The sequence below is a fragment of the Arvicanthis niloticus genome, chromosome 20 (assembly GCF_011762505.2).
Source record: "Arvicanthis niloticus isolate mArvNil1 chromosome 20, mArvNil1.pat.X, whole genome shotgun sequence".
Taxonomy (NCBI): domain Eukaryota; kingdom Metazoa; phylum Chordata; class Mammalia; order Rodentia; family Muridae; genus Arvicanthis; species Arvicanthis niloticus.
Window position 1 is genome coordinate 26,673,883 of NC_047677.1, and position 143,394 is coordinate 26,817,276.

The window sequence follows — 143,394 nt, forward strand, 5'->3', positions numbered from 1 at the left end:
TGTGTCTGTAGGTAGGTCTCCCTCAGGAAAACAAGCCCTTGACCTTGTTTACCTGCCAAACACAACAAACTATTTCTAATCCTCCAGTGTCTTGGCTGTATGCTTAAAAATAATTGATTTTTACGACTTGTTTATTTTTTATTATATGTACAGAGATCCGTGTGTGCACAGGAGTGCAGGTTCTCTCGCTGGCCGGAGGCATTGGAACCCCCTGTGGCCGGAACTACAGGCAGGTGTGAACTGCCTGACACAGGTACTGAGAATCACACTCGGGTCCACCGAACCATCTCCTAGCCCCCAGATAATGATTTTAAACCATTCATCTGGGAGTGAGTATTTGGAAACATGAGATAAAGTTCGTCTCTCTGCTGAACTTTTCCACTTAAAGAGGGACAATCGAGCTGAGCCCCAGCGTTCATCACTCTCTGCATCCCAGAAGGTGACTAGAGGGCAGTCTGGTCTGTATAGAAAGGTCCAGGTCAGCCAGAGCTACACAGGAAGAATCTGTCTAAGCACATACATATACCACATACACAAACAAACACACAGAGACATACACATACACACAAACACACACACATACACACACAAAATGCACACACATACATGTACCACATACACACACATAGACAGGCATATACAAACACACACATACACACTCACACACAAACACACACACAAATGTACACATACATAGAAACATTCATACACACAAACACACACATACACACAAATACATACACACCACACACACATATAGACGCACATAGTCAGATACACACACAAACACATGCACTTACACACACACACATACACACACCATACACACATGTGCACACACACAAACTCAAAAACAAACATTCAACACCAACCAATACTGAAGACTGTAATTCTCCTCCGAGACCTGGGAACGGTTCCTGCTAAGTCTCAAAAAGCATTGGTTGACAGTAATAAGAGTTCTCTAAAATTTACACGGAAAAAGGCAAAGGAATGAGAATAGCCAAGGAAATCTTAAAAAACCAGGGGGTACTGGAGAGATGGCTCAGTGGTTAAGAGCTCTCCTTGCCTTTTCAGGGAATCCAGGTTCAATTCCCAGCCTGTAGGGTGGCTCACAACCTTCTGGAATTTCCAGTTCCAGGGGATCCAGTGTCTTCCTGTGATCTCTGTTGGCACCAGGCTCGAATGTGGTAAACAGACACCCACACAGGCAAAAAAAAAAAAAAACAAAAAAAAACAAAAAAACGAAAAACAAACAGACAAACAAACAAACAAAAAACCCCTTCTACTTAAATAAAAACTAACTAAATAAATCTTTAAAACAAACAAACAAACAAAAAAAACCCTCAGAGCTGACAACTTAGACTACTATGTATCGAGATGCATTTAAACTGGGTTTGGGCTGCAAACCTATAATCCCAGCCTGAGGCAGAGGGTGGAAAGTTCAAGGCCAATCTGTGCAAGCTAACAAGAACCTTGTTTTAAAACAGAAAGTAGAGCAAGGGTTTCAACTGTAGGCTAGCAAGACAGCATTTGACTAGCACCAAGAAAAACCAAGGTAGAAAAGAAAGGGCAATGGGAGGAGGGGGAGGGAGGGAAGAAGAGAGGGGAAGGGGGATCATGCACTGAAAGTGTCAGTAATTAAGCTACTGCAGCCTTAGTGTAACAGTTCAACAGACACTCAGAGACAGGCTCATGAGTAGCTATGCTTTCTTGTTGCTTTGGAAATCTTATTTGTGTGTGTGAAATGTGAGCGATGTATGTGAGAGGGTAATATGTTTGTATGCGTGAGTGTGCATGTGTATACATGTGTAAGAGTGATGTGTGTGTGACTGTGTATATGTGTGAGCGTGATATAGAAGTGTGTCAGAGTGAATGTGTATGTGTCAGAGTATGTATGTGTCAGAGTATGTACATGTATGAGAGTGATGTGTATGTGTGAGAATGAGTGTGTGTGTGTGTGTGTCTAGTATAATTTATAGGAGTCAGTTGTCACCTTGACCCTGTAAGTCCTGGGAATTGAACTCAGATCATCAGGTTTGGTGGCAAGCGACTCTCACCCTATCACCCACTGAGCCATCTTGCCAGCTTTGTTCGTTCGTGAAAAGTCTCCTTCTGTAGCCCAGGCTAACCTTGAGCTCAAAGCAATCTTACTGCAGCCTCCTAAATGCTACAGTTACAGGCATGAAGCACCACACCGGCCTCAGTTGAGTATGTATCTGGAAAAGATCTCTTTACTCCTATCCTATGCCATGTGAAAAACCTGTCTCCAGTTGACCAAAGATTCAAATTTCAAAGATAAGCCAGAAGCTGTTCAAGAAAATAATAGGAGAATATCTTCATAGCTTCAGGTTGGCAAAACTAATAAGAATAAGAGTGATTGCAATCAAATTTCTCTTTATCAGAAGATTATGTTAGAGCTCGCCTGTTGGAGTAGGCCTGTAATCAGAGACTCTAAATTCTAGGCCAACCTAAGCTGTGGAGGGAGACTGGGGAGATAGCTCAGGGCCCCAGGTTCAGTCCCCAGCAGGAGGAGGGGAAGGCACAAAACCAATGCATTGCAGATAGAAGAACGAGCCAGAGACAGGAGAAACATTAGCAGCTTGCAGATTTCCCCGTCACGAGTTTCCTCGGCTCAAGGGTTACGTGAGGTAAAACATCTGGAAGAGACGTCACAATGCTTGGCACACAGGAAGCCTCTTGAAGTTTTTCATGATGGGGGAACTTATTATGGAATTATTATCAGGAAGGCGTGCTACTTATAGGCAGGAGCAGTAGTAAGCCTTTAAATTGTTGGAAGGCACTAAACCCTGTGCCTTGTTCCCATATGAAGTCATAATTATATGACTGGGGGAAGAGGGGACTATCGGCCTTTTGAAATGTCACTCTCTGTTCTGCCTTTTCTGTGAAGTCTAATATTAGAGTCCTCTCTTCCTGAAAGAATGAGGCAGAGGGTTTCACCGCCAACCACTCCTAGGCAGATCTCCCTCCCTCCCTCCCTCCCTTTCTCCCTCTCTCTCTCTACCCCCATCCCTTCATCTCTCTCCATCTGTCTGTCTGTCTGCCTATTTCTCATTCTCTGTATTCTCTCCCCTCCTCTCTCTCTCTCCCCCTCATCTCTCTCCCCCGTCTGTCTGTCTGTCTGTCTGTCTCTCATTCTCTCTGTTTCCTCCCCTCCCATCCCTTCTCCTCTGCTCTCCTATCTTCTCTCTGTCTTTCTTATTTATGTTAGACAGGATTTCTCTGTTTAGCCCAGGCTGGCCTTGAGCTAGAGGTAACTTTCCTATCTCAGTCTTCCCATTCAGCCCAATTCATTCCTCTTTCTGACACTACTCAGGTCTCCAGCTACTTGGTAAACAAGTACTTAAGACCTCTCTCTCTCTCTCTCTCTCTCTCTCTCTCTCTCTCTCTCTCTCAACATTTCTTTTCTTTTGTTTTTTCCCCTGTTTGTTTGTTTTGTTGTTTGTGACATGGTTTCTCTGTGTAGCCCTGGCTGTCCTAGAACTTGCTCTTGTAGACCAGGCTGCCCTTGAACTCACAGAGATCCACCTGCCTCTGCCTTCCAAGTGCTGGCATTATAACCATTTGCCACTGCTTGGCTGAAGGCATTTCTTAAGCTATCTCCTGCCTTCCCCACCACAACTTCACCAAGCATCCAGACCCTGGTGTAGCTCTGCACACAATAGACGCATGCATTAATGTCACTCATAAGATGGGTGACAGGGGTTTTCTCAGCTGTGTCAACAGATTTAGTGGGAAATCCCCCCCAGAATGCTGGAAGCTGCAGGGAGGGGCTGGTCATGAGAGAAAAGCCCTTCCCCCACTTCAAACACAGTAGGATTTGTATCAATAGTCACCAGACTGCCCAGGAACATGCAACAGGGGCTTTCAAGCTAGTTTCCAAAGCATCACCTGAACCCTGCAGAGACAGACGCAGGAAAAGTCCCTCTCAGACAGAGAATGTCATGAGTAAAGCTTTTGAAGCAAGGGCAAAGTCAGCGACTGCCTTCCACATCAGTGGCTGGAGTCCCATCACATCCCCTGTCCTCCCTCCCCAAGCCGCTTCAGTTGAGCAGGGAGGGGCAGAGGGGCCTCTCTATTAGGAGAGGTCAAGGTTTGCCCATAGCTATCCATTTCAACGTCCTTGCACTCCGGAGTCTACCCACAGAGTCTAGACGCCTCAGAACACTGATGTGTGCCAGCCCTGACATAGAGCCACCCCATCAGTTCCGAAAACCAGCAGCCTTATTCCTAGACCAGCTTCCAGGTGCTTTCTCAAGCCTTCTTGGCTTACAGAGCCTACAAACATGGCTCCCGGCCCATAACAGCTCTAGGACCAAGGGTTAACCTGGCTCCCACGTTACTGTAACTAGGTTGGACTTCAGCGAAATCAAGTGAATGAATCACAAAAGGTACTTACGGACAAAGAAGTCACCCCACATCCTACTTTCACTTAGTGACCAGTAATGGTAGTCATCACTGTGTACATGTGTATGCAGGTAGAAGTGAACACGTGTGCACATGTGAAGGTCAGGAAGCAACCTTAAATAACATTCCACTTTTTCTTTTTTTCTTTTTCTTTTCTTTCTTTCTTTCTTTCTTTCTTTCTTTTTTTTTTTTTTTTTTGACAGGATCTCTCACTAACCTACTAACCTAGAACTCACCAAGTAGGTTAGGTATCCTAGTTAGGGTTCCTATTGACCGGATGAAAGACTGTGACCAAAGCAACTTGAGGAGGAAAGGGTTTATTTGGCTTCTACACCACGACTCATCATCAAAGGAAGTCAGGACAGGAACCTGGAGGGAGGAGCTAATGCGGATACCATGGAGAGGTACTGCTTCCTTTTTTTTTTTTTTTTTTTTTTTTTTTGGTTTTTCAAGACAGGGTTTCTCTGTGTAGTCCTGACTGTCCTGGAACTCACTCTGTAGACCAGGCTGGCCTCAAACTCAGAAATCCGCCTGCCTCTGCCTCCCAAGTGCTGGGATTAAAGGCATGTGCCACCAGCGGTGGGGTACTGCTTCCTAGCTTGCTCCCCCTGGCTTGCTCAACTTGCTTTCTTGCTCAGCTCAGGGGTGACTCCACCCACAATGGGCTGGGCCTTCTTCCACCAATCATTAAGAAAATGCCTAGCAGGCTTGTCTATAGCCCTATTTTAAGGAAGCCTTTTGTCAACTGAGGCTTCCTCCTCTCCAAAGACTATCTAGCTGGCATTAAATTGACTTAAAGCTAGCCAGCACAGGGCTGACAAGCTCAGCTGCCACCCAGGCCCAGACTCATGGCTTCTGAGTTGGCCCACCCCCAAATCTACATCATCTGTGAACTATTGGGGCATGAGAAAACTCCGCTCCAGTTGATCCAAAACTGCAGCATCTCCATGACACAGGGCAACAACAGGATAACCGGGAGGAGTCCCAATAAGGACCCAATAGTGATGGCATCACAGAAGCCAGAGACCTCGAACCAGACCAATGACTCATTGCAATGAATATTTGCAAGTGAAGATGTACAGACAGAGGGGTATACTGTGGGACACATGGTGACACACTACAGCTTCCATGATGAGATGTTTTCTATGCTCTGTGTGTGTGTGTTATTTTGGGGGAAGTTTCAAGGGCAGATATGAGGGGATGAGTGGGACGGGGTGCATGATGTGAAACTCACAAAGAATCAATAAAACGTGAAACAAGTGAGGATCTACCCAGCACACTAAGCCATTGCCCATGAGTGTCAGGGAGCCACCTAAATCTGCCCAGTGCTGACATTGCAGATATGACAACACTGTGACCCAGCTTTTTTTTTTTTTTTTTTTACATGAGGGTTCTGGGGGTTGAACTCATGCCCTCACGCTTGCAGGGTGAACTCATTGCAGATGAAGCCACCTCCCCAATCCCCCTTTTTGGAGCGTCTCCTGCATGCATATTGTTAGGTTCACAACCAGTTCATTTCCTCTTCAGAACAAACCCAGAAGTAGGCGAGAGCATTCATTTCCCAGGCCCAGCCTACAGAGTAATAGTTAAGAGATCAGAGTTGAAGCCACATAGTGTTATAAGCACTTTATGTGTGTTAACTCGATTTCCATGGGTCAATAAGTGGGAACCCCATTTCAGCCCAACCAGACCTGAGAGTAATTAACACCGCCCCCACTCCTGGTCTCTTGGGCAAAATTTTGAAAAAAAAAAAAAAAAAAAAAAAAAAAAAAAAAAAAAAAAAAAAAAAAAAAAAACAACGCAGATACATTAGAAAACTGTTCATAACAGGCCTAACTGGTTAGACTTAGATGAAACTGGTTTAGATTTAGATTGTAGAAAATAGGCCTCTGCTATTCCTGCTATACCGGAAACTCAGTTTTATAGACACTTACGTCATTCCCGCTATGGCAGAAACTCTGATAGGGTCAGAGATATAAGGTTCAGAGCCTTTGGGTAGACTGTCTGAGATCACACTAGGATAAATGGCAGAATGGCATTTTAACAGAGGGTACTTTGCACTTCATATCCCTGGCAATGCAGACACCTTAACTAACTGAAGACTATAATCTTCCGTCCCTGCCACCCGGCCAAGTGAAGGCACAGGACCCTCCAGATCCTGTGATTGGGTTCCTCTTCTCTATCTGAGAAGTCACCAGGCTCCCCACCCCCACCCCCACCCCAGGTCTGATCCCAAGAATCAAAGCTCCCAGAGGCAGAGCATCCACCTTCATCAAGCTGGCTTCGTCAAGACCAGCATCCAGTCTAGCCTGAGTCCTTGGAAAGATTTTTACCCTCCATCAGCTGCTGGCTGGTTCAACCTGGTAGTTGACCTGCCTGTATGGATCCATATTGGAAGTGCTTGGCTAGGAAGCAGAGGAGGAGTTTCAAGGGACAAGAGAGAGTCCTCTGTGAGCCGTCTGACCCCCCAGGAAGGGGAAAGATGAACTCCTTGGTGGTGGGGGTGAAAGGTGTTGGGCTATGTTCTGGAGCTGTGGGGAAAGGGTAACCTAGCAACCACTGGGCTCAGCACAGTCACAAAGCAACAGGTTTGCCCACAATTCCGACAAGCCTTACCCTTCATTAGTCTTCTTACCCATCCTGGTCAGGCACCAGGGGCTTCTTGCTCATATGCTATAGTGAACACCTTCTTGGTGAGTTTGGGGACCTCTCTGGAGGGCAGGGAACGAAAGGGGCTCTGACTCCAGGTGATGATAAAGGAATGGGGGGATAAGAGGGTGTCCTGTGGTTACATGGGTGGCTCCCTTCAGATCTCTTGTACCCGAGTGCCAGTGAGCCCAGGATCAGAGTCAGGGGAGGGTAGTGATGGGTTGCAGTGACCTCATCTGTTTCTCTTACTCGGTCCCTACTGAACCCTGTAGGTGGGTGTTGACCCATAAGCTTATTGAAGATTTAATGGGTCATGTCTAACATCCATGAAAAAAAAAAACCCACAAGATGCAAGTATCCATGTACATCTTATGTATTGCTTCAGAGTACTCCTGTGTCCACTGCAGACACATACACGCATGCAGACACACACACACACACACACACACACACTCGCGCACGCGCGCACACACACATGCAGACCTAAAGAAAAATAGACTTCTTTCTATTCTAAAGAGCACCTTTTCCTGTAGGCGGGTGGATGAGGGACTTCCAAATGCCCTGTCTTCAAGCATGAAGCATCTAAGAACCCCAGCCCCTGTCATCGATGATACCTGCATGAAGCTTCCTGAAGAGGGAGCCCTGCTCACTGTTTTTAGACAAAAGACCAGCAGCCTGTGAGTCAGATGCCTGTGCTGGCCCTTGGCTGTGCAGCCTCAAATGAGGCAAACCCATCATCTACTACTAACCTGATGGAGGTGGTACTGAGCATCTCAGAGAGCCTTGCAGATCTGTGGTGTTAGGGCCTTTCTCAGAACTCACTCACATCCGGTCCCCAGTGCTTGCATGGGAGCTGTAGAGTTAACCATAATTCTGGTGTTGATATCTGTCGTCTTTCATCCATTTCTTTTCATTGGTTTACTTATGAGTGCACTGAACTGGAGTAAACGAGCCACCTGTTCAAGGACCACGGCACCACCACTAACTCATCTCCTGTGTGCTCTCCTCCTTGTCCCCAAAATGCCACTAGGGGAATGTCCTTAGTTATTTTATTGTCTGATTTCATGTTTGTGATAATTCTGTTCGCCTGGGAACTTTGTGTGTGTTAGGGGTGAGTATGTATGCACGTGTGTGTATGTATGGGTATGTGTTTATGTATATGGATGGATGGGTGTGTATGGTGTGTGTATTTACAGTGTGTGTGGATGTGTGAATGAATGTGTGAGAATGAATTTGTATGTGTTTGTGTATGGATGTATATGTGTGGCATGTGTATATGAGCATGTGTGTATGGGTGTGTGTGTATGGGTGTGTGTATTTATAGTGTATGTGGATGTGTGGATGAGCATGTGTGGCTGGGTTTGTGTGTGTTTGTATGTGTGTATGGATGTATGTGTATGGTGTGTGTGTGTATGGGTGTGTGTGTATGGGTGTGTGTGTGTGTGTGCACGCACAAATGCACACGCAGAGGTCAGAGGACAACTTGGAGGAGTAGATTTTCTTTTTCTATCTCGTGGGTTTCAGGGATTAAATCAGGCTTGTCAGCAAGTGCCTCAGTCTGTTGAACCATCTTACTGATCCTGTGAACTTTTACTTTGAAAAAGCACTTCAAAGCTGGGCATCATGGGTCTGCCTTTAACCCCAGCACTCTGGAGTCAGACACAGGTGGATCTCTGCAAGTTTGAGACCAAGGCTGGCATGGTCTCCACACTGAGTTCCAAGCCAGTTAGGTCTACATAGTGAGATGTGAGGCCATTACTTCTCAACCTTTCTAATGCTGCAACCCTTTAATACAGTCTCTCATGTTGTGGTGACCCCCCCCACACACACACACCAGAAAATTATTTTGTTGTTTCTTCATAACTGTAATTTTGATACTGTTATGAATTGTAATGTAAATATCTCATATTTGACCCCCGTGAGAAGGTCATTGGACCTTCCAAGGGGTAGCGACCCATAGGCTGAGAATTGCTCCCCTCCATGGGCTTCCAAGCCACGCTAAGTGCTATGTTTGCATGGTTTGCCCGTGCTGTGGCTGTCACTACGGTTCACTGCTTCTCACAGCAATTGAAAAAGCTTGATGGTCCGAACGAAGCCCCAGCTTTACTCGAGTGTTTAGACATGGATGAAGTCACTGGGTTTTGGCTGTTTCGGACCCTCTGAACGGCACTATTCTCCCAGACATCCCATGTCACACAGCTGTAGGAGTTTCTCTTGTGTCTGGGGGAGAAGTGGCTGGGTGATACAGTGTCCAGCTTTACTGGGTGCTGTCCCCCTCTCGCCCTCAGATCGTCTGTTCCAGTTTATACATCCGCCTCCAGTCCACCAGAGCTGTGCCATCCATCGAAGACACTGGCATTCTGAGTCTAGTCTTTACATATCTTATTGCAAACCCTGAGATGACTACAGAGGTCAAACAGCTGGCTGAGCATCCTCTAGTGAGGTGAGGCTCTAAATGCACATGAGCTGGAGAGGAGCATGTAAGGCTAAAGGGGAGCGGAGGCAGGATCGAAGGCAAGGGTAGCCTTGGAGGAACTTGGTAAACCGGGGTCCAAGTTCCAGAAAAAGCCATCTAACCAAGGGCCTGAGTGGTTGTGTTGACACGAGTCTCTGAAATACACAGGAGGAGGTAGGGCTACAGCAGAGGGGCTCTACAGTTTCCAGAGATTTCCCCTTTATTTGGGATTAGGGAAGCCTCATACTGGGACTTCAGAGAGGTTTGCTTTCTTTCTTTAAGACCCAGATTGCCTAGACCTGAAAGGAAGGAGAATGGAACAGGCTACTCAGGGGTCCGCCCAGCAACATCATTCCAGGAATCAGGGGAGGCACGCCTTGCTTAGCATATTCCCAGTCCACCTCCACTCCACCAGGGGACCTCCCTCCAGCCAGGGCCAGCAAGAGAAGGAAGTGCAGAAAACCACCAGGCAGGTGGTAGAGTGCAGGCTCTCCTGGGACAAAAACGTCATCGGCTTCCTTCAGGGACAGAGACTAAGCATCCTCAAATCCTGGGCATGGGGTGGGTTGCTGGGAACCTGAGACAAATGGTCTCCGGGCCCCACCCAACAAAATAAGAGTTGGACGCTTCTGGCGTTCCCACCCCACCCCCACCCCCCCGCCGCTTTGGTGTCAGCTCCGCGTCTCCAGAGAGGGACCACGTGGGCAAAGAACTCACTAGGACCACCCTGGTCTTGGCTTTAGTTCTGACTCCTGGGTGCTGAAACTAAACACAAGGGAGGGTAACAGCCTGACACAGGGGAGGGTAGCAGCCTGAAGCTGGTTTCTTAGGGTTGCCAATTTTTTGGTTTGGAGAGAAACTTGTGTTGGGCCAGCCCTTGTTCCCGGGAAATGTATATAAAGGGTGTTTGGCACCTCGTAGAGGATGAGGTGACTAGGTGGGTCTGAGGCTTCTCTTTCTGGTTTTAGATCTGGTCTCAGGAAGAAAGAGGGGATCCTGGGAGGTTCCATCTGCTCTCTGACAGATGGACCCCAGCTCCCCACCAAGGCATCCTAGGAAGACAGAGGCCCACTGGGACCAGATGGCATCACTGGGAAGGGATTATGGGGGAACCAAGATTGGGGGGGTCATGGGGTGGGGTGCCATGAAGGCATACTTCAACCTCTGGGGCTGGGCTTCACGATAAGCACTTTAATCCCCGAGGCCTGGTGAGCGAGAGAAAACCACTGGCCTCTCTTTAACCATCCCCGCTTCAGTCCAAAGGCAGAGCCCCAGCCGGAGAAGAAGCCCGAGAACCTTCCAAGGAGCCACGGGGATGTTGGGCTCCAGAAAGAGCCTGTAGTCCCAGGCATTGTGGATTTCGAGCCGATCCATGAGGAGTTGAAGACAATAAAGACCCCAACATCACAACCAACACCTAGTGCCTACCGCTTTGGACGCCTCAGCCACCATTCCTTCTTCTCGAGGCACCATCCCCAACCACAGCGAGTGACTCATATTCAAGGTACGGCCTAGGGCGCGGGATCTGGCACAGGGGCATGCAGAGTCGGCGGTCGATCGGCAGAGGGCGCAGGACCTGGCCACGGGGGCATGCAGAGGCGGAGGGGGCAGTTGTTGGGGGGGTGGGGGAGGGCGATCGCTGATTGATCATGAGATCTGCTATAGAAGCAAGCATTCACGTTTCCCTGGCAGAGCCTAGACAGTGTGGAATCTGACAGGGGGTCCTAAGGCTGCTCAGGGCCAAGTCAGAAGTGACCCCGGGGTGGGGTGGGGTGGGGGGGCGGCGGCTAGAGAAAAGTGCAGCCTGTAAGGGCATATCAGAGATCCCCCACAGAATTTCCCTCCGAGTCAGAAAAAGAAGGGGATGGGTGGCCCACTCTAGAACCATGCTGACTTCTGACTCATGCTACCTGGTCCTTTTGGCCATCAGTCCATCCACTCATCCATCCCCAGCATTGTGAGCTCCAGGAGGGCACTTCTCTGGACTTCAAGGCAGAAACAGACGCCTGTCACTGCTGTCCTGGAGCTGACATCCAGCTGAGAGGGATGAGGCAGAGTAGATGTCTGTGTCGGGCTACAAGAGGGAAAATGGTTATTTTTAAAAGGTTGTCGTAAGAGTCCCAGTAAATTACATGTTACTGAGAAAAACTAAAGGACAAGTGAGAACCATGGGCATAAATCAACCAAGCACAAGAATGTCCTGCAGAGGGAGGGACACAAAGGCCCTGGCTCTGTTGGAGGTACAGCAGGAGAGCCCCTTGGTGTTTGGAGCAAAGCACTAAGTGGAGTAGAGATGGGTTCAGAGAGGCATTGGATCGGGTGGATCCAGAGGCCACCTCAGCCTAACAGGGTGTGTACTCCTATAACCCTAGCATTTGGAATGCAGAGGCAGAAGAATCGCCACACGTGTAAAGCCAACCTGGTCTGCATAAGAGGTCCTGTCTAGCCTGTGCTACCTAGTGAGATTTTTCCTAAATAATAAGCATAAGTTTACTGAATCGAGTGGGATCACTGGTGTTGGCATTTAGTCTAGGCTCCGCCCCACAGTTACCTGGCAACAGCCAGGTGTGCCTGACGCACTATAAAAGGGGGCTGCTTGCCCCCTCCTCTCTCATGTATCTTGATCTCTCCTCTTGCTCCTGCTCCTCCTCTCTTCCCCATTCTTCTCCCCACTCTCTGTCCACATGCTCATGGCCCGCCCTACCTCTACTCAGCTCTCTCTCTCTCTCTCTCTCTCTCTCGCTCTCTCTCTCTCTCTCTGTTTTTCTCTAAACTCCCCTCCCCATGCCTTGAATAAGCTCCATACTATACTATTGTACACTATACCATCGTGTGGGACCTCAGAGGGGTAGGGGATGCCTCAGCATGGGCCCACAGAGACACCCCCTTCTCCCACACCATACTGTGCCTCCAGCAAACATTCCTGCCTTCCCTATCTTTTTATAAAACACAACTGGGAGGGTGACAGCCCAGAAGTGACCATGAGAGATATTTAGACAAGGTCACATTGGCCTTGATAGAAGAGAAACCATCAAGCAGTGGAAGATTCCATAGCTCTAGACTAGAGGTACTGAAGGGAAAGCCTCTAGGATTTGACCACTGACTGCAGATGAAGTATACAGGGCAGAGAGGCATCGACGTCATTCCTTATTGGTCAGCTTGGGCATCGACGTCATTCCTTATTGGTCAGCTTGGGCATCGACGTCATTCCTTATTGGTCAGCTTGGGCATCGATGTCATGCCTTATTGGTCAGCTTGGGCATCGATGTCATGCCTTATTGGTCAGCTTGGGCATCAATGTCATGCCTTATTGGTCAGCTTGGGCAATAATGAGCCAGAGTACACCAATACCGAGAAGCCATCAAGGGCCAGTCAGGGAGGAGAGAGAGGTGGGGAGGAGCCTCTGGCAGAGGAAACTGAACAAGTTGCAGGGAGAGACCACTAGGAGAGCCACTTGAGAAGGAACAGCACACTGTGACGACACATGAGAGTAGAGCTTTGGATTTGGAGGCTGAGAACATTAGGAGACAATAGAGAAGATGAGGAGAGGCCAAGAAGCCAGGAGAGTGAGGCTCCGGAGGCCAAGGCGGCAAAGGGCTAGCCATGCCGTTCCTTGTCCCCGGATTTGATGATAATGTGATTGTTTAGACTCTGGGCAAGAAGATCCTTATATGCAGACTCTTGTCCAGCCTATATAGACTGGTAACGGAAATTCTAGTTCCTTTTCTATTGTCCTCACTCCCCACCCCCCACCCCCACTGGTGTGTGTGTATACACGTGCCTGTTCATGTGTGTGCAGGTAGAGGCCAGACAACAACCATAGCTATTGTGTTGTCCCCCAAGGCACCATCCCCATTTAGCTAGGATGGCGGGTCGGATGATCAGTAGGGATCCTCCTGCCTCCACCTATCCAGCTCTACGATTATAACATAGGCCACCATGCTTGGCTTTCTGTGTATATGTGTGTGTGCGCATTCACCTTTATGATGTGGGTGAATCTGTGACCAGGTATGGGTGTAGAGGTCAGAGGTCAGCCTCAATGGTCAGTCTTTGCCTTCCACCTTGTTTGGTAACAGAGTATCTTTGTTTTTCCACTATATATGCCAGGCTAGATGGCCAGCAAGCTTCGTGATATTTTTTCTCTTCCCTGAATCTCCCTATACATAGGAACACTAGATTATAGATGCCCATACTACACTATGCAGGTCCTGGGGATTCAAACTCAGACCCTCACATTTGCATGTCAGGTGATTTTACTCACTAACCCATCTTCCCCAGCCCTTTAAAAAAAGTCATGGGTCTAAGCATTGGACACAAATTCTCTTGCTTTCAAGGCAAGCACTTACCAACTGAACTGTCTTCCCAGACCTTCTGTCTTCATTGTAAGCTACCTACTATTCGCTGACCTGTCACAGAAAGCCAGAAGGACCTCAGGAGGAGGTCCCATGAAGGCTTAACTGTCTTGCCTCTGTGTGCCCAACTCACTGGTGACCCTGAGCAGGCCCTTCTTGTTCTTGTGCCCATGAGTAAGGTGGAGGCTGATCTAGTTGTTGGCTCTAACGCTATGAGTTTCTAGTTACAGGAAGGGAGGACCTGGAGCACTCCCTGCCCCTTACCACCTCTTTCTAACCCCCTGAAGCTCCTGGGGTCCAGCCCACGGATCTCACTCCCTCTGCAGATATCAATGGGAAGCCCGTCTGCATGATCAGGGACGAGTTCTCTCTGGGGGCCTTGGCTCAGTCCACATTCTTATCCAGCTGTCTGATGGAGATGCCCACCATCTCTGTCCCCATTGGGGACCCACAGTCCAATCGGAACCCCCAGCTTTCTACTTCTGGTGAGTACTTTGGCCATACCCTTCTATCTGGGGCTCACACCTTTCCCAAAGTGTGTGCTTGGGTAGGGAGCAGAGAAGGAAAGGACCATCGATCTTCTATTGAAGGTCCCTCCCCCCCACCTTTCTCTCGTTTCCTGCTACCCTCAAATAGTGCACCTGTTTGGATTTAAGGAGTCATGAAGAAGTAACTCCTGCTAAGCCTATTCGGGCCATAGTCATGTGACTTGGAGCTAGAGACAAGAGTGACACCTTCTATTTAGTTACATTTAGCATCTTGTAATATTTATCGGCAGGTACTCTCAGCCAATGGTTTATCAGGACCTCCAGCTGTGATGTTGGAGGAACTTTGGAGGCCAACTCTTCGGTTCCAAGGGTGTGGGAGAGCCAGGAAGGTAGGGCATGGTAGAGATCCTGTTGAGCAGGGCTGTAGCCAGTGCAGGCTAGAGAAGTTTGAGAGCTGACTGCAGAACAAACATTGTACCTGTCTTGAGAGTCATTCGGTGGCTTAGCAACAGGCATGGCACCTTTCCTAAATCTCTATGTTGGCTCCAGGCATCTCAAAGGGAAGAGAAGCCAGATCAAACTGCTTGCATTTAGATACAGTAGCCTAAAACATCCTCCAGCATCCCCTGGAGAGGACTCGGGAGAGGCTGCCAACATTAGCAGACCCTGATCCATGGCAGTTTCTAAGCCATCTTCCTACAGGAGTGAAAGGATTGCAAAGAGAGGGGTCACTTCCACCTAGAACCTTTCTCCTCCATCCAAGTCCTGACCACATAGGGAGGGCAAACAGCACAACCCCTTCCCCCCATCTTGTCCTGTCCTTTCAGACACCTGGAGGAAGAATTTAAAGGACCTGGCTTCCCGAGTGACTGCCTTCACTAAGGAAATCGAGTCAAAGACCGATGAGGTTGGTGTTGAAGAGAATAGACCTAGGGAAAAAAAGCCTTTGTGAGTCCCTCCAACTCTCAGCTGTTTGCATGGGAAGGGAAGGACCCTCATAACCACGAAGGTGACAGTGAAGGTCAAAGAAACACAAAATCACACCTAGCAGAGAAATCCAAGAAGGGTCCCCAGAGTACCCTCCTCTCAAGCAGAGCTTCTCAACCTTCCTAGTGCCGTGACCCTTAAACACAGTTCCTCACATTACAGGGACCCCCCCTCCCCAATAAAATTATTTCCATTACTACTTCATAAGTGCAATTTCGATACTGTTATGAATTGTAATGTAAGTATCTGACATGCGGGATGCATTTAGAAGACCCCTGTGAAAAGGCCATTTGACTCCCCGGTGGGTCACGGCCCACAGGTTGAGAACCACTGCTCTAGGGTCCTCCATGGATGCTTACATGGGGAAGAGTTCTGAGCACAGACCACCCCACCCCAGCCCATCTCAAAACATCTTTAGAGAACAGAGCCTGGATCGTAGGTTAGAAGTTGGTAGCAAGAGATGAGAGGTGACGGGGAGGTGGGTGGGGTGACTGACTTTGAATGTAGGGAGGAAGAAGTCCTTAACTTCCCACACAGGTTAGAATCCAGTCTCATCAGGAGTGGAGAGTCACTGGAGGCTTTCAGACAGGATGGAGATGACTTCAAGGGTCCTATTCTGGGACAAAATACTAAGGGACAGACCTGGCCCTTTTTAATGGAGTTTGTTTTGAGTAACCTGGGTGTAGAGGTGGGGACATGGCTTCTTGTCTCTACTTGTAGCTCACTTGTTCTGGTGCTCAGGGTAGCACAGCCGAGTGTCCAGGTCCCCGTATGCTTTAAAGTGTGGAGGAAAATGGGCATGGTGATGCATGCACATCGCTAATCTCAGCACCAGGGAGTCAGAGGCAGGAGGATTGCTGCAAGTTTAAGGCTAACCTGCTTTCCATAGTAAAGTTCCAGGTCTGTCAGTGCTGCTAACTGTGGCTTTGTCTCAAAGCAAGTAAAAGCAAAACAAACAAAAAAAAAAAAAAAACCCACGGGTTCAGGGAAGGGAGAGATAGTAAATTCTAGAGCCAGAATTTCAAGGGCAGGAAGCTCTAAGCCTGCCTTGTATCCAGAGGCTCCCTGGGGCAGAAGAAGAATGTCAAGGGCTGGGAACACAGCTCATTCGGAGAGCACTTGTGAAAATATGTTTGTATATGTCCATCACTAAACTTATAGGTATAGTGGAACATGCATTTAATTCCTTGGAGGGCAGAGGCAAGAAAATCTCTGTGAATTTGTGAGTTTGAGGCCAGCCTGGTCTACACAGTGAGTTCTAACACAGCCCAGTCTATGTAGAGATACCCTGTCTCAAAATGAAATGAAATAAAATAAAATACACTTATAATTATGAGGACATGAGTTTAATCTTTGACACCCCCCTTTTTTTTAAAGCCTCTGGGGGTTAGAAGGCTGGAGAGATGGCTCAGTGGGTAAGAGCACAGGCTGCTCTTACAGAGGACCCAGGTTCCGCTCCCAGCATCCACATGGTGGCTCACAAGCATTCATAATTCTAGTTCCAGGGGATAAACAAAAGACACTGCATACATGCAGTACACACCCATACATGTAGGGAAACATCCTCCCCCCCCCCACACACACACAATTAAATGTTAAAAAACAAAAAAAGCGTGGCATAACAATGCATGTTTATAATCCTTGCTCTGGGGAGGCAGAGATGAACAAGTTCCAGGCCAGCATGAGACCTTATTTGGGGTGGGGGGAACCCTTAAGGAATGACAAACACTTGAGGTTGTTGTCTGACTTCCCTACACACACATGTACACCTGAGCATCCAAATGTACCTGTATACACATGAACACACAGACACACAGACACACAGACACACAACACACACACACACACACACACACACACACACACGCGTGGGGTAGAGAAGCAAACGGAGAAGAAAAGATGTGAATCGGTGAGAAACAGACCTCACACAGAGGGGCAGCTGAGCAGAGAATTAGGGTGGGAGAGTGGGGGGTGGAGAGTTGAGAGTTGGGAGGTAGAGGGGTGGTGATGAAGGTGTTCACAGCCCATATTCTCCTTTGCCAGACCAGAAGATGAAACAGCAGGATCTGGGAGAACATCGTGGTTTGGGGGTGTACCACAGGGAGTCAGGAACAGGGAGGAGGGAGGAGTGGAGGTCCACCTTTCCCAGGCAGAGAGGGGAGGTAGAGCCGGAGTCCTGGATGAGCAGAGCCCAGTCTGAATGAGAGCGAAGGCTGAGAGTGTACCAGAGGGGCTGGAAGAGAGAAGGCCTTTCTCCAGCATTTTAGGTGTGGCTCTTTAAGGAGGCCTTCCCCCACAATCCTTCATGAAAGGACAGTCCTTGCTTGTTCATACTGGTTTATTTGGCAGTGGATGTGAATGGCATGCACTTTATTCAGGGTGAACCATGGGATTAACACCTTTTGCCAGAAGGAATACCCAGGAAGGGAAGCTCACTGGCTGAACACTCAAGGGCTATTTGGATATCTCGTTAGCATGGAGAAAAACACCAGATGTTTATGCTACCCAGTGCCCATGGTCCTCAGTGGGTTGTCATGGTTACCTGCTCCAAAGCAGGTAGAGGCAGGTAGGGAATGGCTCCACTCTTGCTGGTCTCAATTCTGAGATTCCAGGAGTTTAAGCTCATTCAACCTTACCATTCTCATGCCTGTCTGGTAGCATGGTCCCATGTACCCTACATGTCTTCTTTTGCCCTCACCGGCTCCTAGAGTCTCTGATCACTTTTGTTCCAGCAGAAAGAAGAGTCTCCTCTGAGGGATCCTCCTCCCAGAGAGCAGGGGGCCAAGTACTCAGCTGAGACTGGTAGGCTTATCCCTGCTTCCAGTCAAGCCCTCAGCCGCCGCAACCGCCAGGGCCAGCGGGGCCACCCTTCTGGTAAAGATGGAGGAGCCCAAACCTCCGTTCTGCAGGATCAGGAGCTGCTGGTAAGCCCTACTCTGGAGGCAGGGACTGCAGTGGTCTCAGCCTCCAGATTCCCAGGCCTTGTGAGGGGGTTCCCTGAAGCCTCCCAAGACTGTAAAACCAGAAAGACTCTGTCCCAGGAGTCAGCTTCCTGGGCTCCGAGCCCCTCTACCTCTAGACAAGCCTGTTGTCATCCTGACCCCCTCTAAGTAAGTCCCCTCTCATGGGCCATTGGCCACAGTGGGTCATTGTGTATACTGCCACTGTATTACAACTGCAGCGTCAACATCCACTGCTCTTGAGAAAGCCACACAGACACTGAGAGGCTAGGAGGGAAGGACCTGCCCTGTGCATCCTCAACCCGCAGCCTGCAAGGCTAGCCTGGCCTGGCCCTTCTCTTGCTCCTTTTCTCATTGAGACTTGAGATGAGCCCCACTGTGTGATAGTGGTGACCCCAGTGATCTTGGTGAAAACACGGGTGTGTTCTCCAGAGCCAGAGAGTCACCACCTCCCTCTTAAAGGCAGTGCTTTGGGGCCCAGCAACATGGATAGATCAGGCAGATCCCAGGATCTCCTCCACTCAACAGATGAGGAGGTTTGGGCTCTGTTGGGTAGTATTCCGTGGCTCAGGTCCTGAAAGGATGTCTAAGCTTAGCGGGGCTAGAATCGGTACTTTCTCCACTGTAGGGCGGCCTCACCGCACCTGGAGTTAAGTTCTCAGGTCCCGTGGGGAGGGGGCCCAGGGCAGGTAAGGAGGATGGGGAGAACTGGGAAGGGCCAAAGGGCAGTTCAGGGTGGGTCACCACTTGCAGTGGGGGTGCTGGGAGACTAGGGTGGCCATCTAGCAGGTACAGGCCTGAGGCAGAAGGGCAGCCCAGTTCCTACTCCAGCAAGGATTAGGTGGACCTGCCAGGGTCTGGTAGACCCATCCAGGTCCTTGGGAAGGCTGACTGGAAAATGCTAAGGAAACCCCACTTTCCTAGGGCTCTTCCTCCTACCTCCGGTACCCTCTCCACCCCTCCATAGCTACAGACACCGCAGCCGCCGGCAACCTGGCCTAGGAAGTCCCCGGAGCATATCTGGGAAACAGATGGAGCATATCCTGCCGCTACCTGACCAGAGGCCACAGAAAATGCCATTGGCAAAGAAAGCAGCTAGGGACCAAGACTCCCAGCTGCTTCACTGGATGGATCCCCTTACTAGGCATTTGGCAGAGACAACCCACTCTGGCCAGCAGGCTGCCTACAGCGAGTCCCCAGCCTCCTGGCAAACATTTCCAGATTCTTGGAGCTCCAGGGTGGGGAGGCCCATGGGGTACCCCAAGTCACCACCCAAAACATCCCAGCATGCAAGACTCGGTGCGTCTCTGAGGAAGTGACTGGCCAGCTCTGATTTTGCTGTCCCAGTGAGGGGCCCTAGGTTTCAACCAGCCCAATGGAGGCTAATGGCGCTGAGGGGTGTACTTGTCTGATAGCTGAGGCTTGATTCTGTTCTAAAGTCTCCACCTGACAGCTTTCTTTCTCAAGGCCTCACATTCTGTACCTGCCCTGCGGGAGCTTAAATGTAACCACCCCCTAGGACAATTGTGAGAAAAATTCCTCCATCAAAGTGCTAGATCCTATGGCGGAATCTTTAAGCGGACCAGCTTAGCCATGCCCAGGGACTGATTGGCCCCATGTTGAGGGGAGGAGGCTGCTGTTCCCCAACACCTCTGCCTGTACTTGTGTGACAGGGTCTCCCACTGACCATGGCCTATCCTCTTACACACAGATCTTGGAACTTCTTTGTCAAATTCTACAAACAGACTCTCTGAGGGCTATTCAGTTCTGGCTGCTTTATGCTCCACCAAAAGGTGAGGACCCCAGAATGTGGCGTTTTTCCCCCCCTCACTGTGTGTGTGTGTGTGTGTGTGTGTGTGTGTGTGTGCATGCGCATGTGTGTTTGTGTGTATATGTGTGGAGGACATATGTGGGTTGTCAAGATCTTGCCTTTGTTCCTGATCCTGCCGGGCAGATATCACCCAGCTTCTACTCCAGAGCCTTCTTTCTTTTCTCTTGGGAGTTCAAAGCATCCCAAAGGTTTCCCATCGTCACCCCCACCCTCACCAGCAGGATTTCTGTGGTCCCCATTCTTTGGAGGGGACCCTTTTTTAGTACTGACCCTCAGGCATAGGTGTCTGGGATGAAAAAAAAAAAAATCCAGATTGTACCTAGCAGACACAGCCCCTCCTGGCTGCTGTAGAACGCACACACACACACACACACACACACACACACACACACACACACACACGAGTGTAAACAGAGGAACACACAGGCTTGGATACAAGACCCATGAGTCCACATCTGCTTTAGGATAGTGTGGGGAGGGCACTTCTCCAGGGAGGTTTCTAGATGGGTGGAGGGAGTTGGAGGGGAGGGGTGTAAAATCCCAGATTTCCAAATGTGGTGGTGGGGAGGGGGCAAAAGAGGAGGGGGAAGGGGTGTAAAGGACCGAAACCAAGTGCATAATGGGCTCTCAAGGTTGGAGAGGGTGCTGAAGGGCTAAAGAACTCTGCTCACAAGCACTGTGGGGACCTTCCTTGGAAGTGGGGGCTGTGTGGGGTGGTGGGGCTAGGGGGTGAAGTTGAAAAGGAGGGGCAGGGAGAGGTGACTTTTGAGGAATGTAGCAGGGTTAGAGAAAGCTGTCCTTCACCAGGGTCGGGGGCTGGATGAGGTAGGGCTGAGCATACTGCCCTGTGCTGCTTTTCCAGAAAAAGATTTAGCTTTGGGGCTCCTGCAAACCGCGGTGGCTCAGCTCATCCCCCAGTCCCTCCCCACCATCCCAGCAGAGAAGCTCTGGAACCAACTCCAAGAGCTTCAAGAGCCTCCTCAAGAGACACAACAGGCAACCTACAGGTGGGCTCCAGCCCCTCCCCTGCCCTTCTATTCCAGAGCCACACCCTCACATCTGCATCATCCTCTGTAGTCCCTGGTTTACTGACCCACCTATAATCCCAGCACTGTAGATGGGAAAGGGAAGGTGGTTCCCTGGAGAAAGCTGGTTAGCTAGACTGGGTGTATCAGTGTGCACTGGGTGCAGAAGAGAGATGGAGCAGGAGGGGTGTCTTACCTTTCCTGAGAGCTGGGTGGCTTACCACACTTGTGCCAGCCACCAACTCCTACCTGCCCATCCACCTGTAGACTCAGCCTGTCTTTTGTATTTGGTTATAGCCCATCCCTGAAGAAGACGAAGACACCACCTCTACCCAAACCAGACAAACCAGGTAAGAGTCCTCCAAAGGGTTCACTGAACCCAGCTCTGGCTGGATTCCTGCCCAAGGAAGTTGGCTCACTTCTTCATGCAGCAAACATTAATTGAGGACTTACTTTGTGTCGGGCTCTGGGGAGTCATGAGAGAAGAATTGGGACAAGTTCCTATGTCATCAGGGCTTATTTCTTAGGAAGTATCCACAGGACAGATTCCTCTGGGAGGACAGTAGGTGAATCAGGAAGCATTCACTGTCGTGAGGCATAGTTACTTCCACTTGGGAATGCCCAGGGAGATCCTACAAGTAGAATTCCCTCCTGCCTGGTATACAGATGGAAGACCAAGTTGGACAGGGTATCTGGGCTCTGTAGGTAGGGGCAGCCATATGAGGTAAGACAGAGAGAGGGTCAGCCACTCTGAGTGGAGGTTGTGAGTGGGATGTGCTATATCCCTGTGGTCACTGTGCAAGGCATGGATGGTGGTGGTGATGGCAAGCAGGGACAAGGGAGCCCAGGAAAGAGGCCACTGAGGTGGACATAGTATCTTAGACCCAAGAGTGTGGGGATGGGGTGACAACTGGAGGGGAAAGAAGAGATCGCTTGTCACCAGTGGACATGACTCTCCCTTGTCAGGCTGTGCAGGGTCCCAAGCGCCTAGCAGAGTGTCTGGCATGCCATGGGGGCTTCATGTTTGTTATCCAGATGAGAAGTGACCTGGGAGTGTCCGGGCTCCCAGAGGGGAACCAGCTTGTTTCGGGTCCCCTCTGAACTGAAAAGCAAATCTCAGCTGAACTGAAAGCAAATCTGGCCTTGACCTTGGTGTATACTTCTGTCTGCTCTCTTGTCCTCCTGTCCCCTAGAGTACATTGGCAAAGCCCAAGTCCTCCTAGTGCATCCCAGCGAGGACCCAGAGGAGCAAGCGACCAGACCAAAGGCGGAAAGCTGAGGAGCACAGACCAGAGCACAGCGACTTCTGCCTAGCTCAAAGGCAGCTCCTCAGCTTGGGGAAGGAAGGTGGCTCCTGTCCTGCTACCTCAACTTCAGCCCTGGCCTCCAACAGTGCTCTACTAAATAAAATACTGCCCTCTCTCCCTGGAGGAGGGCAGTTCCACCCTCACTCAGGAGTGTCTGTGTTTGAATGGCTTCTACAGGAGTAGTGTCCCCGCCCCAGAGCTAGCCATGGTGCTATTGCCCACAGTTAGCAAAGGTCTTCACATGTTCACTTAAATCAAAATGGTCTCCCACAGGGATGTGCAGTGGCCTGTCTCGTAGGTGATTCTAGATCCTGTCAAACTGACACCTAACTTGACCCACCCCAGCCGCCATGCCTGGCCTCCTGTGTTCATATTAAAGTACCTCATATTTAAAGCCCTTAGCCCTTTTGCTGGTTCCTTCCCCTCCCCCCACCAACAACCCCTTTCCTTCAGTGGCAGTCTAAGTGACAACTGTGCCCATTGCTGTCTCTCTGGCTTCATCTTTACCTGCCAGTGGATGTTCCCACATTTATTTCCATTCATGGTTGGAAAACGTGCTCAAACATCACAGGAAGGTTTTCATCACCTAAGCCACCAGGGTGTGGTGGTTTGGATAAGAATGGCCCTTAGGCTCAAGTGTTTACGTGCTTAGGGAGTGGTGTTGGACCTAAAGATCCAAACCAGTGGACGAGCTCCCCAAGAAACACTCCCGGACAGCAGATTCGATGCAATAGCGTAAGGTGTACTGATGATAAGATGATAACCAGTATACTGGGGCTCCCTTACACGCAGGTAAAAGGAACCCTGAGTTGAAGCTAAAAGCAGCTTATATACCATTTTTACAGAGTTCACAAGGACAGTTAATTACCTCTTGAACAATAACCATAAAGTATTTCAAACAGCCGTTCCCAGGCCCGGCTTCTAGGTAACTCAAGTTTGCACCTTATCTTTACAACAAAGAGGGTCAGCTTAAGTGGCTTCTGTTTACCCAGGTGTACTGTGTTAAGGGCTCATCTCCCTAATAAATTCTTATCTTGGGCCCTTCTTCCTGGAATGTTTGAGTCTTTGGAATGTGCTTCTCCCAGGATGTGCCTGGGGGGGCAGCTGATATTTGAGTGTAAACCGAAACTGAAACTTAAGGATCTTTTAATTTTAAGTTCAAGCTGAGACCTGAAATTACATTCTTACAGTGGCACTGTTTGAAAGGATTAGGAAGTGTGGTCTTGTTAGAGTGGGTGTGACCTTGTTGGAGGAAGTGTGCCACTCACTATCCGTGGGCCCTGAGGTTTCCCAAGCCCATGTCAAGCCCAGTGTTTCTTCCTGCTGCCTGCAGATCCAGATGTAGAACTCTCAGCTACCTCTCCAGCACCATGTCTGCCTCTGTTCCACCATGCTCTCTGCCATGACAGTATTGGACCAAACCTCTGAAATTGTAAGCCAACCCCAATTAAATGCTTTCTATTATAAGAGTTACCTTGGTCATGGTGTCTCTTCACAGTAATAGAACAGTGACTTTGTAAAGCCCACTCGAAAAAGAACTCACGATCCCTGGAGAACTGCAGACGTACCCCAAATCACTCACGAGAAACACAACTTGATGCAATCGCAAGAGGTTTACTGGCTAGCCAGGGCTGTCTTCCCAAAAGCCCAAGCAGGGGCAGAGGAATTCAGCCCCGAACAAAAGAATTTTACAGCTTTTAAGGGGGAATCTACAAACTAGGTGGGGGTGGAGTTAGGGAAGGGGGAAGGAGGGGGAATAGGTCACTAGGTCATCAATACATTTGATCTCAAATTCTTAAGATGGATGGTATGTCACTTTATAATTGGCTATTTCGAACTAGTTTCACACTATATATCATGAACTCCAGTTCAAGGAGGTCAGGCTAATCTCGAACTTTTAGCATCCTGGCACCAACTGTCTCAGGGTTGTTAGTTCAAAGTGCGGCCAGGCTAATCTCGGGCCCATAGCATCCTGACACCATACATCTTAGGGTTTGTTTAGTTAGGACCATCTGTTCAAATGGTCAGCTAATTTCCTGGGACTGAGGCGACACAGTGTTTGACTTACAGGTTTTTATGTCTTTGCTTTTAAGAGTAGGGTTCAGGGGATCAACTTATGATTTTTCTATCTTTCAACTTAAGACAGAAAGGTACTGGCCCCTCCATTGTGGAACGGTCCCTCCATCTTTGGAGCATTGAAGTCTTGCAGAAGTGAGACTCTGTCTTGTCTTTGTCTTATCTGTTTGAAAAGCTACCACACAGATACCTTGGATTAGGTAATTCATAGACAACTGAAGTTTGTTTTATGTTCTGGAAGTGGCAAAGGCCAAGGTCAAGGCTCTGATAAGTTTGGTGTCTGGTAAGGACCTGTCATTCTTGGATAAGGATCTTCTATATGCCCTTGCATGGCATAATGGTAAGACAGACTCCCTCAAGCCCGCTTAGAAGGGTACCTATTCACTCCCTATTCATGAGGTAAAACCACCCACAAACCAATTCCTTCCAAAGGCCTGCTTTTTTCAAATTGAGACGGGGCTCTCCAGTTAGCCCTGTTCAGACTGGCTTTGAATTTACAGTCCTCTTGGTTCAGCCTCTCTAGTGCTGGGATTACAAATGTAAGCCACCACCCCTGGCCAGGTCCCAATTTTTTAACACTATGAGTCACCTTGGGGACAGTGTTTAATACTATCACCTTTCAACATATGAATCTGGGGAGGGTGGGGATTGACCAACAATCGAACCATAGCACCTACAAAAACGGTAAGTCCCCATTGCCTTCTTCTTGACTGATGGAAGCCACCCTCTGGTTTTCTGTGTCTGAGTGTAGAGCAGTTCCCAGATGTCTCCTAGTAGAATCCTCTTCATCTTTTTTTAATTAGGTTTGTTTTTCTTGGCATAACATCGTCAAGAGTCCAACATGTGACCTGTGTCATAGTCTCCTGCCACCTCTGTTTTTATTGATGTAGCACTGAAGCTCTCCAGCCTAGACCATCCTGCTTCATCAACAACCCGAGCCCCACCAAGGGTTTGCTCATAGTGAAGGGGACATAGAGGACATAATACCATCACCTGCCTTATCCTAGGTAAAATAAACTACAGCTGGCACTAAGTCGTCTTGAGTTCATCACAGTGTATTGTCATGGGTGTCTTAGTTAGGGTTTTACTGCTGTGAACAGACACCATGACCAAAGCAAGTCTTAAAAAGGACTTATAATTGGGGCTGGTTTACAGGTTCAGAGGTTCAGTCTGTTATCAAGGTGGGAGCATGGCAGCATCCAGGCAGGCATGATGCAGGCAAAGCTGAGAGTTTTACATCTTTGTCTGCTGCTAGCAGAATACTGACTTCCAGGCAGCTAGGATGAGGGTCTTAAAGCCCACACCCACAGTGACACACCTACTCCAACAAGGCCACACCCACTCCAACAGAGTCACACCTTCTAATAGTGCCACTCTCTGGGCCGAGCATATACAAACCATAACATGGGATAGATACCTGTCACTGTGGATTCTCCCTTATTTTGGTTCAGGGTTGGTATCAGGCTCTGTACCCAGTGTCATCACATCTAGGCTACCCCCACATCATTGCTAAGGCAACCACCATATATTCCCGGAATCCACCTGGCTACCTCCCACCTTTACCTGTGAGAGGTTACGTCACCGCCCATATAAATAGGAAGAGCCCCATGACCTCTCTCTCTCTTCTTCTTCTCCCATCTTCTTGCCCCCACCTTTGCCCTATCTCCCGAATAAACCTCACTTGGAACATCACAGGGGATCAGTCCCTTGTTAATGGCTACCCTGCTATAGTCTTGAGGGGCAAAAGCATCCTGCCAGTAAAATGGCAATGGCGGTAGGAGTGTGATGTAGAGGAGGTAGCTGCTCAGTGCAGCCAAGAAGCAGGAAGAGGGACAAGAAAGGAATCTGGGACAAGAGGTAGTCTCTGAAGACACAGCCCTGTGTCTTCATCTCCAGCTTGTCTCCATCTTTGAAAGTTCCCACCACATCCCAACAACTGGACTCCATAATGGGTTAATCTTGAGGTAGGGGCCTCTTGTAATTTAACCACTTGAAGTTGGGTTTAGCCATTTGGGGGAGAGAGAGAGAGAGAGAGAGAGAGAGAGAGAGAGAGAGAACACACAGAGAGAGAATACACAGAGAGAACATAGAGAGAACACGGAGAGAGAGAGAGAACACAGAGAGAGAAAGAGAACTAACCTGGGATGTCCACTCCTCTCCCAAGGTTTGCATAAAGATGGGATCTGTCCAATCAGAGACTGGTCCTTTGGCAAAGGCTTGATTGATGGGGAAGATAAGCATGAGATCTGCACTGGGCCAAGCACATGCTGACCTCGGGAGCATCACAGGATTCTGTCTGTCACTAGTCATCTGGTCCATGGAGACAAAGGGCTCATCCCACTCATCCCTGCCTCGCCCACACTCCTTCCCATATGTGAGCCATCAAAGAACCAAAAGCATTTCCAGGTCATTGTGGAGCACGCCTTTAATCCCAGCACTTGGAAGGCAGAGGCAGGTGGATCTCTGAGTTCCAGGCCAGCCAGGTCTACAGAGTAAGTTCCAAGACAGCCAGGGCTACACAGAGAAACTTGTCTTAAACACCAGTAACAACAAAATCCAAGTGTTAACTTTTTTGCTTATTTGTCACATAGAGCTTCCCATTTTGTTATGTTGAAGTGCCTGGCTCAGAAGCATCAACAATGTTCCATTTGATGTGAGATCTTTCTCCTCCCTTCCCAGGGCAGTGGCTCTTGCAGAACTGAACCACTGTTGCTGCTAAACAGAAATGCTCCTTCCCTCCTCCAAACCACTCCCAGCTCTCTGTCTCATTCTATTTTGTTTTTGAGTGGTTGGCTGCTCTAGATGCCCCAATTAGAGCATCTTTTCCTGACTGGCTTATTCCATGAAAAAGTTCATACACGTAGCATGTTAGGATTTCCTACCTTTTTGAAGGCTAGATAATATTCCACCGTTTAGACAGATCATGTTTGTTGTGTTGGTGTTAGTATTGGTGCATGTCTCTCTGTCTCTGTGTGTGTGTGTGTGTGTGTGTGTGTGTGTGTGTGTGTGTGTGTGTGTGTTACTGGAATCAAAGGCAGCCCTGTTGTGATGCTTTGTATATGCTTGGGTTAGAGAGTGGCACTATTAGGTTGTGTGGCCTTGGTGGAGTAGGTGTGTCACTGTGGGTGTGGCCTTAAGACCCTCTCACCTTAGCTGCTGAAGTCAGTCTTCCACTAGCAGCCTTCAGATGAAGATGTAGAACTCTCAGCTTCTCCTGCACCATGCCTGCCTGGATGCTGCCATGCTCCCACCTTGATGATGATGGACTGAACCTCTGAACCTGTAAACCAGCCCCAGTTAAATGCTGTCTTTTATAAGAGTTGTCTTGGTCATGGTATCTGCTCACAGCAGTGAAACCCTGACTAGACACCTGCACTTGCTAAGAAAGTACTCTACCACTGAGCTACATCCCTTGTCCTGCCCTTAGATCCTACTGTTGATGCATTTATCCCTTGATACATGATGTTGAGTGAGATCCACTTCTGCCTGGTGCATATGATGTTTCTCTTGGGACAAGGATGGCAGAAGTACAATAGATTTCTCTGTCACATGTCAACAAAAGAACCCAGAACTAACCTAAAGATGTAGAACTAGAGAGAGGTTTCTAGAATTAGAATCTTCATCATCAGAGTTCTGGTCTCAGTTCCAGAGGAGAGCCCTTCATTTCCAAATCTGGGCCATTCCCCGCTCCCCACCACCCTCTTCTCTCCCCCCCACCCCCCGGGAATTTTGTTACAACTGTTTATCACCTATTTTTTCTATCCCTAATATTTCTTTCAATTTACCCATTTTATTCCTAGATATAATTTAGTTTCAAGCAATAGTCTCTCTGCTTCGTAGTTTTTGGTGTGTTGTTTATAAAAGTTTTTCTCATACGTGAAAATGAATACTGGGGCTGGCAAGATGGCTTTTGGTGGGTAAGGGCACTTGCTGCCAAGCCTGGTGACTAGAGTCAGATTCCCCAGGGAGGGCCTACATGGTAGAAAGAGAAGCCGATGCCTTGCAAGTTCTTTGACTCCCACATCTATGCCAGAACTCGCCTGTCCCTAATCAGTTGGGTGCGTGCTTGCGCGCACCCGCGCGCACACAGACACACAGACACACAGACACACACACAGAGAAAATAAAATATAACAAAAGCTTTAAAAATAAAGTAGAGGGTGGTAGGAAGGGAAGGGCTTGGGGGAAGGGAAACAATATGAAGTAAAAAAATAATGTAAATTTAAAAAAACACGTAGTCTAAAAAAATAAAAATAAATAAATAAATACAGTGTTTCTCTGCACCACCTAAGTTCATCTATTCTGCTACCAGAACATTCTGATCCCACCTTGGGGAGTGTAAATTAGAAGAGACGAGAGTGTTACAATGAAGATAACTCTGTGCACACACATAGGAATGTTCCATTTCCTGGCTTCTCCCTCCCAGTCCGCTTGCTCAACCACCAGGCCCTTCCCTATTCCACTGCAGTAGATAAAAACAGGGACATCCATGGCAGGGAAGTTCGTCCCATAGTCTGGCTGCAAACTCTGTATCAGAGCATGGTCTTGAACTCTTGATCCTTCTGTTCCCGTGGTCTGGGACCACCAAGCCTGGGACCACCAAGCCTGGCTCTTCACCTTCAACTCTCAAATGTTTCAATCCACACAGAACTTTCAAGAGGTAGATACTTTTGTTACAACTAGATAAGAGGCTTAAAGAAGTAACTTGTGGTTTGGGGAGATGGCTGAGCGACCTGTTTGGATACTCAGAACCCAGAGGAAAACTAGGCACCCAGTGTACACCTGTAACCCCAGCACTTCTATGTAGAGATGGGAGACAGGAGCGAGAGACTCCGTGGAAGCTCGTGGGCCAACCTGGGGTTGTCCTCTGACCTCCAAACACATGCGCATAAGAACTGCAGTGATTTTTATCAAGAGGACTCAGAGATAATCCATGCTAAGTGCTAAGCACAGTGCTGGATTTAACAGGCCCTAGTGACCCATGCTTCTAATCAGCATACGGATCAAAAAGCAGCTGAGGCCCAGATTGGGCTGTAGTTCTCATTTGGAACATGTAACACGAAGTCAGCTCTGGATACGATGGAAACACCCGGTTCTTGTTCTTGGTAAAAGCTCTCCGGCAGCACAACCTGGTTTTCATGGTTCGCCTGGAGTTCAAGACCCCTGCCCAGCTTCACTGCAGGCCCTGGCTGTCCACTCTTGTGTCTGACTCACAGACCTCCAGGCTGGGAAAAGATCCAGCAGCCTGGTGAGTCATTATCTCAGTTTTATATTTTGTAGTAGCAAAAGCCCTCGGCAAGGGAAGTAACCGCCCATTTTTCAGGTGTGCTGTTTTTTTTAAGGTGGTCCAGATAAATGTGCTATCTCCACGTCTCTGTCTGAGGTAAGGTCTTAAACTTTATAGCAGCAGACTACCTTAAATTTTGGTTCCTCCTGATTCCACCTCCCAAAGTGGTGCTGGGATTGTAGGTGTGCACTACCGCATCTAGTTTATGAGCTGCAAACAGGTTTTCCTGCAAGCTAGATGCATCTGCTCGCTTTCCTGTTGCTTGTATAAAACATTGGCCAAATGTGACTTGGGAATGAAAGGATTTGTTTGGCTTATATGTCTGGATCAGTCGACCATTGGGGAAGTTAGGGCAGAGGCAGGAACCACGGAGGAAAGCATTTTTCTGTCATGTTCAGCTTGCTTTCTTATACTACCTAGAACTGTCTGCCCAGGGGTGGGTGGCACAGGCCACAAAGGTCTGGGCCCTCTTCTATCAATCATTTATCAAGAAATTGACCCACAGACATGCCCACAGGCCAATATGATGGAGACAATTCCCTTTTCCCAGATATGTCTAGGTCTGTGTCAAGCTGACAGAAACTTGCCAGCAGGCCACTGCCATCTGAGCCATATCCCCAGCAGACAGGCTCAGGGACCCCAGGGATGCTGGACAGTGAGGACTGCTCTGAGAAGCCTCATGCTCAGCCTGGACTCTGTGGAACCCCTTAGGATGTGGGGAGGCCCTAGAGATCCCCTGGGCTGGTTTCTGGCCTCTCTTCCTTGATGGGGGTACTGAAGCTGTTTCCATATGCCTCACTTCTCCCTAGATGTTGATTGGGCATCTAGGAAATGTTCCCAGGGTTGTATAACATTTTAGACAGATCCACTGGCCACTGTCCAGAGCTGTGCAGGGTAAAAGTTCAGTGATGGACTAGTAATGTCTGCTGTGGGCACAAGCTGGGGACACATATTCTGAAGTATGTTCAAAAAGTCAGACCACTGCCAGAGCTGAGGCCTCTAACAGCATCTCTCTAGGTTGGTCCTCTGAGATGTGAACTCCCAAGCCCCTGTGGCTGTCTCTAGAGAGGCAGCTCCCTGGATCAGGCAGTCTGTCAAGGAGTGGAGATGGTGCTTGGTTATGAAGCCTGCACTGTCTAAACTGGCATGGGAAATGCATGCAGGTTGGAAGAGGCATGTGCTCTACCTGGTAGTAGGGAGTTGTCTATATAGTCTATAGTCTTAGCCAGGGTCCTAAAAAGTCAGGGAAGAGCCAGTATAGTAATAGATTATTGATGTCTGACACAGACACAAAGCAAGACATGGATTGATTCACCCTTTAAGCAGCCTCTTTCTCTCTAGGCTGTGGGGTTAAACCCAAGGTCTCAGAAATGCAAAGGAGGCATTTCATCAATAGGAGGTGAGGCAGGCTGATTCTCTCCTTCCCTTCCTCACCTCCGCAGTGCTGGGGACTGAGGGAGTCTTGCATGCAAGGTAAACACTCAATCAACTGAGCCATTCTCTCCAGCCCAGTGGACTGGTACTTTAACATCGCACAGTGAGTTCACATCAGCTCCTGTTGAGTAAGGGGCACCACGACCCTTCTTCCTGCTTGGCACCCAGATTCTGCTTGGATCCTTCCAGGAAAAAAAACTGTCACTGCCTTCCAAGGAAACTACCCCATGTAGGGTTGCAACGCTCTAACCATTAAAATACTGTTTTGGGGTTAGCCTTAAATTTATTACCTAGCCATCTCCACCCTTGGTGTGGTAACTTGCCCAGAGCCATTCAGGTCTTTGGTGGCCTTTCGTTGTTCCCACTTGCAATTACCTTACAACTGCTGAGCCCAGCTATTAGAGCATTGGCTACACTGTTCCCATCTTCCAAAACAGAAAATACACACGCTCTCTCTCTCTCTCTCTCGCGCGCACACACACACACACACACACACACACACACACACACAGCATCACGTTTGCGGTCTAAAACAAAACACCAAGGGCAATATTAATAAATAGGTAATGTTTTAAAAATCAGAATCTCCAGGCCAGTCCACACATGACTTGACTCAGGGTAGCCCCAGCCACCTGCAGAGTGGGAAGCAGGAGTGGGAAGAGCATGCAGAGTTCCCAGAATTCCTTCTCTCCACAGAGCTCGAAGGTTGGGGGTTGGGGGATGGGGGGAGCTTTCCTTCCTCCAGCTGAAGAAGGCAGATAGACAAGCACCTCTGCCACTGACCCTCAAAATGAGGATCTAGGCAATTTCCTGAGAGCCTGAGGGCCGTGGAAAGTGCTCTGCGCATCTTCCCTACCCTAACCCAGGAGCAGCAGCAGCTGGCATCCTGCCCAGGCCATCTGCACGGTCCAGCTGAGTGGATTCTCTAGTCGTTGCCTGTGGGACCCACCTGACTGACCTTCTGAGCATCACACAGGGAAGACCCCTCCCCCCCAACTCCAGCAGGAGTAGACTTCAGCAGAGAGTGATGGCTGAGGGGGACAGTCTTGGAAGTGACATCTTTCTGGTGGCCACCTTTCAAGCTGGGCCTCCTGCAAGCCCAAGTGATGACTGAAGTCACTGCTCCTGGTCCAGTCAGGGATCAAAGCCCCAGCTTGGAAACTCCTGGATGTTGAAGCTGTATATCTGGGCCTCCTCTTCTGGTGGCTTGGATGTGACACTGGGAGGTCAGTCTGTTACCTAGAGTCACCAGCAGTGACAGACATCTACAGGAACAGAGTGGGTCACTGTGGCCGGCAAAGGTGAACTGATCTCTACCTGGGATTAGCAGCCCTCAGCCAACAAGAGCCAGGCCTGAGAAGAACTATCCCCTGCCTGACCTTGCAGCTGTGAGGCCTCACCTCTGCATCCATCCCAGACCCTTCCCAAGTCTGTCTTGTGTGCAGCCCTACCTCCTGAGCCCTGCTGTGTCTTTGGGGTATGTGTGTGTGTGCCTGTGCAGGCCTCCCAGCTAGTCAGAAGTCACAGACAAGCAAGAATTTCTGACAGGCCCCTGTATGAGCTTCAGCCCTATCCAGGCCTAGTGGCAATGGGAAGGGGTATAACTGAGCCTAGAGGAATAAATCACAGAAAATCCTTGGAAGGGGAGCCCAGGGCTCTGCTGGCTGAGGTATTTCTGGTTAGGGCAGTCCCTGATCTTCCTTTTCTCCCCCAACCCTGCCATGGGAGTAAAGAGTGTCACAGCCCCAAACAGAACAAGAGGGCAAATAATTTAAAAGGAAACCTGTGCTACTTCCTGTCCCCCGTGCTTGAGTTCTCTGAGTCAGGTCACTGGGACCACATGCAGAGTGTAAACATGACCAGAGGGGTGGGTTCATGTCACTGGGGCGGTATCAGGAAGGCTGGTGCCTCCATGTCCTGGTTCCTCCCTGGACTGTCCTTGACCCTCAGAGGTTGGCACAGCTGTTTGGGTCTGGTCCCGAGGTGAGCCCCGTGGGTTGGTGGGAGAATTGCCCTCAAACTCTTTAGGGCTTAGCATCTGAGGGGTGACCGGATGTTGAGTCACTGAGGAGGTCCTGTCCACCACCTCTGATAGCTGCGTGGGCTGGCTTTGCCAATGATCTTCCAGTCTGGTTGGCCCCCTTGTAGACTCCACATCCTTCTGGGTAGCCCTGGGTTCTGGCAAGAGACTCCCAGGAGTGGAGAAGGTGGGTAGTGAGGCCAGGCTGGTATTGGGGCCTGAGGCCTTCTTTATGCAAGATTCACAGCACAGCCGGTGGTAACCAGGGATGGTGCAGTAGCGGTCCAATGCTTCCATCTGGCAGAAGATGGATCTGTCTCCCACACAGGGCTCCACTGTACATACACAAAGGCAGAGGGGTGCCCATCAGGAGGGGACCCCTTTCGTCCTTCTGTCCCGGCTGGAATCACTACATAGCTCATTCCACCCAGGAGGTCAGAACCCTTCCACAGGGAAGAGAAACTAAACCACTCCCCACCCCCAAACACAGTATCAGCATCACTAGAACCTTGGCGATGAGGCCAATTGTCAAACTCCATGCAGGTCTACTGAGCAGAACCTCTACGGTGGAGCAGAACCCTCCAACAACTTCCAGTGTATAGGAAGAGTTATATAGCTCTGTCTGGTCCAACTACATACTCAGTTATGTTGGTCTTCACCCAGGAAGCTCTACCTGGGGAGTCTGGGCTAGGGTCTAAGCATTGAGGTAAGTCTAGATTCAACCAAGCATGAGAACCCTGCTCTAGGAAGAAGATGGAGCCCCTGACTCTCCTAGCTATTCAATTACCCCTGCAGCTAAGGTCCAGCTCTCCTGTAACCAGCAGATCAACATCCAGCCACTTGTTGGGGGTGCAGCTGGGTCATTAAAACCCTCTCACCAAATCTCAATCGACAACACTGAGGTTGAACTGTTCTAAAATGCTTCTGTGATTGGTCCAGGCAAATGTCCTGGATAGCTAGGATCAAGAGCAGGCTCTGGGGCAGAGACAATGGAAGCCAATGGTCACTAGATGGCGCCAAAGCTCCAGAGCCAGAATCAGATCCCCAACTTCTGCTTTGAGGAATTTGCCCATCTTCTGTTTTGAGGAGAAGCCGAGAGGTCAAAGGGTTGCTTGAGGTCACATCCTTTAACTAGAATTGGAGTCTCATCTTTCTGCAAATTATCTTGCTAGACAGTTGCGGGAGAGGGTGGGGCGGGAAGACTCTGTTGACTAGGGAGTGTACCATAGCAGGGTCAGGGCAAGTCTTTATTCACAGAGACCACAGGATGAATTAATTGCTACCCTTGTGATGAGCTCACCACAGCAGCAGAGGACACTGGTTCACTCCCATAGTTCATCCTCTCAGCTACTCTGGGAAAGCAGCTCCTGTCTATGACAGTTCCCCAAAGTGTGGAAGCGGATACGATGAGAAGTCAGAGCTCTGGGGCATGCTTTCTAGATTTATAAAACAGGACACCCTCACAAACAGTGGGACAGTACCTTGTCACCAAACGTGGCAATGTCCCTTCAGCAGAAGAAGCCTATGTGATTTCTTTTTTAGTCTGTATCAGGTTTGGCCGTCACAGGAATAACCCCAGACTTAGGACCAAAGCTCTTGGGACCAAATGGGAATCACAGAGTAGGTCGTGGACTAGATAGAGAGTGACATCATTTGTACTGAGGCCACCCTCATAGGTGGGCACTATGTCTGTTCCACTGCCATGCTCCAAACCCTGGGATGCATAAAAAGTTGGAGAAGGGAAGGGCCCATGGCTATACTTACTTGTTGAGATCCTGTATGTGGGAGTTGGGGGCCTGGATTGGGGTTCCCAGGGTCCTACTTTGGTCACAGGGTCCTGGCCCTCCACCTTCACCGTAGAGTTCTGGCGGTCTCCTGTGAACAGAGACGCAGCTGTAGAATATATGGGTGAGCATCTCTTATTCAGAATGCTTGGGACCAGAAGCCCTCCCACTTTCCCCTGGGATTTGGAATATTTGCATGGACTTAATGAGGGCTCTTGGAGGTGAGACCCAGATCTAATCCTGGGGTGCATTTACTGTTTCTTTTTGCATTTTGTCGTGTATGTACCAGTGTGGGTATGTGTGCCACAGAGCATCTGCAGAGATCAGAGGACAGCTTTGGAGGGGTCAACTCTCTGTTTCCACTGTGTGGGACCTCGGCTTGGCAGCAAGTGCCTTTATCCACTGAGTCGTCTGGATGGCCCCATTGGATTCTTAGGCCCAAAGTGTGCAGGTTGTTTTGTGTAACATTTTAAGTGATTTGGGAAGTGAAATGAGGCTTGTATATAAGGTCTTTCTTCTTCTCTCGGAGGCTGGCTAGCTGGGTAGTGATACTTCCATCACAGCATATCCTCTGCAGTCAGGAATGGAATCTTCCATTCATGGCAGCATGCCAGCCCTCCACAAGTTCTGGATTTGGAAGCATTTGGGATTTTGGATTAAGGATGCCTAACCTGTCTTTAGATTTTTCAAAGGGCCAGGGACCCAGAGGAATGAAGGGGCTGGGCCTCCACATCCCATCTGCTCACCTCCACAGGCAGGCAGGCTGCAGACTTGCACAGTGTCTGGCTTGACCCCCTCGCAGGGCCCGAGGGCACTGGAGCTGTTCCTGCACACCACCTGCCTTTGCTGGATGCCTTCTCCGCAGGTGACAGAGCACTGTATAGGAGCAGGAGAGCCAAGAGCCATAATGACAGGGACAAAGTAGTTAGAAGAGATGTGGGAGTGCAGGAGGGGGAAGAGAGGGGTAGAGGGAGAAGGAACTTGGGCCAAAAGAGTACCAAGAAGTCTGCTATGTCTTTACTCGATCAGACAGACTTGCAAAGCCTATAACCTCACCAGGACCCGCCACTGTCAGGTCCTCCTGAGACAGTGTGAAGAGACTCCCTAGATCATTCCACAATTTGAACTGTGTCTCAGATGAGGACTTCCGGGGGCCCATTTCATCACCTGCCTCCTGTGTTCACAGCCTCCACTCTATGCCCAGTTCTCAACTGTTTTATGCTCCGCTCTGGCAGGCTCCTCTGATCTGACCCTACCACATGACATGACCTGCCCAGGGCTTGCAGAAGCCTGGGTTGTGACACTTGCTGGCACACTAGCCCAGTTTTCACTTCTGTAAACCAGGAGAGCTGGGAGACAGACCCGCAATAAAGTTGGGGCTCCTTTTACCCAACACCATTTTGCAAGCGTATGTCCACGGGGTCCTCTTCCCAGGAGAAGTGTCAATCAAGGACAGAAAGCAAACTGACCTCTGTGTGCAAGGTTATCACATGCCATCCACACACTGTTCTTGCAGTGACACACTCTTGACTGATAAATGGACTGGCCGGCACTGGGGTGGCAGGGTAGGGTCTCTGAGAAAGCCCTATTGCCCCACGTGACTGGGTCACTTTTAGGCACCGCCTACAGGCTCTCAAGCAGGGTCAGAAAGAACTTGTACTGGGGCATGTGAACACTGATCAAGTTACAAGTGTCACAGAACCAAGGGACGCATGACTCATCCTCCTTTGTGCCTGTTGCGTCCCCAGAAACCCTTGCAGGTGCAGCTTATGGTGTGTAACATCTGTTATTGGTCCATTTATCTGCCTTGTTCCCTCACTGGACTGAACACTCCATGAGGGTGAGCAACCTGCCCAGTGACGCTAGGCTCCCAACCTTCCTTGAATAACATCTGGCATCCTTGAATAACATCTGGCATACAGTCGTGGCTGAGTAAATGTTTCTGGAACACCAAGAATGTGTCTTCATTTCCTCCTCTATGACTTGGGGACATGCAGCTTAGAGGAGATGAGAATGGTGGGAGGAGCCTAGCGCAGAACCATCATGCATAGCGCACTTGGGGGCTGCTCTCTTTCTGAGAAATGTCAGCCATCGGTGCACCAGAACCTCCTCAGGCTCCTCCCCGACCCACCCCCGTTTCTAGCCCACGTGTTTCCACCCACTCTATGAGAACCACTCACCTGGGACCAGGCTCCTGTCCGCCACTGGGCTGGGCAGGGCACACGGAGGCATGGCCTCTTGGCCTCTGGCCGGTTACCTAGGCAAGCCTTGGCTGGCACAGCCTTGTGGGTGCCGTTGGAGAGAGGCAGCAGGCACTGCACCCCCCGGGTCTGCAGCCCCAACTTCCCGCAGCTCCGGCTGCAGGCACCCCACTCTTCTGTCACCCACCTGGAGACAGACAGGACAGAGGTAGAGGGAGATGGGACCATGGGGACACTTTCCCTTGGGGCCGCATCCCACCAGAGAAGGCAAGTGCTTTAGAGTGCTACTGCCTGGCTAGTTGACTTCTGGGAGATCACTAGTCTCTCTTGCTGTCTCCTTGGGTAAGGGAAAGGTACCTATTAAAATGCTGACCCCTCAAGTGTCTTTGGGCAAGCTGTTAATGCCACCAAGCCTCAGTTTCCCCACGCTTACATTGGGATTGCTTTAGAACTTTTTAAAGAGTTCAGAGCTACCATCTGCAAGAACTGTAGTGGATGTTAAAACTTAGGGTTGTCCTTAAACCCACCAAAGCCACACTTCTTGTAGATGTCCCCTTGGCTGGGGACAAGAGTGCTACTAAGACTTCTCTCAACAACCACAGGACTCCAGTACCTACAGCTCTATAGTGTGTGTGTGTGTGTGTGTGTGTGTATGCACGCGGTGGGTCCTTTTTGTGGGGAGGGGGTCCTGCAAACTTCTCAGCAAGCAGAGCCAGGCATGAGTTAGGCAGCAGCCTAAGCATCCCAGGGGTAGAGAGAAGGGAGCCCCAACTCCTTGTCTTTTTGCTAACTGGAGTGGGAAGCACATTCTCAAAGTCAACCCTTTTCTTAAAAAAAAAAAAATCTTGTCAGGTTGTGATGGCATATGCCTGTAATCTCAGCACTTGGGGGACTGAAGCAGGAGGATGACTGAGAGGTGGCAGCTGGCCTGGGTTAATGGAGTTTGTTACACACACACACACACACACACACACACACCACGAGAGAGATGGAAGGAGAGAGAAGGAGGAGGGGGAGGAAGAAGAAAAAGAGGAGGAAGAGGAAAAAGAAGAGGAGGAGGAGATGAAGGGAAGTTATGGGGGGCAGTGGAGGAGAAGAAAGAAGTGCCTCTAGCAAGTGCTAAGATCTTAGGACAGGCTCTTACACAGTTAGTCCTGCACACATGCCTCACGGTCACAGTGTAGGAAGTCCTATGAGTGACAGTGGGAAATAACAAAGGGGTCTGAGGAAGCAGACAGAGGGGCTGACACTGTCCTTGCCTGCTCGTGCCCCAGAAGATCACAGTAGACTACTGCTAGCTGTCAATTCCTACTCTGGCCCCAGATCACATGTCCAGCCCTGGAGATCCCCAGCCAGGGGGGACTTCCAGGGACCAAGAATGTGGCAAAGCCCCTTTGCCGTTTCCTACCAAGTAGCTAACCCCACCTTTCTGGGAGTCCCTGAGCAGCGCTGCTCCAGGCTGAGGGGGATCAATCTTGAGTTCTCAAGCCCAGCCCAAACCTCTCCCTTCAGACTCTTGAATAATCCTAAGAATAATTCCTTGGGCTCTGAACAGCCTGCTCCACAGGCTAAGGATTCTTAACCAGGGATTAGACCAGGCTGAAGGCTGGACTCCCAGGGACCAAGTAGAGAAAGAAAAGACAGTAGTTCCTATTCTTGCCCAGAGACATGAGCCCCCTGCTTTGCCAGCAGAAAGCCCAGGCCCTATCTGTGAACTGTTATTAGCTGGGGGACAAACCTGGTGGTGCCATCCTTTCTGGCTGTGTGGGTTGGCAATGCAGAAACCCAACAAGGGTGGCTGGCCATGGAGGGTAGCCACAGTGCCTCTTGTGGGCTGTGGTGTATCCCCGAAAGACCTGGGGCTGCAGGCTTTAGCATGAGGAAGACTAAGATAGTAACTTTAGCTGCTTTTCCTTGTGGGCCAAGGTAGAGAGAGGCAGGGGTCAGATTTTGCTCCCCTGAAAGACTCACGTGGGCTGGGGACATGGGTGCTGGTTGCAACGCCGTCGAATAGGCTTGGGTCTCTTTTTATGGTCACACAGGTGCCGCTGCACCATGTGGTGGTCCCTGCGGCGCCGGCAGCCGTATTTAGTGAACTGGATTCCTGTGAAGGTCAGGCTGTTGTGGGCCAGCTCCAGGCCTCCTGCCCTCAGGGTGACTTTTCAAAGAGCCTGCTTTCTAGAAGGCACTTTCCCTTCATGCCCCAGCCCTCTATCTTGGGCATGTAACATTCTATAGAACTCCCTGTCACCGGTGCAGAAGTGGCTTTGGATAGCTGAACAGACAGCCTGTCCTGCAGCCCCAGCTTCTCCCAATGCCCTGCATGGAATTGCTTGTAGGCTTGGGAGATCTTTAAGGACATACTGAGGCACTTCTTCTAGACTCCTACCAGTCTCTGGTCCATTCTCTCCCAACCCCACCACTCCCCATAAGGAACCACAGGGCCACAATAGCTGATACCTCCTCCACAGGCCTTGCTGCAGGGAGACCAGCTCTTGAGAGCCCATTCATAGGTGTCTGTCTCTTCCAGGAGCACATTGTTGCTCCCGATGAGGGGCAGCAGGTCCTCGTGGATAACATACTTGTAGGCCAGGCTACCTCGAGGTCTACCTTCAGCTGGGGGGAGAACCTGGAGGAGAGACACAAAGGGAGCAACACAAGGCCAGAGATGGAAGTAGGGTCAGCAGGGGGTCCAAGGAAAGCAGCTTGCCAGATGGGGTTTCTAATCATGTTTTGGGGTTTGCAACTAAGATATGATCCATGCTGTGTAATTCACTCTATTAAAATATGTGACTCAGTACCTAGCTGGAGCGGGTGGGACATTCACAAACTCCCACTTCCCAGACTAAGCACCTGCTATGTATGTACCAAGCCCTACAGCAGCCAATACGAGGCCCATGAGACGTATATTCAAAGATGACGCCAAATGGCCGAAGTTTTTGGGTATCCAAAAACTTCAACCTGGCTTCAACCTGGCTGCCAGTAAGCAACCTCTTTAATCTTTCCTTTCCCCACTGCCTCTTCTCCATCCCTCCCCACTTCTTGGGTCTCAAATTGCCCACGTTGGTCTTGAATTTACTATGTAGACCAGGGCGACTTTGAACTTCTGATCACAGGTAGGAACCTCCATGCTTGGTACTGAGGGTAGAGCCAGTGGCTTCACGTACACTTAGCAACCATTCTACCAAGTGAGCTACATCCCTCCCCTCCTCTCTCTTTTCTCCTTCTCCTCGGACTCATGTAGCCCACCTCCCAAGTGGTGTGGGCCCCTGTGCCTGGTTATTTTTACTTCATTTGTTTGTTTGTTTGTTTGTTTGTTTGTTTTTCAAGACAGGGTTTCTCTGTGTAACCCTGGCTGTCCTGGAACTCACTCTGTAAACCAGGCTGGCCTCGAACTCAGAAATCCACCTGCTTCTGCCTCCCAAGTGCTGGGATTAAAGGTGTGCGCCACCACTGCCTGTATTTTTACTTTTTTGAATTTTTCTTTAAATTGTACATATTACTTGGGGCAGGACTGGGGAAGGGACACATGCCTCCGTGTGAGTGTGGAGATCAGAGGACAAGCTTATGGAATGATTCTCTCCCTCTACTATGCCAACTCTGGATATTGAATTCAGGTCATCAGGCTTGGCGTTGGTACTGAATGTCCTGGATCAGAAGCCATATAGATGGTCTTTCTTCCTACTTCTGTACAGTGTCCTTTAATGGACAAATGTTTCCAGTGTTGATGATGTCTCATTTCTTTTGCTGCTTATCTTGTTACTGAAGAATGGATGGTCATGAAAATGCTCCACTTCCTTCTAAGAGTGACAGGCCACCATGCTTACGTTTAGGTCTTGGATCAATTTTAAGTCACTTGTATACGGCATGAGGGAAAAAGGCATGACTTCAGCCTTTTACATGTAGGTATCCTGTTGTCTCAGCATCCTTTGTTGAGACTGCTTGTTCTCCCTTAGACAGCCTTGGCACCCTGAGCAAACATCAGCTGGCCCCAGAGATGGGCGATCCCAAATACAAAGTGAATGTATGTGCCAGATAAAAGTTTTACACCAACACCAGCAGCCTCAGAATTTACCCTCCGGAATGCCACTGAGCAGATGGAATGCCATCAGCTCAGGCTGAGGACATGCTGACAGAACTAGGCCAATCTGCTGAATTACCAATCCCTGCTCCATGAGCCCAGACACAGCATAGGGCAGCAGTGGACCCCAGTGAGGGTAATGGCCCTGCCCCCTCCTCAGAAGCTGACACTGACATGGTCTATTCATGCCAGCTGCCTTAAAGGTCCCAAATCACCTTAGGCCTCACACCTATGGCCATGTCACAATGCTTGTGGATGCTGGGGGGATGCTGTGAGGATGGGGGAGCCAACCCTAGCTTCACAGGGCTCCCCCTCCAGACTTCATTTCCCACCCCCAAGTGAAGGAGCAAAAGCTGACGCAGCTGCCCTCAACACACCTGGGAAAGGCCATTTTAAAATGTACCGACCAAATAGTAGGCACAAGGGACAGGGAAGGCCACTTCAGGCAAGGAGGCTCACCAGGACGGCGATGGCTTCAGGCAAGGGCCCGTTGGTCCTGAGGCTATCCTTGCTGTCCTCTGCTGCATGCTCCCATTCCAGGCCCAGCGCAATGAAGGTTCTGCTAGCGTCTTCCTTGCCCTTGGGGTTGAGGATGAAGCTTCCGGTCACCTGGTTCTTCACCGCTGTCCAGTGGAGAGGGACAGAAATTTCTATTTCTCTCTATAGGGGCTCATGACTCTGACATCCAAGGCCTTTCCAGGAGGCCCCTCCTCATGTTTTCTGTCTCTTATCCCCTTGAGCTCTCCCATCAGGACCACCCAGGAGCCCTCTGCAAACCAGTCCTGCCTCTGGGCCCAGAGGTACACTACTGATCCTGCGCCAGCCCCTCTAATGACTAATGGCCACCCATAGCTATGGCTCAGTTTAACCCCTTTCAGAAAAGCCCCTTTAACTGTCCAGCCTTCAGAGACGCTGCTGTCCCTGAAGGATCTGTAGCAAAGCTCAGGGCACAGGCGGGCGAGCCCCATAGGGAAGTGACTTAGTCCCGTGCAGCCTGTTTGACCTCTGTAACGTGAGACTGATTACTGCAGCCAGCACCCAGAGTTGTTTCTTCAGGTAGATCTTACAATAACCCCCAACACACACACACACACACACACACACACACACGCACACGCACACGCACACGCACACACGCGCACACACATACACTTGCACATATGTACACTCCCAGACAATGAAAGGGAAGGAACTCATGTATGTAACAACCTCAGCGTCCTGTGACATGTACTGGCTATATATATTACTGAGGCTATGTACATGCTGAGAATATATATATATATATATATATATATCTCATAATCAACCCATTATGGTTCCTGTCAGAGAGTGACAGGCAGCTTATTACTGAGGAAGGTGGAGATTGTGCAAGTGCACACTCTATGTCACCAAGGCTGGGGAGAAGCAGCAGCATGGGTCTCTGTCCTGGGGGAGGCCTGGGGTGTCGGAGAAAGAAACCCCGGGAGTCCCTGTCATCTAAGGGAGCAGTCCAAACACACCGATCTCATGCTGCGTGCTCAGCTGAGCCTGGATCCTAAGGGGCATCACGAGCACGGATGGGCTCAGAGGCTTCATTGGGAGGGGTCAGGCACTCAGTCTGGACACACACTGGGCTGCAGCTGGGCCAGATCCCAGTATAGTGACCACAGGTAGGGCAAAGGCAAGCTGGAATGCCACCACCCTGCCCCCACCTCCTGACCACCCAGGTCCTCAGGCATCTCCCAACTCCTGACCACAGAGGCTAAGGCTGAGCTGCCCTTGAGGCCAGGCCAAGGTTCAAATCACCTCACTGACCTTAACCACTTACACAGCTCACAGCAGCTATGGTGGCAGCCACTTGGCAGTCCACCCCACATCCCCAGAGGGGGAAAAAGACAAATGTGACCCTGTAATCCAGCCCTGGGAAGTTAATACCTCTCAATCATCAACTAACTACCTAACTATTCTGTGCCCTCAGTTTCCTCAAATACAAAAACCAGATAACGTCACCTTTATAGGTTGCCATAGTGACTAGACAAGATAATGGATAAAAACTTGGTTCCAGTTTGGTCAGAAACTTGACTTTCATTATTAGGACGGCTGCCCACCCTGGGCTTCTGCAGAGAGCTCATACCCTGGCTGGGATGACACATGTTCTTATGTCCATGCACACATGCATGCACACAATCATATACTCACACACATGGGCACACAGATGTAAGTTATTGCTTGCACTCACACCCACACAGGTTGCACACTGTGGTGGTTTGAATAGGAGTGGCCCCCAATGATTTATGTGTCTGAATGCTTGACCCATAAAAGTGGTACTATTAGGAAATGTGGCCTTGTCGGAGGATACGATGGTTTGTGTATGCTCACCCCAGGGTGTGGCACTATTAGTGTGGCCCTGTTAGAGTAGGTATGTCACTGTGCACTGTGGGTGTGGGTTATAAGACCCTTACCCTAGCTGCTTGGAAGCCAGTCTTCCACTAGCAGACTTCAGATGAAGATGTAGAACTCTCAGCTCCTCCTGCACCATGCCTGCCTGGATGCTGCCATGCTCCCACCATGATGATAATGGACTGAACCTCTGAACCTGTAAGCCAGCCTCAAATATATGATGTTGTCCTTTATAAGACTTATCTTGGTCATGGTGTCTGTTTGCAGCAGTAAAACCCTAACTAGGACACACTGTGAATCATGTAGAAGGGGTTGACTGCTCACATTATGGATCATCTTCAGGGAGGCAGAAGGAACAGTATTGGTATACTGTAAATGGCCTCCCTGGCCCCCCTGACTCCCATAGCACAATCCCCACTACCTAGTGAGCACAGTGGGCAGGAGTCACCTGAGGCTGGGTCTCCCAAAGTCATGTCCACTGTAGCATGGGGCAGGCTGACAAGGGTGCAGGTGCTGGTGACCCAGAGTCACTATGTCTCATTCCTGATGAGTAACTCAGAACCCAGAGAGGGCCCTGAATTGCCTCAGGCCTCGGACTCTCTTTGGCCACTGTGTGGATGAACTATGGCCTTTCGGGTGCCTTCAAGGCAGAAGGGTGGGAACCACTGCAGCTCCAGGAAGCTTGAAGCGTCTCATATTACTGATAATGATCTAAAACGGTGACCGTGAACATTCTTGTGACAGCTGAGCTTGCCAAGAGACACTGCATTTCATGTTAGTGTCTGTTATGTGTAAATGGAAGCTGACAGGACTTGGTAGACTATCAGGCTGGAGAAGCCTCTGTGACTTGCCACTGTGATATTGAAGCTTACATTCTCTCCATGAGGGGGGTCTGCCTGAGCACAGACTGATGTGGGAAAACACAGCCGGTGCCCGAAGCAGGAGCAGCTGCTGCCCACAGCCACCAGGCGGGGTTCCAAGCTGCGCTCTTGACTTTGCAATTGAAACACAATCCACACAGTATAATTCACCCTATTGAAGTGTGCAGCCTGGTGACGGTTTAGCACTTTCAATCATCACCATGTGTAATCTCAGAATACTTCCAACCACCCCAAGAGAACCCTAGCACGCTCCAGCATTCATCCACCCCGCAACCCCGCCACAGCCATACCACCACTGGAATCTGTACGATGTCTCGGGAATCTCGTTTGGACATGGCCTATTTTTTCCCTGCTGATTTGGTTTCGGTAAAAGCAAGACTAGACCAAATGATAAGAACATCTTTCCCATTGCATTAATGTCTTAACATGTAGTTTTAAAATTGAAAAATAGTTTATTTATTAGTATTGGGGGCGGTATATGCCATGGTCTATGTGTAGGAGTCAAAGGTCAACCTTGTGATGTCAGCTTTTACCTTATACCTTTTTGTGGGTCCAGGGATCAAACTGGCTATTCAGCTTACTTACCTATGGAGCCATCTTGCTAGCTCTTTTTTTTGAAGACCAGGCTGGCCTCAAACTCAGAACACCTTGCTAGCTCTTAACTTGAATATTTATTTATTTTAGTTTAGTTTGAGATAGAGTCTCAGTAGCCAGGTACCTCTAGCTAGCCTGGAATTTGCTATGTAGATTAGGTTGGCCTTGAACTCCCAGGGACCCATTTGCTTCTGCCTTCTGGGTGTTGGGATAAAAGATGTTCACCACTATGTCTTGACTTGACTTTTAAAGTTTAGTCTGTTTGGGGATTCTGATGTTTGTGTGTGTGTGAACATGCACGAACATGTTTTATATATGTACATGTTTGTGTATATGTATATACATGTGTGTGGTATATATGGAGGCCAGGGATCTTTGTTATAGTCTTCCTCAGTAACTTTACCTTATAAATCTCTATCTATCTATCTATCTATCTATCTATCTATCTATCTATCTATCTATCTATCTATCTATCTCTTTCTATCATCCATCCATCATCGATCTATATATCTGTCTGTCTATCCATCTATCCATCCACTCACCCACCCACCCATCCATCTATCTACCCATCCATCCATCCATCCACCCATTCATCCATCCACCCATCTATCCATCCACCATCCATTCATCTACCTATTTTTGAGATAGGGTCTATAGATGAACACAAGGCTCAGAAATTCATCACAGTTCAGCTCCAAGGATCTTTTGCAAGCACTGTTCCAGCGCTGCTGGCTTTTGTGTGGGTTCTGGGGGGGCCACACCCAGGTCCTCAGGCTCACATGGAAAACACTCAGCTCACTGGGCTGTCTCCCCAGCTGCTGGGGATCTAACTTTCAGACTGTCTTAGCTTCATGTTTGTGCAACAATCATGACACCTTTTTAAACTCTGTTTAAGTAGTATTAGAGTGGGGATCGAGGGCCCGTATGGTGGACTGTAGAAATGGCTGCCCACATAGCCCTGTTCCATTAAGAGACAGTCTGTGTTTTTAACCATCCACTGGTGCTTGGGCCATGTGACTTGGGGCAATGCAATGTTAGGGGCTGGCAGAGTGCTTGCACCCTGGGACCTTGCCCTCTCTAGCTATTGCAGATAGCCAAGGGACAGATATCCAGTGAATAGTCCCAGATTTTCTTTTTGGGGTTAGTCATAGCTCTGTCAACCTCAGTCTCAGCCAACTGCCAATACCACCCACATTTCCCAGACAGACCCATCAGCTCCCAGCGTCTGGTGGCTGTTTTGGTTCAGGCAACCAGGAGAAGAACCACTGGCTGAGGCGGCCATGACTATAGCCGAAGAACTGAGATCCTGTGACAATTGTTACTCCTAACCTATGTTCTTGGGGTGGTGTGCCATGCAGCAAGAGCTGCCTGGGCCTTTCTGAGAGATGACTTTTTTTTAGAAGAAGCCACCTGCTCAAATGAGGAATTTGAACAGTGGTTGATCCTGGTGTGAGTGAATTGGGGGGGGGGGGGAGAGAAGGGAGTGCTTACCACATTCCCCTCTATAAATTTGAGCTATGTTCATCTATTCAGCATAAATTTAACAACTAGAAGGGATTGTCTGTTTTTATCTAAGTCTGGGAGGTCCCACCTGCTCCAGGATCCCTACCCTCCCTGTCCTCCCCGCCCCACACAGCACTCACCGATCCGGTGGGGAGCCTTCTCCAGCAACTCAATCTGAATGTGCCTGGCACCCGCAGGGATCTGCACCTGTTTGAGAGCCGCTGCCACCCAGGGGCATCCAAAAAAGCAAAGAGTCCTGAGAGGGTGACTCCCTGCTCAGCACCCATCCACCTCACCCCACACTACCTCACAGCACCGTCGGGGAACACAAGGACTTCTCAAACACAGAGCCTTCCAGAAACTGCCCCACCTGCCCCCGCAAGGATAGGAGGGCATATGAGATGCTATAGCTCCAAGTGCCCTCTAGGGGTCGCCACCACATGCACGGATGCTTTAATTTCCTATCGTGGCCTCCTCTTCAGATTTCTCCAACCCCTTTCCCCGACCCCCACCCCCTTCTTCCTAAGCTACTGTCGAGTTGTAGATGATATCACCCAGGAAGATCCTACATGGCTCTTTTGGACTAATTCAAAGCTTGGAAACAAGCCTTTCTTGGTCAGCAACCTTCCCTGCTTCAAAGTAAGACAAAGCTATAAAATCCTCCCAGAAGACCAGACTTAAGGTCACACAGTAAAGGAGCATTGACTGCTCCTCCTCACTATAGCGACTTTCGGAAGGTTACAGGTGGGAACTAAAGAACTCGAGGGACCAGAAATTCAAAGTGGAAAAAAGGTCCCGGACTTTGTTTTTAAAATGAGAATAGAAAATGACCCCCCTGCTCCCACCAAAAGCCCCGGGGTCAAAGAGATAGTTCAGCAGATGTCCTCCCATGTTACCTAATCCATCACCCCCGTCAAAAAAAAAAAAAAAAAAAAAAAAAAAAAAAAAAAAAAAAAAAAAAGGTTTGAGCTTCTGTGCTCCTGTGAGTCCATATTAGTACGCCAGGAAGACAGGGGCCCAGTCACAGGCAGCCTGGAAAAGTCTGCAGCCACGATCCAGGACCCTCCTCTCTCCAGCACTGGTCAAAGAGAACCCCATATATACTGCACCCAAGCCATGCACACCTGCCTGCTTGGAGGCCTTCCCCAGTGCCCCGCCCCCACCCCAGCCACACCCCCAGCCATGCTCACCCATGCTCACCTGCCTGTTTGGAGCCCTTTCCCAGTGTCCCCTTCACAGTCCTGCAGTGAGAGTTGTCCCCACCGCAGACGCCACACTTGTCATCAGTCTTCATAGATCCCACCTCCTTGTCGCAACCAAAAGGCTGGGGGGGGGGGGAGGGGAGGTTAGCAGAAGAAGGCTTCCCTGCCCCCACCTCTCTGGCCTACTGGCTCCCTCCTGAGACTCCTGGCCCTGCCTGAAGGGGAAACCCTGGCACATGAGAACTCCCCCAAATCCACCCTGTGACCCAGGTGGTCTTAGCCCGGGTCACTTCACTTCTCTAATGGTGTAGGACAGGAAGGGACCCCTCTGCAGCAGCCTTAGCTGCCCCTAGGTGTGGCAGTGAGCAGTACCTAGTATCCCAGCCCCCACCCCCACCCCCCCCCGTGAGGCAGCAGAGTGTACACCCACCACACACTCGCCACGGGCGCAGACGCTGTAAGGATCCCGATAGCTGCAGCGTGTTCCATCGTGGACCACTTGGTCCATAAATACCACATCCCCAGTGTCTGCAGACTGGCAAATGAGCTCGCACTTCTGGGCATCTGTAAGGAGAGAGACTCTGCTGAGCGCGCTGGGTTGACAGAGAGTGGGATGGCTTAGGATGCCATCAGCATGTGGTCTAGCCACGAAGTCCAGGGCCAGCTCTGGGGCAGTGGTGGGAACTCTGTCTGGGGGATTGGCTGAAGAGCCCTGCTGGGGCATTTATGGTGTGGTCCTGTGACTTGAGGCAAATGTCTCTAGACTTTGTGAGCCTCTGTCCCTTGATTTTCATGATTCCCCGATCAGAAAAATGTATCATCAATTTACTGAGAAAAATCTATTGACAGACTATCAATATTAAACCAACAGTTAGAGCGGGAGAGACAGCTCAGTGGTTAAGAATGCTTCCTGCTCTTTCAGAGGACCTGAGTTTAACCCCCAGCACCCGGGATGAGCCTATAGCAACCTCCAGGGCATCTGACACCTTCTGGTCTCTGAGGATAGCAGCTCACTCACACTCAATCTCATGAAGGAGTGCACACTATAATATTATAGTAAATATTATATTAAATTAGTAAATTATAAATATTCAATTATATTTAATATATATTTAATATATTTATATACTATTATATATCAATCTCTATCTATCTATCTATCCATCCATCCATCCATCCTTCTTTCTTTCTTTCTTTCTTTCTTTCTTTCTTTCTTTCTTTCTTTCTTTCTATCTCAACCTAGCAGATGCTCACTGGATAGCAGTGAGCATATGCTATCCAGTGAACGTCTGCTATCCAGTGAGCATGTGCTATCCAGTGAGCATGTGCTATCCAGTGAGCATGTGCTATCCAGTGAGCATGTGCTATCCAGTGAGCGTCTGCTATCCAGTGAGCATGTGCTATCCAGTGAGCGTCTGCTATCCAGTGAGCATGAGCTATCCAGTGAGCATCTGCTATCCAGTGAGCATCTGCTTTGGAAGCAGATCCTTCCAAAGCCCATTCACACCTTTGAGAAACAGTAGCAAATGTTAGCAAACTCACCTCATTTCAGCATACCAGTGAGGAAGGTTCTAGCATTATAGGACATATCCTTACTCTGTAGCGACTCAGTGAGTTTAATCAGGGTCACTTACATGAACTTTAGTGAGGGGTTACTTAGAGGAGCACAGGCAACTTAATAGTTGCTTCTCTCTGTCTCTGTCTCTCTCTCTCTGACTCTGTCTCTCTCTCTGTCTCTGTGTATGTGTGTGTTTGCTAAGGAGCCACCCTCTTGTGTTTGCACGCATGTGTGTACGTGCATGTTGTATGGTCACGCACTGAGTGTACAAGCATGCAGAGGCCAGAGGTGGACGGACATCAGGTGTCCTTCCCAATCACTTGACATCTAATTTTTTGAGAAAGAGTCTCTCAGTGAACCTGAGTTCACTGATTTGGCGGGGGTCAATCTGTCCCTGCCCACCCCCTCAGTACTGGGATTATACATGTGTGGGTGCTGTGCCCAGCTTTTACATGGGCTCTGGGGATCCAAACCCATGAGCTTATATGTGAGTTTATACACTCATGCACATGCAGTGATTGTGCAGTGAGCACTTTATGTACTGAGTCACCTTCCTAGTCTCTACCTTTTTGTTTTTTTTTTTTTTTTTTTTTTTGAGACAGGGTCTCTCACAGGATGGGGAGTGTGCCAACCAGTCTAGGCTGACTGCCTAGAAAACCCAGGGACCCAACTTTCCTATCTTCCTGGTGTTGACGCTTCAAGCATATGCTACTCTGCCAAGATTTACTTATTTTAGTTTTTAAGGATTTATTTTTTTAAATTTTATGTATATGAGTACAACATCGCTGTCTTCAGACACACTAGAAAAGGGCATCGGATCCCACTACAGATGGTTGTGAGCCACCATGTGGGTGCTGGGAATTGAACTCAGGACCTCTGGAAGAGCAGTCAGCATAATTAACTGCTGAGCCATCTCTCCAACCCCCTAAAGATTTATCATTTAAAATTTTTTTATATGTATGGGTATTTTGAGTACACATATGTCTGTGCACCATATGTGTGCAGTACCTGTGGAGGCCAGAAGAGGGCAGCAGAACCCCCTGGGATTGGAGTTACAGACTGCTATTGGCCATCATCATAGATGCTGGGAATCCTTGAGTCCTCTGGAAGAGCTGTAGGTGCTCTTAACTTCTGAGCCATCTCTCCAGCTCAAGACTTATCTTTTTAATGTAGAGTCCAGGAATCAACTCAAGTTAACACACATGCAAGGCAAACACTTTACCAACTAAGCTAGCTTCCCAGCTTCCCCCCCCACACACACACACTGAGTGGTACTGGGGATAAAATCTAGGGTCACATGCATGCTAAGCAAGTGCTCTACCACTGAGCCACACCCCAGCACAGGTTCTGAAATCTCAGAGGAAACACTAGACCAGAGGCTAAGTAACGTGCTTAAGGCCATACATGGAGTGGCTTAGCCAGCTTGTAACCACAAAATCACTTGGGTCTTGCTTTGGCTCTGCAGCCTAGCTGGGCACATCAGTAGGAGAACTGTATGTCCCAAAATGAAATGTCGCCTGTCTCTGTGAGCTGATAATGTCCTAAAAAGGAAGTTGTAGAGGACAGATAAACACTCGCTGTGTTTCTTAGAGAAAGTGGAGTTGGGGGCTTAGCTAACTTCCTGGATTTGGTCTAAAGTCCTGGGAAAAGCCTGACATCCAGCTGTCCCTCAACCTTCTTATCCTGCCTGCCCAGGCCTCTCCAGCTGACATGCAAGGGATTCAAAGCCAGCCTTTCCCAAAGCTTATCCTAAGGAGCCTGGTTAGCCCCTGCTTCCAAGTTCCCAAGAGACTGGGTTTCCTCCTCCCCCTCCTCCTCCTCCTCTTCCTCCTCTTCTTCTTCCTCTTCTCTTTCTCCTCCTCTTTCTCCTCTTCCTTCTCCTTCTTCTTCCTCTTCCTTTTTCTCTTCCTCCTCTCCTCCTCCTTCTTTCTAGATGGTTTTGTTTTTGTTTTTTCGAGATAGTGTTTCTCTGTATAGATAGCCCCAGCTGTCCTAGAACTCAATTTGTAGTTCAAGGTTGGCCTCAAACTCAGAGATCTGCCTGCCCCTGCCTCCCAAGTGCTTGGACATCACACCCAGATACCAGGTCCCTCACATAGGACTCCAGTATGGAGTCACAATATCTAAGAGCACTTTCGAGAACTTCCTTGAGCGTCAGATTCCCTGTGGGGTCTGGTAGTGGGGTCTTTACCTCCAGAGGATCACCCTAGTAGTCCCAGCAGGCAGCTGCTTAGACAGCTGGCGCCCCCAAAGGAGTGGTAAGCTCCTCAGAGTGGGTGGAATCCAGGCAGAAGGAAGATCCTGCTCCCTCCTGCCCCCTCCTGCCCCCTCCTGCCCCCTTCTGCCGATTCCTGACCCCCCTGCCTGTTTCTTCCTGCTTCCGCAGGGCAGAGCTGAGAAGTCTGGCCCTGGCAAGACTCTGAAGTTCCTTGTATCCCGAGGAATCTGCATGAGCCTGAGCTCAGGTTCTGAAGTCAACTCAGGTTCGAGAAGACATTGTTCACATAGGAGCTGCCTGGGATCCAAAGGCTGGGGACCACTGCACCAGCAAAGGCCTTCCAGCCTCAGGCGTGAAGAGCCAGGCATCCAGGCCATTCCTGCCCTAGTGCCACAGCAGGAACTCTCTCTAAACATGCATAAAAGACTGGGTGTTGGCCTCAGTGTGGTCCCCCCACATCAGACTCTCAAAGTTCCAAGGCCTATTTCTATTCCAGAGCATCCAGAGGGGGAGGGCAACATGAGACCCTCCTTTTCAGGTTTCTACCTACCTGCCTTTCTTTCTTTCTTTCTTTCTTTCTTTCCTTCCTTCCTTCCTTTCTTTTAAGATTTTGTTTATTTATTTAATGTATATGAGTACACTGTAGCTCTCTTCGGATACACCAGACCCCATTATAGATGGTTGTGAGCCACCATGTGGTTGCAGGGAATTGAACTCAGGACCTCTGGAAGAGCAGTCAGTGCTCTTAACTGCTGAGTCATCTCCTCAGCCTAACTATCTGCCTTTCAAATGACCTTCAACAACTGATAAATGGGTGGATGTCTTATCCATAAAACCTAGAAACCTGGCCTATAGGTTGAAGTTCTTCTGGATGCAAGTCCTGGGGTTGTTCTGTTCTCTCTCTCTCTCTCTCTCTCTCTCTCTCTTTCTCCTCTCTTTCTCTCCATTTCTCTCTCTCCTTCCCTCCTCCCCTCCATCCCCCTCTCCTTTCACTCCCCTCTCCCTCCCTCCTTCTTGTTTCTGAGACAGCATCTCACTATGTATCCCTGACTGGCTTAGAACTTGCTATATAGGCCATGCTGGTGGTGTTAAACTCACAGAGATCTGCCTGCTTCTGCCTTCTGAGTGCTAAGATTAAAGACCGATGCTGTGCAATCTGTCTTACCTTTTCTAAAACATTCTGTTCACTTGTCTCTTTTATAGGGCAGATGCCTTCGTATGCAGGTAAGGACATATCTAAACAGTACTTACTGGACCCTAGCTCTGTGACGGGCTATGAGCATCCCTGGAGAGGGAGCCACCTCTTTGCTTTATAAACAAGCAAGGGTGGCCTCAACAGCAACAGGGACTCCACAAGTACATGACACACAGGCCCATCCAAGGACTCGGGTGAGTCTGCCCACGGGTTCACCATGGTACCCCCAGGTCCTTGGGCCTCGATAGGTGGGAGAACAGGAATGAGAACATGCCCAGGAGTTGCGCAGAGCCGAGCCACTTACCACTGTCGGGCTCATAGGGTAGCCAGCTGTGCTTGGCATCCTGGTGGGTATAGTAGGAGTTTCGCTTGGCACACTGCTGGGCCCGGAAATCCTCGTAGGGCCCAGGGCAATCATCACTGTTGCAGATCTGGTACTCAAACATGGGTCCTGAGCATGGGCGGCCTCCATAGGCTGGACTGCAGTGGCAGAGAGACCAGGTGATTGAGTTGGGGGTCGGGGTAGGAGGAAGACTGGGAAGAGGAGAGCTTCCTGCAGACCTGGGACAGCTCAGTCATACAGTAGTAGATTTCTCAGCTCAGTAGTGACCTACAGTGTTGGGCCGCCGAACTCAGGGTCTTCTAAACTCTCTCTCTCTTTCTCTCTCTCCTCTCTCTTTCTCTCTCTATCTCTTTCTCTCTCTCTCCCTCCCTCCCTCTCTCTCTCCCTCCCTCTCTCTCTCTCCCTCCCTCCCTCCCTTCCTCCCTCTTTCTCTCCCTCTCCCTCTCTTTCTTTCCCTTCCTTCCTCCCTCCTTCCCTCTCCCTCTCTTTTTTCCCCTCCCTTTTTCCCTCCCTCCCTCTCTCTCTCCCTCTCCCTCTCCTTCTCTCTCTCTCTCCCTCCCTCTCCATCCCTAACTCCCTTCCCCCCTCTTTCTTTCTGAGACAGGGTCTCAGGGTCTCATGTAACTCATGCTAGCCTTGGACTATGAGGATGGCTTTGACCTTTGAATTTTCTTGCCTCTACCTCCTGAGTATTGGGACCACAGGAATCTACCTCTATACCCAATTTATATGATTCTAGGGATTGAAGCAGGGCTGCACGCTGGGCAAGCACTCCAACAAGTGAGCTACAGACCCCTCCTTTCCCCTGACTATTTTACCCACAGGAAGAGTGCTAGCTTCTATCTCTTTAGGGGTGGGGGCAGGAGACATAAGGACAGACAGACGAGGGACTGGCTAGCCCTCTCCACCAGTCAGTTGTTAGTCTTTGTTCTTTAAACTCCATCAGTGCTTACTGTAGACCGTGCAAGCACTTGGTTACGACAAAGAGTTCTCCATATCCACTCCCGTCTCCTAATGGCATACAGTAAAATAAAGAGCAGCTCAAGAGTTTTGAACCAGAAGAGCCGACATCCAAGTCCTGACCATGTGGCCTTGGTTCGGTCACTTGGCTTTGCTCTGCCTTGATTTCCCCCTTGAAAGGTGAGATCGATGGGCTGTGGTGGCGCACGCCTTTAATCCCAGCACTTGGGAGGCAGAGGCAGGCGGATTTCTGAGTTTGAGGCCAGCCTGGTCTACAGAATGAGTTCCAGGACAGCCAGGGCTACACAGAGAAACCCTGTCTCAAAAAACCAAAAAAAAAAAAAAAAAAAAAAAAAAAAAAAAAAAAAAAAAAAAAAAAAAAAAAAAAAAAAAAAAAAAAAAAGTGAGATCATCGTAACTCATCTCCAGCTGTGACAAAACAGAGGAGAGCAACTGACACTCTTCCCCATTAGATCAAGAGGATTAGAAAAGACGATCAATATGGAGCCAGGGAGATGGCTCCACTGGCTACTCCTGCAGGTTCAGTTCCCAGTATCCACAAGTCTACCACTCCAGTTCCCAGAGATCTGATGCCCTCTCCTGGCCTCTTCAGGCACTGCAGGCACACAGTGCACATACATACACGCAGGCACAAAGCTCACATAAAATAAAAATAAATCTTTTTAAAAAGACCTTTAAGCTGGGTGTGATGGCATACACTTTTAATCGCTAGCACTTGGAGAAGCAGAAGCAGGTAGATCCCTATGAGTTCGAGGCCAGCCTGGTCTACATATTGAGTTTCAGGCTAACCAAAGCTACCTAGCGAGACCCTGTTTCAAACAAAACAAAATACAAACATTTCAGTGTAAAGTATCCAAGTACAGGAGGCAACAGTGCCCTGCTCAGAGACTCTGGGAGAACTCTCCAGGCATAATTACCACTTGAACACACAGCATCCTGCACACAGCACTTAGGACAGTTCCTAACAATAGCTTCTGTCACCTCCAGAGTGCTTAACCCATGCTCCAGTGCGAAGCACACACATTAATCCATTTAAGCCACATAAAGCAAAAACGGTATTTGTTGAGGTTTTTGCCTTTTCTATGTATTTTAATGCTAAATACTGGTCCCTAAGGCCTGGTCACCCCAGGGATGAGAGAATCCGCACTTATATCAAGTGATGCTGTGTGACCTTGCTCCTTAATTTAAAACTATTGGTTAAATAAAGATGCTGACAGCCTATAGCTGGGTAGAAGAGAGTTAGGCAGGATTTTGGTTTCAGGACTTGGGGTCTGAGGCAGGACCACAAAGGGGGAAGAAGAGAAGGTGGAGAGAGGAGAGGACGCCACGAGGTAGGTGGGTCATGGAAACACAGTCATGAGAACTGGCCAGATGGAGTTAAGAGCGGCCCAGATGGAACATGGTAAGTTACAACTCAGGGTTATCGGTAGGGAAGTAGATGCCCATAGCTTAGAGGGTAAATGTCCGCCCAGCTCTAGTGCATTAAAGGCTTGTCATAAATGTAAAAGTCGTATGTCTTTTATCTGGGAACTGAATGATCCAAGGTGGGATAGAAACTCCCAACTGAGATTAAATATTTACTACAACAGGCATTGCTACAGGAAGCATAACAAATGGGAGAGCTGCTCAAGGGGGTGACTTGCTGGCAAATGCAAGGTGGTTTGCCAGAGTAGGGCACCATGACACCTTCCCACCACTTTTTTTTTTTTTTTTTTTTTTTGACCTTTGTGTCTCCTACAGAGGAAAATCACAAGGGAGTCTGTGTTCATTGCCATCCGAATAAGGTCAGCCTGGTTAACACAGATGCTGGTTGCTATGGTGGCAGTGAGCCACCAATCCGTTATGGGTATAGCACCAATAACCACTATTTCCTTTTCCCCGCCTTTTCTTCATGTGCCGTGCATGTGTGTATGCATGCTCGCAAGTGTATGGATGCACATGTGTGTGCATGTGCATGGTGGCCCCAAGTTGACACTGGGTGCCCTCACTTTCTACTTTATTCATTGAGGCGGGGTCTCATGTTGAACCTGGAACTTGATGATTCTGGCTAGTCTTCCTAGCCAGCTTGCCCTGAGGAATCCTGCATCTCCATCTTCCAGATGCTAGGACTATAAGAAGCCATCACACCTGCCTGATTTTTTTTTTTTTTAATGATTTACTTATTTTTTACTTCATATGAATTGGTGTTTTTCCCGTATGCGTGTCTGTGTGAGGGTGTTGGAGTCCTGGAGCTGGAGTTACAGCCAGTTATGAGCCACCACGTGGGTGCTGGGAATTGAACCTTGGTCCTCCGGAAGAACAGTCAGTGCTCTCAACCACTGAGCCATCTCTCCAGCCCCCAGACTTGTTCAATCTTTATGTAGGCTTAGGGAATGCGAACCCCAGTCTAGCTTGCATGACAAAGTACGTTATATAGCAAGCCCCAAGCGACTACTATCTCTAAGGGATCAACTGTGGCCCTGTCACCTGTTAGCACAAATATTCCTTATGCCATTTGGTGTAAGGAGGGCCTGCACCAGGCCCTGTGCAAGTCTCTAGGCCAGTGGAGCTTTGGCAGCTTCAACTAGTTTACCCATTCCTCATTGGGGTGTACGAAGCAAGCATTTTCACCCTGGGAGATGAGGACTGTGGGGAACTGGAGCTCGGACATCCCATAGCCATGAAATAGGGGAAGGGATCCTACCAAAGTGACTGAAAGGGAGAGACAACTGTCTCTCCAGTACACTGAGGTGGAGAACGGAGGCACTGGTGTTAGGCAGAAGAAGTTAAAAGTGGGGGAGGGAGTTTACATACCTGGCAGAAAGCAAACTTGATGGTGTGTTAACGTATTGAAACTGGTGTTTACTCAAAGTCTCACCAAAGGATTGGGGTAATGGGAGATCTCTGAGTACCTAGTAGGGTCCTAGACACACACCATTTCTCTAGGGACTTCCCTGGACAGGACAACTTGAAACATTATCTCAGGCACATTTCTAGAATTCAGCCTCCATGGCTCACTAGCAAACTGCCTTGCTTCAACACTCTGGGTCTTTATCCAGGGTCAGTCTCCTGCATCCCATCCACTTACTACCTTCCCTTCCATCTCTCTCCCACATAAGTGGCATCCTCTGCCCTGCCCGACTCTCCCCAGACCACAGCACTCACAGAGGGTTGTCGCAGCTCCGGCTTCGGGATCGTACCCCACCTCCGCATGACCGAGAACACGAGCCAAAGTTGGTCCAGGAACTCCAGCCTCCATCCTGGCCATAAGTCTGCTCTGGTGACTTCCAGATACAATGGCCTTTGAAGCACCACTAGGGTGGAGCACAGGGCATATGGTCACCTTAGGCCACCGCAATGGAGCCTGCAACAAGGGTATTCCTTGGGCATATAGCATAGCTAATAGATACAATGGCAAGCGGGGTGGGGGGAGGGAGGGAGAAGGAGGATGGAGAAAAGGGAGAAGAGGGAGAAGAAGAAGAGGTAAACAGAGGGGGGGAGGAAGGAGAAGGGGAGAGAGGTAGAGCCATTAAGAGATTGGCCTGGGGAATGAACTGGACAGGACCCCAGCTCTACTGGAACCTAGGAAGCTGAGCTGCTGCCTCAGACAAAGGGCTTGCCATCCTGGGTGTAGCCACCCTTCTCCAATGCAATGCTGGGAACAGCATCTCAGTTAGCGGCAGCACACGTAGCCTTCCCCAAACCGCAAACATTAGTCAATGATATTTGTGACGTGGCGCTACTCTATGTATCAGCCTATATGGTGTGGGTGGGGCTGAGAGGGGGAAAAAAAGAGGATTGTCTCATCCTGTCTGAAGCTGACCTGTACCCTGAAATGCCTTCCTATGGGACCAGAGACATATATGAGCCAAGCCTATGGCCTGTAGCCAAGGGATAGATGCATAGACTCTGAGAAGCCTGGGTTTGAATCCCAGCTCAGCTGCCGTGAGATATGTGTGGCCACTTCGCTTTGCCGGACCTCAGTTAAATAGCCCTAAGAACAGAAGGCATGGAGCTCGGGAGAGATGGCTCAGCGGTTAAGAGCACTGACTGCTCTTCCAGAGGTCCTGAGTTCGATTCCCAGCAACTACAATGGGCTTTCCCCAGCTGAGTCAGTCTTTAGGGTCATGAGATGTTTAGAATGAAATGTGATTTATACACCACGGGAATCGCCCATTCTGAGTGTGCAGTGCAACATCGTCATAATCCAGAGATGCACAGCCTTCACCACAGTCGAACTTCAGAACTCTTTCACTATCACCCCCAAAGCCCTTTGTACCCATCTGTAATGATCTCTTACTCTGGGGTGGGATTTTTAAAAGCTTCCCAGATTTCCTTGTGTAGCCAAGATGGAGACACACTGGTTTACTCGAATGCAGGACTGTGACAGAGGAGGATCTGAGTTTTTTTTTTTTCTCCCCATGAGATACGGGAGGAAACAAACAGGACGTGGCGGGATTCGAACGCGGAGGTAGAGAGAGAGTGCAGAGGTGCCCTCTGCAGGCCGGTGCCTTATGCGCTGCGTCACCGCCGGTTCGCTGGATCTGAGATTTTAAATGGAGCAGCTTAGGGTTCTCAGACCAGGTAATTCCCTGAACCATGCAGGTCCAAAGAAGCAACCACACACCGGGAAACACAGGAAGGGCAGGTTGTGGAAGAGGAGAGAAGATTTGTAGGGTGGGAGGTAACCAGGGAGCAGGGGAGAGGGTGGGATAGCTAGTATCTTCCTCTCTTTATCCCTCACTGCTAATCACTCGCTGTGTGGCCTGACCCTTTCCTTAGCTCATCTGGGGTCAGCCATCTTGTCTATACAGTGACAGGAAGTGAGCAGGCTATAGCTCAAGAGACCATGCTAAACCAGGCTGATCATAGAGGCCAAGGGGAAAGGTCAAGATGGACGTTTGTATGGAGGTCATGAGAAGACTCTAGGCATGTGGACTGTCCACGGCACAGGAGCAGGGCCTTGGCGCCTGCATCCACGCCAGTGATGGGTGTTCCACACCTTAGGGGGAGGGCCACTTCCTGCACAGCCCCCCACAGGTACCTTGCCTGGTGCGCACTCTGTCCCATCCAGCGGTGGCCCCTTCTTGGTTTTGCAGAAGTATGGGTTGTCGGGGTGGCTGCACCAAAGCTGCTTGCAGGGCTCAAAGGTCCTGAACTGTGAGGCAGGGGGATGAGGTGAGTAGTGGCAGAGAGAACAGAAGGCATGGCAATTGCTGGGATGCAGGATGCCAGAACCTCCTGTGCTATCAAACGTCACTAAAGACTAGTGGTTCCAGGGCCTCCTCTGGGCCCTTCCTACAGTCTGAGAAGGGGCCCTGCACAGTGTACACACTCTCATGGACTGTTATAGAAGCCACTTGGAGGCTCCACAGAGGTCTGGGCCCAGGATGTCCCTGATCCTTGGGCATGTGGGGGATCTTGAATGCATCCACCTGAAGTTAAGACTCCCCCGTCTCCTTATAATAAAAATACCCAGTGAGGTCACAGGTCAGTCATCTTGTGCTTCAGCCCAGAGGGATGCCCCCAATTTCATTAGTACATTCTTAGCATCTCCCCTAATGCAGACAGGTGTTCCTCAAATACTCAGAAGCACATGGACACTGAAGTCCACACCCTACTCTTCAGTCCCAAAGCAGTGTTGTGTCAGGTCACATGTCCCAGTGTGGCCTAGAGAGTGAGAAAGGTGACCACACAAGGATGCTACCCAGCAGGACATCCTATCCTGCAGAGGAGAGGGGAGGGAGGCTTTATTCTCTGGGTGGAGGTACAAAGTACTAGGGTCACAGAAGCCTGTTCTTTAGCTGTCTCTACCCTGAGATGCCCCCTTGTGTGGGTCCCTTCAAGGGTAGATCAAACTGACAGCCAACCTTAAGTGTTGCCCCTTGCCCTGTCCTGAAGAGCAGGGAGCAGAGTTATGTTCTCTGGCAGCTATGGCCTCCAGCAGCACGGTGGAGACACGGGGATGACCCCATAGAGAGGAGACTTTCAGACACAGGGTTATGGAGATAGACCACCATGTCCCACTACAGCGTTCAGAGGGGAGAACTCTCTTCTTGCCTGTGGCTCAGACCCTGACCTGACCCATCACAGGTAAACTCTAGTTTATCTGGTCTGGGACCAGACCAGCCAGGGCATCGATGGCTACTTGCCCTCCCTGCCTTACCCCTCCCATCTTCTCCAGGTCTGAGCTCTGCCCAGGTCACTGCATACATGTGGCTTATAGGTGGGACTGGATGGAGTGTGCACCCTGCCCCACCCAGCCCCACCCCTGTGTGGTGACTGGAACCAAGCCTGCAAGGGCATCCCTAGGCCCACGACTTGCAGGGTTGACAGTACCCGGTAAAGGAAAAAAACCTGGGTCACGTTAGCTGGGCACGCAGCCTACTCACAGCCAAGCAGGTGTGGTAACCAGTGCCAAAGTCGAACCGGCACTGCTCATCCATGGAGTAGTCGATCCCGGGCAGTTCTGGGGGCTGGGGCCAGGTGCGCTCGAAGGGGTCATCAAGGAGACAATCATAGGATCTGCGGCAGGGACAGAGAAAGTGAGCCAGCCCGAGGGCTATGAATCCTAAGCCTTCCTTTCCCAAGTTGGGGCTTTTAATGAGCAAGGAAGGCCTATAGGACTTTGTGCCCACTGTCGTGGGCCCCAGCTGTCTACTCTAAGGACAACCAACTGTCCCAGCATCCTCCTTCCTAGGAGGTTGTTTAGTAAGAGGATTCTACTTACATCCATGGGCATGGGTACCAAGGCCTGCCTAAAGAACTCAGGGTGGATCAAGCTGACCTTCAGAGTCAAGGGTCATCCCTTGGCCTGTCCTGCAGGGTAGGGTTAGAGTTATGTCCCCTGGTGACTATGGCCTCGTAGATATGGCTGATAATGTGGCTTGGGGTGTTGGTTTTGCCTGAATAAAAGGGATGCACTATAAATTAAGATTGGGAGTGGCCTTGTAGACAATTCGAGGCCACACTGCCTGAGTCTCAGTGTATCCAGCACACAGGAAGTATGCTCGGAAGGCAGTCCTAGCCAGCTACGGAAGGTCAGTGACTACTGTCCCTGTCTCTGTCTGCTTCGAATACCTGTCCTACACCTCCTGGTGCCCCCTCCCCTGAATCCCTGTCTCTGGGGCCCTGGGGAACTGAAGCTACCTTATCTCCATCTGCAGGTGGTGTCTGCATCCTTGATGAACCCAGACTCCCAGGCCCAACCCACAAGGAATTCTAATTAGCATCCAGGAAAGGCAAGAGAGCCTGGTTTTTAATAGCACGTCCACGCTTTTGGTCCCTTGGTCACACTGAGTCTGGAGGCTCACTAACCCACTTGTGGTGCACCAAGGTGGGTGTTTTAGGCCAGGTGAAGGAATGGGGGACGAGAAGAGACACAGAATGACCAAGCCAAGCAGGAGGGGCAGGACAGGACGGCTGTGTAGCTTGGGTTTGCCCACCCATTCCTGTCTTGGGGCGGAGGTAACCTACGGGAGGTAGCGGCTGAGTTCCAGCTTGCTGCAGCGAGACCAATGGAACCGGTGGAAGGCGGCCTGAACCAGGGGCGCCATGACGCTGCCCAGACTGGTCTCGTCATCACAGCCATTGCCCTGGCCATCATGCTCCATGCCAAGCCTGGGGGAAAGGAGAAAGTCCTGCTGTGTGGGTCCTCACCCTTGAGGACAGGCAGATGGACCCTGCCTTGACCGGCCGGCTAGCCTCCATTTCCTGACTATGCCTCTGCTTCCTCTCCATATTCTACTCCCGTGGAAACCCATCCCTCCCTCAGATCTTATCCACATCCCTCTAGCTCTTGAGGATAGCCTAGCTGGGACACCAATGGCCACTCACCTTCCCCCATCCCCCTCTTCTTATCATTCCCTATGGACACCCCTGCCCAGCCCATGGACAGGACAGAGGAATGTGTGCACTCCATTGCTTCTGCACACACTGCACCCCCACCATGTGACTGGCATCAAGCTGGAAGGCCCATCCTCGGGCCCATTGCTGGCCTGTAGAAGGTCCCTGTAGAGAGTCTTATTGTACAACATTAGCCCCATGGCAGCCCCACGGCAGCCCCACGGCAGCCCCACGGCAGCCCCACGCAGGGCTTGACCTCTAGAGCAGGAACCATCTGCCCTGCTATCAATATGTCTTGCATTGCCACACCAGAAAGGCTTCTGCATGTAAGGTCTAATCCCCTTAAGTAAGGTCTCGCCAATCTCATTCATGGAATCCTTCAGTGTGTGAACCTCTTAAAAATTCGTCTCAGTGGATGAGCCTGTAGCACACACCTTTAATGTACCTCTTGGGAGGCAGAGGCAGGCAGATCTCTATGAGTTCGAGGCCAGCCTGCTCTATGTAGTGAGTTCCAGGCTAGCCTAGGGCTACATAGTGAGACCCTGTCTGAACCCAACCAACCAACCAACCCTCCCTCTGCATAGGATTCTACACAGAGTAGGTACCCATGAAAGTTTACATGTAAAACTCCGTTCCTTAAACTGATATTCAAGACCAAAGCCTAACTACTTTCTTAAAATACTGCCAGTGACTTCATGGGCTCCTGATCATTGGGTAGGCACGACATAGATCGCTCAGTTTGAGGGCCTCTATTTAGGAAACAGTGGATATCTACTGCCTTTTACAGCAACTCAAACCCCAGAGCATGATAGGTGCTTAGGAAATACTGAATGAAGCCAGCTGAGGTGGCACACACCTATAACCCCAGAACATGGCTAGCCTGGGGCAGGGGCATCCAGAGTTCAGGAACATCCTCAGCTAGTTTGAGACTAGTTGGGGGTTTATATGAGACCCTGTCTCAAAAAACAAACCCACAAACCAAAAGAATAAACCCAAATACTGGTGAGGGAGTGAATGGATGTGTTCTAAACAGCATCAGAGCCCAGAGAACCGGCTGCCAGTCCCACCTGGCTTACTGCCTGGGCTCCAAGCGTGCCTGTTTACAGTGGGCTTGGGCCAGTCTCTCTCTCAGTGGGCACCAGCCAGGGTAAGCTGGAACTGGCCTCTAAAGCATGCTTGGGTGAAGACAGAAAGAAGAAGTGGCAAGGACAGAGACCACCCAGACAGCAGTTCCGACCTATGACAGGCATTCTGCCACCAGCCTGATAAAAGCCAGGCCACATGCGGCCCCCACAGCCAGGGGCATTGCCTCCTGCCACAGGCAGCTGGTAGATATCATGTGTCAGGGACAGAACCTGGCCTGGCCTTTTACCCTCAAGCCCCCTCTGAGCTCAATACTTGGCCCAGAGCCCCAGAGCCACTCAATAACCACACCCTCCCAGGGCTACTTACACATGGCCTGTCTCATGAGCCACGACAAAAGCTGAGGAGAAGCCGTCCTCGTGGTTGAGGGCACAACTTCTCAGGGGGTGGCACATACCAGTAACAGGTGCATACCCTGCCATAGAGAAGTAGAGAGGTCTCAGGCACATATGATGGAGGTGTACTGACCTGTGTCCCCAGCCTAAAGAATGCAGAGACATCCCAACCTGGTGGGTGCTGGAGGTTCCTGGAGAAGAAAGGTTCTCAAAAATTTCTTCCCAGAGAACAAACAGGGGCTGGCTGCCACCCTGTCCCAGGATTAGGGCTTGTTCTCGGCCTACAGTTTTCCAATTGCCAGCAGCAACGTCTCTGAACAGGTGGGACTTCCAGGTGAGACCGAAGCCTACACATACTTCATTTCCGTGAGCCAGTCAACAAAATCAGAACACTGTTTATGTAGATGTTAGGGATGGCCCTGTGTTGGGTGCTGTGGGGAGCCAGGTAGAGTGGCAACAGCCTGTAGCCACAGCTACTCTTGAGACTAACGCAGGAAGACCACACATGAGTCCAGGAGTTTAAGATCAGCCTGGACAACATGGAAAGACACATCTTAATGACAACAAAGAAGAAGAAGAGGAAGAAGATGAGAAGAGGAGGAGGAAGAGGAGAAGGAAAGAGGAAAAGAAGGGGAGGAGCAGAGGAGAAGGGGGAGAGGAGGAGGAGGAAGGGGAGCAGGAGGGGAAGAGGAGAAGAGGAAGGGGAGAAGGTAGAAGAGAGAAGAGGAGGGGGAAGAGGAGGGGAAGAGGAGGGGGAAGAGGGGGAAGAGAGAAGAGGAGAGAAAAAGAGGAGAAAGAAGAGGAGGAGGGAGAAGAGGAAGAAAAGGAGGAGGGGGAGGAGGGAGAGAGAAGAAGAGGAGGGGGAAGAGGAGGGGGAAGAGGAGGGGAAGAGGAGGGGGAAGAGGAGGGGAGGAGGGGGAACAGAGAAAGGGCAGAGAAGAGGGGAAGGAGGTGGAAGGGGAGGAGGAGGGGGAGGAAGAGGAAAGAAGAGGATGGAGAGGAGAGAATAGGAGGCAGAAAGGAGGAAGAAAAGGAGGAAGAGGAAGAGGAAGAGGAGGAGAAGAAATTCTCTTTAGATACCATAGGAAAAGCAGACTAAGATCGAATTCCTATTCCCAACATGCCCCATCATTAAGGAGGGTCTAACTCAGCAGGCAGACAGGGACTGAGTACAGGTGTGTCCGAGGAGCACAGCCAAAGGATCACGAGTTCTAGGACGAGGTGAAGGAAAGGGAAGGAAGAGTCCTCCTGGGAGGTTTGACTGGCCCAGGGAAAGAGACAGAGGGAGTGACTTCTGAAGGCCACCAAGCTGGAGAAAAGGCAAGATAACTCCAGAATTTGGGGAGTCACAGGCCAAGGTGTAGATGGACCAAAAACCACATGGGGAGAGAGTAAGGCGGTCCGCAAACCCTGCTGTGTGAAGGCCTGAGAGCTACAGTCTGCCTTTAGGGATGCCTCTAGGGCTGAGGGCTGTGGCACATGGTTAAGCATAAGGAACCATGCAGTCCACCCTGAGCGGCAGATAAACAATCGAACAGACCCTGCTTGCAGCAGGAGAGCATGCTGGGACAATCTGGAGCTGGTGGTGTGGACAGGAAGGATGCCTTGCCTGGGCCTGCAGTGACTAGCGAGCTCTCCTTGACTTAGGAGTTGTGCTGATTTCACAGTTCATTTTGACAGGGCTTGGGGAGCACAGTGTCGTGGTGCAGCGAGAATGGGCAACCTGTAGCCCTGGGGTTAGCGCTACCTACATACCATCCTGTTCCCACACGTGTGCCAACCAGTCTGTGTCTGGTCCACATGTGTACATATGTGTGGTATCTGGGTGTGATTGTACATGTGTGTACAGTGTCTCTGTGTATGCACACATGTCTGCTATATGCATCTGAGACCTGGTGGCTCAGACAAGCAGCCCTTTGTGTAGGCAAGCTAGCAGACTCATTTTTAACACTGGACTAGATAAACATCCCAAAAGCCCTCAGCATGAGCTCTGAAGATTCAGTGTAGCATCAGGTCAGGCCCTACCTTCGAAGAGGCATAAGCAAGTCTCTTCACCACCTCGTGCCTCAGTTTCCCCATATGAGAACTATGACCAAAGCTGTACATATACAGATGGCGTACAGTTGTCAATACTGTCTTGGATTCCTGTGCACCCCTCTACTCACCGAGCAACTGGAAATGGAGGTTGGTAAATATTAGGGTCACCCCCCCCCCCATTTGCAACTTGGGAGAATTCAGAAACTGAAGAACTCCCAGATTCGTGTGGTGGCACAGGGCATGGGCTTCCGTTTCTACCGCCAAGTGTTCACAGTCTGGAGTGACAGAAGCCTGACTGAGGTCCTTGAGGTCGTCAAGCAGCTGGGGGCAGGGACGAACAGTACACGAAGGCTCCAGGCAGGACTGAGGCAGCAACCTCCAAAATAAGATGCTTTCCCTGGTCACAGTGCTTATGTGCCAAGGCTTACCCTCCTGTCTGTCCAGGTCCCGTCTTCTCTTCTTCCCTGGGGTAGGCCCCACAGAGAGAACATTGCTCTTGAGGTCCAACCTTGAATCGCCACATCTGCCCTGCAGGTTGCTCACACCGGGCCATGGTAAGTATAATACCCTGCATACCTGAGGGGCCAAAGTTCTGACGCGTGAGGAAGATGACGTGGTCGTGATGTTCAGTGTGGCTCGGGTCCTGGCGCTGCTGGGAGTGTGCCCAGCGACACACCTGCTCCAGGCTACGAGCTGGGTTCCCTCTCTCGATCAGGCTCAGGGACTGTGGGGGAAGCAGGAGGGTGCCAACAAGGGAAAGGTCAAAGACACCCTGGACTCCACTGGAGCTCTCCTCAGAGGGAGAACACTGAGGCCTAGGGCTGCAGCGCCTCTCCTAGAGATCGCTAGCTGTCTCCACATGGCTGCTGCTGGCACACAGCGCCCCCTACACGTGTCCTTGGCTGGCACTATTCAGTACCCATGCCCACTAGAGACTCCACACATGCTATTTTTACTCTCTTCAACCTGCAAGACAGTGAGCTGTGCTGAACACCTCCCTCCTATACGAAGCACTCCCTCATCTGGTCTCCACAGCAGCTTTTGAGGAAAGCATGGCTGTCACCCCCATTAGGGAACCCCCATTAGTCTCCTGGTTTAAGGCTGCAGAGGTCAGGGTCCCTACGTTCAGCAATGAAGTTCAACAATAACAGACTTTGTCTCCATCACTGCCCCACCCCCAAGTGGACTACTCAAGAAGAGCGGCCTCCTCCCCAAAGGACATAGGATGACAGGTTTTCCTGTTACGAGACCCACCCATTGTCTCTGTCCAAGCAGCATCTCCAATAGTCTTTGGGTGCTGATGCTGTAAGCAAGTCTTGCCATCCACCCTGCCTCCCATCCAGTCAGCAAGGGGCTCACCTGTCGGTAGCCCACCATGATCAGGCGGACAAGGGCGATGTTCACGTGGGCCCCCAGCGATTCGTCATGGTAAATCTCATCCACCTACAAGAAGAGCACAGTGTCAAGGTAGCAAATTTACCCCCAGGAAACCTACTGCACGCCACACGTCGAGCCAGGCTCTCACATTCAGAATGCCATCTCACACATCCATGACCTTACTCAGCAGGCCTTTCCTTCCCAAGTAACAAAACTGAGGCTAGCCAGGCATGGTGGTGCACACCTTTAATCCCAGCACTCGGGAGAAGGAGGCAGGCGGAACTCTGAGTTTGAAGCCAGCATGGTCTATGGAGTGAGTTCAAGGACAGCCAGGGCTACACACACACACACACACACACACACACACAGAGAGAGAGAGAGAGAGAGAGAGAGAGAGAGAGAGAGAGAGAGAGAGAGAGAGAGAGACAGAGACAGAGAGAGACAGAGACAGAGACAGAGACAAGAGAGAAACCCAAGGCTAAGAGAGGTGATGACTTGCCAAAGGACACATGTGACAGCAATTCAACTGACACTAACACCCCCCCCCCACACACACACACAGAGCTCAAGTCTGTGGGGGAAGAGATGCTGGAAAATTTAGCAATTCTGACCAAGACGCTCATCCGTCCACCTCTGAAGAGTCTCTTCCGGAGGTCACCTGACTCAAGGCTTTGAAGCTTCCTGACGTTCCATCTCTACATACTTCTAATTTACCTCTGGAATGGCATTGCCCAGTGGTGTCTGCACAGTGAAGCCCCAGCCTGGGACCCTCCTCCAAGGCAAATCCCCAGAATAGGGCAGTGTTCATCGGTCTTTGAATGGGCAGCAACTGAATCGCCCAAGAGCATGTTAAAAACTCAGAGTCTTTGCACCAAATCTCTCCGATCAGACCTGCACTGGGTACCCTGGATGTTCTCAGATTCTATCAAGGGGGAGGAGCTTAGTTCAGAACAACTCTTTTGTCTCATGGGTTCAGGGCCTGGGAGACTGAGGCAGTTCTCCACCGGCCGCATCCAGAAAGCCAGTCTCAGACACTCTCCTGTCAGGAGGCCTGAACAGAGAGGAATTCAGGAACCCTTCCTTAGGAGTCCACCCTCTCCTAAGGATGCCCACACCCTGAATTAACCCCTTACACATTGTTGCTTTTTTTTGTTTGTTTAATTTTTGTTTTTAGGTAAAATTCTTTTATCTAAGTAAAAGCAGGATGAAATAGTGCAATGCCTTTGTAATCCAAGAATTCCTATAGGGAGATGGGAGATAGAGACAGAAGAATCCCCTTAAGTGTGTAGACCAGCTAGCCTGGTGTCTGCAGTGATGAACAATGAAAAAGGCTCTGTCTCAAACAGGATGAAAATCAAGGGCTGACAGTCCACACACACACACACCCACACCCACACACACACACACACCCCACACCCACTCCGGCACAAAGGCTTTTTTTTAAAAAAAAAAGTTAAAACAAACAAACACAATATTTCAGTGTAAACACACACATACACAGGAAGCAAATTAAATCACTTAGCAACCGACTAAATAATGACCATAGTCTGCTCACTTCCTGTCACATGTGCAGGCCCGTGTGCTACTTTACAAAGTTGGGGTCACACTGAACATGTTTGTGCTTTGTTGGCTTCCCGGAAAAAATGTTCTGCATCTTTAACTGTGATTCCTGGTGTCTGCCTAGAGCATGCCACTAGTGCTGTGACAATCCTAGGCAGCAGCTGAGAGTCTTATGAAATGTGTGTGTTCCACAGCCACTCAATGTAGGCAATAATAAAGTAGCTACTTGGAGTCCCAGGTTCAAATCCCAGCTCTGGTTTTTTTGGCTTTTTGCTTTTTTGCTTTTGTTGTTAGTTTGTAATCCTATGTATGAGTGTTTTGCCTGTACAGAGGCCAGAAGGTGGCGTTGGATCCCCTGGGATTGGAGTTACAGATGGCTGTATGAGGCTGGTGCTGGGAGTAGAACCCTGGCCCTCTGCCCCTCAGCTCTGTTTTGTCCTGATCACCCAGCTGGCTTGGGGCACAGTACAAAGCTCCTTAGAACCTGTTTCTTTTTCTGCAGAATGGAAATACAAATGGCTGGTAGCAGGCCGCCCTATATAAATGTTTGGGAACCACAAATGAGCCACACAAGTCCAGAGGCACTGTAGTGACACTTAGTGGTCCCTCTGACGCCTGCCAGCATGGCTCCCTGGGAGTGGGATGGTTTCATGCCTGTCCATGTCTCACCATTTCTGTGTCCTCTGCTGTTTATATACCAGCTCTTTCTCACGAATATAGAAAGTAACTAACCCACAGGCCATGAAGGGGCAGCTGTCCACTGTCCACTAGACAGTGAGGAATCATTCTTCTAAGTCCGCACTTGGGAGTCCAGGGTGGGGGGCAGGAGGGAAACTGGAGACCTGATGAGCCAGCAAAGGACTAGATTATGGGCTCAGAGCCATGTATTAGAAGCTGCCTTCAGAAGAAAGCCCAGCCCAGGCCATCCTCCCAATGCCCAGAGCTGGCAGTGGCCCCTGTATGAATGTGCAAACCTCAGAGCAGTCAGCGTTGGGTTCCACCATCAGCTTTCCTGGCGCCTGTGTCTGAATCCAACGGAGTACTGAGACCAAAGCCTAGTACTAGATCCAACTGAGTACAGAGATCAAAGCCTGGTGCCTGCTGCGGACACAAAGACCCTGCCAATTCCTCCCGCAAGACATGATGGAGACACCCAGGGCCAAGTTTCCCCCATCCTCCAGAGCAAAGACTTCATAGAAAGACAGTGTTTTGTTGTATAGGGAAGGCACTTTCCTTAACCTGCGTGCCACAAGCCCGAGGCTTACCCTGCGGGGACTGCAGCCTCTATCAGCCACACACCCAACCCAAAGAACTCAAACCTCACAATACTTCACTGTCAGCTCACAGCTACCTGCGAGGAAGTGAACTCTCTTATGTGTACAAGCCTGCATGTATATGTATGAGCCTACATGTAAGTGTATGAGTCTACAAGTATAGGTATGTATGAGCTTACATATATGTGTATGAGCCTGCATATGTGTGCATGAGCCTGTGTGTATGTAAATGGGCCTGCCTGTATGTGTGTGAGCCTGTGTGTATATGTATGAGCCTGCATGTATGTGTATGAGCCTGTGTGTATATGTATGAGCCTGCGTGTATATGTATGAACCTGCATGTATGTGTGTGAGCCTGCGAGTATGTGTATGAGTCTGCGTGTATGTATGTATGAGCTTGTATGTACGTATGAGCCTCCAAGTATGCATATGAGCCTGCATGTATATGTATGTATGAGCCTATATATATGTGTATGAGCCTGCATATATGTATATGAGCCTGCATGTATGTGTATGTATGAGCCTGCATGTATGTGTATGAAGCTGCATGTATGTGTGTGAGCCTGCATGTATGTGTATGAGCCTGTGTGTACATGTATGAGACTGTATGTATATGTATGAGCCTGCATGTATGTGTGTGAGCCTGTGTGTATGTGTATGAGCCTGCATGTATATATATGAGCCTGCATATATGTGTATGAGCCTGCATGTTCATATATGAGCCTCCATGTGTGTATATGTATGAGCCTGCATGTATATGTACAAACCTGCATGTATGTATATGAGTCTACAAGTATATGTATGTATAAACCTACATATATGTGTATGAGCCTGTATGTGTATGAGTCTGCATGTGTGTGTATAAGCCAGCATATGACTCTACACCAAGTGCATGCCCATTGCATGAAGAAGGCAAAAGAGAGCATTGTATCTTCTGGGACTGGGGTTTCAGACAGCTGTAAGCTGCCATGTGGATGCTGGGATTCAAACACAGATCCTCTGGAAGAGCAGACAATACTCTAACCACGGAGCCATCTCTCCAGCTCCCATGAGAATAACTCTTATTTATTTGTGTATTTATTTTTATTCCACATGTATTGGTGTTTTGCCTACATGAATGTCTGTGCGAAGGTGTCAGGTTCCCTGGAACAGGAGTCACACAGTTGCAAGCTGCCATGTGGTTGCTGGGAATGAAACCCCTGTCCTCTGAAAAAGCAGCCACTGCTCTTAACCCCTGAGCCATCTCTCCAGCCCCATGAGAAGTGACCCTTAATCTGACTTTTAAGGCCTCTCAGAACCAGGACACAGGCTTTCTCCTACACAGGGCTGGGGTCAGTACTGTATGTGGACTCTGAGGCGACCCAAGGGTGACAGGAGAGCCACATACCATTCAACTACCTCAGTGTTCCACACTCCACAGCTTGCCCCAAGGACAAAATGAAGAGAGAGACAACTGAGACACTGAGGTCTATCCTGGGTTCCAGGCATCTGGAGGGATTCCTGGGTTACTGTCTTCTCCCATGTGTCCTCTAGTAAGTGGGGTTGTTGAAAATTCTGTCTGAATCCTGCATGTGGCAGCCAGCCCCATGTCGGAAGGCTTTGCACCTGTAGACTTAACCATCTGTGAACTGAAAATCTAAGAAAAACTGTATATATGAAACACATGCTGGGTTTTTTTCTCTTTGTCACTACTGCCTAACCAATATGCCTGGCAGCTGTGTGCTCAGCGCTTACACTGTATTCATTTGTTCAAAGTCATCTGCAGGGCTGGAGAAATGGATCAGTGGTTAGAGCACTAGCTGCTCATCCAGAAAACTTGGGTTCGAATCCTGATATCCATACAGTGGCTCACAACCATCTGTAACTCCAGGTCCAGGGGCCCTGTTCCCTTTTCTGGTTTCCATGGGCACTGCATGTGTGTGGTGCATAGATGTGTAGGCAAAAGACCCATAAGCATGAAATAAAAGTAAATCTTTAAAAACCTGTTAATCAAAGTCATCTTGAGACACTGTAATTACGTATCTGAGGGTTCTGCCACTCAGCTTTGGAATGCTTGTCTGGCACACGGAAGGCCCTGGTTCAATCCCGTCCTAATGAACAAAAGCAACTTAAGAGAAAAGGGTTTATTTAAGATGACATGTCCTGGTCACAGGCCATCATGAAAGGGAATCAGAGCCCGAACTAAAGGCAGGAGCTGAAGCAGAGGGCATGGAAGAACACTGGCTTTCTGGCTCACTCCTCATGATTTCCTTAGCCTGCTTTCTTATAGAACCCGGGACCACCAGCCTAGGGATGGAGCCAACCACGGTGGGCATGGCCCTCCCCCCCATCAATCATCACTCAAGAAAATGCCTTACACATGTGCTTACAGGCAATCTGATGGAGTCGTTTTCTCAACTGGGGTTTGTTCCACTTCCCAAATAACTCAAGCTTGTGTCAACTTGAGAGAAACATAGCCAGGACAAAGGTCAGGGTGGGAGAGACAGAAGGAAAGAGAGAGGGTATAGGTTACAAAGGAGACTTGAGCATTTACTGATGTGGAGATTCAGGGTGGGGTCCTGGGGACACTGAGGGACAGCCATACTCATTTCTGTCACTTGCTCAGCAGGCTAGCTCTACTCATCAAGGCTTTCAAAGACTCTTGTTCCGACTGCCATCCAGCCTAGAACACGGGTAGACAGGGTAGGCTCTGTCCTCCCAAGCTCCCTGGTCCAGTCCTCTGGGTCCTGGCATGCTTACCTGCATATACCCCTGCCAGTCCTGGCCCTGGAGTCGGGAGCTCAGGGGTGATTCAGCTGGAACTGCCTCAGGGTTCTACACAGGCCAGAAAAATGCCTGGATAGGACCACCATATTGGCAGAATCTACCCCTGCACAGGGTGCCACAGCCAGGGGGTATCCACAGGGGCCCCCTGACAAGCTCCACCCTGGCTACACACCCAGGGCTTGGCCCAGCACTCTCAACCTCCGGCTGTGGAGAGAGGTCATCAGGGAGCAACCTGAAATTGCTTCTCACGGTTGGACAAGGCACAACCACGGGGCAGGAAGAACAGTGCATGGCTTTCCTTGCTTCTCACCTCTGAACCTAGTTCAAGGCCACCCTTGGCAGGTCTACTAGGTTAGGGTTTTGACATCAACTGTTGGCCTGAGATAGTCACCGGGTGTGTACGAGAAAAACAAGCAAAGGTCAGGATGCCAAGGGGAGACAAACCGACAGAGGGGAGGGGACAGGTGGAGAGTGCTGTGCTGCAGGGGTGAGCTGCCACTCCCAGAACAACAACTGTGTGCCAGGCTTTGTTCATCAGCTCCCAAACACCTTAGAGAACTATTCTCATCTCATAAGCAAGAAAACAAGATTCTCTTTCTTTCTTGTAGTCTTTTCTTCCTCTTGTGTGTGTTTGTGTGTGTGTGGACACAGGTATGTGTGTGCAAGTCTGTGTGTGTGCTCCATGTGCAAGTGTACATGCTCATGACAGAGAACGACACTAGGTGTTCTGGTCTCTCGATCCCCACTTTATTCCCTTGAGACAGGGGCTCTCCCTGAATCTAAACCTAAGATAGCAGCCAGGAAGGCCCAGTGATCCTCCTGTATCCGATTCCCATCGTGCTGAGGTTAAAGGGCATGCCCAGTTCTTCTATGTGGGTACCAGGGATTTGAACTCGGGTCTGTGGGCTTGCTGTGATGGCTAGGTTTTCTAAATGTCAGTTTGATACATGCTATGGTCATTTGGGAAGAAAGATCTTCAACTGAGAAAATGCCCCCACCAGATTGGTCTGTAGGCAAACCTAGGGGAGACTTTTCTTAATTAGTGATTGACTGGGAAAGCCCTGCCCTCTGTGGATGGTATCACCCCTAGGCAAGTGGCCCTAGGGCAGATAAGCAGGCTGAGCAGGCAATGGGGAGTGAGCCATTAACAGTGTAGGAACTCTGCTTCAGTTCCTGCCTCTTCTTCTTCCTCCTTCTCCTCTTCTTCCTCCTCCTCTTCTTCCTCCTCCTCTTCTTCCTCCTCCTCCCCTTCTTCCTCCCCCTCTTTCTCCTCTTCTTTTTCCTCCCCTTCCTCCCCCTCCTCCTCCTCTCCCCCTCTTCCTCCTCCTCTTCCCCCTCTTCCCCTTCCTCCCCCTCTTCCTCCTCTTCCTCCTCTTCCTCCCCCTCTTCCTCCTCTTCTTCCTCTTCCTCCCCTTCCTCCCCCTCTTCTTCCTCTTCCTCCTCCTCCTCTTTCTCTTCTTCTTCCTCCTCCTCCTTCTCTTTTTCCTCCTCCTTCTTTTCTTCTTCCTCCTCCTTCTCTTCCTTCTCTTCCTCCTCTTCCTCCTCTTCCTCCTCTTCCTTGTGTCAGGTGCCCACAGCCCTATGCTAGAAGAACTCCACGTTTTCAGACTCTGAGCCTGAGGCAGGAGAGCCCCAGCTTGTTTGTAGCTAGAGAGGTAAACCAGGTGCCCAGGAGTCAATGAGAGGGCTGTGGGCAGCCTTCCTCCCTGTTCCACACCAACACCAGCCTCTCCTTGGTAGAGCGGGGGAAGAGAGCTGCATGGAGCATGGCGGGCGGGAAGCATTATGCATTTCTCTCCTGAGATGCTCAAAGGAGCCACAGAATAGATGGTCTACCTCCGTCAGAGGGATCAGTCAGGTTTCAAGCCATGGGAGTAGGCATGGTGCCAAGAAGCAAGACCCCAGAGCCTAAGGTCACCTGCGCTCACACAGACACAAAGGCACCAGCTGCCACTTAAATGTTGGCTCAGCCCACCCGGATCCTCTCTGCATCAAGTCCTTGCCTGAATCCTAGCAACCATCCCAGACAGAAGAGGCAGCCCTGCCTGCCTCTCTACTTGCTAGCTTGCTTTTTAAAAGAATTTCAAACATGTATACAATGAAATATGACCACTTTTTTCCCTCATGTCCCTCCAACTCTCCTCATACCGTTGGAGCACATCTTCTCCAACTTCCCCCCCCCTCTCTCTCTCTGTAACCCACTAAGTCTAGTTATGATATCCATATGCACATGGGTATGGAGCCATCCAATGGAGCATGTGGACACATCTTCAAAAAAGAATGATTCTCCACTTCCCCGTGACTATTCCCTGCCACGATTCCTCAATATGGGGCAGGGCCCTGAAGACCATCAGCCTGCCCTATCTGTGTAGGGATTTTGACTGGTTTGTTCTTGTACCAATCTTGTGCAGGTGGCCACACTCGAAGTAGTTCATGTCCAGGGGCATTTCACCCGTACCTCCCCCATTCCTCCGTCTTACATCTTCCTACTCTTCTGAGATGTTCCCTGTGCCTTGGTAGTGGGGTTGATAAGGATGTTCTGTTTAGTTAGGGCTGAGCACTCAAGTGTCATACTGTTAGCACTGTGACCAGGTATCATCTCCCCACTGACTGCTGTGCCTTGCAAAAGGAGCTCCTGTGACCAGAGCTGAGAGCAGCCCAGGTCTGTCATCCCCAAGAATTGTGTAGGTGACCTTAGCCTCTACCTTCTTGGTTGAACATCCTAAATCTGAAAATGGGCTATAATTTCCAGCTCTTTTTTTTTTTTGAATGCCAGTGCTACATTCTATGTGGAAAATTTCACACCTGGGCTTGTGATGGGTCACTGTCGAAAATTCAGGTGCACTAAAAATAACGTGTAAAATTACCTTCTGGCTGTGTATCTAAGGTGAGCATGAAATCTATGAGTACTTCAGGTTGAGACTTGAACCCTCTCCCCAAGATTGGAGTTGCTGATATGCAAACATTCTAAACCTCAAACCTTCTGGTCTCAAGAATTCCAGAGAAGAGATACATAACTTGTAAGGCTTGCAGAGAGGTTGCTAGGGCAGTAGGGACACCCCATACACCCGATACCCATTTCCCCCACTACTGGCATCTTGCATGTTGTGGTTAAAGTTATCAGGATGAGCCAACTGACACTGGCAGGCAATTCTTAACTCAAGTCTGCATATCACCCTGGCTTCTCTAATGTCTCCTTAATGTCTGATTTTGCTGGAGAAATCTCATCCAGGATACAATAATGAATCAGGTCACATGTCTGCCAGTTTTTCAGCCCTTTCTGGCTTTTGGTGGCTTTAATGATTTTGTGGAGAACTACTCAGGGACTTTAAAGAACACTCATATATATATATATATATATGTATGTGTGTATATATGTATACATATGTATGCATATACACACATATATATATGTATATATGTATATATATTTCATTTGTATTCAGAGGGAAGGGGTAGGGTTTTACTAAGTAGTCCAGGATAGATTCACCACCATCAGTCTGTCTCCCTAGTCCTCAGCCTGACCCACACATTAGCCAAGCCTAGACCCAAACCTATCTCCTAAGTCAGAGCACATCTGGCCAAGGTACCACACTTCCTTATGTTCCAGACGAGCAAGCCCTGCCTGCCTCCAGTCACCAGCAAGAGGGTAAAAAGAGAGTGCTGACTCTCCTAACTTGTCCCCTGGTCCAAGCTCATGACCATGACCTTATATTTCACAGGGCTGGCATGAGCTCCCAGTGAGCGGTGTCCTCTCTCTGCCAATCAGCACACACTGAGGGATGCGGTGTCTCCAAGGCTCCCCAGAACCCAAGGGCTGGCCTGCACAGCTCCCCTGGGATCAAGCTGTTTGGCCCACCTCATATCCAGGTTGTTTGTGCAGGGAGGCTCCGAGGGCACAGGGACAGACCCCGCCCAGCCCAACAGGCTCCTTTTCATCAGCCCACAATGCTCGGCATTTAAACCCCACAACTTATTTCTGAAACACAGCAGCCTTGATGTCCCAGGCAGGCCTGTCTGCATATAAACAGAGGCACGAGGAGGCCTGGCAAACCTCAACGCTTCCTGTCTCCTGAACTCAGCTTTTGGAGTCCACTGTGCACTTCTGTGGTGTGGAGGACAAAAGGAGACAAATGTCCAGCGCTCGGAGCCTGGGCTTAGCCAGTGACATCTGTTAGTTTAAAATGGCCTTCTACTTCAGGAACCCACTACACCACCCCAGAAATAGAATGTCGGGAGTCCCCTCTGTGGTTGATGAAGTGGAATGTCATGTGGGAAAAAAAGTGCTCTGGGGACAGTAGTGTCCTCTTCACCTGTTACTAACACGTGTTTTGTGCTGGGGTGGGGAGCATCTGTGTGTTGTGTTTCCTAGTGGGTGAGAGCTGTTACCTCTCCAGTGGGAAGGCTTAGAAAATATCCACACCTGTGTGTGGCAACAAAGGCAAATCCCTTAGAGCAGAGGCTTCACCTACCACCCTGGACAGTTTGACGCTGGTTGTGGGGAGCTGCCTCATGCACAGTAGGATACTCTGGGGCCTCCCTCGTCTCTCTACCCATGAGATGCTGGCAGCATCCCACCTCCTTCAGGTGTTATAGAAATACAACCTAAAGCTGCCTACTCCTTCTCTTTGGCTCCGTTCACGTCCTTCATCTCTCTCTCTCTCCCAAACCCCACTGTATTTTCGTTTGTTTGTTTGTTTTGTTTTGTTGTTAAAAGTCGAAAGCAAACCCATTTTAAGGTAGTGCTGGGTTTGTGTGCACAGGCATGTGGGAGGGCACACATGTGCGCATGCACGCACTGGCGCACGTGCGTGCTTTTGTGTATGTGTGTGCACCCTCTGCACATAATTAGGCCAGGCCACCGATCTCCCTTCTCCCCTCTCCCCTTTCTAGCACAACTGCCTGTCGAGTTCTGCAATGGCAGCTGTGTTAGGTAAGGAACATAAACACTGGAATCAGACAGATCTTAGTTTAAAGCCTGGCTCTGTCACTGTTCAGATTCCAAGCGGGTTTCTTAGTTCCTCCAAGCCCCGGAGGTAATAGCTGCGACCTCACAAGGCTACAGCGATGGGGACGGGAGAGAGACAAGGCAGCCACACAATGCTCAGAGGTGATCCTGCCTCTCAGGTCTTGGCCTCCTTTGAGCCCCCTCAGCATTATCCTCAGTGAGTCTCTGGTTATTTCAGGGGACTGAGACTTTCTTTTTGTGTGCAGCCAGACTGAAGCTTTGAGAATGAGAGGCTAACTCTGTTGACAGGCTCCCAGCAAGTGCACGCTAAGTCCTGAAAATAACGTCTCATGTTTCAGGGTCTCAAAGGGTTGCCTGGCATTGAAATTTGAAGAAACCCTAAGGAAATGAACCAGAGAAAAGGGCCAACGAAGGCACAGAAAAAGAAAAGGCACCCAAAGTCCACCATCAGGTGAGATGGTACCCCTTGCCTATCATCAGTAGTTCTAGATCTTTCTAGCACAACCCAAGTGAATGCAGAATTAACCTGACAAGCAGGCCAGGCGTGGCATGAAAGGCCTGCCACTCTCTGCAGCCTTGGCCACTCTGGGGCCAGAATCTCCTTGGCTGATGGTAACTACCTCATTCTGAATCTGCCCTGACTCTCTGTCCCACCCAGCCCCCACACACTAGCACAATAAGAACATCCAGCCTGGCAACCAGATATCCCCCATGATCTCACCAGGCCAGCCTGGCAGAGACAAGGCCTCAGGTAGGCAGAGCTTCAAGGCAAAAGTAAAGTGACACCTGTGTCCTGGGTCCATGAAGCCTCCCCCAGGGCTGTCTGTGCTTCCAGCATCCCAGCCAAATAAAAGACCCACACAATGAGAAGGATGTGTTCTGGGTCTCATAGGAGAGTGAGGCTGTCGGCTGCTCGTCTGCCTACTCCAGGGGCAGGAAGTCTAGCTAACCATCCTTTTTTAAGGGAAGTCAGAGCTCCACATAACCTACTTGGCAGGTGTGTGTCATAACAATCCCTTAAGCCTGTGTGGGTGCGCTGAGGCTCCCCACTATAGAAGCAAGGCTCCATGGGAAACATGCCTTAGCTGCACCATCCAAGGCCCTGTGTTTCCTATCCATAGGGCAAGCCAGCAACAAGCAAGCAGCCCAGCCTATGGCACTGAATGAAAGCTGGACAGAGTGGCCCATTCCTGCGGTAGCAGCACTTGGGATTGGTTGGCAGGAGATCAATAGCTCAAGGCCAGCCTGGGCCACATACTAAGTTCAAGGTCAGTCTAGAGAACACAGGAAGATACCATATCAAAAATAAACAAGCAAAAAGAGAGGAGGAGAAGGAGGAAGAGGAGGAAGAAGAGGAAAAAAGAGAAGGAGGGAGGGAAGAAAGAATAAGCCCAGGCTAGCCACACAGCAGTCTCCAAAGATGCATCTCAGAGCATTGTTGTTAGTGGAAGCTGACAGTGATTCCTGGCCAAGGGTATAAGACATAGGTCAAGGGTCAAAAATCAAAGCATAGTAATTGGGCACACCAAGAGTGCCAGGGTGGGCCACAGGCCTCCTTTACCTAACAGTAAAATACGAGGATGTGGAAAAGGGCCTGGGAAGAAGAGCAACAGGACCCAGGCCTCCACATACCAGGTCTAAGAGAGAATTTCCTACCCCTTCCTTGACAGGCCGACAGCACTCTCTTTCGGATCCCCATCTGAGGGTTTTGCCAGATCCTTCTAAACGCATCACACCTCACTGAGCAAGTTTCAGAAGTACTCTGGCCTCGAAAAGGAATGCCCTCTTTATGATTCATCCAAAGGCCTCCTTCTCCTCACTGTTGGATGAGCTGATGGCACAGTCTATAACCTTGGCACTCACAGGTGAGCTCAAAGCCAGCCTGGGCGAGTTAGCAAGATCCTGTGTCAAAATAAAGAGTTAAGTGAAGGAGCTGGGGTCAGAGTCTATGCAAGGCTCTAGGTTCAGTTTCCTCGGACAAGAAAAAGGGAAATGAAGGAAAGGAACGCCAGCCTGAGTTATTTAGCAAGATCTGATCTCAGAACAACTGGAGATGAAGAGACGGTGCAGAGGTTCAAGAATACTTGCTGCTCTTACAGAGGACCCAGCTTAGGTTCCCAACACCCACATGGCAGCTCATAATCATTCATAACTCCATTTTCAGAGGACCCGATGCCCTCTTCTGAACTACCAGGGCACCAGGCACACAGGTGGTGCACAGACATACATGCAGACAAAATGCCCAGTCACATAAAAGAAAATAAATAAATTTAAAACAACAACAACAAAAATGCATGGTCTCTTCCTGTGTCCAAGGGAAGCCCTACATCTGGGTGGTGACCCCATTCCTGTCTGTCTTCTCAGCCTTCCTTCACCTTCCTAGTCATCTTGCTTCAGCCCTGAATCTCCCAGTTTCCCCTTCTGCAACAGCCCCCGAGAACACACCCTTCATCCCCTGACCATTTGAGCCCACCTCTCATCCCAGAACCCACACACATGGATCCCACCATAAGCAGTAGCCTCATGATGAAGCAGAGAGTCAAGGCCCCTCCAGGATATCCATGAATGTCCTGGGGGGCAGCTCCTGGACAATGGAGACCCACCTCTAACCCAGAGTAGTTAGAATACTTTAAGATGAAAATATCTTTAGTTGAACAGAAAGAGCAAGAAACCTCTGGAATGTCCCTTACTGAAACAGCAGCGATTTCTAGGAACGGGGATCACAGGAAATCCCCATGGAGAGCTCCATACCATAAAGACAGATCTTTGGAGCCTGACTGAGCAACAACCACCAACCCCCTCATCTCCATGCTTTCCTGACTTTAAGAATCCACTGGAGAGGCTGGAGAGATGGCTCAGCAGCTAAGAGCACTGACTTCTTCCAGATGGACCTGGGTTCAATTCCCAACACCCACACGGCAGCTCACAATGTCTCTAACTCCAGTTATAGGGGATCTGACACCCTGAAACAGACATGCATGCAGGCAAAACACCAATGCACATAAAATAAAAAAATAAATAATCTTTTGTGGTTTTTTTGAGACATGATTTCTCTGTGTTAGCCCCGTTTGTCCTGGAACTCACTCTGTAGAGTAGGCTGGCCTCAAACTCAGAGATCAGCCTGCCTCTGCTTCCCAAGTGCTAGAATTAAAGGTGTGTGCCACTACCACTCAGCAATACATAAATATTTTTTAAATGCTCAATAAAAAAAAGAAAGAACCCGCCAGGCAGTGGTGGCACACGCCTTTAGTCCCAGCACTTGGGAGGCAGAGGCAGGTGGATTTCTGAGTTCTAGGCCAGCCTGGTCTACAGAGTGAGTTCCAGGACAGCCAGGGCTACACAGAGAAACCCTGTCTTGAAAAAACAAAAACAAAAACAAAAAAAAAACAAAAAAGAAGAAGAAGAAGAAGAAGAAGAAGAAGAAGAAGAAGAACAACAACAACAACAACAACAACAACAACAACAACAACAACTACAACAACCCATTGGAGTGTCTGACAGATAGCTCAGCAGGTGAAGGCACTCATGCCAAGCATGAGAATCTAAAGTCAATCCCTGAAACAGACTTCCCACAGACTGTCCTCTGACCTCTCATGAGCACTCTGTAACACACGCACACTCACACTCATATGCACACGCACACGCACACTCACATGCACACACACACGCACATATGAAGGTCCAGCTAGAATTTGCAGGTCTCTTGTGGGGTGGAATCTACGTGCTACTGGGTCAGTTGAAGCCTGGTCTCTAATGGCCTTTTGAGGGGTGGTATTTCACAACTGATGATGCAGGGATGTGTTTCGGGAGATTTCTTCTCTCCCGCCTTGTGCCTGAGACAAGGCAAGAGGAAGGACTTGAAAAGATCCTCAGGTGTGAGGTAGGACTGTCACTTGGAGCAACTTACTCAAAAGAATGGCCAAAGCTGGAAATTTTGGTTTGGTCAAACAGATTCTTGTATATGTATGTGTCGTGTATATGTGTGTATATATATATATATATATATATATATATATATATATATATATATATCACGCACACACACACATACACACATATACTACTACACCCAGTGTCATGGTCCTAGCTGGACCTGCAGTTTATAGACTTGGGTGGAGTGGTCAGTACTCCAAGGAGAGAGGTGTGTCCACAGCCATGCTCCCCTGGGCTAGGTTACAATCTGTCATTCCCCCATACCCTCTGAGGAGCTCCAGGCCTGAGACATTAGCACTGGCAGCAGCCCACCTACGCCACCCGAGGCATGGGGGACACTCACGATGTTCATGAGCGTGAGCACGTAGTTCTGCGTGTGCTCGCGGCCGTGGAATCGAACCACGGAGTCATCCACTGCCAGCAGCACCTCGATGCTGTAGCTGCCGGGTCTGGCGTGTCGCCGCTTCCGCTCTGTGTCACCCAGCCGGTCCCCCACCAGGTCCAGCACGTTGGGAAGGTCACCAAGGCCGAAGGCTAGAACCAGGGATAGAAAAAATGAGAGGCTGAGCCACGTACTTTATATCTTTCTCTCTCTCTTTTTGTAGGCAGGCTCTCCAGTGGTCCAGCCTGGTCTTGAACTTACTATGTAGCTGAAGATAGCCTTGAACTTGTGATCCACTTGCCTCTACTTCCTCAGCTTTGGGACTGCAAGCATGTGCCACCACGCCATTTCATCAAATGCAGCTAAGCGAACCCAGGGTTTCCTGATTGCTGGGCAAGCACATATCCCCAGTCCCTCAGATCGTTCCTCAAATACTCATCTGAAAACCTACTAAAGTGGGCCCAGAGCTGGGGTTACAGACAGGCGTTTTTTCAAATCTTGGATCTCACATACACCCCGAGAGCTGAGCATCCCTGATCCAAAAATCCCAACTTGGAAATGCTCCAAAATCCCAAACAGTGAACATTCCTGGAAGCCCAGTATCTAAGCCCAACAGCAATTCTAGTAGCTCAGACAGGCCACCGGGAGGAATCCCTTGTGTGTGTGTGTGTGTGTGTGTGTGTGTGTGTGTGTGTGTGTGTAAGGACTTTCTCCATAAGAAGGGAGTAAGTCACTCCAGCCTATGAACAGTGCCCAGATACTCAACACCCCTGGAGCCCTTTGTCCATGTCTACTATGGGAAGGCTCAGAGAGTTTACCTAACTCAACCTAGGTCACACAGCAAATTAGTGGCAAGAGCCCAACGTATAAACTGGAGTTTCCCCTTCCCTGTTACCGCACTGAGGGTGGGACCATGCAAATTTCCCCCTCAGTAAATGAGAAAAGGGGAGTCTGTGTTAATGGGGGTATCACAGGCACCTCAGTCATAGTCTCTTCAATGTGACCCTCCAGGCACAGTGAGCCACAGCTGAGCGGTATCGGGGACCCCACCCAGGAAGCCCCCAAGTGAATGGAGAACATGCAGCTCCTCCAAACCACCGGCAATCTCCAATCCCTGAAACCTAGGGTGACCCATGGATTCCATTCCCAGACCACACCCAAAGCCAGCTGCACTCTCAGAGGACTGCACGCACATGTCCAGACCAGTGCCATCGCATCAACCCCAAAGGTGTGCTCACAAAAGAGTGCAGACACACAGGGGATGACAACGGCTGTGTCCCGGAAACGAAGGACAGACTAAGACTTTCGAGGTGAGAAACCTTGACCCCTGAAGGGATGACGTCATGCAGGCCTTGAACTGAGTGCCTGTGTTCACACAAATCCACCCTTATCTTGGGAGAGAACTCAAGATTTTAAAGAGGGCAGCAGGAGGGTTTTAGAATTAAACAAGGGTCTTGGTTGCACACGTGGCGAAGACAACATAAAGCCACACAGTTATGTACTTTAAAATGGTAACTTTGGGGACTGAGGAGATGGCTCAGTGGGTAAATGGCTTCGACACAAGCATGCGGCCCAAAGTTGGATCCCTGGCCCTAGAGAAATGCCGAGGAGATGGGGTTGCCTCCCTGGAATCCGAAGATGTACGAGGCAGAGACAGACTTCTCAGAGCAAGCTGGCCAGCTCGATACACAACTCCTTGAGCTCCAGAGTCAAGTGAAACAGCCTGCCTCCGTACATAAGGTGAAGAACATTCAAAGAACACACACACACACAGGCACTCCCACAAGTACACGTTCACGTACACAGAAAAAGCAGCATGCACACAAACACACACATATACACATCACGTACACGTGTTCCTGGCTGAGACTCAGAGCTCTGACATAGGAGTCTACGCAGGCTCACATCCAGTCGCCTCCTCGGGAAGGATGGGGGGTGGGGGGAAGGATGCCCAGGGCAGGCCAGGGATAAGGAAAAGGGTATTTTAGTGTGCAAAAATGTGTGAGTGTATTGGTGTGAATATCGGGGTACAGGGGTGCACAAGTACATGTTTGTGTATGTATACAGTATTAGTGTGTAGGTGCACAGGTGTGTGAGTGTTGCACACACTCTCTCTTCAAGAAGCCACAGCCAGGGCCATACCCAGAGGCCCTAGAGGAATTGTCCCCTCCACTCCAAGTCATGGATAAACACTATACTCCTTTTTTGGAGGAAGTCTGGGTGACAGGCCCATTTTGTGGAACCCCTCAAGCCTCCCATCTGTCTTTCCGTCAGGGCTGCTGAACCCCCTACACACACACACACACACACACACACACACACACACACAGAGACAAACACGGACATGGACATAAACCCATAGGGGTGACTGAAAGGTGATGAAGCCTTGGGGGGGTCTGTCCCGCAGGAACCCCAGCCTATGCAGAACATGGAACATTGGGGAGTCATGTTGACTCTGCGGGGCCAGGAGAGGGACATCCACAGAGATTGGGGCCAGGCAGACATGGGGTGGAGTTCAGTCTGGGGTGCTACTCTGCCAGGCTCGGAGGTAGTTCCTCATATGCCAGGCAGAAAGCAGGGCTGTGAGAAACCCTCGGCCTGCCTGTCCACAAGGGGACAGGCACACCTGGGATCTCACAAGAAGTGTTCCTACCAATGTGCTTCAGAATCAAAGGTGCCCAAGAAAGTCCTCTATCACCCCTTGTCACTTAGAGGAAAGACCTTGAGTAGCCAGGCCCCAACCATAGGCTGGTACACAGGAGTTTCACCCAAGTGGTTTGAGGTACAGAAGACGGGACTCCTTCCCTGAGCTGAGACCTCAACTCTGCAAATTTGGTCTTGGGGTCGCCATCTGTGTGGCTTTGAGGAGGTCAGAATCAGGCTAGGCTTTCCCAAGCCTCTCTTCAAAGAGAGGTTTATGGCCATTTGATTCAGAACTGACCTTAAAAAAAGAGGGAAAAAAAAAAGCATCTAAGACTTGTTGGAGAGGAGGTACTGTGCCCACCCCAGCCTAGTGCCAGCCCCTCATTCCCACCTGTGGGCTGCCCCTCCCCCCCACCCCCCCAGTTCTTACCAGTGACACATAGAGAGCAGCTGGATCTTCAGAGAAGTCGCTGCATATAGAACAATTGGTCTCCAGCATTCCTTCCCATAAGGCCCCACCCCACAGGACCACCCTCAACATGAGGGTGTGGCCATGCAAGACCAGATTCCATCCATCCCTCAGCATTGCTTCTAGCCAAAGGAACTCCATGACAAAGCTAAGGCTCACTGGCCACAGGGTGGGGACTGGCACCTGTCACATACACTATACCTTTCAATGGTGGTGACTAACTATGTTCGCCAGGAAGTGGGGTTGCACCCAGTTTTAAGGGATTTCCACATTAGCACGCTACTTCATTGACGACAACAAGACCCAGCATTTATCAAGGGCCTGCTGTTGGCCTCAGTTCATGCATGCGTCTTCGTAGACATCCATCAATGCCTATAACAGCCTTAGTAGTTAGCACCCATTGTTTCTTCATTAGGAAGATGAGGTCTGGGGCTGTTAAAGCACTTACCTGGGATCACTGAGCAAAACGGTGCCTGGACACAAAGTTCTCCCTTCTGCTCTGCCACCAGGTAGTGACTAGCAATGTCCTAAAGAACCTTCCTGTTGCTCACACATAAAGGATGTGTCTTTTTTTTAGGTGGAAAAAACCAATGACCATTCAGCTTCTGTGTCAGCCTTCAGAAGCTGCATGGAACATCCTCAAAGATGCTAGAATCCCAAGGATCCATGTTCAAGACCCAAGTTACTTTCTCTATGCTCTGGTTCTGGCCAGTTCTAGCAACCTTTTTAATCCACTGGGGTTTCTCTCCTGGTATAACTGTTCCTTACAGGTTGGGCCCATTTTACAAATGAGAAGACTGAGAATAGGTACTGAGAGTTAGATAGGAAGTTATCCCAGAGACGGAGACAAAGGTCACTCCGGCCATAGCCTACCTTCATTGTGAAGGTCCCCATGAGGCTCTGTCCACTCCCTCTGGACGGCTTCCCGGCGGTATACCACGTGTGTCCTCCCACCAGCCTCCTTCTCCTGCTGCCCTCGCTCCAGGGGCTCGATGAAGTAGTCTGAGTTGTCTGTGCGGATGAGGCCGGCCTGGGGGCCAGGGAGAACAGGAGCAAGGGGAGAAAGAGAAGAGGTGAGAACTCGGGACACAAAAACAATCACAGCTCTTCCTCCAGGGCCTGGGACACCTGAAGTCCTATGACAGAAAAGTACAGGGGTTAGGAATGCTGAGCATGGGAACAGAGAGGGGGAGGGCCCCCGTTTAAACACAGCAGACCCACATTGCTTGTGCTAGTCATCCGTGGCGTCATCTGAACAAAGACTTAGTTCTACTATTTCGTAAGGTGAGTGGGGAGCACGCAGTCAGGTACAGTATTCTGGAGGTATCCTTCTCCCTCTATGGGCAAGAGGGAAAGGCCCAGAACAAAGGGGAATCAGCCCTTGGAAAGGTGTGGACCCTGCTCCAGTACAAAGGGATATTGTTTCAGACCTGAAGCTCATCTTACAGCAGGGGGCTAATGGGCCCCTCGGGAACCTAGCCAGGATAGTGCACCAAGGGTGCAGGCTCCACTTTCAATTTCTCATGCAGCCCATATCAAAATAGTCCTTAAAAAAATAAAATCAAGAGCTGGCCTTGGAAATCAAAACACAAAAATCTAACCTTGGCCAAACCCAGCAAATATTATTAGCCACCAACAGAGACTATAATCAAAGAGGCCAATAAAACATAAGGAGATGTATAATGTTAATATATACATGCTTGTATGTGAATATAGATACATACACATGCATGCACACACAAAAAACACATATGCACACACAAAACACATTATCTCTATAAAGTAGGCCAGCCCACTTACTATGGTGTCCCCCCAAATAGCAGACAACATATTTGTTGAATTCACTCACTTATTCTAACAGGTATTTATTGAAAGCCTGCAGCATCCCAGACACCGGGAGCCCAGCTGTGAACATAAAACCGTGTGCATTTTTATAAGCTGACAGGTCTCCTCCATTTAAACCAGAATTCCCCTTCTTAAAGCAGCCACCAGACACCACTTAGTTTCACCTGCCTCCCCAGCTCGGCCTGTTTGGAAGTTGTGCTTCAGGGAAGTCCTTCCAAGGCCCAGTGTACCTGCCCCTGCAGCAATGGGCCTTCTTGTCTGTCAGGGAAGCAGAAAACCGAGATGGGCAGGATCAGGATGGCCACCTTCACATCACAGTATAAACCCATTCATGCGGCCCAGAAACTCTCTGGAGGAAGTGGTGCCACTGTGATGGTGTGCAGCCTTCCTGGGCTCCTGGCCTGAGAAAACCCTGGTGTATTTGTTAAAATGTGAGGAACTGGGCTCTTGGGCTGGGAAGACAGAGTATAAAGCACTTGCTATGTAAGCCTAACATCCTGCATTCAGATCACTGGAACCCACATAAAAGCCAGACAAGTAGCACAGGCTACCCCCATAGTCTCAGCAAGCTTGGCAGTGTAGGGGGTGGGGGGTGCTGAGGCAGGAAAACCTCAGCCAGCCTGGCATAAACTCATAAACAAGAGATCCTGTTTCAATCAAGATGGAGGAAGAGGACTGGAACCCAAGCTTGTTCTCTGACAATGTGCACACTGTGGCACGTGAAAGCTTGTATGCACACACAGCATGCATGCATACACACCACACATACTCCCGAGCACACGCACACACACACACACACACACACACACACCACACACACACACACACACACACATACACATACAGACCAGCATACACACACACACACAGCATACATACCACATACACCACACACACAAACAGAAACACACTATACATACATACCACACATACACACAGACCAACACACACCTATACACATGGCACACATACCACATACACCACACACACACATAGGCCAACACACACACACCACACCATATACACACCACATACACACATGACACATATCACATACACACATGACACATATCACATACACACCACACACATATATACACACAGACCAGCACATACACACATACAACACATACCACATACACCACACACATCCAAATACACACATACACACAAACACACCACATACACATGCATACACACAGAGACTATCACACACACACCATATACATACACACACCATACACATAACAAATACACACATATGCACACATATACACACATACACACACATATATACACACAAACATGCACACACAACACACATACAAGCACACCCATGCGCACACCCATGCACACACACACACACACATGCACACACAACACACATACAAGCACACACAACACACATACAAGCACACCCATGCACACACACACACACACACACACACACATGCACACACACACACACATGCACACACACACACACACAACATAGAATGCCAGCATCAGCATTCCTTCAAAAGACTCAGCACTTGCCACTTGCTCTGACACACAGGTAAAGAGGGCTCAGCCTCTGGCTCTGGGGAGGAGCCAAGGATGAGGAATGTTCTACCCTGCCTAGCACCAGGGCAGGTGTGGCCCCGAGGGATGGATGTACATCAGACACCTAGTTACAAGAGTTAAAAACACAACCTGACACCCCTGCCCAAAGAGGCATGCGTTGGCCACATGGAAATGTTGGCAAGAACAGGACCAGAAGCAAGAGGCTCAAAAGCTTCCCAGCATCAACTGCATTCTCTCCCTTGCTTGACAGCACATCTCCACACTGCCACCAGATAACAACAGACCTTCCTCACAGGCCTGTATGCAGCCAGAGGGAGCGCTGTGGTGACCTCAGCTGTTACACAGGCACCCTGAGACTGGCAGCCTAGGCTAGACCCCACAGTTCAGTGAAGGAGGGGTGAGGGGTGCATGAGTGAAAGGCAGGGAGAAAGCATTAGGTTAGTCAGAGAGAGCCATCCAAGATGGAAAGGGTATGGCAGGTGGAAGGAGCCCTGGGCCAGAGGCATGGGCCGTGCCAGAGACCAAAGAGGCTTGAAGATCACAGGCAGAAACTGAGCAAGGACACAATATAGTGGCTAAACTCAAGAGCCTCTAGTGCTATAGAGCTGCAGAACCCCAGAGCACAGGCAATGTGCAGGCTTGAAGGGACAGCTGGTGGCCTCAGGCACAGGACATGTCCCAATGCTGTCACAGCTGGGCAGTCTTGACGGGGCTGGTGAGAAGGCTCAGCCCACCATTGCCTTCCATGATCCTTCCTATGCCCCATCTGCTAGTGAGGGGCTGTTCCCAGGACAAGCAAAGACACCATCCCTTCACAGGTCTATTCACACAAAGGCCCGCCCAACTAGGCTTACCCAGGGTGGTGGCCCATGCCATCTCAGCCCCCATGCTTCCTAAAGTAGCCTGGCAGTACTGGTTTAGTACTCCCTAAACCAGTAGGCTAGAAGACCACCCACACCTTTCTCATGCTCTGGCCCTCTTTGCTCAGATCCTCTCACTTGTTTTGTTTTTGTTTGTTTGTTTGTTTGTTTGTTTGTTTGTTTTTCGAGACAGGGTTTCTCTGTATAGCCTTGGCTGTCCTGGAACTCACTCTGTAGACCAGGCTGGCCTCGAACTCAGAAATCCGCCTGCCTCTGCCTCCCAAGTGCTGGGATTAAAGGTGTGCGCCACCACCACCCGGCCGGTCCTCTCACTTGTTTCACCAACTGCACAAAGCTGACACCTTCTGCCTCATGATCGGTGATTTCAAGTGGTTCAAAGCAGGGATGTAGGTCCCAGAAGGATCTGGATCACTGCCCAGCCTATAGACAATGATCACACTTCTAAGTTCCAGATTGAGATTTCCTAACTTAATGACAAAACCAGCTAGGGAACCTCTCTCACTTATGCTTGGATGTCTCCAGCGACAAGAACCTTCCTCTCTTGTGATGCAAGAGGGACTCGATAGTGTTGGGGGTTGGTCTGGTGCTGCTACGCTGCTACGTACTCAAATGCTAAATGCTGGCCTCCCAAGATCTGGTTGTCCCGCTCAATGAGGAGATCTCATGTACATCAAGTGATGTTATATAAACCCTGATCCACAATTTAAAGTTAATTGGTTTATAAAAGGCTAGAGCCTCTGAACAGTAGGAAGAGAAATGTAGGACTTGAGGATTGAGTGAAGGGTCTGAGGAAGACCAGAGGAGAAGAGGGACAAAAGGAAAGGAGACGGGGAGAGGAGGAAGCCGCCATGAAAGGGGATGGACCATGAGCATATGGTCAGGAGAAAGGGCAAGTATCAAGGGACATATGACTGGGATGTAAGTTAGATTTGCTCGAGACAGGTCCAATCTAGGCTGACAGCTAGTAAATAAAATACTAGGATGGTATGTCTTTTTATACAGGATAGCTAGAATAAATAATTCTTTTTACACTATAGGGGTGCGCCTAACATGTCAACTTGACACAGCCTAGAGTCATCGAGAAGGGAATCTCAGCTCTGGGATTGTCTTTATGTGGTTTGGCCTAAGAGTATGTCTGTGAGGGATTATCTTGATTGTTGATTGTCATAGGAGGGCCCTGCCCACTGTGGGAAGCACCATTCCACAGGTTGGCAGTTCTGGGCTGCATAAGAAAGCTAGCCAAGCATAAGCCTGAGGAATCAGCAAAGAGCAGTCCACCATGGGTCCTACCTTCGAGTTCTTGCCCTCACTCCCTCGGCAATGAACCATGACCTGAAAGTATAAGCCAAATAGACCTCCCCTGTCCCCCCTAAGCTGCTTTTGGTCAGTGTTTTTTTTTTTTTTTATCATAGTAACAGAAAGGAAACAAGAACATGTCTCTGTTCTGCACTTTATAAACTGCCTTATTATCTGTTATCATTAAAAATAGTTCCTACAGCTTATGCTTTGGTAAAGGCACTAATACTAGAGCCACTTCATAAATGAGTCTTAGAAACTTAGAAAATAAAACAACTTGTTCAAGTCACCCAGTGAGGGTCACCACTAAACAGGAGCCCAGGTCTGAGTGGTCCATAACTGATACACCATATAACCTTGGTGCATCTGGGCTGGCACCTGCCCTTTGGGTCCTTTCCTAGTCCCACCAGAAATTCTCTTGGCTTCTGTTGTAATCTGACCTTGCAGAGCAAGAATGTTCACTCTTGACTCTGGCCAGCTGTCCCCATGGACACTAGCCCACTTCCCACCACGGATGTGACAACAGAGAGGACCCAAAGTACATGGCTCACAGAAGGAACAGCGCCCTGTTACTGTTCAGGTGACTTCTGGTCTCTCAACTGGAAAGGGTCCTCAGCTCATGCTGACCTTTCTGTCACACAGGTGGCTCTCTCCAACACGGTGGACTCCTCAAGCCCTGAGGTGTCCGCTCAGTCAGGGCACACGTGAGGAGTCGGACCCCCACAATAGTTTATTGAGTAGGGAAAAAGAGCTGGACCCAGCAACTGGGGGTGGGAGGGCTTACGTTGCATACGTTGTGATTGTGGGTTTTACTGGTTCCCAGAAATCAAGAGCAGAGCCTCTCCGAAGTTTGTTCTTATCCCATCTGGGGCATGATGCCTGGGCCTGGACCTGAGCCAGATCGGAGCTCTCTCTGGGCCTCTGAGATCCTCCTCTTGGAGAGAAGACGAGACGGTAAGCCTGTCCCTGGCCCCTAGCTCCAGCCATCCCTAACCTTCATGGAGACCACTAGGGTATGACCCACCCGGGCAGCACAATCTCTGACCCTTCCCCACCAGCTCTGCTCTCCTCCTGTAGACAAAAAGAGCTTTGGCACAAATTCCCTTGAATCCGTGCCCTGGCCAGGAAGCCAGGCACCACGCGAGGCAGACAGACTGGCAAGCAGAGCCTCCTGGCTCCGAGCCTCCTCGCTAAATCACTCCGTCTCTCAATTTATGACATGTTTATATTTCTGAAAAGTGGTAGCTAATTTTAAAGTACTAAAATCAAATCAAATTTCTGGGTAAGACATCAAGGAGAAGGGGGGGGAATTATTTGTGGGAGGCTGGAAAAAAAAATCAGTGTCGGCTCTATGTACTTGCACCCTCTGCTTACTTCTTCGCAGACAGTACATAGGTAGGAAATACACACTACAAAGGGTCCTCACGCAACAAAACAAAACAAAGAAAAAAAAAAACCGAATCCTCGGTTACGCCTGACAGAGGCAGATACCATGTGGGCACTCAGCCAGGAGAAGGCCTGTCCATCCTAGCCTTTCACTAAATTCCTCTTAATGTGGTCATCTCTGTGTGTCCTTCCTGGGAGGCATATGGCTAGTGGGAGCGAGGATTCTATTGGGATTCTTTTTCTAATGTGCCTTGTGGTGACGTCACTTTCATGGCGAAAGCAACAGCTTCTCTCTGTCTACACCCAGAAGCATCTAAGAGCCATGCAGAGGTTTTTCCCCAGTTGCCCAGGTGGAGAGGAACTCCCAATACCCACATGAAATCCCAGAGCATCTGAAGAAGAAATGGTCACATGGCAACTGGAGAGAGGAGTGGGGCTTAGAAATCACCTTGTGACCCGCTATGAGCTCTCATGGAGCAGGCTCAGGTCCTCACTGGTAGCTGTCTACCATCAGGATGAAGTCCCAGATATTTCAGTAGATAACTGAAGCCAAACTATTTTGAAATTTGTTCACAAGTGTGCTCTTGTATGCATAATATGTTTCCTCTGTAGGCTACATGTACGTGTGTAGAGACAGAGGCAAGGGGAACACTGAGGCAGCCAAAGGGATGCCACCGGAAGGCCTGGGAAAGGTGTCCTCAAATGGAATGAAAACCCAAGCTTAGGAATGGGCCAGGTTCTGTCTGTGCCCTGTCGGGTACAGAGATCGTAAAAACGGACATGGCCAGACAGGTTCAAGACTGGCTCTGAGATATAACTGCGGGGCTTCTGGGAAGGAGAGTCTCTTAGGTACCGTGGCTTCCCAGAAGGAAGGCCTTACAATAGTCAACTATAACTGTGCTCTGCATCTGGAGGCTGGATGAGGATTAGGCACTGCTTCCACAAAGTTCCTGAAGGGGTGGCTGGATTGTTCTCATCCCAGCATCCTGATGTGCTACACTATCCCCAGCACTGGTACTTCTATCCCTCCCTATACAACAAGGCTACCATAACCCCCTAAGTCTTCCACAACCTAAAACACTGAGCACTGCTCCCCACTCCCAGACTCCATTCCTCATCGCCTTGGACCTCTTGGTCTACATGCATGATAATTCCCCTACGAATATCTATAATTATCTTCCCTCTTTTTTCCCACTCTGCTCTCCCAAGAACCATCCTTTCCCAATCTGTCCATCCACCCACTCCAGGGTGCACACTGATAGAGAAGACACTCAGGTGCTCGTTGCCTTTGCTTGAAGCCAACGGACACTCCTCTCTCTCGGGTGCATGCCACTGGGGTCTCTGCAACACGTCCCCAGCACGTCTGCCTAGATGCTTTCATCTGAAACCAGCTGCTACATAGCTGACACATGAATAACACAGGTGGGGGGTCCCTATGACATATCTTTCCAGGTGTCCCAAATGGCAGGACTTCCAAGAGAGCCCCAGATTGAACTCCAAGGCTCCATCCATGTTGCTGTCAATAGCCTTCCCACAACAGACCCTCCCCTGGTTCCTTCCTTCTCTCCTTTTCTGGGGCTGGATGCTGTCTTCCCTCCCTCCCCCAGTGCTGAAGGTCACTTCCTGTTTACTCTTCGGGGACTCAGCTCCTGCATCCATGGCTGTCTCTTTGGTATCATTGCACAGAGATCTGCTAGACCACTGCCCTCAACATTCAAGCCCATCCAAGTATTTCCACTCCCCACCTGGCGACTGCTCAGGAAAGGGCTCTGAACTCGCTGTCTCATGCCCCATGCCTCCCTGTTCTCTTCTACCGCCTATAAGTTGTCCTCCAGTCACACCGTTTCCCAAAAGATACATTTACCTGTGACTACCCTGTGGCCACAGTTGGCTATCGCTTCCTTGCCTGGTCCTGGTCTCCTCTAAATCACATGCTCTCTGAGATGTATCCCCAATCCCGGCTTAAAAGAGCTCATGTTGACAGATAATTCCTGATTGCATCAGCTACTCCAGTTCTTCTCAGCACTCCTTATACATATATGTGTTTCTTTGATGCTACCCAACAACCCCCTTTGATAGAGGCCCAGATCTCCACCAGGCAGGTTAACTTCAGAGAGCTCTAGGCTGGTGGCCAGACCCCATCTTCTTCCCTTGGCTTATCTATTTTACTTAACTTACTTAGTTGAGGACCTACAACTTCTGGTAACCTAACACTGCAGTCAGCTCAACTGCACGCAGCACCCAAGGGTCTTGTTAGGTTATTTTCTCTGAGCCATAGCATGAGAGAAGTGTCATCCATTACCCTAGGGCAGGGTTCCTTTTAGGGCTTTTCTATGCACAGGCATGACAAAGAACAGTGGGAGAAGACAAGCCTCTACTAGTCTTAACAAACTTATATCTGGATGATATAACTTTTATGACTTGATAATTAAGACTAACAACCCAATTTAAAACTAGGCAAAGGATCTGAGTAGCCATTTCTCCAAGGAATATATCTAAATGGCCAATGAAAAGGTGCCCGGTGTCATTAGTCAGCAGGGAAACTCCAATCCAAACCACAACGAAATGCCGCTTCACACCCACGAGGTTGGCTAGAATCAGGTAAGATAATAACAAGTGTTGGCAAGAACGGGGAGAAACCGGAGCCCTGACACATCGCTGGTGGGAATGTCGACTATACAGCCACTTGAAAGCAGTCTGGCAGCTCCTTACCCAATTGAGCAGCACTGATGCAAGATCCAGAAAGTCCCCTCTTAGGTATAGACCCAAGACAAACAAAAACACATCCACACAAAAACCTGTCCGCAGACTGTTAGCCTCCATTGCCAACTCGACGGCATTGAGAGCCACCTAGGAGACACACTTCTCAGCATGTCTGGGAAGGCATTTCCTGATAGGTTTAACCAAGGGAGGGTGAGCCACCCTGATCATGGAAAGCATCATTCTGTGGCTCTAATCAAAAGGGAAAAAAATGGAGAAGCAAGCTGAGTCCCAGCATTCCCTTCTCCTGTTGCCCGCACAAAGACACAGTGTAGCCAGCTATGGCCTTGCCTTCCCGCCATGATGGGCTGTCCCTCTTCTTAAACCCTGGAGCCCCAAACCAATCCTCCCTTCCTTCCTTAAGTTGCTCTTGTCAGGCATGTTGTCATAGCAACCAGAAAAATCACTGACTACCGGTGTTCAGGGAAGCACTGTTCACAGCGATCAGAAAGGTCAAGGAGCCCAAGATGCGTATCAACCAAATATGACACATGCACACAATGGATATTCTAGCCATAAAAATGAATGAAGAGCCAGTGCATGCCACAGAGATGAGCCTGGTGACACTGCACCAAGTGAAAGAAGCCAGATACGAAAGATGACCGTGAGCACCCTGGGAACACACACTTGGTGGTCGGTGGTGGTACTAACCCCCCCCGCCCCCCCAGGAAAGAGAATAGGAAAATGCATAGATAAAGCAGTTTCGTGGCCACAGGGCAGCAGTGTGGAGGGGTTACTCTGGGGCAAGAGATAAGGGACACCCATGTCTCTGTGAACTGACCGAAACCTTATGCTGACTGTGGAGGCAGCTGCACCTCTCTATGGTTATCCACAATCCACTGAAAGCCAGGTGTGTGAACACCTTTAATCCTAGCCCTCAGGAGGTAGAGGCAAGTGAATCTCTGAGTTCAAGGCCAGCCTGGTCTACAGAGTGAGTTCCAGGACAGTCAGCGCTAACAGAGAAACCCTGTCTTGAAAAACCAACGCCCCCTTCAAAAACAGAAAGGGGGGGGCAAGGGAAGGGAAGGGAAGGGAAGAAAAATAAAATCCACTGAATTGTGTGCTTTGAACGACTGAATCGCATGCTATGTGGTGTATCACTGTCTCAGTAAGGCAACTGAGTACTCAAGGAGACAGACACGGGGGGGGGGGGGATGAGCGGGAGGATGGGGACAATTCTCACAGCACCCAAGCTGTCTCCTTCCTCAGAAGCGTGAGTCAGCATGGTTCAGATGAAAGCCCGGGGATGCTGTGAGGCCCCACTTGAGGGAGATCTACTGGAGACAAGGGTGGTCAAGGTCTCAGACGGAGCCCAGGAATGTCTGCAGGCTGATTCAGACAGTGCTGCAGCCTTGAGGACAAGCAGGAGCATGGAGCCTTTACAGGATGGGGCTGAAAAAGCCAGACTTTCCCTCAATGGGTCTGCCCTACTATCCTCCAACCCAGCAGCATGAGGACAGGACAAAGGCTGGAAGAAACAGCAGCAATCCAGAGTCTGCACCAGCAGGGCTGGTACCTGCAATGGCCACTGAGTGTCTGTTCCCAGGGTGAGGACATCTGTAGGCTCTGGGAGGGGCTGAACCTAGCCCATCTGTAACAATATTGTGGGTGATGTGGAGAAACACAGAGACCCTAAGTTCAGGGGGTCCCCGATTCAAATCCTGACTCTGCTGCTCATTCAGGTAATCTTGGGTAAGGTGACATGACATTGCTGTGCACCTGTCTGGTCAGTAGGTAATACACATGTGGCATCCAGACATCATTTCTGCCTTCCAGTGGCAGACGTGTGGCATCTTTATCTGCTGTTGTGACTGTCATTAATATCACTCAAACTGTTTTAGAGCAGTGGTTCTCATCCTTCCTAATGCTGTGACCTTTTAATACAGTTCATGTTAGGGTGACCCCCCAACCATAAAATTATTTACATTGCTACTTCATAATTAAAACGTTCCTGTTATGAATCATAATGCAAATATCTGGTACGCAGATGGTCGTAGGCGACATGTGTAAAAGGGTCATTCAACCTCACCAAAGGGGTGACAACCCACAGGTTGACAACCACTGTTTTAGAGCCTGGGAGCTCAGAAACAGGATGCTGGCCCCAGGGATTTTGGAGTACCAGTCTTGAACCCCAGAAAGGTTTGCCCCTGATTCCTGCCTCTGATACAGCCTTGCTTTTACCTGCTTAGGTCTTCTACCTGTAAATGGGAAGACATTCCCAAGACGAGGGGAAAAAACCCACCAGGTAGGAAAAGTCCCTACCAAGACTAGGAGACTGGCAGAGGGTAGCTTTAATCAGGTATGGTTTCTTTCTCTTTAAAATGCTGTTTTCTGACTTTTCTATTGTTTATCTCAAAAGACAATCCTGTTCTTCCTGGAATTCTACAGCTCCCCTCCCCTAAAGCAGTTTGTAAAAGGAAACTGTGTTCATCAACCTTTCCCGGCTGTGACAAAATGTCCGAGAAAAATCAAGGTGAAAAGAAGAAAGACAGGGCTAGAGAGATGGCTCAGTGGTGAAGGACATGTACTGTTCTTGCAGAGGACCTGAGTTCAATTCCCAGCACCCACCTTGAGCAGCTCACAATTGCTGCCAACCCAGGGGATGTTTCTAACCTCAGGCACAATGCACATATACAGATCTACAAACATGTACCAATACAACGAACCCTCCCTTCTCTGCCATGCAACTTTCCAGGCAAGCAGTGATAAGGCTCCAGGGGAAGTGATACATCCAAGACTCAACCCAGGCCAGGTGGTACGGGCCTCTTTAAGCCTCAGTTTCCACATCTGAATCCAAAGGGTTGGGAGGACAAAATGAAATAGGAAGAGAACGCCCCTGACAGGATCTGACCCTCAGGAGGGTATGGTCTTCTAATTTCTTTCCTTCCTGGGCCTGACCCCCATGATGTGACCCCAGCTTCTCTGTCAAACACGTGGCTGTGACAACTGTCCTCGCTCTTGGATGCTTATTTCAATCATGCGAGGAATTTGCAGATCTATTGCCACCCAGGCCACACTCCAGACCCATGACATCACGCCTCATTTAGAGGGGCTTGGACCATATGGTATGCCCTCAAAAGCTACCCGGGATTTTGCCAAGAACCACACACCCAAACTGAAACCTTCTGGTCCGTGGAACAGGACTCGAGGGAATGACGAAGGACTCTTTCATAAAATGGGCAGTTGGCATGGGTTGGCCAGAACAAATGCAGAAAACGGACAGGAAATAGACAGACCAACGGACCATCTGCTCATGCCCTGAGGGGGGGGGTCCACCATTTGCGCATGCCCTGAATGGGGTTGAGCCCAATCAGGTTGCATCTACCTTCCTCTGGCATTGGAATCGTCCCACCCCTGCAGGGAATGACCAAGGACTCCTGAGACCACTCTGTGCCTTATACCATCTCAAGACCTCACCATCTCCTCCCCACAAACACAACTTCTCTGTGGGTGATAACTGCTCCAAACAGTGAGGGTCTTGAGGTCCAGGAAAGGGCTGAGAGGGTGTGAGCTGCAGGCAGCCAATGGCAAGTCAGAGATGTCAGTGGCCACGCAAGGTAGAAAGTCCACAACGTAGATAAGTCCCTCTGTGGTTTTGATGGTGATGCCGATAATGACAACCACGACATTGGTGGTGATAATTTTCTATCCCTTATTGCCAACCAGACCTCAATTGCTCAGATCATTTCCAGCTTGGTACATACACTTAAAGGAGGGGTGACTATTTTAGTTCCACCCCACCTCACCTCCAGAGGGAGGGGTCCTGATGTAGGTGGCAGGGCAGGGCCCACACCTACAAGTGTTCTGAGCCTCCCCTTCCTCTGCAAACCATGCCCTAGAGGCCAGTCAGAGTCACAGTGTTTCTCCTTGGGGCTGAAGCCGCCGCGTGTCCATTTCCCTATATCCAGAAGTCACGTGGCTCCGAGGCCTATGCCACTCATCACCACCACAGCCCACCATGATCGGGCTGGGAGCTCTGCCTGGCCCTTTGCTTGGCTCCCAGTCCTGGCAGCGACTGTAGCTTCGGGACGAGGAGACAGGAAGCAATCCTTGAGTGCCAGAAGACGGCATGGCTGCCAAGCCTTGAACTGAGAAGCAGCTCTCTGCATAGAGGCCCTGAAGTCCACACCCCGTGGCTCAGATGCCAACCAGATCACTTGGGGCAGTGCCAGGGAAAGGGTACAGGCAGCCCCCTCAGCAGGGGAGAGCCGGCTAGGAGAGGGCCCACAAGGTCCCGCCTTGGCTGAGAGCTACGTCTCTCCTACATTAGATCACAATTGTATGTCTGTCTCAGACTCCGATACAAGGTCAGTCTGTGGAGGCCCAGGAGAAGGTTCCTGAACAAGCAGGGAAGCACAGGAGAGTAGGAGGTGGAGTACACCAGACACCCAAGTCCTATGCCAACATGCTCCAACCCTGGTGGCCTATTGACCATCTGGGAACCACCAGTTTCCTCTACACAGGGTGCAAGAGCAGACAAAATACAAATAAATCCTATTTGGGAACTGCACCACTAAAATGTCTCCTATTGCCAGAATTCTGACATGTCACCCTCACCAATGTGCCTATCAGTGAGCAGCAGGACAAATTTCCATCCTGCAATCATAAGGCCTCTTCAACCGCGGCTTCATTCATTCATTCATTTATTCATTCATTCACTCACTCACTCATTCATCCATCCATCCATTGTTCATTTAGTCACTTGTTTAGTTACTCACCAGAAAGGGTCCATTCTAGACACTCACAATGCAATAAAAAAAAAAAAATGTGTTTTTATGACCTGGGGAGATGGCTCAGTAAGTAAGAGCATTTGCTGTGTAGTGTGCAGCTTCAGACCCATGTGAAGAGCTGAGAATGGCTGTGAGCGGGGAGACAAAGACAGGAGAGTTGTTGGTGTGTGCTAGCCAGTCAGCCTAGTTGAAAACCAAGTTCTGTGGTTGATGAGAATCTATCTGTATCTCGAGGAAATGATAGGGGAAGCCGCCTGACATCTCCCTCCAGTCTCTGTTTGTGCATGAATGCATGTATACACACACACATGCACATGCATGCACACACATACATGCACATGTGTGCACACATGCATGCACACACATACATGTGTGTATGTGCTCATACACGCATGTTCATCTTCACATTGAGCTACCACTTCACTGAAGTAGAGACAGACAACATATCCATAGGATTGGAGCATCCCAAAAGAGACCATAATACATAATACATGAAAAGACACTGGAGGCTAGAATTTTATCTATGGCAATGCAAACGGAACCTGGGACCTTGTGGATGCTAGGCTCTTAGCACTCTGCCACTGAGTTACATCCCTAACCCTCTTTTAATTTATTTCAATTTTAGGACAGGATCTCACTAAGTAACCCAGGCTGGCCTTGAACCCAAGAAGGCTTTTTTTCCCCTTTTCGAATAAGATAGGGCTCACACTGTACCTCAGGCAGCCTGAAACTGACTATATAGCCCAGGCTTGCCTCAAACTTGTAGTGATCCTACTGGTTGAGCATCCCAAGTAGCTGAGATTATAGGTGTGTGCCACCAAGCCCACTGGATGTGGCCCTTATAAGAGATCTGCTCTGGGGGCTGGAGGAATGAGCACCTGAGAGTTCTTGCAGAGGACCCGGGTTCAGTTCCCAGAACCAATACAGTGGTCTACAAGCATCTGTAATTCCAATTCCAAAGGATCAGACTCCCTCTTCTGACCTCCACAGGCACACATGTGGTCCACAGACATACATACAGGCAAAACACACACGTACATAAAAATAAAATTTAAATAATAATAATAGATCATTTTTCCCCACAACATTGGCCATGGGTGAGGGGCCAGTGGAAGCTCTGAGGACAAAGTGGTCCCAGGGCAGTAACCTTCCAGAAGCAGCTTGTGGCTAGTGTGATGTTCTCACTTGCAAAGCCTTCTCTCAAGCCAGCCTCTCTCCAGCTCCTACCACCGTGTCACGGAACACTAAGCAGACCACAAGGCTTGCTATGTTCTCTGACATGCAATGAGTACATAACAGCAGTCCACTCTGCGACCTGAGAATGGAGAGGGGAGTATCCATGGTACCAGACCTGAGAAGGCAGACAGTCTCACTGGAGCTAAAGCCCACTCGTGACACAGATCATTGATGTGTCTTTTTTTCTTCGTTGGCTTCCAAGTTTTAAAGAAGACCAGCTATGCAGAAGATGAGCAAGTCCACCCCCCTCCGATCAGGAACCCTACAGACACCTCATTTAGCACCCAGCCAAGCCCAGGAGTCCCCAGGACAGCTGGGTGGCTTTCAGTATCCAGCATCCTGAGATGTTGCTATGACTACCATCTCACTGTCCAGCACTGACCCAGAGTTAGCACTCATGTGAACCCTATCCTTTTTCTTTGAGTAAGGAGAGGCTGGTGGATAGTGGGAGGAGCCTGTACACCCCCACCTGCTCTGAGAAGAGAATCCCTGTGCTATATGTACCCTACATCTCTTTCTGTACCTGGAACTTGACTTTCACAGCTAAGAAATGAAAAGGGACCGAAGGACACAGAGAGAGGGCAGGAACTGTTCTGTGCTGAGACTTACTACAGGAATGCTTGTGATAGGGACCAGCTTCAGACACCTGGGTAGTTGTCACAGCCACTCCTGACCATCCAGGGACGAGATGTCATGTGAACATTGTTATTAGCGGTGCTTTTAGGACAGTGAAAGCTAGGGCAAGGCCCACATGCTAGAAACACCATGCCAGAGAGCTGGCAAGAAGCTTAAGAACTTTCCATTGCAGAGGCTGAGGGAGCCCCTGCAGGGCACTTGCTGGGAGCCCACCCGGGTCTCTCCCATGGAGACCAGGAGGTAGATAGGCAGGCAATCCCAGCCTCCCACCCTCACCAGCCTGAGCCACCCTCCCTCCAGCCACAGCCTGGAGACACAGCTGAGGAAGAAAACTCAAAGCAGCCCTGGCTGAAAGGGGAGGTCTTTATGCCCCAGAGCAGCAGTGAGGTGATGTCTGGCTTCTATTCCATATCATAAATAGGTTATTAAGTCAGGGCTGACAGCAATGCAGGGCTTGGGGGAGACGGGGAGGCAAGACTGCGATATGGATATTGACTGCCTCAAGGCCTGGAAAGTCCCAGAAGCAAAGCGACTCCACTCACATAGACCAAGCAGCCAGAGGCAAGAGCTACAGGGCAAAAGCCCTTTCAGGAGCAAGAGGGCAGACCTGGAGGAGGCCTCCAGGGACCCACAAGGATCCTGCTGCACATGGCATCTGTCCTGTGTTACAAAAGTTCCCATTCAACATCCCCAACTTTGAGCATCATCTAAATTGCAGCATTTAAAGCAGATTGTGTGTGTGTGTGTGTGTGTGTGTGTGTGTGTGTGACACATGTGTAGGTGCCCAAGGCTTCCAGAAGAGGGCACCAAAATCCACTGGGGCTGAAGTCACAAGCAGTTGTGAGCCACCCAATGTGGGTGCTGGGAACCCAACACAGGTCCTAGAGGTGCAGCAAGAGCCTTTAAGAGCCAAGTGTACCATTTCTAATAAACAAAATTACAGTGTAATTGTATGTAACTCGGTTGGTAGAATGCTTGCCTAGCAAGTGTGAAGCCGTGGATTCCTTCTCTAATACTACATACCGGGCGTGGTGGAGCATGTCTGTAATCCCAGAGCTCAGGTGATTGAGGCAGGGCAACCTGAAGTTCAAGATCATCTTCAGCTACATAGCAAGTCTGAGGCTACCCTGGACTACTTAAGACTTTTTCTCCAGAGAAAGAAAGAAAGAAAAGAAAAGAAAAGAAAAGAAAACAAAGAAAGAAAGAAAGAAAGAAAGAAAGAAAGAAAGAAAGAAAGAGGAAGGGAGGGGAGGAAGAGGAAGGAGGGAGGGAGAGAGGGAGGGAAGAAGAGGGAGGGAGGGAGGGAGGGAAAGAGGGAAGGAGAGAGGGAGGGAGGGAGGGAAAGAGGGAGAGAGGGAGGGAGGGAAAGAGGGAAGGAGGGAGGGAGGGAAAGAAGGAAAGAGGGAGGGAGGGAGGGAGGGAGGGAGAGAGGGAGGGAGGGAGGGAAGAAAGGACATCCCTTTATAGGCACAGACTGAAATAGGCTCAGAGAGGTCAAGTCCCTCAGCATGGAAGAATGTTGCTGGTCCCATTCCTGTGTGTACACCCTTTGCACGTGAGACCTAGGCACTCATCCCTTCAAGAGATAGAGTCCGTGTCCTTACCTGGGAAACTCTCTTCTGGCCTTATGGTATGACTTGGCCAATACAAAGAACATCTCCAAGCTTTCAAGGCTAGACCTTAAGAGGCCATATGGCTTCTGCCTTCCTCATCTTGGAATACTGCCTAGAGACTGTGGGGGAAAGAGCCAGGCTGTCTGCTAGAGGAAGAGAGACCACAAGGGGAGAACTCAGGCCACCTAACTTATAGCCAGCACCACGCTTGCATGAGAGAGACCAGAGGAGATCTTCCAGCAAGCCCACCCACCCACTCACTGAGAGAAAGTCCAAGAGAAAGTCCAGAAAACAACCAGAATAAGGTCCACTGGAGTGGGGCGGGGTGACGCTTGAGCCAGCATGGACTCTGACTTCCAGATGAAGCCTAGAGACCTTAGCAGACAATCCGATAACCTTGTGTTCCTACCTGCCTACCACCATCTCAGAGTAGGGAATGTGAATGACAAAGGTACATCAGAAGATGGCCATAGCCGACAGAACTGAAAGGGACTCTTTGCACAATGACAAGTCTAGGAAGTAATGGCTGTGATCACCTTTGCTTTCAAGATAAGAAAACTGAGGAACAGATAGGTTGTGGAGTTGGCCATGGTCAACATGCATGCACAAGGCAGAGGTGGAATCTCACCATAAGTAGACCAGCTCCTCATCCTGAATACATACACCGCTGCCTAATAATGTGGGCTGCATGGGCTTCTATATCTGAGTATTGAAATCTGGTCACCAATGTGACTGCCTAAAAGGTGAGAACTTTAGTGTATGATTAAGTCATGAGGATGGAGCCACCAGAAATTAGATCAGCCACCTTATAAAAGGGCTGGTGGCAGCTCACTAGTCCTCATTGGCCCTCTTTCTTTCCCATCTCTCCTTTCCTCATAGAATGCCTGCAATGCCTACTTTGTGACTTTAAAAGCTCACCTACACCCTTTGAAACATCTTCCCCTGCACTCTGTACCCCTGTACCCCTACACCCTCCTTGCCAGTGCAGTCCCTCGGGTTGAGTGAAGTTTGTTTGAAACAATGGAACTGAAGGTTGGGTATCAACCCTGAAACCCCAGAACCTGGCCAGACTCTAGGTCTGTGCAAGGCCCCCAGACTGTTAAGAGTACTCCATGTCAGACTGGGAAAGTGTCCCTCATCTGGGAAAGTGTCCAGGTAGTGTGATAGTCATGCTCTCTGGAACTGGAAAAGCACCACTCGCCCACCTGACAAAGCTGCCAAGCAGGACTTTTCCAGGCCTCTCTGCAGGACAGGCCTTTCATAATTACTTGATTGAAACACAGTTCACATGCATGCAATGCATCACAAAAGACGCAGCTTTCATGACTTGCTGCTTCTACACATAGGCAATTATGTGCCCATAGCAGGAGGACTCATCTCATTTCTCAGTCTGTCCTTTCATCTCCCCAGAGGTGTGTGTGTGTGTGTGTGTGTATGTGTGTGTGTGTGTGTGTGTGTGTGTAGGAGATGTATGTATCATAGGTACATACATGTGTGCATGTGAAGGCTGATGTCTTTCTCAGTTGCTCCCCACTCTATTCCTTGACTCAGTTTCTCACTAAACCTGTTCATCGGTTCGGACTCTCTCGTCCTGAACTCTCTAGCACTAGGATCACAGGCACGCACTACCTAGCTTTTTAGAGAGACTCTATGGATCCAAACTCAGGTCCTTAGGTTTGCCCAGCGAGCCCCTTACCAAAGACTGAGCTACCAGCCCAGTCCACTGAAGCCCCGTTTTTAAAGGCAAAAGGACTCTGGTTCAGAGCCTGCTGGGACCTAGGAGTAGGAGAAAAAGAAGAGCTTGATCCTGCCTACAGGGCCCTTCCCCGGCCCCACCCAACACCACTAAAAATGCAGCATTTGCAGAGTGAGAAAACAGAACCAGATGTGACAGATCTTACACGTGTGGCCACTTCCGCACCAGTCCTTGACTCACAGAAGCACTGAAGGCAGAGGGGGGAGCACTGAAGGCAGATGGGGAGCACTGAGGGCAGAGGGGGAGCCCTGAAGGCAGGGGGAGCATCGAGGGCAGAGGTGGAGCACTGAAGGCAGAGGAGGAGCACTGAAGGCAGAGGGGGAGAACAAAAGGCAGAGGGGGAGCACTGGAGGCAGAGGGGAGCACTGAAGGCAAGGGGAGCACTGAAGGCAGAGGGGGAGCATCAAAGGCAGAGGAAGAGAATGGAGGCAGAGGGGGAGCACCGAAGGCAGAGGGGGAGCACTGAAGGCAGAGGGGGAGCATCTAAGACAGAGGGGGAGCACTGAAGGCAGAGGAGGAGCACTGAAGGCAGAGGGGGAGCACTGAAGGCAGAGGGGGAGCACTATGCAGCCAAGCTCCTACAAGGCTAGCACGGGGCCTTGAGGCCCAGGACTCAGCTGATAATCTAGGTTCTGGGTAGACCCAGTGAAGTCACAGCTCCAATTCAGAAGCAGAGTTCTCATTCTGAACCCTGCAGTCCTTCTAGTATTTATAAACATTGGTCTCTACTGAAACTTTCATATTCCTCTGGATACAGAGCATCGGTAGCCATGATGAGTAACCCACTGGTGATGTTTGGGCAGTTCTGAGGCAATGGTCCCCTGCCCTAAGTCCCGTTCTTCTCAGCATTAGAATCTCATGGCCTGCCTAGGGCAGACCTGGATGGAGGGTTCAAAGTCGACTCTGGAAACCCATAGCTGATTTCTCCCTACCCCAAACTGGAACATAGGACCAGAACCCTGCAAGGTCCAGGCCTGGCTGCAGATTCCGAGACCAGCAAGACCCATCCTGAGCTTGCCCTTCAAAAGCTAATGCTCCTTTTGTTGTAAGACAAGCCCTCTTTTGACAGATTCACAGCCAAGTCCATCGCCTTTGTGAGGAGACTGTCTAAGCAGGGCTCCTTTCTCATTTGACCTGTGATCTGAGCCAGAGGCAGCGTCCCTCCATCACCCACTCAGTCCTGCCATCCGGCAGGGTGGACATCCGGGATAGGAGATGGCATGCTCCGTGCTCTGCAGCTAATTCATACACAAGGTTGGGGATGGACACCGAAAACAAATGAATGTAATGAAACAAAATGAAAAGCATAAATCTCAGAGACGGGGAAACAGCTTGTCCAAGGTGACAGAGCTAAAGAGAATACTTACACAGAGGCCACACCATCCCACACATGCCCAGCTCTAGACATGTCCCACACATCAACCCTACCACCTACCAGCCCCAGCCACGAGGCACAAGTGTCGTCCAGGGCACTGACCATGTGGCCCTGTAAGGCACACTACTTCACTAGGTCCTGTGTCAGGCTCCCATGTGGCCCTGGCCCCCGCAGCATCTAACAGACAGTGAGCACTTGTCAGGAGACTGGTGAATGGGTTCAGTGACAAGAGCAGCTCTTAAGGGGGTCTGAATGGGGCTGCCCATCCCTTCACAACTTAGTTGAGACCTAAAATGTACAAAGCATCACTCCATGCCTTGATCCAGGTGGACATACAGAGAGACTCAGAACCCAGAGATCTCAGCAAGCCCCATTGATCCTGCTACCTGGCATTCTACCCATGGTTAACCTTGCCCTAGATTTCCTGGAGAGTCTGGTGGACAATACAGATCCTGGGCACCGCCCTGGAGAGGGAAACACTGTATCTCTGACAGGCGGATGCTCAGCAGCCCATCCTAAATGTGAAGAACCAGTCACTGCCTGGACAATGCTTTTCAACGGTGACCACATTGCCTCTAATGGTTTGAAAACTGTTTGGAGAAAAAATATGTTTGGCGCGCACATATACACACACACATACACATATATACATATACACATATATACATATACACATATACACATATACACATATATACATACACATATACCAGAGGCTAGGAGAGATTGCTCTCTGGGAAAGTGTTTGTTATGCAAGCATAGGGGCCCTAAGTTCTGATCCCCAACAGCCATGTGAAAGTCCGGTGTGGCAGTACCCCTGAATCCCGCCAGAGTTTCACTGGTCCACCAGCCAGCTTAGCCAAACCAGTAGGCACCACCTTCAGTGACAGACTGACTGAGACACAAGCAGCCCTGAGCATCACTTATCACAGGTCCCGTAGCCCAAGTTCAAGCACCTTCTGCCCATTGCTACCTGAGTCCCCACAGACAGCCTGTACTTGGCTGAATGGCCTTCAGAGAGACATGAATGTGTGGACGTACATTCTCTCTGTGGCCATCAGGTCTTTTTTATATTTCGTGGAAGTGAACAAGTGAGAGAAAGGTTAGAGGGCTGACTTCGGGCTGCCACACCCTGGTGCATGGGGGAGCACGTGCACACACAGGCATCCAACACACACATACTACGGGTGTGTGTGTATGAGAGTGAGAGAGAAAGAGGGGAGAGAGGAGAGAGGAGAGAAAGAGAGAAGAGAGAAAGGAGAGAAAGAGAGAAGGGCGTATTCCCACCATCTAAAGGATGAGGGGCCATGTGGAGTCAGTAAAGAGCAGAGAGCTTCGAGAAGACACATGGAGAGAAGATATGACACAATGGCAGTGATTCCCATTGTCTGAGCCTGGCTGGGAGGCTAGCTCACACAGTGTTAGTATCACGTGACATACTGACAGCTCACACGGTATTAGCATCACATCCGTTTTGTAAGGACAGGGACCGGGTTGCATCCCCAGCTTCTAGAATAGTAACTAGATGCAGGATAGATAAACAAATCCTGCTGGGGTGGAGGGGCCTGAGCCTATGATTTCAACACTAAGAGGCAGAGGCAGCGGGAATCTCAGGTTGGAGGGTTACGTGGCAAGACCTTGTCTCAATAAGTAAATAATAAATAAATCCCTGCTTTAAGCATAAGGGAAAGAAGCACAGAGAGGTTAGTTAGCTTATCTAAATCTGCACAGCTTTCAAGTGCAGTCACCAGGACACCCCAGACCAGTATTTCTCAACCTTCCTAACACCGTGACCTCTTAATACAGTTCCTCATGTTGTGGTGACCCCCAACCATAAAATCATCTTTGTTGCTACTTCATAACTGTTATGAATCCTAAGGTAAGTATCTGACTGGTTGGTCATCTTAGGCGATACCCATGCAAGGGTCATTTGACCTCCAAACGAGGTTGTGACCCACAGGTTGAGAACCACTGCCCTAGACTATCCCTTTCTCAGTCCTGTTTTAGTCTGGGCCCAGAGGTCCCAGCAGGTAGCTGGTTGGTGAGTTCCTGGTGAGGAAACCCATTAAAAATGTGCTGTCCCACTATGACAACCTCACACCTGACAGAGCCTGGCACCTAGCAAGCCATGGCGATGCCCATTTGGAAGACAGCCAAGCCACTGACATGTGGTGTTGGGTACCATTTCCTCGGGAATCCAAAATCTATAGGGGGCTCTGGGTTGGGGAAGGAACTTGACGCTCAACAGAAATTAAAGTGGTATCCCTTACCAATCCATCACAGTTGCTGATGGCCACAGCTGCCCCGGGCATTCCAGTGACACCTCCAGTGTACACACACTCCTGCTGCAAGGGTTGTCGGAAGAGTTCCTGAAAGTCCTCCTGCCATTCTACCGGGGCCCCTGGTGCCACCAATCTCCGGTTGGGCTGCAGCCTCAAGTGAAGGAGTTTCCCAAAGACAGTCACATTGAAGTAGAGGAAATTGTGTCTTGGATCACCAGGCCTCAGGGTCTCTCTTTCCAGGCTCAGGGGGCTGCGAGCCACCCGGAGGTGGCTCTGTGATGAGGCAGCTGTGGGGGCAGACACCACATGGGACAAGAATCGGCCCTGGAAATCCGTGCTGCAGGGCACAGTCACAACGTAGTCGTGAAGTTTCCCAGAGAGGTGCAGGTCTGTTGGAGGTAAACACAGAGTCACTTCACTATGAACTGTGCAGAGATTAAGAGGAAGATGGGAATCCAGGGGTGGAGGTCACAGGGTGGGGGGTGGAGATGATGGACAGGCAGCCCTGAGCATCACTTATCACAGGGCCCGTGGCCCAAGTTCAAGCACCTTCTGCCCGTTGCTACCTGAGCCTCCACAGACAGCCTGTACTTGGCTGAATGGCCTTCAGAGAGACATGAATGTGTGGACGTACATTCTCTCTGCGGCCATCTGGTCTTTTTTTTTTATTTAACAGAAGTAAATAAATGACGTCAAATAGAGTCCTGTCACCATAGCAACAGGCCTTCCAACCCTGAGTACTGCTTAGAAAGGGCCGAAATTCCAGATCTGCCTCAACTCCCCCAGTGTGCTGAAGTCACCAGCCCAGCCCCTGGGGCAAAGCCCTTGCCAAGCTCCCAAGAGTGTGGCTGCCAAAACAAACACACCTAGAAACCCAGGGGATCCTGGCCCCTGACATAGAGAAAGGAGAGGCTGGAAGAGGAGGAGGCAAGGGAATGTACCGTTATATATTTTTCCGAGGTTAGAAAGGAAACTTTTTAAAGCATCCCAGTGGCTGTGAGATTTCTGCACTGCCCAGCCCCAAGCACGATAAATATAGAGCTTCCAAAATAAAAGGAGACACAGGGGGTGACCTGCCCACTTGGGCTGACTAAAGTGTGAGGTCATGGCCCCATACTGTAGGCCATTTGCCAGTGGGCCCCATCTTTGCACGGCTTTCTCCCTGTGCACAGCCAATCAGAAAAGACAGCCCATTGGCTTCCAGGCCTGGTGATTCATGGACACAAGTTGGAAGGAGTTTTCACTCTCCATAGTTCCGTTTCTTGCCTCCTCAGCTCGCAGCGCCCATAAAACACACACAAAAGAAGGATGTGCCCTTGACATCCCCCAGGACACTGCAAGTGTGGTGTTCCTTTATCTCTTAGCTGGACAGCTGAGACTGCGGAACCCAAAACTTCGCAAGACAGGTCCTACTTGGGCACATGGACGCTGTTTGGAGATAACCAGAGCCTTTTCTTGTATGTCTAGAAGCACCTGATGGGTACCCACGCTGGAAGATGTGTGTGGTGTGTCACTGCTCTCTTCCTGGGAGATTGGTCTACAGTGTCTGAGGATGCTATGTGGTTGGCTTGGGGGCGGGGGAGGAATTAGGGTACGAACTTCTTCCTGAAGCAAGAGCGCTCACAGTTTTCTGCTATGGGAAGCCATCATCTGTTAGCCTGATTCCGTGTGGAACATCTAGACACGCACACTCAGAGGAGCACGTGCAAACAATCACAAAAGTGGAGACAGGGCATTGAAAGATCAGTGGGGCGTAGCGGTGGGGATGTGAGGGGAAGGGTAGGCTGTGACTTTTCTTCACTGGAAGAGCCTCCTGTTCCCAATCCTCTCCTGCAGGTCACGGTACCTCCAGTGACAGAAAAGGAACAGAAATTACTAGAAGCAGTCAAAGCTAAGCAACTCAACCCACACCAGGCGCACCGCCTTCCAATCCCCCTCGAACTCTGCCTGGTTGGCTCCTGCATCCTGGGGCCACTCTGGCCACCAGCACCCCCAGAGACCCCATGTCCCCGTGCGCCCGGCCCGCACGCACCTGGGGTCTGACTGCCGGCGGCGGCGCAAAGCGCGCAGTACCAAGGCAGCAGGCAGGAGAGCAGAGCGCGGAGCCGAGCCATGTGGCTGCGCGTGGACGGGGACCGCCAGGAGTCCGAGTCCTGGGACTGCCGGATCGCAGACCAGCCGGTAGCCTCCGCCTCCCGCTGGCCCGTTCCCGGCCCCCAGGCACGGCGCCCTCACTGCTGGCTCCAGCGGCCGCTCAGTCTGCCCGCGCTGTCCCGAGCCGCAGGGACTCGGCGAGCCGGGCTAGGGGCGCGGGGCGGGTACACGGGCGGGGCGGGGCGCGCGGCTCGGGCGGGGGGCGCGGGCGCCCGGGGCAGGGGCGGGCCTGGCGAGCCAGGGCGTGCGGCCCGGATCGGAAGTGCCACGCGGAGCCCGCGCAGGGGCTCCCGGCGTACGGGGTGATCGTCCCTTCAGACGCCAGAGCTTTCCGGAGCCACGGCCTGAACCTCTTCCCATAGCCGCTCCTCCCCGTTTGCAGGCTCTGTGACTACTCCAGAGCCACCGCACCCAGCAGTGTCCCATTGAATTTTGAAGGCTAGGATTGGGAGCCCCCCTCCCCAGCCCCAGCCAGGATGCCCAACTAGCGCCTGACCCGTTGGATCTTCCCACTTTGCAAATGATAGCGCCATGGACCCTAGGGTACTTCTGCTGTTCTGTGACCACGATCAGGTCACAGTGATGGGAAGAGTGGGGGCCCTGCAAGGCCTTACAGCCCAACTTCTCAGATGGAAATCCCAGCGCTGAGCCTCAGTTTCTTCATTCGTGGCATAGTTGTTAACCACAGCACACAAAAGACGAACACCAGCGTGTCCGCCCCCTGACACATTACGGAGCACCATAGCCTACGGTGCAAGGAACACAGCGTCCACGGGCGGAGCAGATGCTGGCTGGGCGAATCATTGAGAACAGTTCCACAGTCAGGGCCCGGAGCCCAACAGAAAACCCCATGTTCTTGCTTCACTTTACAAGGATGTCCTTAATAATTTGAAATTAGACTCGGATTCAAACTACTTACAGGTGGAAACTTAGAAAAGGGGGATCTGGTTGGCTTTGCTATTTTTATTTTGTTGTTGTTGTGTTTAACCGTGGCCACGGCTTTGAGATGATGCTGAGGTGTGGGGAGGCCAGCTCATTTCTGAAGTCAGCTCAGTGAGCTGATACCCACTATATCCCAAGTGACACAGAAGCACTCTGTTAGAGCTCTCGGTTAGAAATGTCACCAACCAACCACCAGATGGATAAATATTAAGTCTTTCTGTTAAAGACCCGTGAGGTCATCATGACAAGGCTGTGTGAAGCTGATGGGGCAGGAAGCAGAGCCGGGTTGAAGGGGGTCAAGGAGATGACCAGGCTGTAGGCTACAGAGGTTCTGCCCCAGAACTCTGCCAATCTAAGTGATTCTAAGATAAGGGCTTGCCTTCCCAAGGCCTCAGTCTTCCAAGCTGTAAATTGGGAACAGATGTGGCAAGTGACATAAGGATAGCTCAATTGCTCCCTATTGAGAAGCCATCCCAGAGAAGATTACTTTAGAAAGCCCAGGCGCCCTGGCCCGGCTCCAGCTCCTCCTTCCTGCCCCTCAACAGAGCATGCCATAAAGAATAGACTTGTAGCTTCGACCCCCAGAGTCTGAGTCATGAGCTGTGGGCTGGGGCCTTCCCTGGAGCCAGCCTTGGTAAAGAGAAATCCAAGCCTCATCCTCTTTCTCTGCCCCCACCCCCTTTCCCTGGGGCTACAATGGTTGCTTGTGTTGGCCAAGGATTATGTGTCCAGGCCCTTCTCCACTGAGAAAGGCTTTGTTAGGAAGAGGGCATTGGGGACATAAGGTAGGGAAGAGGCTGGGTGGCCTTGCTCCGGAATGTGAACAGGGCCGTGTGAAGAAACCATTGCTGTAGGCTGGAGACCCTCCTAGGAAGGCGAGTTCTGGGATTTCTCAGGCTAATGCCTTAGGACTTTGCACCGGGGAGAGTAGCTTGGTGGGGAGGGCAGGTGGCACTCTCTGGGTAGTGGCCTTCCCACACCTATATCCAAAGCTCTATGCCAGGTTCCAGGGCAGAGAATGCTAGAAGGTGTCATTTGTCCCCAGTCAGAGGAGATGGCTCATGTTCCAGCGAGCTTGGAGCCAGGTGAGAGAAGGCTGGAGAAAGGCCGGTGGATGGAGGAACAGGGGAGGAGCAGCGTTACAATGAGCAAGGACAAGGGGGAAGAGTCTAGGGAAGACTGAGAAGCCCAATGGAGAGAAGGACATTGCCCTGTCTGGGAGGAGGGCCATGAACAGAGAGGAGGTGGACCAGCCTGCCTGTAGGGAATGTCCCACACAGAAGGAAAGGTGACATTAGCTAGATGCTGTGGTCCGGTTATCCAAGAGGGAAGGGGAAGGTGTGGGGAGGATCCACAGGCAAAGAGGATGTGTCTGATCTCCGTCTCTATCTTACCACAAGACAGCTGAGGTCACACAACTGAGTACCAGTAGAGTCAGACCGCACCCCTCCCAGCCCCCCAGCTGAGAACCCTACTGTCTGAGCTGTGAAGAGCCCCTCACCAGCCACCACTTCCTTTCCGATGGCCTCCTTGCGGTCCTGGGGTGAAGATCAGGTGGCTCAAGGTTGAGACACAATGTATCTTTATTAAGGAGTTGCCTGCGCGCCCCCCACCCCAAGGGTGTAAGTTTGAGACACTTAGAAGCTGCTGCGTTGCCGCAGCATGTATCCAGTAGGTGGCTGCTTCTTGCGGAGTAGCAGCTGCTGTTACAGACTTGACATATCTGATTGCCAACCAACCGGGAAGAGATGAGAAGCCCAGGACACAGAAAGAGGGTTCTCCTCTTAGAGTTTTTGCTACAACCAGTGGTCCTAAGGCCCTGAAATTCTCAAGAAAGGAAGAGAGTCCACGAGAGCTCAATGCAAACGTTCACTATTCATCTAGATTAGCAGTTTTCAACCTGTCTCTTCCTACACCTTCGGGTTGCCTAAGGCCATCTGGGTTATCAAATTTTTTGCATTACAATTCACAACAGTAGCAGAATTTCAGTTATAAAGTAGCAACAGATACACTTTTATGGTTGGGGGGGGGGGTCACCTCAATATGAGAAACTGTATTAAAGGGTCTCAGCATTAGGAAGGTTGAGAACCAGTGGCCTAGACAACCAGGAAACCAGGCAGTTGGAATCCCCAGGTGACCTCTAAATTCACAGAGCAGACTGTAAAGACCTTCCAAATACAGCATCTCCTTTCTAAGACACATTCAGACCCAGAACTCAGCACACCTTTCCTGAAGGGCGGCACACCGTGTTTCTAAACATATCTCTCAGCTCCCTGGAATCTCCTCCAGCTATATCCAGAAGAGACAGCCCTTCACAATGTTCGGGTCTCTATGCTGTCAGACCTCCAAAGCCTTGGTCAGTCTTGGGATAAAGACTGTTTGTTCGCCATCCTCCTGCCTCCACAGCCTTCCAGCCTAGCTCCTTATGGGTACCATGCTCATCTGACCTCAGGACCTTTGCTAAGCTTTTCTCTCTGTTTTGAGGAGTCTACTTTCTTCTAGTCGATCCTTGCTGCCTTCTGATGCCATCCTATGTGATTGTTAGATTTGTATCTGCTTTCTCCCATCCTCCACAAGAATCAGGGACCTGAAAGGATTTTTAAAAAACTCTTTGTGTCCTCAGGGGCTATCCCTGTACTAAACACATAGTATGCCCTCACAAATATGAAATAATCAAATGAATGGGAGTCAGAGGAAGGATCATCTCATGGAGAATCTGAGGGGTCAGATATTTCCCAGAGCAATCAGTCATTCCAGGGGAAATCTCAAGACATGTCTGGAAACTATGAATCTACGATGAAGGTGTCCAGGCTCCACAGTGGGGGCAGGGATGGGGAAGAAGAGATGGCTTTCTGGTTCCCTAACCTTAAAAGAACATTAAAAATTGAAACACTTGTCATAGCTAACACTCAACACGCCAACCTCAATGTCTTCAACAGCCCCTTCCTGATCAGGCAGCTCAGACCAGAACCTTCAGCTGATAAACACCCACGCCCATGTACTACCGGACTTGCAAGCACACTGACCACTGTAAGATGCCGGTCTCTTCAGGCTTATTTAGTTCACTTTGTATTCCTTTTTATTTTTCAAAATGTCTTCCTGATGGCAGCGGTAGTTGTGCTGACTAGATTTATTTCAAACTGACTCAAACTGCCATCATCTGAGAGGAGGACATTTTAAGAAAATGCCTCCATAAAACCAGGCTGTCAGTAAACCTGTAGGACATTATCTTAATTAGTGACTGATGGGGGAGGGCCCATCCCTCACCCATCCCTGAGGTGGTGGTCCAAGGTTCTCTATAAGGAAGCCTGAGCAAGCCAGTGAGCAGCACCTCTCCATGGCCTCTGCATCAGCTCCTGCCTCCAGGTTCCTGTCCTGTTTGAGTTCCTGTCCTGACTTCCTTCAGTGATGAACTACCATGTGGAAGGTTAACCAAAGAAACCCTTTCCTCCTCGGAAGTTGCTTCGGTCACATTGTTTCATCACAGTCACAGTAACCCTAAGATAAAAGTAGCTACAGAAAACTGTCAATTGCTTCTTTTACAGGGACACAGATTAAGGCCCAGTGGGGACAGGTAACTTGTCAAAACCATACAGTGAGATCATTCAGAGCATTTCTCACCGTAAGTCTCTGGGCTCCCTGTCCAGTGGCTTTAGAGCATCATCCTGCCCAACTGGACTGAGATTGTAGCTCGGGATAGACCATTTGCCTAGCATTTGTGAGACCCTGATTTTGTGCCCAGCATTGCAGAAGAGCAACACACACACACACACATGTCACCACCACCACCACTACCACCACCACCACCAACAACAAAAACAAAAATAAAAACCAAACAAACAAAGATAACACAAGTCTTCCCTCAGCTCCCAACCAGGACCACTTTCAGCCAAAATGAAGAGAGTAAAGGGTTTGAAATTTCTCCTCCCACTGCAGGAGAACCAGGATCTAGCAGCGGTTGGTTAAAGCCAGTGATTGTCAAAAAAGGAACCTTACTGGAAGAATCAGCCTCCTTCTGTGCTTTAGTCAGAATGCAGGTTCTCAGGCCTCACCCCAGAATCTGCTGGATCAGAAAATGAGGGAGTGAACCCAGTAACCTGTGTCCTAGGGGAGATTCTGATATTTGCTCAAATTTAAAGGTTACAGCTCTACTAATCAAAGCCTTAAGAAATGGAGCCAATTAAGACTGAAAAGAAACAGTAGTCTTGTGACCTGCCGCTCATCCTGGGTACATGACCTCAGCCATCCCAATGTCCAAGGCCTGGGCTGGAGCACAGCAGAGCCCCAGCGGCCCCTGGCAGAACTCCTGTGAGCATCCAGAGGACGGGGAGAGATCGTGCCTTGTGACCTTTCTCCACACCCTCCTCCTTTTTCTCCCCAGCATTTCCTCTGCACATTTTTGGCAAGGTTCTAATGTCCGTATCTAGGAGACTCTGCTGGGTTCAGCTAACCACAGTGACTTGTCTTGCGTTACAGAACAGCCGACAACCCCCGAGAGCAGCTGGGCCATGAGGTCAGTTAGAAACAACGCTGTTTGCACCCTGTGTGTAATCGTTGCGGGGTTGCTCTGTGTGAAGGGGCGCAGAGAAAGGAAGTCTTCATGTCCCCGTGGGCCAGAGGCCAGAAAGGACAGCTGTCCTTCTCAGCTCCAGCTCTGTGATTTCCACCTCAGAAACTGTACAGCTGTGATTGGGCCGTGGGCATCTTCCTCCCTAGAGACCAGCAGACAGCACGTTGCTCCTTTTTCTCTAGAGCAGTTAGGGTACATTTAACCAAATGATGATTTTTATTTTTGAAGTTAAATAGCCTTTCATTAAAAAAAAAAAAAAAGAACCCCAGGCTGGTAAGATTAGTAGTCTGGTAAAGATGCTTGCCCCCAATCCTGACAACCTGAGTTCAATTCCCAGAATCCCATGCCAGAAAGTGGGAAGTTCTCAAGTATACACATACATGGACCACACACACACACTAAATTAATAGATAGATAGATAGATAGATAGATAGATAGATAGATAGATAGATACATACATACATACATACATACATACAAAAACTAAAACAAGCCATTTCTTGACCTGGTGAATCAGCCACTTAAATCACCATGGAATCAGCCTACGTGTCCATCAGCAGATTAATGAAAACACATGTGGTTCATATACACCATGGAGGTCCACTGAAGAAGGCAGTAATGTCATTTCCAGGAAACCTAAAGGAACTGGAGGTCACCATCAAGAGGGAAATAAACCAGACTCAGAGAGATGAGTGTCACGAGCCCCCATCACTGTTGACCCTAGGTTTCACGTAGATGCATTAAACCACTCACATACATATGTTCTTAGGCTCTCCCTCCGCACTGCCATGCTTGATGCTTAGTCTCAGCTTCAGGCTTGTCCCCTCTTAGTTGCAAAATGGCTGCACTGTGCCCGATGCCGCAGTGGCCAGGCTCTGTGGGAGAGGGCATGCTTTCTTATTGACCTTTTTGTCTTACTGCTCCTATATGCAAACTCATATAAATGGAGATAGAATGGTAAGGCCCCCTCTATTTTCTCATTACCCAACTTTAATCAACAGGATCGCATGACCAGTATTAATTACATCAGTGCTAGTCCTCCCTCCACACCCAAGTTATTAAAGCAACCCCTTGCATTGTCTCTCATTCACCACCTGTAGCTAACAGAGGATACCTCTCACCCCCTTAAAAACGAAACCAGGACTGTGGACTGGCTCAGTCAGTAAAATGTTTGACACATACATGAAAACCTGAAATTAATCACCAGCACCCATGTGAACAGAGGGGGCATGGTGGTAATCAATTATAAATCACTTGGTAATTCCAAGGTTGAAGCAGCAGAGACAGGTGGTCCCTGAATAGCCAGCCTAGCCCAGTCAATAAGCCCCAGGTACCAGAGAGAGAGAGAAAGAGAAGGGGGAGTCAGGGAAGATTGATTCTGTCTCAAGAACCAAGGTGAATGAATCTTTAGGAATGACATCAGAGGTTGACTTCTGGCCTCCACATGGCTACACATGAACACATACACACACAAATAAAAATTTCATACACAATAAGAAAACAAAACAAAACCAAAAAGCACCATGTGTTTGGCACACCCAACAATAGAAACAATGATTCCTTAAAAATCATTGTTCACATTCTCCCAGGTCTTGATTTCCTCTTTAGTCTTAGAAACCGAAAGCCGGGAATGGCTGAGAAGCCCCCCTTGAGGCAATCACTCAGAGGCAGCCAGGCTGGAGGTGACACTTGGTCATCCACGCACACACACGTACACAGGCTCGTCTTGATTTTGCCATGTAGGAGCTGAGCCCAGAGCCTCATGAGTGGTAAGCAAGCACTTTTGCTAGAAGCTATAGCCACAGACCTTGACCTAAAGTATGTTTCTTTTGTTTTGTTTTGTTTTGTTTGAGATAAGGTCTCACAGAGCCCAGGCAAGCCTTGAACTCATTTTGTAGCCAAGGATGACTTTGAACTTCTAATCCTCCTGCCTCCACCTCCTGAATCCTGGGATCATTGGAGTGTACCACCATGACCATTTTATGAGGTGCTGACATGGAACCCAGAGCTTTGTGACAACGAGACTAGAAATCCCACCTACTGTCTGTCGAGAAAGCACAGTGGCCATGCGTGGTGGCATATACATTTTGAAGAAAGGAGAGGGAGGGGAAAAGGGAGGAAAAGAAAGAGCAGAAGTCTGCCAGCAGTCTGTCCTGAAGCTCTGTGAGGAGCAGGGAGCAGAACCCATCAGATGAAATGGCACTGGGGTCTCCGCTTCCTCTTTAGTCTTAGAAACCGAAAACCCAGAATGACTGAGAAGCCCTCTTTGTGGCAATCACTCAGAGGCAGCCAGGCTGGAGGTGACACTTGGTCATTTCCAGGATGACCTGCCCCTGTCAAGCTGAGTCACGATGCCCCTGTCAAGCTGGAAATTCTTGCTTTCAGTTTGGTCAGGGTGTTTGCAAATCTCATTTCAAATCATCAGAGGTTCCAATTTGTTACCTATATGTCTTTTAAGGGGCAAGCACCTCTACCCAAATCCCATCCATGAAAGAGGACAGGGATCCGGGAGGACAGAGATTCACTCTGCTCCCCATGTATATAACAGGAAGGCAGTTCTGATGACTTGAACATGTACCTGCTTGGGACATAACAAGAGGCAGATAGCTTTGTGGATGATACCTAGACCTTGTGTATGAAACCTATTAGCCTTGTGTATGGTACCCAGCATTTTCCCAGCAAGCAAAAGTCCTGCTAGGAATAGAGGAGACCAAGTTGCAGCCAAGACTGCTTCTAAGCAGCTAGGTAGTGATAGGCTGTCCCTCCAGCCTCTACGTCCTCATCCCAGCTTCAATAGGGGCAGTAGTGGGTGAGTAAGGTCACCTGTACAGTGCTTTCTGGCTCTGAGAGCCATGATGCAGTCCCTTGGAATGCCTTTTCCCGTGACTTGGAGTTCTCCTTCAGAGGCTTAGCAAGTCCTCTTGGAGGCCCTAGGAAGTCCTCTCAGAGGCCCTAGGGGTCCTTCCAGGCACAGACTACCCCACTGTCCCCACAGCATGTCAGTTCATGCGCCTGCTTTTTGCTGCTTGTGCTCCTTGTACTGAACTTTTTATTCTTATGTGTACAGGTGTTTTGCCTTCACGGGTGTCTGTGCATTAAAAAAAAGAGGATGTTGTATTGTCTGGGACTAGAGTCGCACGTGTTTGCAAGTCACCATGTGGGTGCTAGGGATCAAACCTGGGTCCTCTGGAAGAGCACTGAGTGCTCTTAACACCTGAGCCATCTCTCCAGCCCCTCCCTGTACTGAACTGTGCATCCCCCTTAACACCTGCAAACCAGAGGTCTCACTTCATCTCCATGTCACTCGGACTGAACCCTCACTGAGCTGTCTGAAGGTTGTTGTTGCTACTTTGTTTCTTAAGCCCACTAAATATTAGGAGATTTCCTATTGTGGTCTGGAGAGACATATACTTCTCCAAGCTCTTGGTTTTGTCTGATTTTTTTTTGAGACAGGGTCTCCCTGGGTAGCCCAGGTTGGCCTTGAGTTTAAGCTCTTGCTAGCTCAGCCTGGGATAACAAACATGCAGAGTTCGCCTAGCTCGAAGCCCAGTTTCTTATGTTTTTCTTCCCTCTTCCCTTCTTGTCTAGGCTGGCTTGGAGACTCCTGGGATCTTCCTGACATCCTCCTGCCTCAGCTTCATGGGAAGCTGAAACTACAGGCACAGCACCACCACACACACCTCTCTTACACACTTCTGGTTTGTTTTCTTGTTGCTGGGTTGTGGGTTTTTTTTTTTTTCTATATATTTCTTTATTACAATTTTCTTTTTTCTCCCCTGCAGAAAGAGCTTTGGCCACACTAAGCACTGTGCTAACCCCAGCCCCTTCCTCTTTTATTTATTTATTATTTTAATTTTTATAACTATTATACCTTTATATTATAAATATATTATTTTATAGTATGTCTTTGTTATTATTATTGTTATTGTTATTATTATTTTACAGTTCTTTATATATGGGGTGGTTACCACAGTATAGTACATGTGGAGGTCAGAGAACAAAGGACAGCTTGCAGGAGTCATATCTCTCCTTTGATGCACAATGTGGGTCCTGGAGATTGAACTCAGGTCTTCAGTCTTAACAGCAAACTCCTTTACCCACAGAGCCATCTCTCCACCCTCATTTCTTATACATTTCTTAAGCGCAAAGCCGATTCTTTGCTCACATTCGGTCTCATCAGTCCTTGGCACACAAGAGGCACCCAATAAACGTGTACCGCACTGCCATGCCCTGCCCCCTCGACAGACCTCCTCACTGGGAAAGCAGGCTCTCCAGGGGAGTGAGAAATTCCCAGAGACTTAGAACTCAGTGCCACACGGGTATGGAAATGAATTTAGAATAGAAAACAACTCCATCTGCACTAGGATGGGGCTGCAAAGGCCAGGCCAATGGCAGGGCTTCCCAACCACATTCCCAAGAAAGCCACCAATGTCACCGCTGGTGGCCCCAGACTTGAGAAAGAAGGTTCCCAGGAGAAACCTGTGGTATGGCTTCAATGTAAAACGTCCTTTGCAGTTTCGTGTGTCTGAACATTTGGTCCCCAGCTGGTGACGTTATTTTGGGAGGAGACGGACCTTTAAGGAGTTAGAAGCTAGGTGTAGAAAGGGGGTCCCTACAGGGCTGACTATCAAGTCTGTAGCCCGGCTCACTTCCTGTCTTGTCCCTGCTGCCTGGTCCCCAGTGATGTGGAAAATGGGCCTGGTGTTCCAGGTTCTCTCTCCTACGTTCCCTGGTATGGTGAGCATGGTCCTCAAACTGTGAGCCAATAAGATTCCCATTAAGGCCTTCCTCCTGCGAGTTGCTTCTTGGCAAACATTTGTCACAGCAGCAAGAACATTGACCTCCGAGCATTAAATAACAATGATGTTTGCTGGAAGTCACGTGCTGTGAGAGACTGGGCTTAGCTGGGCCGGGTGCCTGTGATCCCAGCACTTAGGAGACAGAGGCCGGAGGATTGAGAGTTCAGGGCTATACCGGGCTTCTAACAAGATCCAATCTCAAAATAACAGTTTAAAATAATAAAGTAAATGTATTATTTGCTGTTGCTGTATTTATTAGCACTCTACACCTGCTGTGAATCAGCCAAGGATAATGTTATCTGATGATGGGTTAAGAACTGATGTTGCAGGGGCTGGAGAGATGGCTCAGCGGTTAAGAGCACTGACTGCTCTTCCAGAGGTCCTGAGTTCAGTTCCCAGCAACCACATGGTGACTCACAACCATCTGTAATGGGATCCGATGGCCTCTTCTGGTGTGTCTGAAGACAGCTACAGTGTACTCACGTACATTAAATAAACAAATAATTCCTTAAAAATAATGATACTGCTGTCTTTTCCATGGTGACAAAGATGGTGTCCACCTGAGGTCCAGAGAAGCTTACAGACACAATGCAAGGGCCCACAGCCAGACAGTAACCATGTTGGGACTTCAAGGCTACTCCTCAGACTGCAAAGGCCGCCATCTCCACATTCCTGTCAGGTTTACAGGTGTTCAAGCTGTCATTCCTCATCAAACTGTAAGCTTCTTCACCCTGCAAGGAGAGAAGCTCATCCTTAGAGGGCATGGTCTATTACCATACCTGACCTGGAATACACAGCAGTTGAATTTCGGAGGTCACCATGGACCACTGCCCAGCAGCCAAACTAGAAGGTGAGCAGGGCTCTCGGCCTCCAGAGAAGAGCCTTAAGAACTCAGGGTAAGTGATCCAGTGGCTTCCCTGACAACTAACACGACACCCGGAGTGACCACTATTAGTCACCCATTGGCCATGGTGCCGTGGGTTTTTTAATTTAAGTCCAAGCAGCTGAGCCCAGCTGGGCCCTCCAGCAGCCCCACTGTTTGGCTGCCAGGCCTCAGGGCTGCTTTTTTGGCAAGACTCCCCAGGTCATTTAGCCAAGTCAGCACTGGGAAGCTGGGAGGTGCTGGGGTGGGAATCGGGTCATAAGTTCCTCCCAGGGCCCCTGACTCAGTCACCAGCTGGCTACTTTAGGGCCGGTGAAGCTGAGCAGCCTCCTTGGGTGGAGCTCTCTACACAGAGCCTCCGGAAAGACAAGGTCCTCAGAGAGCGAAGTGCACCGGAGAACCAAAGTACAGTGTGAAGACCCAAATCTGGATGGAGCTAAAAATGACCTCTAGATTGTACGTTGCAAGACGCAAAGCTAGCAGCCTGAGCTAAGCAGTCCCTCAGCCCGCTGCAACTGGCTGAGGAGCTTCCTGTGGCTCAGAAGAGCTGACCTCAACTGAGATTTCCAAATTAGATCCAGCCCCACTGACCAGGTTGCAGTTAGAGATGTTGCCTCTTTGCAAGTAACAAACCCATGTAACCCATGAGCTCATGCATTGCACTGACCAGGTGAAGAAAGAAGACTCACACATTCCATTCCTGGAGACTGTTTTGTGTAGCGAATGGTGCATGTTATAAGTGTTCAAAAACCCAAACCTAAGACCCAGTTTGGGTTTCGAGTGTCAGGATGAAATGTCCATAATTGAGGTCCGGGAAGGGTATCACCTTGTTTTGGGGTTCAGTAGCCCTCTGACCACCCGGGCTCAGTCTGGACAGTCCTGAGCGCTCTCTCCATCAGCTGATTTACGGCCAAGGGAGGTAAACTTCTCTGCTGACTTGAGAGTAAGTTGCTACCCTTTCAATGGCTGGGAAAGTCCTTTTTTGTTTCAGCTAAAGACTCTTTGGAAAAACTTACAAGGAACCACCAAGGTCACTAAAGTCACTCTGACTCATTCTTTTTAGGCAACCTGAAATAAACTTGGCTTATTCCAGTACTGAACTGAGCATGCCCAGAGGCATTCATAACTGCCATATTTCCTTTCTGAACACATGGTCTAGGACTTGCAACGGAGCACGCCCAAGAATGTGTCAGCCATCTCTCCTGTTGGAACATAGACCTCTGGGACTTTAAACTGAGCATGCTCAGAAGTCTGCCTGCCCCTGCATTTGCTTTCTTACATGGACATGTATAGAATCCCTGGTATTTCCCTCTTTTCCCAGGGGCATGGCTCTGTAAATAACTCAGTGAACTCTTTACTTGCTGCAAGAGATAAAAGTCTCCTCATTCACTCCCGAACGAGCTTTTCAGCTTTGCGCTCACTAAGATACAAGTCTACTGTGCTCACGCCCACTGCCCCACACTGCCCCACACTGCCCCAGCACTCAGAGGCTGAGTCAGGTGGATCTCTGAAAGTTCCAAGCTAGCCAGGGCTACATAGTGAGTCCCTAGGAGTCTTTAAAAAACAAAGGAGGGGAGGGGAATAAAGTGACATTTGAGCAGGTGGCTTCCATCCCATCTCCTGCCTGACAGCTTTATTAGTGAGGGGCTGGGGGACCCTTATTCTTAACTTCTCACTGTCAACCAACTGTGCTTCCTTCTTCCATCCTCCCCCAAGGAGACTTTAGATGCCTGGGTCTTGCTTCTCCCTGCTCCCATTTCTTTCAGACAGAACAGGGCTGTTCAGTAGCTGAACAGGGATGGGTTGTGCTTAATGGGTGGGTCCACGCACAGAGCAAGCTATGTGATAGGCTGTGGCAGAGACACCAGGAGCCACCCAGGACACAGACTGCAAACCCAGTGGTTTATTAAGAGAGGAACTGTTTGAAGGCCAGGAAGGCATGGCAGGGATGCACAGCAGCAGGGATGTGGATACAGCTCCTCACATCGTGTCAGGCAGAATCAGACTCTCCTAGCATGCTAGCTGCACCTCTACAGTCTTGCAACTGCCAGCTAGAACCTACATCCAGTAGTTACAAAAGGCCTTCTGCAGCACTGCCACCAGCCAGAGACGAAGGGTTCAAACACATGAGCTTACAGAAAATTTAAATTTAATCTATGATGTTCTGTCCCTGGTCTCCATATGCTCTGTCTTAAACTGGCTCTACTCAGCCCCTGCAGCTTTCCCTGGCAGATGTACCACACTCTACAGTATCCAGGAGACTCAAAGGCAACTCAGGCTTCCTGTTCACGGTTTCACAAACCTCCTACTCAAGGTTTGAAGAGTCAAAGCATGGTACGTGTTATGGTTTGTATATGCTTGGCCCAGGGAGTGGCACTATTAGAAATTGTGGCCTTGTTGGAGTAGGTGTGTCACTGTGGGTGTGGGTTTTAAAACTCTCATCCAGGCTGCCTGGAAGCCAGTATTTTGTTAGCAGCCTTCAGATGAAGATGTAGAACTCTCAGCTCCTCCTGTACCATGCCTGCCTGGATGCTGCCATGTTCCTGCCTTGATGATAATGGACTTACCCTCTGAACCTGTAAGCCAGCCCCAGTTAAATGTTGTCCTAATAAGAGTTGCCTTGGTCATGGTATCTATTCACAGCAGTAAAACCCTAACTAAGACAGTACACATCACCCAGCCTTACTGACTTTCTGGCATCTTGTGACTCCAGTGTTTTGCATGCCTGAAACACAAGTGCTCTTTGAATGACATCATGTTCTATTACCAGTCAATATGTAGCCTGGGGTCCTTTCTTTACAGCTGCAGAGGCCTCTGGGTGCCCTTATGGCGGAACCAAGAAAACACTGTCCTGATCCTGCAGGAACTTGCCCTCAAGCTGCTATCTCTAGTGTCTTAGTTCAGGGTTTCAACTCAATTCAAAGGCTGGTTTCTTCTCTCTCAGAATCTTCTCGTGAACATTTCTTAATTTTCATAAGATCCAAGTTAACCGTTTTCCTTTTATATGAAGATTTTTTTTAAAGTTTGTTAGGAGGCTGGAGATATGGCTTGGCACTTAAAGTTGCTTTCTGTTCTTGCAGAGGACTGGAGTTTGGTTCTCAACTCATGTCTGGCAGCTCACAACTGCCTGTACCTTCAACACTAGGGGATCTGATACCCTCTTTTGACCTCCACAGACACCCACACACACATGCACACACACACATACACACATACACATACACTCACACACATTCACACATGCTCATACATATACATTCATACATACACACACTCACACGCACACACATATACACATACACACAACCTCATACACATACACACTCATACACATACAGACACACCAAAATAAAATAAAACTTTTTTTTTTAAAAAAAAATTCTGTTTAGTTAGTCTTTGATTTACCAACATTGTAAAGAGAATGTCTTGTGTTATCTTGTAGACACTTGAAATTTTTCAGTATAGGCAATGGCAAGTTTAAGATTCATGTCTTTTGTCCATGGGTATATGTCAGCAACACGTGAGTGTCCTGGTGACAGAGCCATCTTTCCCTCCTGATGCTAGCACCCAATGGATGCATCTCTGTAACAAGTTTTTGTATTTAGTGGTGTAAATGCTCAATTCCATCTCTGCTCCTACATACTCTTTTTAAATGTTGTATTTATTTTATTTGCATTGGTGTTCTGCCTACATATATAGCATTCATGTCTGTGTAAGGGTGTCAAATCTCCTGAAACTGGAGTTACAGGCAGTTGAGAGCTGCCATGTGGGTGCTGGGAATTAAACCTGGGTCCTCTGGAAGAGTAGCCAGTGCTCTTAACTGCTGAGCCATCTCTGCAGCCCCTATATATTCTTTTTAAATTACATCTGAGGTATGTGTATGTGTGAGAGACAGACAGACAGACAGTGGAGACATCAAGGCCATAATGAAAAGACCACATGCAAAAAAATCAGGAGACACAGTTTTAAAGAGATACAGTCACAAGGCTGGAGGGATGGCTCAGTGGTTAAGAGCACTGGCTGCTTGGCTCTCCTAGAATATCTGGCTTCAGTTCTAGCACCCACATGGTGGCTCACAACCGCCTGTAACCCCAGATCCACGGACTCTGATGCCCTTTTCTGGTCTCAATGGGTGCCAGGAATGTAGGTGGAGCTCATGCTGAGTATAGGCTAAACACCTGTACTCGTAAAATTAATTAACTAATTAATTAAAACATATGTAAAGAATGGTAGTTTAGTAGCCTTAATGTTTCCTAAAAGAAGACTGAAAGTTAATGAGTTTATCGAAAAATAAAAGGTAGGAAAAGAAACAACAGAAGCCTAAATAATAGAGAAAAAGAGAAAAAAATTTAAAAGATAGGAAAAAAATTAACAAAGTAGAAAAATGCACAGAGGTGATCAGTAATCCAAGAACGGGGTCTTAAAAAAATTGCACAATATCTAAAAATCTTCAGGGAAATTTTCTTATTTTTTAAAAAAAAAGGATCAAGCCAGGTATGATGACACACACCTTTAATCTCAGCACTTGGATGCAGAGGTAGGTGATCTATGTGAGTCTGAGGCCAGCCTGCTCTGCAAAGCCTGGTCCAGGCCAGCCAGGACTGCACAATGAAACTCCTAAAAATAAACCAAAATAGCATCCTACCAAACTCAGACAGCTCTGTTTTAAAGATAGAAGGTACCATACCATAAATAACTTCAAGGCCACAAGTCTGAAATTTTCTACAAGAAATGTCATTTCCCAAAACTGATACTGGGGGAAAAATAAAGAAAAGAAAGAAAGAAAGAAAGAAAGAAAGAAAGAAAGAAAGAAAGAAAGAAAGAAAAGAAAGAAAAGAAAGAAAAGAAAGAAAAGAAAGAAAGAAAGAAAGAAAGAAAGAAAGAAAGAAAGAAAGAAAGAAAGAAAGAAAAGGGAAAGGAAAGAAAAGGAAAGAAAACCAAGTTGTGCTATAACTGTTGAAAGTTTGAACTCACCTTTAAGAACAGAGTTCTAGGCTTTTCTGGGGAGCAGAAAAGGGGAAATGGTTCTCCAGCTTCTTTACAGTTGCCAGGGAGACAGAGCAGAAGTGTGGGTTGCACAATGAAAGGCAGAGAAAGGGCATCTAAAGCTTCACAACCCTGAGAAGAAAAGAAGCCAGAAAGAACTACAGGGTAAACCACAACCATCCCACGGAGCTTCCAGAGTTTGCAAAAGGGATACATTGTTACTCTTCATGGCTGCCGATTTACTCCTCTGTATCTATAAAAAGCTTCAAACAGGCTCAGAGGTTCCCTTACGTGGTTTATACTGACACTTAACCTATTTCTGATGCTGCAACAAACGACCTCTGACAGGTGTCTTAGGCCATTTTCTCCATTGCTATAGCACAATACCTGACACCAGGTAATTTATAAAGAATGGAGGTTCATTCAGGTCACTGTTCTAAAGCCACAGTGTTGGCATCCATGAATGCCATTTTTTTTTCTGCTAGAGGGTGTTCCATAGCAAGGCTCAACTTCAGATGTCTGATCTCTCCCTTTCTCCCTCTTTTAGACACGTTGCCCACACTGGCTTTGAATGTACTATCTAGATGAAGATGACCTTGAACTTCTAGTCCTCCTGCCTCTACCTCCTGAATGCTGTGATTATAGAAAATCTGTGACCTGTTTACATAGTGCTGTAGTATGTAGTATGTAGTATGTAGTAGCATCCAGCCTTTATGTATGTTAGGAGAGAGCTCTACTAACTGAATACATTCACAGCCCCTCCCCAATTTTCTTCTAAAGATATTGATGCCATTATGGGGGAGGGGTCCCACCTTGATGATCTTATTTAATTCTATTTCTCCTCGAAAGCTCCACCCCTAAATACCATTAGCATGTGACTTTGAAGACTATGTTTTTAACTCATGGATTCTGGGAAATTGTAGCAACCGGGTAATTTATAAATAGTGCCATTTATTTCCCACTGCTACTTAGACCGGGACATCTGAGAGTCAGTGCCTGGTAAGGGTTTACTCTTTGTTTTGTAGAAAGCACATTGCCACAGTGCCTTTGAACATACAGAGACCGGAAGGACAAAAAGACATAACAGACCCCTCAAAAGCCCTTTCTAAAGAACTCTAATCCTGTGTTCCTCCTACAGTCCCACCACTGACCTCTACTGAATTGGGAGGTAAGCTTTAGAGTGAGCTTTGGAGGGACACAAACCTTCAGATCATAGCTAGTATCTGTGGAGGTGTTTTGTTTGTCTCTCTTTTTGTTTAATCCAGAGTAATATTCTCTCTCTCTCTCTCTCTCTCTCTCTCTCTCTCTCTCTCACACACACACACACACACACACACACACACACACACACACACAGAGTGAACTATATATCAAGGTACAAAGGTGAGCATCTTTCTCACACACTAGTTCCCTCCAAGAGACCAGATGTAGAAGTGTAAAAGTTGCACTGTAAAATAGTCAGAAGAACTTTTATGACCCTGGGTCTTTGAGAGCCAGAACATCGGAACTATTAGCAATGGAAGAAAAGTAATAAATTGTACTTCATCAAAATCGAACACATCTGTACCTTGAAAGGACACCATCAAGAAACAACAAGAAAATGGTCCTGATGATGCAGACCTGTAATCTTGTGAATCTGGGGCAGGAGGATCGCAAATACAAGGCTTGCCTGAGCTTTAGTGTGAGTTCAAAGCCAGCTTAGGAGTAGGAGAGATGGCTCAGGGGTTAAGATCACTGGCCTCTCTCCAAGAGGACCTGGGTTCCATTCCCAGCACACACATGGCAGCTTACAACTGTAACTCCAGTCCCAAGGGATCTGATGCCATCTTTCTGGCCTCTATAGTCATTATTTGTAAATGACATACAGGCAAAACACCCATACACATAATTTTTTTTAAATTGTTTTTCAATACAGCTTTTCTCTGTGTAGCCCTGGCTGTCCTAGAACTTACTATGTAGACCAGGCTGGCCCCGAACTCAGAGATCCACCTGCCTCTCTTTTCCATGTGCTGGGATTAAAGATGTGCACCTCCATCGCCTGGCTCAGATGCAGAGTCCCACAGCCAAACATTAGGTGGAGCTCAGGAGTCCTGCCAAGGAAGGAGAGCAAGGATTGGAGGAGCCAGAGGGATCAAGGACATCACAGAACAGGACCCAGAATCAACTAACTGGGACTCAAGTGGACTCAGAGAGATCACAGAGTGAATATGGGTCTGACTTATGTCCTCTGCATGTATGTTATGGCTGAGTAACTTAGTGTTCTTATGAGACTCCTAACAGAGGGAGCAGGGGCTGTCTCTGACTATTGTCTGCCTTTGGGACCCTTTTCCTCCTACTGGGTTGCCTGGTCCAGCCTTGATGTGAGAATATCTATTGTTGATGTGAGAATGGCTATAGCTTGTTATACAGTATTTGGTTGATGTCCCTGGAAGGCTTGCTCTTTTCTGAGGGGAAGTGAAGGGGGGATGGATCTGGGAGGGGGAAAAGAAAGTGGGGGAAGGAAGACTGAAGGAAGGAGAGGGAGGGGAAACTGGAGTTGGGATGTAATATATGAAAGAAAAATAAAAAGTAATTTTTTAAAAAATTAATAAATCTCAAAAAATTACACACACATTCTTTTTCTATGTTCTGCCTGCCTTTATGTCGGTGTGCTGTGTGCACACATTACCTGCTGCCTCACAAATGTTTATAAAGGAAAGAAAGATCAACAAGGAGGCTGAGAACACGGCTTAAGGGAAGAACTGCACAGATGTGAGAAGCCCTGACTTCAGCTCCCAGTACTGCAAAAAGAAGAGGAGGGAGGAAGAGAAGACAGGAAAGGAAAGAAGCCGACAAAAAGATGACTCAGAATAGAAATATTTTCGAACCATGTGTTGGGAGCTTGGAGGATTCCGAGCCTTTCTTGGAGAAATGAAGGGAAGAAGAAAGGGAATACGCTGTCTAGGTCCTTGTCCAGGGACATACCTGGAAAGAACCAGCCTGAGGCCGGAACAGGACCTTGAAGGAATTAAGATTTTGGTTCCTGGCAACCTGGCTTTTCCTCCTAGAAGAGTCTGGGGCTCAGTCCCCAGACCTCTGTGTGCTCAGTGTGTAACAGACTTGAGAAGCCCTGTATCCCTTTGTGCAGCATTCATTAGTTTCTTGCTGACTTCATTCCAGCCACTTGGAAAAACAATTCCTTCAAGAATAAAATGGAGCCGGGTGGTGATGACGCACATCCTTAGTTCCAGTGCTAGGGAGGCAGAGGCTGTTGGATCTCTGTGAGTTCAAGGCCAGCCTGGTCTACAGAGCAAGTTCCAGGACATCTAGGGCTACATCGTAAGACCTTGTGTCAATCAATCAATCAATCAATCAATCATCAGTCAATAAAATGGAAGTTACCACATAACCCTGAAATTCCACTTCTAGCTATAAACCAAATGGAATGAAGACATATGTTTACATAAAGAAATTTATACAGAAATGTTCCTAGTAGCGCTGTCCATGATATGACACATAAATATGATGCATACATAAACAAATGCGGTATGCCCACATGATCATATGTTATTCAGCCAGAGAAAAGCTGATACATGCTACAACATTCATGAACCTTAAAACTACGGGTCAAAAATAAAAACAGACAGAAACAGTCATACGGTATGATTGCATTTGTGAAAAAATAAATGTTTGAGTTAGGTTTCTATGTCTGTGATAAAAAAAAAAAAAAAAATCATGGCCTAAAGTAGCATAGGGAAGAAAGGGTGTGGTTGGCTTATGTATCCAGAGTCAAAATTCTTTGAAGGAAATCAAAGCAAGAAGTCAAGGGAGGAGCCTGGCAGCAGGAGCTGAAGCAGAGACCATGGAGGAGTGCTGCTTGCTGGCTTGCTCCTCATGGCTTGTTCAGCCTGGTTTTCTACTACGACCCAGGACCACCTGTTCAAGTGTGTCAACCCCAAAAGTGGGCTGGGCCCTCCCATATTGATCATGAATTGAGAAAAAGCGCTCAGACTTGCCTATAAGCAATCCGATGGCGGAGTTTTCTCCATTGTGATTCACCTTCCCAGATAACCCTACTCTGTTGTATCAAGCTACCAAAGAAAATACGGCCAGGAAGGTAAGGAAACAGGAAAACCCAGAGACGTCAGCTAGGTTAGTGTTAAGGGGAAATGAGAAATGGCTTCCAGTGAGCACACAGTTTCTTTTTGAGAATGGTAGAAATATTCTAAAGTCGGCTGTGGTGGCGGACAGACAGCCCTCTGAACATAGCAAAACCCGTGGGGGCGAATACTTTCAATGGGTGTGTGTAGGGCAGGTGAGTTACACTTCAACGCATCTTTCTGAGGACGAACCATGTTGGTGCACACTTCAGCTCTGAGTTTCAACTGACAAGACAGCTTTCCTCAGACCCACAAGCCCAGAGCTGTCAGAAGCCCTGGGCTCACCACTGCTCTCTACTGGGCATCGCCCAGTGGGAACCTTTGAAATTCATGTCTTATCATTTGCTAGAAGAATTCATTTTATTAAAAGACATATACATATATGTACATATATATGTGTGTGTGTTTATATAGTTATAGTTATATAACTTACTCTTATGTTATGTTCATTGATGTTTTGCCTGCATGTATGTCTGTGTGAGGGTGTCAGAAGATCTGGGAGTAGAGTTACAGACAAGTGTGAGCTGCTATGTGGGTGCTGAAGATGGAACCCAGGTCTTCTGGAAGAGCAGTCAGTGCTCTTAACCCCTGAACCATCTCTCCAGCCCCTGCTAGAAGGGTTCTTAAGAAAACAGTTTTCTCATGATTATGGTAGAGGGGGACGTGATGGAGGTGGTGATAGTGATGATGTCAGGTGATTATAATCTGATCATGATAGAGATGCTGGTATTATGGGATGGCGATGACAACCATATGATGATGGTGGTGAAGATACACTAGTGAAGTGAGGAAGATGGGGTGGATGGTGGTGATGCTGGCAATGTGATAATGACCATGGTGAAATAATGGTGATGATGGTGGTGATGGTGACAAGACTCAGGACACTGATTACAGGACTGAAGGTAAAATGCAGGACCTTCCATATGCTAGGTAAATGTGCAACCCTGAGCTACATCCCCAGTCCCCTCTCTTTGACTTCATACATCATATTCGGGACTACAAAGAAGCTTAAAAAAAAATAATAAAAAACTGCTAAGAGTATGTTTCTGGTGTAGCTGGACAGGAGCGTGTTTAGACTCTCGACTCTTTGCCCGCAGGCTTTTTGCAGGTTTCTATACCTTACACACAGTCCTTGCAGTATGGTTGGGGACTGAATGTCTCTGAGCTTTGGGATCCCATTGAGACCCCCTGGGCAGAGCGCCAACATGGGACCACAGAGCAGCTGCAGTTTCTGGGAGAGTAACAGATGAGGCCGAGTTCTGAGAAAGGTAGCACAAGCCCAGGGTGAGATGTGACCATGTGGCCTGGGGCCTGTGGCTACTTGTTCCCATCATATACACATTTAGAGGTGTTGAGAACTACTGCCACCCTGCCTGCTTTTACCCACCTTATAAACAGCACAATTTTTTTTTGCCCCCAGAAGGTGCCCATGAGTCACTCTACCCATGGAAACCTCCCCACAGTAACCTCAGGTTGAGCAGAGTGGGCAACTGCCTTTCCACAGTACCAGCTTGCTCAGACCTGAGGCACAGCTGGGATGTAGGTACGGACAGGAAGTGGGCAGCTTTGAGTATCTCTCCCACTCACCAAGGAGGAGGGGACAGTCACATGTATTGAGAATTTGTAAAGATCGTGTCCAGTCCTAAGCCCCGCACCACGTCTTCATGTCCCCTCTCATGGGACATTGTGATTAGCCACACTTTGGGATGAGGAGCTGAGATGTGAAAAGGATGAAACCCCTCAAGCCCAGGCCACTCTTCAGAAACTTTTCCTAACAGCTCACCCCATCCCAAACATTCAACTTGGAAGCAGAGAATAGTCAGTTGACCTGCTGGTCCACAGCAGAGTTCCCCAACACACACACTGCTCTGCCTGGAAGATGAGCCCCTGGCCTTCACAGCTGACTTCCTGAAGGCTGTCACAAGCCGGATGAGGAGGTGACAACAGGGTGGGTGCTGGTGGGGACTTGTGACCACAGTCTGGGGGCAGGGCAGGAAGTAGTAACGATATGACGTTGGCCAGGGTGGGCCTGCCTGGAGATCGATGGCAGCCTTTTAAAAGCCTCCATTGTCAACACAGGTGTCCCCCTGAGCTGTAGTGACATCTCTGTGGGACTTCAGGTAAGGAGGAGGAAGGGTGGGAATCAGGCAGGTTGGGATACTTCAGGAAAGAGAGCTGGGAGGTATGGCCAGAGGGAACCAGAAGTGCTAGTAGCCAGCCTTCAAGCTCATCTCTCATACCTTCATCAGATTGGTGACCACTTTGGGGTTCATGTGTAAATGATGACTGTCCACAGTCTCAAAGGCTATGTCCAGAAGTTCTGGCAGTTACTGTTCGTAAACAATGGAAGTGGGCCAAGAATGGAGCATGCTTCTGACTCTACCACCGGGAAACGTGGTGAAACCCGTCTCGAAAGATGCAAGGAAGGGGAGGGGAGGGGAGAGGAGGCGAAAGGAGAGGAGGGGGGAAGAAGGAAAGGGACAAGGGATGGAGGGAAAAGGAGGAAGAAGCTAAGACTTGTAAATAGACTCCCTGGCAATACAAAGAAGGCCAGAAGGGGACTGATGTTCATTGGTCAGTCACAAGTGTGCTGGTCTCTTAAGCAAGATGACCAGAAAGCTTGACAGGATTCTTCCTTGCTTGTTGATGTCCCAACCCCACATGTCACCTGAATCCTGCCTCTGAGTCACTGCTTTAGGTAGAGGATGGAAGGCTTTAGCTAGATGTGACCTCTGCTCACCCCCTCCCTTACGTAAGACCCTGCAGGCAGAGGAGAAAAAAAAAAGACCTCCAAGGGCCTTGGAAGGAGCCAGTTCTCCATCTGTGGGTCGTGTCCACTGGAAAACACATATTTTCGAGGGTCTCAAGATAGCAAAATTACAGTCATGAAGTCATGAAAATAAATGTATGGCTGGGTTCCCAGGACAATTAGGAAATGTGTGTTTTCCTATGGTCTTGATCTGCAGGTAGAGAAACACTGAGACAGAGATAGAAGGAGATTCAAAACCAGGCCCCTGTGGCTCCTCCAAGCAAGGAAGAGCCTTTTAATGGATTGCTGCCCAATATCAGGCAACAGGTAGATGCCTGCTCTGCCGTAAGTGTGAAGTACTTGGCAGGGAATGGCAAGACAGCGAAAGGGCTGGCAAGGGCACACTTAAAGGCCCCCACACTACAGCCAAGGGCATAGAGACAGGGCAGTCTTCATCCCTTGTAGATTTGGGGCTGGTGCCCTTGCAGGAGGCTCAGAGATGCCACAGGGGATGTGCACAGAGCTCACTGTCTCCTCATATCTGTAAGGGAGAAACAGAAGTCACCGTTGGAATTAGAGATGGAGAGAAAGTAAGAAGCAGGTAGGAGCCATGCCTGGTGCCACAGGCTTGAGATCCTAGTTCCTCCACGTGTTCAAAGCTAGCCTAGGCAACAGAATGATTTCAAAGCTATCTTGAGCAATGATACCTTGTCGATAGATAGATAGATAGATAGATAGATAGATGATAGATAGATAGACGAATGGTGGGTAGATGGATGAATAGATAGATAGATAGATAGATAGATAGATAGATAGATAGATAGATGAATGGTGGGTAGATGGATGAATAGATAGATAGATATATAGATACATAGATACATAGATACATAGATACATAGGTGATAGATAGATACATAGATAGATAGATAGATAGATGAACGAATGGTGGGTAGATGGATGAATAGATAGATAGATAGACGAATGGTGGGTAGATGGATGAATAGATAGATAGATGATAGATAAATAGATGGATGGATGAATGGTGGGTAGATGGATGGATGGATAGATAGATAGATAGATAGATAGATAGATAGATAGATGTGGCTCCATGGTGGATCACTTGCCTACTGGGCATAAAAAAGCTCTGGGTCCATCCCTGGAATGGGGGAGGGTAATCAGATAGAAAAAGTATTTTCTTCCCACTCTGGGTAGAAAATGCTCATCTCCAGAGCAGAAACCTATTACAGATGCTCTGTCCAGGGTCACAGCCTTCAATCTTGATTCCTGCTAGGTCTGAGATTATAAAGTCTCTCAGCACAGGACTCCCCCTGGCTGTATGACTCTGGGTTATATGTTTAATCCCTCTGGTTTTCTCTGTACAACGGACCAAGCCAGTCCAGCTCTGGCATGCAGTAACTAAAGAGAAGTTCACTCTCTCTCCGGATGCTCCCCAGTCGTGAGTGGGAAGTCAGCATCCTTCATCCCTGTTCCCACAGCTTTTCAGAGTTTACAGCTACTGTGCCTGCAGCATCATGGCCGTGTACCTGTTCCTCCTGGGCCTTTTCCTGCTGCTGCCACGACCTGTGCCTGCTCCCTGCTACACTGCCACTCGGTCAGAATGCAAGCAGAAGCACAAGTTCGTGCCAGGCTCGTGGGTGGCTGGGGAAGGCGTGGATGTGACCACCCTCCGCCGCTCCGGCTCCTTCCCAGTGAACACACTGAAGTTCCTGAGGCCTGACCGCACCTGCACCCTCTGTAAAAACGCCCTAATGAAAGGCGCTGTACAGCGCCTACCCGTGGCGATCACCCACTGGCGGCCTCACGGTTCACACTGCCAGCGTAATGTGGCCACAGCCAAGGTCAGCTCCACGGAGGGCGTGGCCCGGGAGGCAGCTGCTAATATCAATAACGACTGGCGTGTGGGGCTGGATGTGAACCCTAAGCCGGAAGCAAACGTGCACGTGTCCGTGGCTGGCTCCCACTCCAAAGCTGCCAATTTTGCAGCCGAGAAGGCCTATCAGGACCAGTACAACTTTAATACTGACACAGTGGAGTGTCGCATGTACAGGTAAGAGCTGAGGCAGGGGAGAGAGGAAGAATAGTAGGACACTCTAAGGGGTCTGGGAACTCTGGAATAGCGGAGCAGAGTTTACATATTGTTTCATAGGAGGACACCAAATCCTGATCGCTCTAGAATCACTAGTTCTCAACCTTCCTAACGCTGTGACCCTCTAATACTGTCCCTAATGTGGTGACTCCAACCATAAAGTGATTTCGTTGCTACTTCATAACTGTAATTTTGCTACTGTTATGAACCATAATGTAAATATCTGATATCCAGGCTATCTGATATGTGACCCCTGTGGGGGTCTTGACCCACAGGTTAGGAATCACTGCTCTGAATTAATTTCTATGGATGTGATAAAATGTCCTGACCAAAAGGCAGGTAAGGAGAGACGGTTTATGCTAGTCACTTTTCCGGGTTACAGTCCACCGTGGCTTGATGTGACACAGCTGGTGACATCATACCCACAGTCAAGAGCAAGGGGAAATGAACACGTTCATGCTAAGTACTCTGCTAGCTTTCTGTATGGTTATACAGCCCAGTGCCCCAAACAGGAAATGGTGCTACCCACTTTCAGGCTGAGTCTTCCCACATCAGTTAAGGCAATCAAGACAGTGCTCTACAGGCAAGACCACAAGCTGATCTGATCTAGAAAATTCCTCCCTAAGGAGCTCTCCCCAAGTGATTTTAGGTTGTATCAAGCTGATCATGGAAACTAACCACGGCACTGGTCTTTAGATGCCAGATCCTACAACTCTGTCTGTCTGTCTGTCTGTCTGTCTATCTGTCTGTCTATCTATTTATCTCTTTCTATCTATCTATCATCTATGTATCTATGTACCTATATATCTATCTATGTAACTGTGTATGTCTCTAACTGTGCTATGTATCATCTATGTATGTATCTATGTAACTATCCAGGTATGCTATCTGTCTGTCTGTATATATGTATGTATATATGTATGTATGTATATATGTTTGTATCTACCTATCTATTTATCTACTCTGTATCTATGTATCTATCATCTGTCTATGTAACTATCTACTCTGTATTTATCTATGTATCTCTGTACCTATCATCTATCTGTGTGTGTATATGTATGTATGTATGTATGTATGTATGCATCTATCTATCTATCTATCTATCTATCTATCTATCCATGATAGGCCTCCTCTATGCATGATCACCTACATCTGGAGAACAGGGAGATGGAAGCAAGAATGTTCCTGAGCCCTAGCTCGGTGACATTTAAATACAGGCAGAGAGCACCTAAACCCTCTCTCCCAGGCATTGTCAACCCCCCATGGATTCTTCCTGGGTAGGGACAGAGACAAGACACCTGGATGTGTCCTCCATCCTCACCGCATGGATACACAGTGATTCCACGTAGCCTGCACTATAGTTTCTCAGACTTTAAAGAAAGAAAAGTTTTTTTTGTTTTTTTTTTTGTTTGTTTTTATTTTTTCGAGACAGGGTTTCTCTGTGTAGTCCTGGCTGTCCTGGAACTCACTCTGTAGACCAGGCTGGCCCCAAACTCACAGAGATCTGCCTGCCTCTGCCTCCGGAGTGCTGGAATTAAAGATGTGTGCAACCACCTCCTGGCATCTAAAAATATTTCTTTACTTTTTAATGTATCTTTTAAGTGTGTGTCTATGTATCTGTGTGTCGCAGCAAATGTGAAGAGATCAGAGGACAACCTGCAGGTGTCTTTTTCTTCTGCGTCTACTAAGTGGGTTCTGGGGATCGAACTCGGGTCGGCAGGCTTAGCAGCAAGCTTTACTCCCTACTCCCTACTCCACATCCACACACTTTACATTTTTTAGACGGCATATATTAATTCTAAATTTTAACAGTGGGTTTCACTACATGTATATATTTCGATAACAATCTTTTTTATCCCAACTCCTGATAACCCCTTTATTTTTCCCAGCTAGCCCCGGTGCACTTTTATGTTTGGGTGCATATATGGGGAGGGGGTCTTGAAGGTGCTATTGAATCAGGGAAATACCACTAGTCTCCTCTAATGCTCTGCCTTCTCCACAGTTTTCGCCTGGTACAAAAACCTCCACTCCACTCTGAGTTCAAGAAGGCACTCAAGGGCCTTCCCCCCGAGTTTAACAGCTCCACGGAGCCTGCTTATCGCAGGCTGATATCCTCCTATGGCACCCACTTTATTACAGCTGTGGACCTAGGTGGCCGCATCTCGGTCCTCACAGCCCTGCGTACCTGTAAGCTGACCCTGGACGGGCTCACAGCCGATGAGGTAGCAGACTGTTTGAACGTGGAGGCCCAGGTTAGCATCGGTGCCCAAGCCAGCGCCTCAAACGAATACAAAGCTTGTGAGGAGAAGAAGAAACAGCACAAAATCGCCACCTCTTTCCACCAGACCTACCGCGAGCGTCACGTCGAAGTGCTCGGTGGTCCCCTTGACTCCACGCATGATCTGCTCTTCGGGAACCAAGCTACACCCGAGCAGTTCTCAACCTGGATAGCCTCACTGCCGAGCAGCCCTGGTCTGGTGGACTACAGCCTGGAACCCCTGCACACACTCCTGGAAGACCTGGATCCGAAGCGGGAGGCACTGAGACAGGCTATCAGCCAGTATTTGATGGGCAGGGCCCGCTGGCGAGACTGTAGCCGGCCGTGCAGGCCAGGCCAGCATAAGAGTAGTCGTGATTCATGCCAGTGTGTGTGCCAGGATTCGGGGGTCACCAACCAGGACTGCTGTCCACGCCAGAGGGGCTTGGCCCACTTGGTGGTAAGCAATTTCCAGGCAGAGAATCTGTGGGGAGACTATATCACAGGTACTGATGCCTACCTAAAGGTCTTCTTTGGTAGCCAAGAGAACAGGACCGATGTAGTATGGAACAATAACAGTCCCACGTGGCCTGACAAGATGGACTTTGGGAATGTGCTCCTGTCCACAGGGGGACCCCTCAGGGTGCAGGTCTGGGATGCTGACAATGGCTGGGATGATGACCTTCTTGGTTCTTGTGACACGTCTCCCAAGTCTGGTTTCCATGGGGTGACTTGTAACCTAAACCATGGCAAGGTAAAATTCCTCTACCATGCCAAGTGTTTGCCCCATCTTACTGGAGGGACCTGCCTGGAGTATGCCCCCCAGGGGCTTCTGGGAGATCCTCCAGGAAACCGCAGCGGGGCTGTGTGGTAAAAAATAATAATGATAATAACATGCCTGAGAGCTGGGTGTAGTAGTGCACACCTTTGATCCCAGCATTTGGGAGGCAGAGGCAGGTGGATCTCTAGGAGTTTGAGGCCAGCCTGGTCTACATAGTGAGACCCTGTCTCAAAAAAAGCGAACAACAAAACTGGAATGCTCGACTGACTTCTCCCTGGGAGTTCACAATGGGTTAATGTGCACATGGCCTGAGCCCCTAGCTAGAGTGGCTGAGTTACAACAGAACTCTGCTGACTCTCCCTGTCACACTGCCTCAGCCCTCCAATGTCCCCAAGCTTGGCAACTACTTCTGATCAGCATAAACACAGGCCAGAAGCCCAGCGGAAGGCCAGAAGCTTTCTCCACCCATCTTTAAACCCCTCTCTCCTCGGCATCGCAAGATCTTCTGTTAGAGACACTCCCTGTGTGCCTTTGTCCCTCATTCTGTTCCTGATAAATGAAGGCCTGTGCCACCAAGCACATGGCTTGACAGAGGGCTATAAATATGATGGAGCAATAAGCATGCTGGCAGCCTGGTGGGGAGAAGAGAAGAGAAGAGAAGAGAAGAGAAGAGAAGAGAAGAGAAGAGAAGAGAAGAGAAGAGAAGAGAAGAGGGGACGAATGATTCCCCAGCAATAGAATTCTATGTTCAACAACTCAGTTTTATAAAATGGACAGTCCATTACTGTAAGTGAACTAACTGCTTTTTCTAATTCTGCTGGTAATGTGGGACCCCAATCCCTTACCCCCTGAGTCAAGCGACAGTAGCATAAATGTGGCAATAAATGATGATGGGCATTCAGTTTCTGGCTGAAAGACAGTATGGCACGGTGGGGACTGCAGTGAACGGGCAGAAGCATTCTGAAGTGGCTGCAGCTTTACTTGGGGAATTCAAGCCCAGGACACAGGTTCTTCTCACTTCTTTTATTTACCTTTATCTATTTGTGTGTGTGTATATGTGTATAAGTATGTATGTGTGTACATGTATGTATATATGTTTAAGTATGTGTGTATATGTATGTGTGTATATGTATATATCTGTGTATATGTATGTGTATATATGTATGTATGTGTATATGTATGTGTTTGCATTTGTGTATTTGTATGTGTGTATATGTATGTATATATGTATGTGTGTATATGTATGTATGTGTTTGCATTTGTGTATATATATGTATGTATGTGTATATATGTGTATGTGTGTATGTGTATGTTCATATATGTATATATATATGTATGTATATGAGTGCATGCACATGCATGTGCATATGTATGTAAAAGCACAAACATGGAAGTCAGAGGACAACATGCAGGAGTCAGTTGTCTCCACCCATCATGTGGATTTCAATTATCAAACACAGGGATGTAACTCAAGTCGTGAGACTTGGCAGCAAGCACCTAAACCCACTGAATCATCTCCAGCCCCTTCTCACCCCTCCTCCTCTTCTCAAGATTTATTTTTATTTTATGTGTATGAGCATTTAGCCTGCAAATGAGTGTGTGTGCCTGGTACCTGAGGAAGTCAGAGAGGCATCAGATCCTCTGGAACTGGGGCTGCAGATGGTTGTGAACCAGCATGTGGATTCTGGGAACCAAACCTGGGTCTTCCTGGAGAGCAGCAAGTGCACATAACCACTGAGCCATCTCTCCCGCCCCTTCTTCTCATGTCTTAAAGTAACCTGGAGCCCCAACCTGGCTTTTACCTTACAGAAAATCCTATAAAACAGACAGACAGACCGACAGACAGAGAGAGGGGAGGATATGTGTGCCTGTGAGCTTGTGTGTATATATGTGTGCATGTGTGCATGTGTGTATGCATATGTGTTTGTGTCTGTGTGTGTCTATGTGTGCATGTGTATGTATGTGCATGTGTGTGTGTGTCAGTGTCTGTGTATGCGTGTGCAGGCTATAGCCAGCTCAGAGTTGTGCATCCTGAAGACTCAGCTTCCTGGAGAATCCATCTGCATGGGTTGATAAGTTCTCCTCTACTCCACAACTTGGGGTTGCAGGGGTTCTAACAAGGTGATCTGGGAGCCTCTCAATTCAGCCTGCTCAACCAGCACATCAGGATCTGATATCCCAGAGTGAGGCCACAGAGTGCAGGCAACATTTGTGGCAGCATCAGAGCCATGGCAGACATGGCTGTGCAGGGCTGTTTTTAGTCAGAGGGGCTCAGAGGAACCATGAGAGCCCTGATGGGGTTGAAAGTCCCAACAAAATAAACTGTGGGGTAAGGGTAAGACCCGGAGACCCAGACCCCAATCCCTGATGAGGATCAGAAGGGTCTAGAAGCCCGTGGAAACCACTGTTCTTACACATTTCCTGTCTCAGCCACACACAAACAAGAGCACAGGAGACCTTGCTTGACAGCTCGACATGTGACACTACCTGCGGCCCTGGGGGAAAACAGAGGTTGTTGTGACCCAAACCCCATTGATCTGCAGGACAGGGGTAGTCCAGGCCCTTTACCATGCCTCAGTTTCTCTCAAAGGATATTCTGTGTTCTCTTTTCTCGGGACTGCTTGACAGAGGTCGCCAGCCTCTGTAGGATAAAAGAAGAGATACTGGGAGAGGTGATTACCCCTGAAAGGCCCCTCTTGATTTCACATATAGACAAACTGAGGTCAGAGGGAATGGAAGGCCATTACTTGAATTGAGTTTTTTGAGGATTTTTTAAACCCCCCCCTCCTTTGATTTGTTGTCCAACAAAGAGTTTAACTATGGTCAAAGATATTAATGTCAGAAATAAGACAGCCAGGTCTCTGATTCCTGGTACACCCCCGTGGGCACAATGTTGAGAGGCCAAGAACACAGGAGAGAGTTTATTTGTATTTTTTTTTTAAAGATTTGTTATTTCTATGTGTATAAAATGTTTTGCCTTCAGATATGTATGGAGGCCAGAAGAGGGTGCCAGAGCCCAGAGAACTAGAGGTAAGGACAGTTGTGAGGCACCGCGTGGATGTTGGGAACTGAACTTAGGTCCTCTACAAAAGCAGTTAAGGACTCTTAACCAATGAGGCTTCTTCTCTCCAGCCCCCTATTTATTTGTATTTTGAGACAGAGTCTCCCGTCCGTAGTCCAGTGTGACCTCAAACTTGATACGTAGCCAATGATGACCATGAACTCTGACCCCATGCCTTCAGGATTCCAGGCAAGCACCACCCCACCCAATTCTCTACAGCCATCAGTGGTGATCTGCAGGACCGTACATACGTACATACGTACATACGCTTTCTCCACTTTGCTCCACCTTCTGTCTTCCCCACTCCTGCCGGCTTTCCCTGGAGGCTCGGTCCCCTCTATCTTCCCCACTCCTGCCGGCTTTCTCTGGAGGCTCCGCCCCCTCTATCTTCCCCACTCCTTCTGGCTTTCTCTGGAGGCACCTCCCACAGGCTCTGCCTGCCCTCAAAGGCCTCTTACTGGATCTGCCTCTGGGGAAAACAGCTATGGCAGTCACTGGCCACGTTATTTCTGTACGGAAAACCTTCCCTTCAGGCTGGGGAAGGTATGTCTGTTAACAGAGTGTGTACCTGGAAAGCAGGAGACCCTGAGCTCAGATTCCAGAAACCACATAAAGTGCTGACCTTGTAAGGAAGCCCAGTGCTGGGGAGGCAAAGGTAGGAGGATCCTTGAGTCACTGGCCAGCCGTGTCAGCCTAATCGGTGAACATCAGGGCAGTAAGATACCCTATCTGAAGGAAGTGGACCTTGTTTCTGAGGATGACATCAGATATTGTCCTCTGGCCTCTACATATGCAGAGAGAGAGAGAGAGACAGAGACAGAGACAGAGACAGAGAGACAGAGACAGAGAAAGAGAAAGAAATGGTCTCTACACATGCATACACAAATACATACACCACACAAACATATATATAAACACAGATACACCATGCACAAACACTTATATATATATACAATGTACATATACACACATGCAGACATAAAACATTCACACACATACACATGCATCCACACCACACACATGCACACAGACACATGCATATACATACACATGCACACAGACACATGCATATACATACACATGCACACAGACACACTCACCACATACATGCATACACAAACAAGCACACATTCATGCACACACAAAGACACACATATATACATATGAATATACACACCATACACACTCATACATAAACAGAAGCACATATGCATGCATACACACAAGCATATACACACATACATACATATACACATGCTCACACATACATACACCACACATCACACACATGCATACACATATGCACATGCATGCACACATACACACAGAACACATGTAAACATACATACACAGAGACAAGCATGAAGACACACATACACACACACATACACATGCACACAGACATGCATACATGTACACACGCATACACATGCATATACACACATACGGATACACATAAACACACACACTTCATTTTTATTTTATGTGTATGAGTGTCTTGCCTACATGTAAGTCTGTGTACCACATTCATGCCTGATGCCCAGAGAGATCAGAACAGAGTGTAAGATCCTTTGGAACTGGAGTTATAGATGGTTGTGAACTACCATGTGGATATACCAAACCAGGTGCACCTTACCCAGAGTGGGGAGTTCAAGTCCAGCTTGTTCTTGGTCCCCTTC

General features: G+C 49.2%; 3 protein-coding genes across 12 annotated transcripts; 2 read left to right on the forward strand and 1 right to left on the reverse strand.

The window, feature by feature from the left end:
• The first annotated feature begins 7,016 nt into the window (after positions 1–7,016).
• On the forward strand, positions 7,017–22,622 carry Tbata (thymus, brain and testes associated). Of its 10 annotated transcripts, XM_076916551.1 has the most exons (11): positions 7,020–7,118; positions 7,608–7,751; positions 9,363–9,517; positions 10,786–11,033; positions 14,208–14,366; positions 15,197–15,276; positions 18,089–18,280; positions 20,028–20,109; positions 21,010–21,154; positions 21,470–21,522; positions 22,366–22,622. In XM_076916551.1, exons 3-11 carry the CDS (start codon positions 9,474–9,476, stop codon positions 22,449–22,451), a joined length of 1,089 nt encoding a protein of 362 aa, XP_076772666.1. In that variant the 5' UTR covers positions 7,020–7,118; positions 7,608–7,751; positions 9,363–9,473; the 3' UTR covers positions 22,452–22,622. The 10 variants fall into 10 exon arrangements, with proteins under 10 accessions (XP_076772659.1, XP_076772663.1, XP_034380369.1 ...); XM_076916544.1 differs by lacking the exon at positions 7,608–7,751 and having other exon boundaries at positions 7,017–7,118; positions 14,169–14,366; XM_076916548.1 differs by lacking the exon at positions 7,608–7,751 and having other exon boundaries at positions 7,017–7,118; positions 14,169–14,366; positions 18,092–18,280.
• A 9,190-nt stretch (positions 22,623–31,812) lies between these two features.
• Positions 31,813–110,585, reverse strand: Adamts14 (ADAM metallopeptidase with thrombospondin type 1 motif 14). Its single transcript, XM_034524503.2, has 22 exons — positions 110,320–110,585; positions 108,276–108,676; positions 85,802–85,958; positions 81,778–81,968; positions 66,915–66,998; positions 66,132–66,279; positions 63,493–63,598; positions 61,672–61,815; positions 60,588–60,720; positions 59,240–59,353; positions 57,361–57,509; positions 53,197–53,372; positions 48,352–48,485; positions 47,920–48,043; positions 46,860–46,940; positions 41,822–41,985; positions 39,742–39,910; positions 39,253–39,385; positions 37,261–37,468; positions 35,827–35,956; positions 35,061–35,171; positions 31,813–33,631 (listed from the first exon to the last, which is right to left on the reverse strand). Exons 1-22 carry the CDS (start codon positions 110,399–110,401, stop codon positions 33,150–33,152), a joined length of 3,621 nt encoding a protein of 1,206 aa, XP_034380394.1. The 5' UTR covers positions 110,402–110,585; the 3' UTR covers positions 31,813–33,149.
• Positions 110,586–132,790: 22,205 nt separating this feature from the next.
• Positions 132,791–139,549, forward strand: Prf1 (perforin 1). Its single transcript, XM_034524794.2, has 3 exons — positions 132,791–132,880; positions 135,006–135,577; positions 137,619–139,549. The coding sequence occupies exons 2-3, from the start codon at positions 135,042–135,044 to the stop codon at positions 138,745–138,747; spliced, it is 1,665 nt and encodes a 554-aa protein (XP_034380685.1). The 5' UTR covers positions 132,791–132,880; positions 135,006–135,041; the 3' UTR covers positions 138,748–139,549.
• The last annotated feature ends 3,845 nt before the right edge of the window (positions 139,550–143,394 follow it).

Bases quoted from the DNA above. Each gene is read 5' to 3' on its own strand.
- Tbata (XM_076916543.1), top strand. From the start codon at position 10,420: ATGTATATAAAGGGTGTTTGGCACCTCGTAGAGGATGAGGTGACTAG. The intron at 20,110-21,009 runs GTGAGGACCCCA...CTGCTTTTCCAG, and splicing joins GCTTTATGCTCCACCAAAAG to AAAAAGATTTAGCTTTGGGG. The intron at 21,155-21,469 runs GTGGGCTCCAGC...ATTTGGTTATAG, and splicing joins ACACAACAGGCAACCTACAG to CCCATCCCTGAAGAAGACGA.
- Adamts14 (XM_034524503.2), bottom strand. From the start codon at position 110,401: ATGGCTCGGCTCCGCGCTCTGCTCTCCTGCCTGCTGCCTTGGTACTGC. The intron at 57,510-59,239 runs GTACCTGTGGGG...GCTCCACCCTAG, and splicing joins CAGAGTGCGCACCAGGCAAG to TGGTGCTTCAAAGGCCATTG. The intron at 39,386-39,741 runs GTATCAGCTATT...TGACCTTCACAG, and splicing joins CAGCAAGGCCTGTGGAGGAG to GAATCCAGTTCACTAAATAC.
- Prf1 (XM_034524794.2), top strand. From the start codon at position 135,042: ATGGCCGTGTACCTGTTCCTCCTGGGCCTTTTCCTGCTGCTGCCACGA. The intron at 135,578-137,618 runs GTAAGAGCTGAG...CCTTCTCCACAG, and splicing joins GTGGAGTGTCGCATGTACAG to TTTTCGCCTGGTACAAAAAC.